Source organism: Hyperolius riggenbachi, chromosome 6 (assembly GCF_040937935.1).
Source record: "Hyperolius riggenbachi isolate aHypRig1 chromosome 6, aHypRig1.pri, whole genome shotgun sequence".
NCBI lineage: Eukaryota > Metazoa > Chordata > Amphibia > Anura > Hyperoliidae > Hyperolius > Hyperolius riggenbachi.
In genome coordinates, this window is record NC_090651.1 from 42899882 (window position 1) to 43044060 (window position 144179).

General features: G+C 45.8%; 2 protein-coding genes and 1 long non-coding RNA gene across 8 annotated transcripts in view; 1 reads left to right on the forward strand and 2 right to left on the reverse strand.

Annotated features, from left to right (window-relative positions):
- The first annotated feature begins 11475 nt into the window (after positions 1-11475).
- Positions 11476-81442, forward strand: ZZZ3 (zinc finger ZZ-type containing 3). 4 transcript variants are annotated; one of them, XM_068239182.1, is made up of 12 exons: positions 11476-11552; positions 32604-34108; positions 48579-48717; positions 51772-51919; positions 61991-62103; positions 62853-62921; positions 63049-63162; positions 66503-66598; positions 69441-69590; positions 69739-69873; positions 77523-77623; positions 78732-81442. In XM_068239182.1, exons 2-12 carry the CDS (start codon positions 32655-32657, stop codon positions 78874-78876), a joined length of 2664 nt encoding a protein of 887 aa, XP_068095283.1. In that variant the 5' UTR covers positions 11476-11552; positions 32604-32654; the 3' UTR covers positions 78877-81442. The 4 variants fall into 4 exon arrangements, with proteins under 4 accessions (XP_068095283.1, XP_068095286.1, XP_068095285.1 ...); XM_068239185.1 differs by having other exon boundaries at positions 63049-63150; XM_068239184.1 differs by lacking the exon at positions 11476-11552 and adding an exon at positions 13786-13805.
- Positions 81443-90880: 9438 nt separating this feature from the next.
- LOC137520799 (uncharacterized) lies at positions 90881-94486 on the reverse strand. Its single transcript, XR_011021941.1, has 2 exons — positions 94446-94486; positions 90881-93926 (listed from the first exon to the last, which is right to left on the reverse strand). It is a non-coding gene; the product is annotated as an uncharacterized lncRNA (long non-coding RNA).
- Positions 94487-98654: 4168 nt separating this feature from the next.
- AK5 (adenylate kinase 5) overlaps positions 98655-144179 on the reverse strand; it is a 390301-nt gene continuing 344776 nt past the window's right edge. For all 3 annotated transcript variants that reach the window (XM_068239188.1, XM_068239186.1, XM_068239189.1), the window contains exons 11-14: positions 135762-135925; positions 129109-129225; positions 120960-121151; positions 98655-99062 (exon numbers count right to left, since the gene is read on the reverse strand). In XM_068239188.1, coding sequence (XP_068095289.1) covers positions 98994-99062; positions 120960-121151; positions 129109-129225; positions 135762-135925 — 542 coding nt within the window. In that variant the 3' untranslated portion in view covers positions 98655-98993. The remainder of the gene's footprint in view (positions 99063-120959; positions 121152-129108; positions 129226-135761; positions 135926-144179) is intronic.

A 144179-nucleotide genomic window follows, 5' to 3' on the forward strand; every position in this document is an offset into this window, starting at 1 on the left:
TGTAACATTCACAAGTCCTCCAAACCCAAAAAAATAGGGCAGCATTACTGGAAGCGTTGATCGCATAGCTATGTGATATCCAGCTCATTCTAAGAACCCCTCTGGTAAAGATAATTAGCTCTCTTTTACTTACAAATAGGGATGGTTGCTGGATTCCACGGAATTGTAAATTCCGTGATTCCGGCCGGAATTTGGTCAATTCTGATTCCCATGGTCGGAACGGAATTGCTATAAAACGGAATTCAAATGTATTTCCTCACCTAACTAATTTCTCCCTTCCCTCCTTACCTTCTCCCTCCTCCCGGAGGGTTTAATCTTCCAGGGAATGGTACTATTTCAAAAGCCAGCTTACATACCATGGCTGGGAATTGAACCCAGTTCTCAGTGTGTGGTAGGTAACTCACTTAATTACTATACCACCAACAACACTACATGCTGAAGCCAGCCTAGCATGTACCATTATGATATATCAAAGAGAAAAATTAGCTTGCTTAATCCACGGAATTGAACTATTTCAAAAGCCAGCTTACATACCGTGGCTGGGAATTGAACCCAGGTCTCAGTGTGTGGTAGGTAACTCCCTTAACCACTATACCACCAACAACACTACATGCTGAAGCCAGCCTAGCATGTACCATTATGATCAATTCAAGAGAAACATTAGCTTGCTTAATCCACGGAATTGTACTATTTCAAAAGCCAGCTTACATACCGTGGCTGGGAATTGAACCCAGGTCTCAGTGTGTGGTAATTTTTCTTTTGGACTGTGCAGCTTTAAAGGAACATTATCGATTAACATTTTTTTTAGCCTGGGTTTGAGACAGTTCCTGAAGTGCTGGTAAAAAATGATGTATACATTTAATTTGCTTATCTCTTTTGTTTACTGTTACAAAGTCCTTTCACTCTGCACTGATGGCAGTCTGGTCTAATCTGACCGGAGAGTGAACAATGAGGGGAGGGGGAATTCCCTCATAGTGCATATGTTAACTCTATGTGTAACTCTGCCTGTGTTTCTGAGCTGTCTGTAGAAGAGCAGAGGAATATAACTTGTTGTAAACATTTGTAATTGTCGGTGACTCCACAGCTTTTCATACTTTTTTTTTTGCACTCAGAGAATAATACTCCATAGTCTGATATGCAAAAAAAAACAACACTGGCTGTGCATTGAAGCAGACACCTCTTTGGCAAATATTTTTCCCAATAGAGTTAAATCTTACACACAATGAATTAAAGCTTTTGCCTCTGATATTTAACATGAAAAGTAGAAACATTTTTACACAGCTATTTACCATTATTTGTACATTGTCATTTTAGAACACATGGGTATTGATAGCGTTCCTTTAAGGAATCTTTATTTGGCAAATAGGGGAATACAGGTGCATAAATTAGCAATCTTCAATATCTCAACAATGCAAGAATATGTAGATCATTTAATGTCTTGGCGTTGTATTCATAAGTCACTCCTATTGACTAACTCAAGTTTTGGCATTTAGCAAAATCTACTTTACCCTTCAAGGAACTACAGCATAAAGGAAAGCTGAAGAAGAAGTAGTTAAGTAAAAGGAAGTAAACTCCGGAAACTAGGTAAGCTTTTATATACCAGCTTACCAAGGCTTACCTTTCATGTCACCCTGTGGGTGCGGGCCAACTACACATCACTTCCCAAGCTGGCTATTGGCCGTACAGGAGCATGTGACATGCATAGGCCTAACGGCGTGTGGACTGGAACTTCAAACCAAAACAGCATCTTCCGGTGCCTTATACCCCGATTCCAAGAATTCATGTGTTTTGGAACCAGGCAAGTTTGTTTATGTCCTGCCAGCCTGGATATCTGTACATGGAGCATCTTTATCTGCTCCATGGCCTTCCCTACAAGCAAAATGTTCTACTAAAACCTCAGAACTGTTTCTCTCTAGCTAGAATGTCTCTTAAAGAAAAACTCTATATATAGAGTCTCCAACTACACCATGGTTCTCTAAAGCAAATAGGGGGATTCTACGTTACAAGAATCTGATCAAAAAGATCACATCTTACACTGACGGCCTGAATACAGTTCAGGCCCAGATTTACCTCACAGGAGCCTATAGGCACAGATGTCCTGGCACCCTAGACTTCACCCTCTATGAACCTACAAACCCTGCCGAACCGCATGGCAAGTGTGTTGGCTGGCTGGCTGTCCCAGCTGTCACTTCTCCCTTACTTCCCTTGCCCATCATAGGTAGCTACAGGCAGGCCTGGATTTACCTCACAGGAGCCTATAGGCACAAACCCCCTCCAAACCGCACCGTAAGTGTGCTGGCTGTCCCAGCTTTCACTTCACCCTTACTTCCTATGCCCATCATAGGTAGCTACAGTTGTCCTTTAGTATTAGGTAGCCAGAGGTACCCTCAGTATTAAGTAGCTAGAGGTGCCCCTGACTGAAGGGAGATCTCATCAGTGGAATTCCGAGAGCTGGGTGAGTAATCTCTCATCTTTACACTCTCATCAGGACTCTGCATAGGGCAGGAGGCACTCAGGGAGGGGAGTGAGCCGCCCGCCTTTCCATCATCAGGCGCCTGTAGGCCCATGCCTACAGTGCCTTATCGAAGCACCCTCAATATTAAGTGGCTAGAGGTGCCCCCAAGTATTAAGTAGCTAGAGGAATCTCAGTATTAAGTAGCTAGAGGTGCCCCTGACTGAGGGGAGATCTGGTCAGTGGAATGCCGAGAGCTGGGTGAATAACCTCTCATTTACACTCTCATCGAGACTGCATAGGGAAGGAGGGAGGAAGGCACTGAGGGAGGGGAGTGAGCCACCTTTCCATTATCAGGCGCCTGTAGGCACGTGCCTGCAGTGCCTTATGGTAAATTTGTCCCTGATACAGTTGATGTATTTGTCAATAAAAGTCTTTTAAACGTATGGAATGTTTATAATTGTTTTTCAGTATACCATAGAAAGGTAAAAAAAATAAAAATCTACAAACGCTGAAGCAGCAATGTTGGCAAAAAATGTTTTTTGACATTGTTAAAACATTTGGCCCTGACTGTATATTCCGAACTGAATGATGTGCTGCGGTAGGTATAAATTATAAACAGTATCATATCAGATACTGAGGTTGGCGAGTATCAGGGACTGGAATGTATTATATGCTGAGGCTGGTGGATTTTAGACCGCATGGTGTACACAAGAGACTTGACAATATGATACACTGAGATGTCCCCCCAGTATAGGTAGCCAGATGTCCCCCCAGTATAGGTAGCCAGACTTCGAGTGCAGGAAATGTGGGCGCAGCCAGCGCCACCATAGGCCGTATAGCCACGGCTATAGCTGTTCTCACTAAAAGATGGATCTAAAGTTACTCTTAAAACACTGTAATTTGGCCGCCAGAAATACCTGGAAGCCGCATTACATCACTTCCCACTATCCATGGCGGCCTGGAGGGGGAATGGTAATTATCGCCGCCGGCGAGACCTCCAACCCCCACCCAACCCATATGACTATATTTCATGTAGCCAGATGCCCATTCAGTATAGTCAGAGGTCCCCCCCCCAAGTATAGTTAGAGCAAGATCCTCCTGGTGTTGTCATATATAATCAGATGTATGTGTCCCTCCCCCTTATAGGTATTAATATTTATATAGCGCTGACATCTTCCGCAGCACTGTACAGACAAAGTACCGTATTTTTCGGACTATAAGACGCACCTAGACTTAGAGGACAGAAAACGGGAAAAATATATATACTAAACCTGGTGCGTCCATAGTGCAGGGACATCTTATGGACCTCCCCCCAATTATGTTTCTCTTGAGCCTCATGTGTCCTCCTCTGCCCCTTTGTCCTCTGTTGTCCCCCGTGTCATCCTCTTTCCCCATGTGCTCTGGTGTTCCCCTGTGTCCCTGTTCATGTGCCCGTCCCTGTGTGCGGTGTCTCATCCCTGTGTGTGGTGTCCCCCTTTGTCCCATTCTTGTGTGCAGTATCCCCCTATGCCCTATCCCTGTGTGTGTTGTCTCATCCTTGTGTGCGGTGTGTCCCATCCATGTGTGCAGTGTCCCCCTGTGCCCTATCCGTGTGCGGTGTCCCATCCATGTGTGCACTGTCCCCCTGTGTCTCATCCATGTGTGCAGTGTCTTCCTGTATCCCATCCATGTGTGCAGTGTCTCCCTGTGTCCCATCCATGTGTGTGTTGTGTCCCTCTGTGCCCTATCCCTGTGTGCGGTGTCCCATCCATGTGTGCGTTGTCCCCCTGTGCCCTATCCCTGTGTGCGGTGTCCCATCCATGTGTGCGGTGTCCCCCTGTGCCCTATCCCTGTGTGTGGTGTCCCATCCATGTGTGCAGTGTCTCCCTGTGTCCCATCCATGTGTGCAGTGTTCCCCTGTGTCTGGTGTCCCCATGTCACATGCCTGTGTGTGGTGTCCCTGTGTGCTTTGTCCCCATCCCTGCATTTAGTGTCCCTGCGTCCTGCATACCATAGCTTCTCCCCAACTCCTCAGGTTGATAAGTAGCAAACGACCAATCAGGTGGGGGGGGGGGGGGGGGGGGTGGGGAGGGCACTGCCTCAGACTGCAAATTACAGGGCTCACTGCTTCTGGTGTCAGGAACAGTCAATTTGCCATCTGCCCACCACATGCATCCCAGAAACACAGCATGGCTTTTTATTAACCACTTGTCGACCGTCCACTACCTATGGGCGGCGGCAAGGTGGCTCCCCCAGGACCGCGTAACGCCAATCGGCGGCGGCACCTGGGGGACTAATTAGCCGGGGATTGCAAGCTTAGATGTGAGCACATCCGCCAGCATTAGGCTCCGCCCACCCGCCGGCCAATTAGCAGCGCCGGCGGGTTGTAAATACCCGATTTACTGCATAGAAAGTGTATAATACACTTTGTTAAGCTAACAAAGTGTATTATACAGGCTGCCTCCTCCCCTGGTGGTCATACCAGGGGAGCGACCACCAGGGGAGGAGGCAGCTGTGTATGTAAAAGCACACACACACTAATTCTTTCCCCCTGCCCCCCTGATTGCCCACAGCACCCCTCAGACCCCCCGATCACCCCCTCAGATCACTGTTTGCACCCAATCACCCCCCTAATCACCCATCAATCACCTCCTGTCACTATCTGTCAATGCTACCCTTTAGATTAGGTCCTAAACTGCCCCCTGGGGGCTCCTGATCACCCCCCCCCCCACACACCCTCAGATCCTCCCCAGACCCCCCCCCCTGTGTACTGTATACATCTTTTATCCCCTGTAATCACCCACTGATCACCTGTCAATCACCTGCCAATCACCCATCAATCACCCCCTGTCACTGCCAACCATCAGATCAGACCCTAACCTGCCCCTTGCGGGCACCTGATCAATCGCCCGCACCCTCAGATTGCCTGAAGACCCGTCCTCAGATCACCTCCCACGTGCATTGTTTACATCTGTTCTCCCCTCTAATCACCCCCTGTCACTGCTACCCATCAGATCAGGCCCTAATCTTCCCCTTGCGGACACCCAATTACCCGCCCACACCCTCAGATTGCCCTCAGTCCCCCCCTGATCACCTCCCCAGTGCATTGATTGCATCTATTCTCCCCTCTAATCACCCACTGATCACCCATCAATCACTCCCTGTCACTGCTACCCATCAGATCCTCATCTGGCCCTTGCGGGCACCCAGTCACCCGCCCACACCCTCAGATCGCCATCAGACCCCCCTAATCACCTCCCCAGTCCATTGATTGCATCTATTCCCCCCTCTAATCACACCCATCAATCACCTACTGTCACCACCTGTCATCCCCTATCACACCTACCCATCAGATCAGGCCCTAATTTGCCCCGTGTGGGCTCCTGAGCACTCCGCCAAACCCTCAGATCCCCCTCAGACCCCCTTCTGTTCACCTCCCAGTGCATTGATTGCATCTATTCTCCCCTCTAATCACCTCCTGAGACACCCATCAATCACCTCCTGTCACCCCCTAGCACACCTACCCAACAGATCAGGCCCTAATCTGCCCCCTGCGGGCTTCTGATCACCATGCCAAACCCTCACGCACCCCACCGCAGTGACAATTTTTTTTGTAGCAAAACTCAGTGACCACAGCTTTCTACTTTACAAGTACTCCATTTTGCTAAGTAGGTGATCTTTTTCCTGAGTAGTCTCAGAGGAATACCCCCTAAATTTAGCAGTCCACCATGGCAAAAAGGGGTATTCCGCTGAAGAGGCCGCCGAGATTCTGGCCCAGTGGGGTGAGTGCGATTAGGAAGCCTCATCCACAAATCATTCGGGTTAGAATACGAACCGGTGAACAGCAATGGCTCTCTGACCGATAGCAATGACGAGGTTGAGGTCACGGCTAGAGCCAGGCGTACCACACCCCATGTCACTGGACTGCAGGATCAGACTTAAGGGCAGCAGAGTGGTTCTAGCGCTGATCCGAGTTGAGGCATGCACCAGCAGCATAGCATCTCCTGGACCTAGCACCAGTACTACCGTAGACCCTGTTGAAGTGGCGAGTACCAGCATGGTAGTAGAAACTGCTTCGGTGGCACGTACATTAAGGCCAGAGTCGCAGCCACCAGCAAAATGGGCCAGTACTACCCATAGTCTCCCAAAGGTGCAGGCAAATCCCAACTGGCAATCCCCTGGTTCCGTCGCACACGTACTGCTCTCTTTCACCGCCCAGTCTGGAGTCCAGGTGGAGACAGATAATCTAGGATCAGCCTTAGACTTTTTTCATCTGTTCTGCACCGAGGATCTCTACGACTTAATTAGTGGCTGAGACCAACCGTTATGCCACACAATGCGCAACCGCCAATCCAAGAAGCTACCATGCCCAGCCTTTTCCGAACGTAACATTTTTTGGGGCCTTCTCCTTAAAGGATACCACAACTGACATGTGGCATAATGAGATAGACATGTGTATGTACAGTGCCTAGCACACAAATAACTATGCTGTGTTCCTTTTTTCTTTCTCTGCCTGAAAGAGGTAAATATCAGGTATGTAAGTGGCTGACTCAGTCCTGACTCAGACAGGAAGTGACTACAGTGTGACCTTAACTGATAAGAAATTTCAACTATAAAACACTTTCCTAGCAGAAAATGGCTTCTGAGAGCAAGAAAGAGATAAAAAAGGGGGAGTTTCTTATCAGTGAAGGTCACACTGTAGTCACTTCCTGTCTGAGTCAGCCACTTACATACCTGATATTTACCTCTTTCAGGCAGAGAAAGAAAAAAAGGAACACAGCATAGTTAATTGTGTGCTAGGCACTGTACATACCCATGTCTATCTCATTATGCCACATGTCAGTTGTGGTATCCTTTAACATGGGTCTAGTCAAAAAGAATGTATTGTGGTCTTATTGGTCTACGCACCCAATACATCACATGCCCATGTTCTCTGCTGCCATGTCCAGGTCACGATTTGAGAACATCCTGCGCTTCCTGCACTTTAGTGACAATACAACCTGTCATCCAAGAGGCCACCCTGCTTATGACCGGTTCCACAAAATTCGGCCCCTCATAGACCACCTGTCATCAAAATTTGCAGATGCTTATACCCCTGAACAGTCATTTTGAGGCATTTTGTTTCCAGACTACTCCAGTCCTCACTTTTTAGGGCCCCTAAAATGCCAGGGCAGTATAGGAACCCCACAAGTGACCCCATCTTAGAAAGAAGACACCCCAAGGTATTCTGTTAGGAGCAGTGCAGTTTCTAGGCTAAAATGCACCCAGGGCGAGGGTGTAAAAATTGCGCCCCCCCCCCTAGGTTAGATAGGTAGGTGCCTCTCAGTATAGGTTAGATTAGGTAGGTGCCCCCTAGTATAGGCTAGATTAGACAGGTGCCCCCCAGAATAGGTTAGATTAGGTAGCTGCCCCCCAGTGTAGGTTAGATAGGTAGCTGCCCCCCCAGTGTTGGTTATATTAGGTAGCTGCCCCCCAGTGTAGGTTAGATAGGTAGCTGCCCCCCAGTGTAGGTTAGATAGGTAGCTGCCCCCCAGCGTAGGTTAGATTAGGTAGGTGCCCCCCAGTGTAGGTTAGATAGGTAGCTGCCCCCCAGCGTAGGTTAGATTAGGTAGCTGCCCCCAGTATAGGTTAGATAGGTAGCTGCCCCCCAGCGTAGGTTAGATTAGGTAGCTGCCCCCAGTATAGGTTAGATAGGTAGCTGCCCCCCAGTGTAGGTTAGATTAGGTAGGTGCCCCCCAGTGTAGGTTAGATAGGTAGGTGCCCCCCAGCGTAGGTTAGATTAGCAGCTGCCCCCCAGCGTAGGTTAGATTAGGTAGGTGCCCCCAGAATAGGTTAGATAGGTAGATGCCCCCAATAATGGAGGGGGGAGCCGCAGGGAGGGCAGCCCGACCTCTCCCTCCCTCTCCTCTCCCGGGCGCCCTCCGTGCTCCCCCCTCAGATGCAGAGTCCGTGAGCAGCAGGGAAGCGCTGTTTACAACTCACCGGCTGCCTGGCTCCAAGCGCTGCTCTCTCGCCGCTGGTCTCCTCTCTCTCTCTGTATACGTACTGATACACGCTGCTTCCTGTAGCCGGAAGCAGCGTGTATCAGTATGTATACAGAGAGAGGAGACCAGCGGCGAGAGAGCAGCGCTTGGAGCCAGGCAGCCGGTGAGTTGTAAACAGCGCTTCCCTGCTGCTCACGGACTCTGCATCTGAGGGGGGAGCACGGAGGGCGCCCGGGAGAGGAGAGGGAGGGAGAGGTCGGGCTGCCCTCCCCGCGGCTCCGGCTCCCCCCTCCATTATAGCGCCCCCCTCCCAACAGCGCCCCGGGCGGCGGCACGCTCCGCACGGGGCAAGAAACGGGGCTGGTTAGGAGTATGGGGAGTTCATAGAAGATTTTATTTTTTGTCACAAATTTGTTGAAAATGACACTTTGTGAAAAAAAACAACAATAAAAAAAATCAATCTCCACTAACTTGTGACAAAAATTAAATTCTTCTATGAACTCACCATACTCCTACCGGAATACCTTGGGGTGTCGTCTTTCTAAAATGGGATCATTTGTGGGGTTCCTATACTGCCCTGGCATTTTAGGGGCCCTAAACCGTGAGGAGTAGTCTTGAAACCAAATGCATCAAAATGACCTGTGAAATCCTAAAGGTACTCATTGGACTTTTGGCCCCGTAGCAGGAGTATGAGGTGTATTTTTACACATACCCCATGCTGGGTGAGAGAAATATCTCTGTAAATGGACAATTGTGGGTAAAAAAATCTAAAAATCTTTTACAGAGATATTTCTCCCACCCAGCATGGGTATGTGTAAAAATACACCCCCAAAACACATTATACTACTTCTTCTGAGTACGGCGGTACCACATGTGACACTTTTTTTTGCAGCCTAGGTGCGCTAAGGGGCCCAAAGTCCTATGAGCACCTTTAGGCTTTACAGGGGTGCTTACAATTTAGCACCCCCAAAATGCCAGGACAGTAAACACACCCCACAAATGACCCCATTTTGGAAAGTAGACACGCCAAAGTATTCAGAGAGGGGCATGGTGAGTCCGTGGCAGATTTCATTTTTTTTGTCACAACTTAGCAGAAATAGAAACTTTTTTGTATTTTAATTTTTGTCACAAAGTGTCATTTTCCGCTAACTTGTGACAAAAAATAAAATCTTCTATGAACTCACCATGCCTCTTAGTGAATACTTTGGGATATCTTCTTTCCAAAATGGGGTCATTTGGGGGGTATTTATACTATCCTGGAATTCTAGCACCTCATGAAATATGACAGGTGGTCAGAAAAGTCGGAGATGCTTCAAAATGGGAAAATTCACTTTTTGCACCATAGTTTGTAAACACTATAACTTTTACCCAAACAAAAAAAAATCCAATAAGTGTCTATTTATTGATCAAAGACATGTAGCACATTAAATTTACACAAAAATGTATATATTCATTTTACTTTATTTGAAAAATGTCAGCACAGAAAGTTAAAAAAATCATTTTTTGACAAAATTCATGTCTTTTTTGATGAATGTAATAAAAACTAAAAATCACAGCAGCAATCTAATAGCACCAAAAGAAAGCTGTATTAGTGACAAGAAAAGGAGGTAAAATTCATTTAGATAGTAGGTTGTATGACCGAGCAATAAACTATTAAAGCTGCAGTGGTCTGAATGGGAAAAAATTGTCTGGTCCTTAAAGAGACTCTGTAACATTCAAAACATCCCCTGGGGGGTACTCACCTCGGGTGGGGGAAGCCTCCGGATCCTAATGAGGCTTCCCACGCCGTCCTCTGTCCCACGGGGGTCTCTCCGCAGCCCTCCGAACAGCCGGCGACTGTGCCGACTGTCATTTCAATATTTACCTTTGCTGGCTCCAGCGGGGGCGCTGTGGCGGCTTTCCATTCCGAACTACACGGAAATACCCGATCTCATTCGGGTCCGCTCTACTGCGCAGGCGCAGGAAACTTGCGCCTGCGCAGTAGAGCGGACCCGACGGCGATCGGGTATTTCCGTGTAGTTCGGAGCCGACAGCCGTCAGAGCGCCTGCGCAGGAGCCAGGAAGGTAAATAATGACGTCACCGCTGCCCGGACTCCACGGAGGGCTGCAGCGAGACCCCTGACGGATGGAGGACGGCGTGGGAAGCCTCATTAGGATCCGGAGGCTTCCCCCACCCGAGGTGAGTACCCCCCAGGGGATATTTTTATGTTACAGTTCCTCTTTAAGTGGTTAATGTGCTCATTATTATTATGACCCCAAATTTTCTTTTTACAGCAATCCCTATTATAATGTGCTCTATTATACTTCCCTCACGATGGGGGAAAATGCCAAGGAACCCCTGCAGAGTACTGAAGGAACTCTGGATGAGAAAGCCTGGTGTAGAGGCTGTATAATACATTGAGGATGGTGTAGAGGCTGTATAGTACTTTGAGGCTGTATAATACTTTGAGGCTGGTGTAGAGGCTGTATAATACTTTGAGGCTGGTGTAGAGACTGTATAATACATTGAGGCTGGTGTGGAGGCTGTATAATACTTTGAGGCTGGTGCAGAGGCTGTATAATACATTGAGAATGCTGGTGCAGAGGCTGTATGATACATTGAGGCTGGTGTAAAGGCTGTATAATACATTTGGGCTGGTGTATATCAGAGGCTGCTGTACATTGAGGCTGGTGCAGAGGCTGTATAATACATTGAGGCTGGTGCAGAGGCTGTATAATACATTGAGGCTGGTGTAGAGGCTGGTGTAACACATGGAGGATGATGCATGTATGTATATATCCGATGCTGGGCCATGCAGTACTCTCAGGCCAGTGTATATTGGAGATGGCTCCATACATCACACCGAGTTTGGAGTACATCAGCCGCTGGCACGCAGCATACAGTGATGTTTGCTGTCTATGGGACGCATGACAATGCAGAGATCAGTAATAATGGTGCAGCATCCAGCCATGCTGGGGTCGGGAGAGGGACGCTGGGCAGCCACTCTCAGGCATTCGGTGGTTGCTGTCCGCAGCTATCCGGCAGGTGTCGCTGTTCAGAGCCGGAAGTGGTGTCGGCGTGGAGGGGGCTTCCGGCCAGTGTGCAGCGGCCTGACTGCCCGAGGAGGATCTGGCGGATCGCGGCTGCCGGAGAGGTGAGATTCCCGGGGGAACCGGCACTTCCTGTCCTCACACTGCTCCTCCCCCGACTGTACTGAGTCCGCCATCACTGCACTGTGTGCTCTGCACTGTGTAGGGTGGTGTACGCCTTTCACTGTGCATGCATGGGCTGCACCTCCTCATTCTACAGGCATATGTGTTACTATACAGGCATAGACTGCTCCTGCTGCACTGTATATGCATGGGCTGCACCGTACAGACATGTACTTCACTGTACAGGCATAGACTGCACCTCCTGCACTGCGCAGGCATAGACTGCACCTCCTGCACTGCGCAGGCATAGACTGCACCTCCTGCACTGCGCAGGCACAGACTGCACCTCCTGCACTTCGCAGGCACGGACTGCACCTCCTGCACTGCGCAGGCACGGACTGCACCTCCTGCACTGCGCAGGCACGGACTGCACCTCCTGCACTGCGCAGGCACGGACTGCACCTCCTGCACTGCGCAGGCACGGACTGCACCTCCTGCACTGCGCAGGCACGGACTGCACCTCCTGCACTGCGCAGGCACGGACTGCACCTCCTGCACTGCGCAGGCACGGACTGCACCTCCTGCACTGCGCAGGCACGGACTGCACCTCCTGCACTGCGCAGGCACGGACTGCACCTCCTGCACTGTACAGGCATTGACTGCACCTCCTATACTGTACAGGCATGTACTTCACCGTACAGGCATAGACTGCTCCTTCTGCACTGCGCAGGCATAGTCTGCTCCTCCTGCAACGTGCAGGCATGGACTGCTCCTCCTGCACCGTGCAGGCATGGACTGCTCCTCCTGCACCGTGCAGGCATGGACTGCTCCTCCTGCACCGTGCAGGCATGGACTGCTCCTCCTGCACCGTACAGGCATGGACTGCTCCTCCTGCACTGTACAGACATGGACTGCTCCTCCTGCACTGTACAGACATGGACTACTGCTACTGCACTGTACAGGCATGGACTGCTCCTCCTGCACTGTGCAGGCAAAGCCTGCACCTCCTGCACTGTACAGGCATGGTCTGCTCCTCCTGCAATTTACAGGCATAGCATGCACCCCCTGCACTGTACAGGCACTTACTGCACCTCCACTGTACAGGCACTTACTGCACCTCCACTGTACAGGCACGTACTGCACCTCCACTGTACAGGCACGGGCTGTTCCTCCTGCACTGTACTGGCACGGGCTGCTCCTCCTGCACTGTACAGGCATTATCCACTCCTGCAGCATACAGGCACAGTCCGCTCCTCCTGCACCGTACAGGCACGGACCGCTCCTCCTGCACCGTAAAGGCACGGACCGCTCCTCCTGCACCGTACAGGCACGGACCGCTCCTCCTGCACCGTACAGGCACGGACCGCTCCTCCTGCACCGCACAGGCACGGACCGCTCCTCCTGCACCGCGCAGGCACGGACCGCTCCTCCTGCACCGCGCAGGCACGGACCGCTCCTCCTGCACCGCGCAGGCACGGACCGCTCCTCCTGCACCGCGCAGGCACGGACCGCTCCTCCTGCACCGCGCAGGCACGGACCGCTCCTCCTGCACCGCGCAGGCACGGACCGCTCCTCCTGCACCGCGCAGGCACGGACCGCTCCTCCTGCACCGCGCAGGCACGGACCGCTCCTCCTGCACCGCGCAGGCACGGACCGCTCCTCCTGCACCGCGCAGGCACGGACCGCTCCTCCTGCACCGCGCAGGCACGGACCGCTCCTCCTGCACCGCGCAGGCACGGACCGCTCCTCCTGCACCGCGCAGGCACGGACCGCTCCTCCTGCACCGCGCAGGCACGGACCGCTCCTCCTGCACCGCGCAGGCACGGACCGCTCCTCCTGCACCGCGCAGGCACGGACCGCTCCTCCTGCACCGCGCAGGCACGGACCGCTCCTCCTGCACCGCGCAGGCACGGACCGCTCCTCCTGCACCGTACAAGCATAGTACACTCCTCCTGCACCGCACAGGCGCGGACTACTCCTCCTGCACCGCACAGGCACGGACTACTCCTCCTGCACCGTACAGGCACGGACTGTTCCTCCTGCACCGTACAGGCATTGTACGCTCCTCCTGCACCGCACAGACATAGTCTACACCACCTATGCAGTAACACTGTGCTATGTAGGGATCCGTTATTGTGGACAGGAATGTGAAGAAGAAGATGCATTGCCAGGCCTAGCTGGTGACCCGGGACAGGAGGATCCACAAGTGACTGCGAGGGCACCGGATGGCTGCAGGGGGCTGGTAGAAGCCCCAGGTGAGTAAAACTGATGTTTTATTCCATGCTTAGAGGACACCCGAGGTGACATGTGACATGATGAGATAGACATGTGTATGTACAGTGCCGAGCACACAAATAACTATGCTGCTTTCCTTTTTTACTTTCTCTGCCTGAAAGAGTTAAAAATCAGGTATGCAAGTGACAGTTTTTGACCAGGTCGGACTATATTGTTACCCTCATTGATAAGGAATTACAGCCATAAGACACTTTCCTGGTAGAAAATGGCTTCTGAGAACAAAAAAAGAGATAAAAAGGGGCAATAATTCATAGATTTTAGCTCTGGCATACTTCAATGAATGTGTCATTGAGTACGGGCCATGAAACAGTAAAAAAAAACTTAAAAATTAGATTTAAATATAAAATAAAACTGCGGGATAGCTAAAAAAGTCATTTTTTTAGGAGGAGGAGGATAGATACAATTGTTTATCTCAGAATTTTTTTTTTCACCTCGGATGTCCTTTAAAGGAGTTATCAGGCTAAATTAACAAAATAAGTGCTACTTACCCGGGGCTTCCTCCAGCCCCAAGCTCCCAGCATGTCCCTCGCCGCAGCTCCCTCCCTGTTAATTTAGCCTAATAACTCCTTTAAAGGGAACCAGAGATGAACGTTTCACACAAAATAAACATATCAGTCGATAGTTTGTAAAGAATAAATGCTCTACCTGATAATTTCGCCGCTCTGGTGTGCCTTTTTTAGTGTTATTTATCCATTATTGCTCCAGGAAAAATCAAATATGGCCGCCGGCTCAAATCCCTTCTGCTTCCGGGTTATGAGTTGTTCTGGATGTGCTGTCTAGGCTATATGAGACTAGGCTGCTATCTAGGCTATATGAGAAAGGCTGCAGCCTTTCATCTGTGTGCTTTCATTTTGGTATGATGTGCTGCTGCCTGTAGGAAGTCTCTCTCATAGGAATGAAACTTCAGTCATCATCAGTATCTATGCTGAGAGCACAGATCATATTGCCACACGTGTCTGTTTCAGAGATTCTTTCTCAGCAGCAGCAGCCCCTCCCATGTCATCACAGCTCTCAGTATGCAAAGCAGGAAATCTAAGGGTTTTTGGCTTTAGTTGTTTGAGCCACACACCTGCAACAAGCATGCAGCCAGTATTGTCATTGCTAATTTTGGGCCAGTGTACACACGTACAAGACATATTGTCTGGCGGGGATTGGTACCTGATCACTTGGGCGAGATTGCAGGGCTGAGACTGTGCACATGCATCGCTAAACTGCAAGCTAGTAATGTGCCCTGCTCCCATGTGGGGGGGGGGGGGGGGCAATTGTGACATCACATGGCAAAAGAGGGAGAACAGTGCTTTCTGCTGGTCCTCGGTTGAATCAGTACGCCAGGTTGATCATAAAAACGTTAGATTTTCGTCAGAGGCCGTCATTATTGGCTGCCTAGGCCAAGTTTCATCTAGCATGTATGAGTGTGTGTATGAGACTTTAACCTTCCTGGCAGTATGATTATTTCCGGATTTTAGGGTCTAGAAGCTAGAATTTTTTCGCCTGCATTCAGACCCTAAAACCAGGAAAAAATATTACCACAGTGGGATCTGCAGCTACCCTGCTCTTACCTCCCTGGGATCCAGCACTGCAATTCTCGCTCTGTCCTTTAGGTGGCACTGTAACCCCATAGAGAGATCACTGTCTGTCGTCATGACAACAAATGGTAATCTCAACTGAGGGATCCAGAGCCTCTGAGGATTGGGAGAAGAATGTCTGCCAGCGTCTGGATCCCGGGTAGGTGAGTTCTAACTGTCACTGCACTATCTCCCCGTATCACCCGGCAGCTACCGTGAGTCAGGCGCGAGAATACCGCTCCTGGCTTTTATTTTTCCACCCTGAGCCTGACTTGAGGTTTCCCGCCACGGAGGTTAAAGTGTTAGAGGCAGTAGAGGTTGAGCATAAGCACAAAAGTCAGGCAACTGGCATTGTTAGAGAATGAAGATGGCCGCCTCTGTATTCCTCTAATTTCAGGTTCTCTTTAATTCACTTGGTGTCTGTAGTAGCCGTGTCCATTACAGTGGTGGTGGATCTTGGTGTGTGTATAATAATTGTGTATATCGATGAGCTTAAAGAGACTCTGTAACGTCAAAAACCTCCCCGGGGGGTACTCACCTCGGGTGGGGAAAGCCTCCGGATCCTAATGAGGCTTCCCACGCCGTCCTCTGTCCCACGGGGGTCTCGCTGCAGCCCTCCGAACAGCCGGCGACAGAGCCGACTGTCAGTTCAATATTTACCTTTGCAGGCTCCAGCGGGGGCGCTGTTGCTGCTCTCGGCTCCGAACTACACGGAAATACCCGATCTCAGTCGGGTCCGCTCTACTGCGCAGGCGCCGGAAACTTGCGCCTGCGCAGTAGAGCAGACCCGACGGCGATCGGGTATTTCCGTGTAGTTCGGAGCCGAAAGCCCTCAGAGCGCCTGCGCAGGAGCCAGGAAGGTAAATATTGACGTCATTATTCTCGGAGGGCTGCAGCGAGACCCCTGAGGGACGGAGGACGGCGTGGGAAGCCTCATTAGGAGCCGGAGGCTTCCCCCACCCGAGGTGAGTACCCCCCAGGGGATCTTTTGATGTCACAGATCCTCTTTAAATTTCTCAGCAAAACTTGAAGTGAGCCTGTGAAATTGTAGTGCAAAATTTCAAACCATTGCGAAATTCCGCAAATATATAGCTTTCTCTTTCCCATAGACTTAATTGCATTTGTGTGAAATTGTGTTTTCTTGAGCCCACACGATAGTGGATTCCTTGAACTTAATTTTACGTAATGAAATCAAGATTGCCCACAAAATCGTGATTCTGATTAGAATTGTAATTGTAAAATTACCCGTTAGGATCAACAATGAGTGCGTCCTCAACCTGGCCCTACACAGACTGAATTATTATTATTATTACAGCGCCATCTTCCGCAGTGCTGTACAGAGTATATTGTCTTGTCACCTAACTGTCCCTCAGAGGGGCTCACAATCTAATCCCTACCATACTCATATGTCTATGTATGTATCATGTAGTGCATGTATGCAGTTACTTTCCTTCTCCATACTCTTCTCTTCCCATCACTCTATTACAAGTTGATCTTGGTCTCATCTGTCCATAGGATGTTCCTCCAGAACTGTGAAGCCTTTTTTAGTTGACGTTTGGCAAACTCTAATCTGGACTTCCTGTTTTTGAGAATCACCAATGGTTTACATCTTGTGGTGAACCCTCTGTATTCACTCTGGTGAAGTCTTCTCTTGATTGTTGACTTTGACTCACATACACCTACCTCGTGGAGAGTGTTCTTGACCTGGCCAACTGTTGTGAAGGGTGTTTTCTTCACCAAGAAAAAAAAAATCTTTAGTCATCCACCACAGTTGTTTTCCATGGTCTTCTAGGTCTTTTGGTGTTGCCGAGCTCACCGGCGCGTTTCTTCTTTTTAAAAATGTTACAAACAGTTGTTTTGGCCGTGCCTAATGTTTTTGCTATTTCTCTGATGGGTTTGTTTTGTTTTTCTCAGCCTAATAATGGCTTGCTTCACTGATAGTGACAGCTCTTTGGATCTCTTCTTGAGAATTGACAGCAACTGATTCCAAATGCAAATAGCACACTGGAAATTAACTCTGGACCTTTTATCTGCTCATTGTAATTTTGATAATTACACACCTGACCATGGAACGGCTGAGAAGCCAATTGTCCCATTACTTTTGCTCCCTTAACAAGTGGGAGGCACGTATGAAAACTGTTGTAATTCCTTTACCGTTCACCTGATTTGGATGTAAATACACTCAAATTAAAGCTGACAGTCTGCAGTTTAAGCACATCATGTTTGCTTCATTTCAAATCCATTGTGGTTGTCTATAGAGCCAAAATTGTTAGAATTGTTTCGATGTCCCAATAGTTATGGACCTGACAGTAGGAAGTGGTAAACCATACCAGTTGCCCGGCAGCCCTGCTGAACTATTTGGCTGAATAACACCAGAAAAAAATCATGCAGCTAAAGATCTGACAATAATGTCAGAAACACCTGATCTGCTGATTCACTGACTTGTTCAGGGTCTATGGCTAAAAGTATTAAGGTGGCCATACATCAAGCGATTTTTGCTGTACGATGGACAATTCAATTCGATCATTTTATCAAATCAAGAGAGAATCAAGTGTGTTCCAGTACTCCCAACCGATGAAAAGTGTCTGGTATCATGTCGAATCGACCAGCTTGGTCGATCGAACAGAATGCAACATATTGGTCGTTCGTACAGGAATATGCTACTGTTTACCTATCATTCGATCTACTCTGAATCGATTTTTGCATTCAGAGCATGGAGACACAACATTGGTCAGATCGATTAGTGAAGGTGAATTGCATAGGATATCGCTTGTAGTGTGTGGGTCACCAGTTGATTGACTTTTGATCAACCATACTGAAGTCGATTCCCCAATAAAGTCGATTGAATCAGAATCGCTAGATGTATGGCTACCTGAAGAGGCAGAGGATCAGAAGGATAGCCATGCAACTGGTATTGATTAAAAGGAAAAATAATATGGCAGCCTCCACATACCTCTCACTTCAGTTGTCCATTAACAGCTACTCCACAGCTATATCCTAAGTTTAAAGTGCATATCTGGTGTACACTAATGCTTAAAGAGAACCCGAGGTGGGTTTGAAGAATATTATCTGCATACAGAGGCTGGATCTGCCTATACAGCCCAGCCTCTGTTGCTATCCCAAACCCCCCTAAGGTCCCCCTGCACTCTGCAATCCCTCATAAATTACAGCCACGCTGCTGACAAACAGCTTGTCAGAGCTGGCTGTGTTTATCTCTATAGTGTCAGTCTGCTGCTCTCCCCGCCTCCTGCAGAACTCCAGTCCCCGCCTGCATCCCTTCCCTCCCTGCTGATTGGAGGGAAGGGACGGGGGCAGGGACCGGAGCTATGCAGGAGGCGGGGGAGCAGCTGAGACTGACACTACAGATGTAAACACAGCCTCAGAGCACGGCTGTGATTTATGAGGGATTGCAGAGTGCAGGGGGACCTTAGTGGGGTTTGGGATAGCAACAGAGGCTGGGCTGTATAGGCAGATCCAGCCTCTGTATGCAGATAACATTCTTTAAACACACCTCGGGTTCTATAGGAACTCCAGTGAAAATAATGTAATAAAAAAAAGTGCTTCATTTTTACAATAATTATGTATAAATTATTTAGTCAGTGTTTGCCCATTGTAAAAGCTTTAAAATCCCTGATTCACATGGCGACATTTTTTACTGTTGGCAGGTGATGTAGCTGCTGCATGTTTTTTTGGCAGTTGGAAACAGCTGTAAACAGCTATTTCCCACAATGCAACAAGGTTCACAGACAGGAAACTGCCAGAAGTACCTCGGTACTCAGAGGTTCTTGTGGGAGGGGTTTCACCACAATATCAGTCATACAGAGCCCCCTGATGGTCTGTTTGTGAAAAGGAATAGAGTTCTCATGTAAAAGAGGGTATCGGCTACTGATTGGGATAAAGTTCAATTCTTGGTCGGAGTTTCTCTTTAAAAGTTAGAATTCCTGAACACATTGTCAAGATTCACTGGAAGCCCGTATCAGCTGGGTTCCATTGCATAGCTCTGTCCCCTTACAGAAGATGGCCCTGACCTTTTCTATATCAGATATAGAAAAGGCAGCGGCTTCTTTCTGCAATGTAACAGGCCTACATTCCAGAACCCAGCTGATATGGGGTTCAAATGAATCTTATTATACAGACTACTTTGCCAGGGAAATTCACGTTGACAATGACAGGCCAGGATGGCCGACAATGCAGAGTGTCAGCTTCCTGGCCAGGAGCTTTGTTTTTGTTGCCAAAAACAGATGGCATTTTAATATAGCTTTAAAATTCCTAAGCTTTTGCAGTGATGAAATACCTTTCGTGTCACATACTTTCAATCAACAATATTGTTATATGCAAATAAGAGGAGTCTGCGTCGGTGGAATCATGAACTGAGGAATGGGATGATTTTTGTACCGCCTCCACAGCTTTGACTGGTAGTGTTACAGGTAGGATAGGACTGGCAGTGAATAATGTGGTGCTGGCATTGTATAGGTGTGATGCTGGCAGGATGGAAGGCAGTGCTGAAAGTGAACATGGGAGGTGCACAATACTGACAGAGTATATGGTGGCACATGTAGCTAACAATAGAGGCAGAGCTAGCAGTGTACACAGCAGTGCTTGGAGTGAATAGGGGTGGTGCACACTGCTGAGTGCTAATGGCAGTGTATAGGGGGCAATGCATCACATTCACAGCTCCTCTCTATGTGACCTGTTTCTCACACAGTTCCACTAGCTGAGGGAAAATGTTCAACAGCTTCTCTTCCTCAGCTAGGGCTGTGCTTAGTGCTGGGTAAGGCCCCGTTTATTAATCAGTTGCTCTCAGTTATAACTGAAAGGACAACTGTTTTCCTATGGCACAGTTAACACTTACCACATTTTAACTGAAATCTTTTTCACAATGCACTGCTATGGAGAAGAAAAAAAAAACGCGCACCAACTGATTAAAAGGGATACTTAAAGGGATACTGTAGGGAGGTCGGGGGAAAATGAGTTGAACTTACCCAGGGCTTCTAATGGCCCCCCGCAGACATCCTGTACCCACGGAGTTACTCACCGATGCTCCGGCCCCGCCTCCAGTTCACTTCTGGAATTTCAGACTTTAAAGTCTGAAAACCACTGCGCCTGCGCAGCTGCATTCTCGCTCCCGCTGATGTCACCAGGAGAGTATTGCACAAGCCCAGTATGGTCTTTGGTCTGCGCAGTATGCTCCTGGTGCCATCAGCGGGAGCGAGGACACGGCAATGCAGGCGCAGTGGTTTTCTGACTTTAAAGTCAGAAATTCCAGAAGTGAACTGGAGGCGGGGCCAGAGCATCGGTGAGTGGCTCCGCGGGCACAGGATGTCTGTGGGGGGCCATTAGAAGCCCCGGGTAACTTCAACTCATTTCCCCCCGACCCCCCTACAGTATCCCTTTAAAGAAAACCTAAACTGAAAATTAAAAGACAAAATAAGCATACACAAGTCATACTTCCCGTGTAGTCTACTCCTCAATCTCTTTCTCCTCTCACGCGTCCTGTTTGTCCACTGTGATCAAGGGATTTCTCCATACTCCATTTTGAAAATGGCCATTACCCCCTAACAGCTTTCTGGTCAGCACACTGTTAAACTGTAACATTGCCTACTTGAGCCATAGGAAAACATAGAAATTACCGGGCACATCAGTTGTCCACTCAGCTATAACTGACAGCAACTGATATATTTCTGTTCTGACAAAATGTTGTCAGAACTGGAAGGGGTCATTGTCAGAAGAAAATGGTGAGCTTCTGAGATGAACTGATGGCAAGGTAACTATTTAATGTTCATTTGAAGTTACCTCATGTGTTTATTTTAAATAACTTTACCCAGTACAGGTTCCCTTTAAGTCAAAAAAAAAAAAAGTTTTACTCACCTGGGGCATCCCTCAGTCCCCTGAAGCTGTATGGTGCTCTCGCAGCCTCGCTCCGATCCTCCTGTCCCCGCCAGCGGCTACTTCCGGTTTCGGTGACAGCCGCCGACAGGCTGGGAACACGAGTGATTCTTCGCGTTCCCAGCCACTATATCACCATCTATGCTGCCTGTCGGCGGCTGTCACCGAAACCGGAAGTAGCCGCCGGGGGGGACAGGAGGATCGGAGCGAGGCTGCGAGGGCACCATACAGCTTCAGGGGGCTGAGGGATGCCCCAGGTGAGTAAAAATCATTTTTTTTTTTTTTACTTAAGTATCCCTTTAACTGTAAACAGGGCCAAAGGGTAGCACTGGTGGTGTGTAGGGGAGTACTATTTTGTCACAGTATAAGATTGATGTGTAGTCCATGGGGTGAGTGGTACCCTGTGGTGCCAGTGTATATGGTGGTGTTCATAGATTGCAATGTGAAGAAGTGGTTTGCAGTGGGGAAGGGGGTTTGTGCTAGCACAATATAGGTAGGTAGTGTTGGCAGTGCATAGGAGCAGGTTGCAGTGCGATATAAGTTTACAATGCTGGGTGCAGTCAATAAGGGCAGAGCTGGCAGAATATAGAAATGTGGGTCGTGTTGGCAGTGTATGGGGTGATGTGCAGTGCTGGCAGTTTTGATGGTGGCAGTTTACAGTGGCGGTACTAAATAATTGCAGCATGCAGAGGTGGTGGTAGCTGTGTACGAAGGTGGTGGTTCTCTGTGGTTGCAGTGTATGGAAGTGGTGCTAGGTGTTGGTGGTATAAGGAGGTGGTGGCAGTGTACGAAGGCAGCACTCAGTGGTGGCAGTGGACGGAGGCGGTCCCTGTGGTGGCAGTGTACGGAGGTGGTCCCTGTGGTGGCAGTCCTCTGTGGCGGCATTGTACGAGGCGGTCCTCTGTGGCGGCAGTGTACGTAGGCGGTCCGTTGTGGTCTGTGGGGGCAGTCTACAGAGGCGGTCCTCTGTGGTGGCAGTGTACAGGGGCGGTCCGTTGTGGTCTGTGGTGGCAGTGTACAGAGGCGGTCCTCTGTGGTGGCAGTGTACAGAGGCGGTCCTCTGTGGTGGCAGAGTACGGAGGCGGTCCTCTGTGGTGGTGGCAGTGTGCTGATGCAGTCCTCTGTGGTGGCAGTGTACGGAGGCGGCGCACTGTGGTGGCAGTGTACAGAGGTGGTCCTCTGTGGTGGCAGTGTATGGATGAGCTCCTCTGTGGTGGCAGTGTACAGAGGTATGTGAGGAGGAGGTAATGTCAGTAGTAGCACGTCTTTGAATGGTGGTAAGAACAGTGGCAGTGAACGGGCCATATCCTATTAAATTTTCTCCAAGGGGATATTTTCAAAAAAGCTTAACAATCACTAACTTTTAAAGTTCCCAACAAGTAAGAAATGACTTTTTAGCTAGTTTAGTACATTCTCAGTTGCTGCGTTCTGATAAGTTAGATGATGTGCTTGGAGAATAGTGAATAGGATATATGGCCCGTGCTCGTGCCGTGAGCAGAGCTGTGTGTGTGGGAAGCGTGCAGCTATAGCAGTAGCGCTGTAGTGACGTGTGAGGAGGGGCGGGGCACGGGCAGCCGCATTGTTGATATTCCCCCGCCAGCTCACGTGTCGGAGTCCCGAGCAGATGCGGCTCCGCCCACCAGTGAATGTGGTTGGCTGGAAGGGACTCTGCAGGTTCGGCGTGCTGGAGGGGAGGTGTGTGGGGACACGCCCCCTTTTAGTTGGTGGGACCGCTTGTTGCTATGTGCGCGCGCTGCCAGCGGCTCTCGCGAGAGCTCCTGTATCTCGCGGGATTGTGAAAGGGAGACATGTCCGGGTAGTGAGGCGAGGTGAGAGCGGGACCGTGGAGAGGAGGGGGAGGAGTGAAGCGGAGGTGGGCGGGGGAGCGGGTGACACGAGGGACGGGACCTGCCTTGTGCGCGTGTGTGGGAGCAGCGGACGGGGGCGTGGTCTCAGCGTGCTGTGGGAGGGGCTCTAGCTTTGTAATGTGGTTGGATCTTGTGTCAGTGGCAGGAAACAGTGGACAGTACTGTTCCATGCGTGGGGGAGGTGCAACATCTAGGGGAAGAGTTTTTTGTGCAGAGGAAGTATTTAAATCGGGGAGGGGCTGTGTGAGTGGTGATCATACATTTGGGGAGTAGTTATTTGGGAAGAGAAATGCATACTGTGGAGGGAGAGGCTGAATGTGAGGGGAGGTACATGCTGGTAGGAGGGGCTGTGTGGGGGAAGGACATAAAGTGCTGGGTGGGGCTAAGTTGATTCTGTAGAGTGCACCCTCACTGGAGGGAGGGACTGTCTGATGGGAGGTACATACTTGTGGGAGGGGCTATGTTGGATGAGTTGTATTCTGTGGGAGTGCACATGGGTGGAGTAGGGACTCTCTGAGGGGAGGTACATACTGGTAGGAGGGGCTATGTTGTGGGAGGGGCTATGTTGGATGAGGGGCTATGTTGGATGAGGTGTATTCTGTGGGAGTGCACATGGGTGGAGTAGGGACTCTGAGGGGTGGTACATACTGGTGGGAGTGGTATTCTGTGGGTGGTGCACCTGGATGGAGTAAGGGCTATTAGTGGTGAGGTACATACTATGGGGAGGGGCTATGTTGGATGAGGTATGCTCTGTGGGCGTTGCACATGGGTGGAGTAGGGACTATCCGGGGGAGGTGCATACTGGTGGGAGGGGCTGTTAGATAAGGGTTATTTTATGGGTGGTGTAGGGACTGTGTGGGGAGCAGTGCTCTCCCCAGAAATGTTTTCAAGCCAGATGGCATGAAAAAGTAGCCGGGTGGCATGAAAAAGTAGCCGGGTGGGGCGAGATGAGAGAATGCAGGGCCGGTGCTTCTGTGCACAACTCTGCTTACCACATAGGAGGAGGTGAGCTGATGACAGCCGGGTGCTCACCAAAACTAGCTGGGCGGAGCACCCGGCTAAAAGAGCACTGGGGAGGTACTTACTAGTGGGAGGGGCTATGTTAGATGAGGTGTATTCTGTGGGGATGCACATGGGTGGAGTGTGGACTATCTGAGGAAAGGTACGTAGTGGTGGGAGGAGCTATGTTGTGGGAGGGGCTATGTTGGATGAGGTGTATTCTGTGGGTGGTGCACATGGCTGGGGTAGGGACTATCTGAGGGGAGGTACAGTACAGACCAAAAGTTTGGACACACCCACTCATTTAGTGACAAGATATATATATACACTGTACAGCGCTGCGTAATATGTTGGCGCTGTATAAATACTAGATAATAATAATAATTAAAGAGTTTTCTTTATTTTCATGACTATGAACATTGTAGATTCACACTGAAGGCATCCAAACTATGAATGAACACGTGGAAGTATAGTACATAACCAAAAAGTGTGATGGTGGGCATAGACGGGTCGACCGGTGGCTCAATTAGCCGCCGGATCGACCCCAGTCGCGTCCCCGCTCGTCCGCACGGATCGATTGCCGCTCGTCCCCGCCGGCGGTCCTTATCAGCAGCTTGATTCCCTGCCATTGTCCGCCGGCGGGAATCGAGCGGGCGCGGGTCGAGCGGCATGATCAGGCGAGCTGAATATTATCAGCTGGCCGGATCAGCTGGTCGATACACGGTACAGAAACGTACCGTGTATCCCCAGCATAAAAACTGAAAATATGTCATATTCTAGGTTCTTCAAAGTAGCCACCTTTTGCTTTGATTACTGCTTTGCACACTCTTGGCATTCTCTTGAGCTTCAAGAGGTAGTCACCTTAAGTGGTTTTCACTTCACAGGTGTGCCCTGTCAGGTTTAATAAGTGTTTTTTTTTTGGCTTATAAATGGGGTTGGGACCATCAGTTGCGTTGTGGAGAAGTCAGGTGGATACACAGCTGATAGTCCTACTGAATAGACTGTTAGAATTTGCATTATGGCAAGTAAAAAGCAGCTAAGTAAAGAAAAAAGAGTGGCCATCATTACTTTAAGAAATGAAGGTCAGTCCGAAAAATTGGGAAAACTTTGAAAGTGTCCCCAAGTGCAGTCTCAAAAACCATCAAACGCTACAAAGAAACTGGCTCACATGCAGACCGCCCCAGGAACGGAAGACCAAGAATCGCCTCTGCAGCGGAGGATAAGTTCATCCGAGTCACCAGCCTCAGAAACGCAGGTTAACAGCAGCTCAGATTAGAGACCAGGTCAATGCCACACAGAGTTTTAGCAGCAGACACATCTCTAGAACAACTGTTAAGAGGAGACTGAATCAGGCCTTCATGGTAGAATATCTGCTAGGAAACCACTGCTAAGGAAAGGCAACAAGCAGAAGACACTTGTTTGGGCTAAAGAACACAAGGAATGGACATTAGACCAGTGGAAATCTGTGCTTTGGTTTGATGAGTCCAAATTTGAGATCTTTGGTTCCAACTTGTCTTTGTGCGACGCAGAAAAGGTGAACTGATGGACTCTACATGCCTGGGTACCACCGTGAAGCATTGAGGAGGAGGTGTGATGGTGTGGGGGTGCTTTGCTGGTGACACGGTTGGGGATTTATTCAAAGTTGAAGGCATACTGAACCAGCATGGCTACCACAGCATCTTGCAGTGGCATGCTATTCCATCCGGTTTGCGTTAAGTTGGACCATCATTTATTTTTCAACAGGACAATGACCCCAAACACATCTCCAGGCTGTGTAAGGGCTATTTGACCAGGAAGGAGAGTGATGCGGTGCTGCGCCAGATGACCTCCACAGTCACCAGACCTTTAACCCAATCGAGATGGTTTGGGGTGAGCTGGACCGCAGAGTAAAGGCAAAAGGGCCAACAAGTGCTAAGCATCTCTGGGAACTGGAAGACCATTTCAGGTGACTACCTCTTGAAGCTCATCAAGAGAATGCCAAGAGTGTGCAAAGCAGTAATCAAAGCAAAAGGTGGCTACTTTGAAAATATGTCATATTCTAGGTTCTTCAGTTGTTTCACACTTTTTGGTTATGTACTATACTTCCACATGGGTTAACTCATAGTTTGGATGCCTTCAGTGTGAATCTACAATGTTCACAGTCATGAAAATAAAGACAACTCTTGAATGAGAAGGTGTGTCCAAACTTTTGGTCTGTACTGTACATACTGGGGGGAGGGGCTATGTTGGATGAGGTGTGTTCTGTGGGGGTTGCACATGTGTGGAGTAGGGATTATCTGTGGGAAGATACATACTGGTGGGAGGGGCTATGTTGGATAAGGGGTATTCTCTGGGTGGAGTAGGGACTGTGTGAGGAGGTACATACTGGTAGGTGGGGCTTTATTAGATGAAGTGTATTCTGTGGTGGTTGCATAGGGGCAGGGTGGGGACTATCTGTGGGGAAGAGCTATGTTACATGAAGTATATTTTGTGGGCTTGCACATAGGTGGGGTAGGGACTATCTGTGGGGAGGTGCATACTGGTGGGAGGGGCTATGTTAGATGAGGTGTATTTTGTGGAGGCTGCAGATTGGCTGGAAGGTACGTACTTGTGGGAGGGGCTATGTTAGATGAGGTGTAGTCTGTGTGTGGGGGATGCACGTAGTTGGGGTAGGAGGGGAGGTACATACTGGGGGAGAGAGGACATTTGTGAGGGGTAGATGTAATTTGCTTAGACGGGGTATACATACTGGTGGGAAGAAGTGTGCTAAGGAATTTACATGCTGATGGGTGGAGGTACACAAAGGTGGGGTAGGGGTTGTGTAAAGGGAGGTGCATGCTGTAGGGGATGGGTTTGTGAGCAGAGAGGACACACTATGGTGGGACGATATACATACTGGTGTAGATGTTTTAAGGTCTCAGAGGGAGGGGAGGTACATGCTGTGAGCAGTGGTGCAGACTGATGGGTAGGGATTATGTAAAATGTGGTACATACTGTGGGGGTGGGAATTTGTGACAGGAGGTACATACTGTAGAGGGAGGGTATTTGTGTGAAGGTAGGTACAGCATGAGGGGGAGGTACATACTGCAGGAGGAGTTTCAGTGTATGGAGGCACATACCATGAGTGAGAGGAAGTACTGCAGTCTGAGGGAGGTGCATACGGTGGAAGGAGGTACAGAATGCGGGGAGGTACCTTCTGTGGGAGGAGGTACAGTGTGAGGGAGGTACCTTCTGTGGGAGGAGGTACAGTGTGAGGGAGGTACCTTTTTGTGGGACGAGGTACAGTGTGCAGGGAGGTACTGTGTGAGGGGGGGTACATATTGTGGGAGAAGGTAGGTAGAAGTAGAGGGTTTGTTAGTGGATCTTGGTGACACAGAGTTGAAGTTTCTGGGCCCAGGTACATAACTCATAACAGGGAGAGGGGTAGGGATGATCAAGGAGATGCAAATTTTTCTGAGTTCATGCAGAAGTATGTACATTTTTATGCACATAAATGCAGCTTGAAAATGGACCAATCAATTTAAACCTGGGTGGGATTTGATTGGTCCATGTTCAAGCTGCATATATTTGCATAAAAATTTACATAATCCTGCATGAACTTAGAAATATTTGTATCCCATTGATTATCCCCAGAGAGGTACTTTTTTTGCTTCTGTATACCCTTAGGCATATGGGCTATGAGGAAAAGGGCAACATCACAGAGGGGGAGTTGCTTTGAATGAGAGGAGTGTGTGTGTGTGTAGTGATTCATGAGCGATATGCCAGCGCTTCAATACTTTACTTTGCAACGCAAATGCTCCCAAAATACAGCATGTCCTGCGATTGCGATTTTACTCATCGCAATCGCTACTGTGGAATTTGTTACCTTTATTTACATTGGCAGAATATTTAGGGAAAGCGCTAGCAATTTAAAGCGCTCCCTAAACGCTGAAAAAATCGCTCTAGTGGGTTCCATCCCGAACTCAAATAGACGAGGCCCCCATATTTGGAATAATCGTACAACACCTAACAATTGCACCACATGCTATAGTCGTGGTGGGTCAAAAAAAAAAAAAAAAACGCCCTCAGTATAGGTAGATAGTTTAGATGACCCCTGTATAGGAAGCCAGGTATAGGTGCCACCAGTATAGGTAGCAAATAATAGGTGCCTCTAGTATAGATAGCCAGGCATAGAAGCCCCCAATATGTTAGCTAGGTAGGTGCCCTCAGTATATGTAGACAGGCAGTGGTGCCCCCAATATGTTAGCTATGTAGGTGTCCCCAGTATAGGTAGACAGGCATAGGGGCACTCAGTATAGGTTAGCTAGGTTGGTGCCCCCAGTATAGACAGGCATAGGTGCTCCCTGTATAGGTTAGCTAGGTAGGTGCTCCATTATAGGTAGACAAGCAAAGGTGCCCCCATTATAGATAGAGAGGCCCCATCAGACTTCACCTCAGTGCCTGGGACGTAGATACACACACTCCTGCTTGCTTGTGTGCGCGTACTTGCTGCCGCCCGTTAGCCCGGAGATCAGTGAATGGGAACTGCGTTCCCATTCATTGAACTAAGTCCCCGTTGTAATGATCGCCGACTTCAATGAAAAGCTACGGTCATTGTAAAAAAAAAAAAAGTTACACGCCCATGCTTCACTTCTCGTAAGCATACATACTACAAATTTTTTTTATTTTTTTTTTTCATATTACTCCCATTAAGATGCATTTAGAAAATAACAAGATATAGATCATTTTGTTGTGATGAGTAGTGATAAAGTTGGCAAATTATCAAAATCAAAACCCATTCCTATAAATGTACATTTTCTCCCAGCGTACAATGCACCATAAACCTTTTTGTTTTTTGATGTTGCTTTCACTTACAGTAGGTAGTGACAATGTGGACAATTGGACTTGTCCAACTGCTCATAGGAGAAGTTATTTCCTAATTTAGAAAAGCACTTACTGAACTGCAGTTGCTCAGTCTAGCTGCCAAAATGGTGTGAGTAGGAAACCACTCCCTCTCCCCCACCCCCCCTGGGCTATTTTTTGCTCTTGGGAGTTTCTTTGTGTAGAATATTGGATACAGGGATGCTCTCCAGATGAATTCCGAATGGATTTAATTCGGAATTCATTCTGATAATTAGAGCGGGTGGGTGAGGGAGGGTTAAACTTACCCAGCAGCCATCTTTAATCCGTCCCGCGCTGCGTTCCAGGCCGCGACAGGTGAATACTACGCTTCCTCCTTCAACCTGGAAGGAGGAAGCAGTGGTAGTCACGTGACCCGGCCTGGAACGCAGCATGGGACGGATTTAAGAAGACGGCTGCTGGGTAAGTTTATTTTAACAGTAAAATTTTATAGATTTAAAAAAAAAAAAAAAAAAAAAGGAACAGTACAGCAAATGTGCATATACATACGCAACCACATAATATCTGTAAATTTATCCAAATTGATTACATTCATACCAAAGAGAGTTTGCAAACAAGATTATATCGCCATCCATGTTTTAGCGTTTCATTATTATAACTATAATAAACACAAACTGCGCCTGCCCGGAAAAGCTACACTTCAATAGATGAAAATGTCACAGTACAAATTCGGTGTGGTCAGTAGCAGATACTTTGATCGAGTATTCGCTATCACAGGTCCTTGGATACAGTCTATATTGGTGTGACAGCGCTCCTCTTCCTTTCTACAATTTAAACAGAAATAGACAACCGCACATAGTGCATTACTGCATCACAGATTCCAAATCCCCCAAAAGTGCATGCGTGCTCAAAAGTGCTTCACTCGTGATCTCTGCACCCCTTCACATTAGCAGCTCACCAGATTGACACCACCTCACATTCCAGGTGGGTCTAACGCTTAGCCTTAGAGCGGCCAACTCCAATAACAGTTTCCACAATGCCTTTTTCCACAGTCGGATACTCCGCGTTTAATAATTAGTTCCACATGTAAAAAATAGTATAAAAAGATACATAGCGTAAAACAGTTTTGATAAAGTTATGGCCTGCGCAGTGTTCACTGCACTCACGTATGTAGGAGGATATCAGGCATCTCGGGCATCACAGCCCAACAGTGAGTCTCCTCTGCTAGCGGTACCGGCGTCCCGATTTTTCCGCTCCTCGTGGCAGCCTCTCTCCTCTCCATCCAGGTTTTTACTACCTACATTGAGTGACAGCAGCATAGGAAAAAATAATTTATAGTGCATTTTAGTCTGATAGAATTTAAATGTACATTGTATATGTATGTATTTGAAATTTTTCATGATGGTGGTCCTTTAAGAACATACACCTGCAATCTGGTGGTAACCCGGTGTTTATGGGGTTGTTACATTCCCAGGGATTTAAAAAAAAAAAAAAAAAAAAAAATCTTGTCGGCTCATAGCAACCAGATTCACTTTTTGCCTGATTTACACGGGTACCAGGTAGGATTTCATTACTATTGGAACCAGCCACATCCTTTTTTGCTGTTTTTCACTAATACCACTTCCTTTGAAAAGCCTGAAGGTATTATTGAGGAAGTCATGTGACAGATCTTGAAGCTAAACCTATTTTATGGAGTGAAATTTTACTCTTGCGAAACCTTCGCTATAAACGTTTATCGGTGCAGTATACATATCTTGCAATTTACTGTCATTAAAAATGTCTCTTCCGTTTCAATCTGCAGCCAACTGCAGACAGTTTCTTACAAATGATTTAGCTTGCAGCATTTCAGAAATATAAAGTTGTTTTCATTAACAAAAATATGTAATAGAAAAGCAGTATTGCATATTTTGTAATTACAGGTTGTATAGACTGTTATAAGTAGTTTAAAACACTTTAAAAGCACATTGGAAATGTTTGTATGCTAATAAAATATTGGTTAATAGGTCCAGGTATTTCCTTTTCCTGCATGAGTACTTGGCACTCACGTGCATCGGTGCGCCGGAAGTATCCTACTTGCTGTAATGCCAACGCAAAGTCTGCAGCGCATTACCACATAATTCAGGCCTACCGCACGGATTATGCAGCAATGCAAGTCAATGGGCGACGCAGCAAGTGTGCACGATGGGAGCTGGCGTGCATGCGCGGACCAACGGGAATCCTAGCGACGTACTTCCTGCCCAGGGAGTACGGTACGTCACTAGCCGGGGGTCCATGCTATACATATGACTCTATAACCGCACTGTAGCGCAGAGTCATATGAAGGCTGATTTCAGCCCACATTGCACCGCTACTATTAGGTGTGCTACCGGCCTTAGACACCACGTGTGTTTTCTGTTTTCGCAAATGTATTTTTGCATACGAATGCATGTGGTGTCCCCAAAAGGCAGGCAAAAAATACCACCTCCCTCAGCCCTTCCATCACCTCTCTCTCTGTTCTGCACACAATCTGCCCCTTCTGTTGCTCTCAGGGCCGTGGAGACTGTATAAAAATCATCCAACTCCTCCGTTTATGAAACCATCGACTCCGGGTACCCAAAATTGCTCCGACTTCACAGACCTTGTAGGGTTATGAAGTGGGTACAAAAATCATCAACCTCCGACTCGGACTCTAGGTCCAGGTACCCAAAAATTGCTGCGATTCCAACTCCACAGCCCTGGTTGTTCTTTCTCTTCCTTACTAGCTGTTCCATCTCTCATCTGTGTTCCGTGTGTGTGTGTGTGTGTCTCTCTCTCTCTCTTTCTGTCGCCCTCTCTCCACTTTGCGTTTTATTTTTCCTCTGAGCCCCGGTTCAAACTGGCATTAAAAAAACATTCCGTTAGCAAATCGTAACAGATCTTGACAGAGGCCAAGGGATCCAATGTTAACCTATGGATCCGTAAGCATCCCCCTGTTCAAATGGATTCGTTCTGCACGATCCGCTGAACGGAACGCAAGTTTCCTGCAGCACCAATCTTTCAGGCCCACTGAGCCTGCTGGAATGGAAACTGAAGCTGAAGCATTGCATTGGGGGCAATGAGAAAACATTTCTTCACACTAGTCAAGAAACGGACTGTTATGAGGGGCAAAATCTACTTTGGGTACTTGGCTGCAGAATGCAAGAGGCCTTGTTAGGTTTTTTTCACGCTTTCACTAATTGAGTGACTGACTACAGACTACAATAGGATATTGGTGGGAGAATCATGGAGGTGCTGGGTAATTGGGAGCTGAGAATTGAGGTATACAGTGTGAAATAATGCATGGCAATAACCCTAGCAATTCGTCGAGCTAAACTGGGAGTCTGGGGGGGGGGGGGGGTTGTGGGGAAAAGGGAACGGAAGCAGCAGAACGGAAACGGAGTGGGCACTCCAACGCAAGTGTGAACCGGGCCTAACGCCCTCCCTCTCGATACTTACTAATTCTTAGATGACTCTCAAGCTTATCCTTTCTTCGTGCTACAAACTGCTTTCCCTAATCTCGTAAACCCAGTAGTCATCTAATGAATATTTAACCTATGCCCATTTGTGCTTGATATATCTTGCGTGATAAAATGACTTAGCACCTGTACATCTGTTTTCTTTTCAGGGTTCCTAATGAGAGGATCATGTCGATCTCACGATTTGGGTGATTCATAGCATGGCTGCTTCCCGTTCGACTCGCGTCACAAGATCTACTGTAGGCTTCAACGGATTAGATGAGAGCTTCTGTGGTCGCACCCTCAGGAATCGCAGCATCGCTCACCCTGACGAGGTTGTCCCACCAGCACTCCTGAGATCCAGATCCCCAAAGAAGAGGCCAGAGTCAGCCCAGATCCAGAAAGGAATCGTTGCTAAGGGCAGTGAGCTCAAACAACCAGGTCCTCGTGAATCTTGGGTCAGCCCGAGAAAGAGAGGCCTTTCAGTTTCAGAAAAGGACGTTGTTGAGAAAGACAGTGTGGAAAACGCTGATAAGAAATCGTCTGGACCTTTGTCTCCCGTGTTGAAGAAAATCAGGCGCTACCTCCGTTCCGAGGATCCCGGCAGCCCGGAGGAGGAAGTGCCCAGTACATTTCACAAAGAGTCCTCAGAAAGGAGGAACTCTGAGTCCGACAATGAAACAGATACTTCCCGTTCTAAACGAGCTAATAGATGTGTTTTACTGGATGATAGTAACCAAAGGCAAGTCAAAACTGATACGGAGTCCGAGGAACTCCTGAAAAAGTCCTCAGCTGACGGGGGTGGTTTTAACCATCAGATCGTTAATGGTATTGACAACAACGAGACTGCTGCTGTAAAATGTAACAATTGTTCCCCGGATGGGAGTATTAAACCGAGTAATACTAGTACGTTCGGCCCCCTTGGGGAATTAACTGTATCCGAGAATGGGAGTACTTTAGCTCCTTGCTCCATTCCCGGGAACAAGGAGAAGGACAATCTCCCTGACCATAATGTGCCTTGCACACACTCCGAGGAGCAGGCAGACAATAAGGACCATGAATTGTTAAGTAACTGCCTGCCTATTGATCACATTAATCAGACCAATGAAATGGCAGGTGGCTCCTGTACCGAAACACTGTTGATCGTGCGGGATTCCGAGGAGGAACTTGACGTTGTAGGTGATGATGTTACCAAGGAACAAGCTGCTCTGTCCCCAAACAATGTACCCAACCCCGATGAGGACAAACCCTTATGCGAGGATGACTTCTCCTTGTCGGATATGCCCTCGTTCGAGCTGTGCTTTTCAGACACCCAAGAACATAGGTACACTTTAAGAACGTCCCCGCGGAAGTCTGCATCGGTCAAAGATAGCCCGTCTGTGAACGACTCTCCGTGCGGAGAGAACGGACAGGCTGAGGAGGCTGCTAGAGGGGGTAGTATTTTTTCCACCTCCGTTAACGGCTCCGTGACAAACCTCGAAGAAGCCGCTCTGACTGATAAAAAACAAAACTGTCCTTCTATGAAGTATTCGCAGGAAAAGCCGGCTTCTTGTCCATCCTCATCGGTTCCACCTGCCAAAGAGAGCGGCAGCGGGCAGCCTGCAGAAGAGGAAGAGGAGGAGCCCGACGTGTACTTCTTTGAGTCCGATCATGTGGCTTTAAAACACAACAAAGAGTATGTGTAACCATGGTAACCTTGATTTCTGAAATTCACTTCCGTGTTTTCATTGTTTGAGTCAAAAGATTGTTACGTGCTCACAAATGGCCTTGGAGCCTCGTGGTGAAGAATGTGGATCCAAACACCGAACTCAACCCTACAGTAGGAAAATACTCCAAATAATTTGCTTCATTTCATGTAACAGCCACAACGTCTCAGGCTGTGTGCCCTTTGTCAAGAGGCACCTGACGAAGGGCACACAGACCGAAACGTGCTGGTCTTGCTATTCTGTACAACTGCTATATGGAATAAAGCAATGTATTTGGAGTAGGGTTGAGTTTGGTGTTTTTATCCAAATTCTTCACCAGAGTATTGGAAGCCTGATGAACCGTTTCACCTCACTGGATTCCCTTGTGATAGAGCAGGAGTCCCTGGTATCTGGCACCAGCGGGGATAGCCTGGTGCCGGATATATGTACTTGCCGTTTGCAACCATCCTAAAAAGCACAGAACTCCCCCCAAACACTCACCGAGCCTCCAGTGACGTCTGGCAGCCTTCTTCTTGCTCCTAGCTGGCACCTAGCCGCTTTCCGGCTTCCCCTGTGCACGGAAGCCAGCATGTCACCTGGCCTGCATCGAGTCACATGACACGACAAAAGCCGCGCACTGACGCCAGGAAGCTGTTAGGAGCAAGAGGAAAGCTGCAAAATGTCACTGGAGGCTCAATGAGTATTTAAAATGCTGCAAAGACCCTAGAAACCCCCCAAACAAAGTCCACATTGCTTAATCTTAGGCCTGCAGAGGAACCTCTACTCACAATTGAAGCCCTGTGTCCATTTCAGATGCTTCTCATAAGTCTGTCTTGGTGTAGGTTCACACTAGCACTGGGGAGTGGGTGGGGAGACCGCCATATCTATGCTCCAGCGAATTTAGCAGGCCTTACTCTGATAGACTTTTTAGTTCTATTTTTGGCTGATTCAATTACTTTGTTCGAAACGGCTAGTCATCTGTTGCTCCACCAAATCAGTTTGATCCCCTTTCGAACGAGACTATGCAGTTAATCGATTGAACGTCTGATTGGACATGTTGGTTGCACTACCGGATCACGTCATTTGGCCACAGGGATTGGCAGGTGCCTCAGAGATGCCTGTGTCTATTAGCGGTGACGTGGGCACCCCATGTAGCTAGTAGCCAATCGGCTACTACATAGGAATTAACAGTTGTAGATGATTGGTCAGGTAGAATTATCCTTTGCCCCAACCTGTGCTTAAAGCACACCTGACCTGAGAGTGGTATGGAAGCTGCCTTATTTTCTTTTAAACAAAACCAGTTACCTGGCATCCTGCTCATCCTCTGCCTTTAACACTTTTAGCCTTAGACCCTGAACAAGCATGCAGCAGATCAGGTGTTCCTGACTGAAGTCTGATTGGATTAGCCACATGCTTGTTTTAGGTGTGTGATTCAGACTCTTCTGCAGCCAAAGAGATCAGCAGGGCTGCCAGGCAACTGGTATTGTTTAAAAGGAAATAAATATGGCCGCCACCATATCTCTCTCAGTTCAGTTGTGCTTTAAGGCCTGTACACATGCTAGATTGATGTTGCCTGGGCTTAGACCAGTGTTTCTCAAACCTGTCCTTGTGACTCCCCAATGGTGCATGTTTTGCATGCAACCTCGTCCATGCACAGGTGGGATAATTAGTGTCTCAGCTACATGGAATCCACCTAGCTGAGCCACTAATTACCCCACCTGTGCATAGGGGAGGCTGCCTGCAGAACATGCACCGTTGGCAGTCATGAGGACAGGTTTGAGAAACACTGGCCTACACTGTACAGACACACAGTGGGCCAGGCAGTAGTTAGGGGGTTGCTGTACACATGCTTGATTATCAGCAGTGGCAGTCATTATGGGGCGACTTTAAACTAGCATGTGTACAGGCATTTAGCTATAAACAACAAGAAAGACCCGCCTCATTCCCTTGTGACTGCTTTGCATTTAACATAGAAACTTCAGGAAAGAGGATCCTATATTAACATACTTCTATCATTTCTGTGATAGGCATTCAATAGGAAGGATTGATAGAGAGGAGCAGCATCTAAGGGGCTTCAACGTCCGTACCTGGCCCATTTGTCTTTTTGATCTGGCCCTCCGTTGAAGGGCTGGATTCACAGTGCCTCGTCCCCTCTCTATGCAGAGCTGTGTGCAGAGCGTAAATGACAGGTTACTCACCTGGCTCTCCGTTTCCAGCACCAATCTCCTTTCAGCTGTGCATCCAGCGTCCTGTTTCCATGGCTACAGTAGCATCATGTGACCGACGGCCATTACGTGCCAGCTGGTCACATAAAGATCGACTCGCTGTGGCCACAGACACTGGATGCTCGGTTGACGGGAGATTGGCGCTGGAAGCCAAGAGGCAGGTGAGTAGGCATTCATTTATACTCCACACATCTGCTGCCTATACTGGGGTCAGCTGGCTTCCTAAACTAGGGAGGCGGCCTACCTAATACTGGGGGCACAGCTGGCTACCTAAACTGAGGAGGGACCTGACTAATAATGGGGGCACAGCTGGCTACCTAAACTAGGGAGGGGCCTGACTAATACTGGGTGCACAATTGGGTACCTAAACTAGGGAGGGGCATGACTAATACTGGGGGCACAGCTGGCTTCCTAAACTGGGGAGGGACCTGACAAATAATGGGGGCACAGTTGGCTACCTAAACTGGGTAGGGACATGCCTAATAATGGGGGCACAGTTGCCTACTTAAACTAGGGAGGGGCCTGCCTAATGCTGGGGGACATCTGCTACCTGTACTAGGGAGTGGGTTGCCTAATGCTGGGGGCACAGCTGGCTACCTAAACTGGGCAGGGGCCTGCCTAATGCTGGGGGCACAGCTGGCTACCTAAACTGGGGAGGGTCCTGCCTAATAATGGGGGCACATCTGGCTACCTAAACTGGGGGGTGGCCTGCCTAATAATGGGGGCACATCTTCTACCTATACTAGGGAGGGGGCTGCCTAATGCTGGGGGCACATCGCCTACCTAAACGGGAGGGGGCTGCTTAATAATGGGAGCACACCTAATTACCTATACTGGGGAAAGGGCTGCCTAATACTTGGAGCACAGCTGGCTTCCTAAACTGGCGAGGGGCTGCCTAATACAGGAGGCACATCTGCTACCTGAAGTGGGGAGGGCTGCCTAATACTGGGGGCACAGTTTGCTGCCAAATACCGGGGACACATCTGCTACCTATACTGGGGAGAGTGCTGCTTAATAATGGGGGCACAGTTGGTTTCCTATACTGGGGAGTGGGCTGCCTAATACTGGGGGCACATCTGCTACCTAAACTGGGGAGGGGCTTCCTAATACTGGGGGCATGGTTGGCTGCCCAATACCAGGGGCACATCTGCTACCTAAACTGGGGAGGAGGCTGCCTAATACTGGGGGTACAGGTGGCTACCTAAGCTGGGGGGGGGGGGGGAGGCTCATTGGCTACCTCAATTAGGGACTGAACTAAGACTAGGGGTGCATTAAATTCATATTGGAGAGTTTTTTGGCGGTTTAGTCAGTGCTTTGCTGATCCTTGCCAATCAGCCAAGTGCCATGACAATGGATTTCAATGGATGTATTCTCACTGCAGCGTTGCATACTGTATAAAATCGCAATTGCACTGCATTCAGATTGTTTTTACCAGTTGCAATCCCCCCCCCCCACCCCCCAAACAAAATCGCAAAGCTAAAGTGCATTGCAATATTGCAGTTGCTTGCCCATAAAATACCATTTCGAGCAACAGTTATGCGAAACGTGTACACAGCCTAAGGCCCCATTTACTCTTAATCAGTTGGTACGTGTTTTTTTTTTTTTTCTTTTCCATAGCAGTACATTGTGGAAAAGCTTTCAGTTAAAATGTGTATAGTGTGAACTGAGCCATTGGGAAACATGGGCATTACTTTGAAAATCAGTTGTCCTTTCAGTTATAACTGAGAGCAACTGATTAGGTGTAAATGGGGCCTAACCCTTTATATGTATCCTGCAGTAAAGAAGTTGATGTTTCCGTTATAAAGCATTTTAGCAGCAGCTGCCCGTGGAATTCTATTCTCACGCCAGAGAAGTGGAGCAAATCCGTCCTTTCCTTGGCATGTATCTCCCTTCTGAAAGTATTGATCACAGGCGGGCTAAATACACTGTTCAGGAGAGCCGCTGGGACCTCTGAACTTCTGTCGGGATGTACGGATATCTCCGCACTGACAGATGATTCCTTTGTTCTCCAGAGAAGAGCACAATTATCACTAATCCAGCTGAGGATCTCAGCACTGCCGGCTTTCCCTGCCGCAGTGTGATCAGCCGCTGAGAGAAGAGTGCAGCATCTGTGTATCGCTGCCGGTAACTCTTATAATATCTTATAGTGCTGCAGTAATGGGGGGACCATAGCCTAGATTACAAGCTTGGAGAATGGGAATTGTTGGCATGAGGGAAAAATACAGAGTAATACAGTAAAACCCCCGTTATCCAGTAAATACAGTAAAACTCTGTTAACCAGAAAAAAAAATCCCGGCCTTACAGAATGCATACATCTACTTATACACTTCTTTATACAGTAATACACCTTACATTAAAGAGTAACTCCAGTGAAAATAATGTAATAAGTGCTTCATTTTTACAATAATTATGTATAAATGATTTAGTCAGTGTTTGCCCATTGTACAATCTTTCCTTTCCCTGATTTACATTCTGACATTTACCACATGGTGACATTTTTACTGCTGGAAGGTGATGTCAGGTGAAGGAGATGCTGCTTGCTTTTTTTGGCAGTTGGACCCAGCTGTAAATAGCTGTTATTTCCCACAATGCAATGAGGTTCCCATACAGGAAAATGTCAGCCAGTGAGTAGTTCCAGAGATGAGGATCCTAAAATCTAGGGAAAGAGAAGGTAAAGTTTGCTGCAGAGCTTTCTGGTTGCTCCATTAGCCAGCCATCTCACAGAAGGCCTCTCCCACACACGCCATCTCACAGAAAGCCCCTCCCACACACACATGTGCCATCTAACAGGAAGCCCCTCCCACACACAGGCGCCATCTCACAGGAAGCCCCCTCTGCACACACCCACGCCATCTTACAGCCCCTCCCACACACACGATTCTCGGGTGGAAGTCTAGTGTGTGTACACTTGTCCCCCGACATCACTGATAATCTCATTAGTGATTCGCAGCATTGGATTCCTAACAACATGTGCAGCGATTGTTTCTGAACTGCCGGATTATTTCTGACTACAATAATTGAAAGTTTTTGTAGTTTAAAGCGCAAGTTTAGCCTCATATTTTTTTTTTTTTGTAATAGCAAGTTAGCAGTAATTAGCAATGCACAAAACACTTCTATACTTTTTCCGATATATATACATGGGATGGATCTGGCTGGCTGCATCCTGTAGCTCCTTGCTGCCGGCTGAGTGGGAGTGCTTCCCAGCATAAAGCAGATCATGTGACTCCACTCATCACTGCCACGTGCTGAGAAAAAATAACTCTTTATGGTCATTACTGCAGCACAGCATTTGCATTGTCTTCATGCCCGTTTTCCTTCCAGGTCATTGTGTTATAAAGCATTTAACCCTCCCCACGCCCTCCCCAGTCTATATAGTCCTTTGATAAAGTCACTGGGTAGCTTGTGAAAAGGCCTATAAAGGCTTCTTTACACAGTGAGGTTCTGTTCATTGGAGAGGCATTGAGAATGCTGCATAGTGAAACATTTAGAAGCATCTCAGAGCTGTTTGGAAGTTCCATAGGAGTTAACCCTCCTGGCGGTCTATTAGGAACCGCCAGGGGGCAGCGCAGCACTATTTTTTAATTTTTTTTTTTTTTAAATCATGTAGCGAGCCTAGGGCTCGCTACATGATAGCCGCTGTACAGCGGCAACCCCCCGCCTGCTTCGATCGCCTCTGGCGATCTTTGATCAGGAAATCCCGTTCAAAGAATGGGATTTCCTGAAAGGCTTCCCCGTCGCCATGACGTCACCGACGTCATGGACGTCGTGACGTCTAAGGGAGTCCCGATCCACCCCTCAGTGCTGCCTGGCATTAATTGGCCAGGCAGCGCGCGCGGGGGGGGGGGGGGGGGGGGGGGGGGGACGGCGCGGCGATCTTGCGCGGAGCGGCGGCAATCAAAATGCACACGCAGCTAGCACTTTGCAAAAAAAAATGATGCAAGTCGGCCCAGCAGGGCCTGAGAAATCCTCCTGCGCGGCATAGCTGAGCTCAGCTCGGGCTTACCGCCAGGAAGGTTGATGGAAGCATTAACGTAAACTCAAAGCGAACATCAGCTAAAAAAAAAAGATACTTACCTAGGTAGAGGGAAGCCTCTGGATACTCTGAAGGTACTCCTAGCCCTACCTCCATTGCCTAGGACCCTCCTAATGATGATCATGACCGGACTCCTCTTTATGCAGGAGTGTAGGCTGTGCTGCATCGATGCAGGTACGACTGCACCTGTGCAGTGGCATGGGTTACTGTGCAAGCGCAGCAGTACTCGCATGAGCACAGTTTGGCCGCGTCCGTGATCAGAAATACGAAATGGGAAGCCTCTGAGATAGATTGAGGGGAAGAATGTGTGTTGGTACTCACCTTAACCACTTACGTACAAGACGGATCTATCCCCTTTAAGCAGGAGGATTAGCCATACTACGCCAGGGGGGAAAAAACCACATAAGTAGATACATACTTGATCTACTTGCATAACACATGTATTGTACTGTCTATGTTTTGATTTCAGTGAATGTTATATAGTAAATGAAAAAAAAAATCTGTTCCTGTTGGAAACCATGTTATTTGCCCACAGTTTAGGCTAAATCCTGATGTCATTTCTGCCCTTTACTTTTTGTTCTTTTCTCCTCCAATGACTGAGTCACCTAAGCCTTGCTTGTAAACACAAATGAGCAGGGGATCGTGTTTTAGATAGGCAGCTAGGCAGGGAAATAAATGGAAGAGGAGGAATAGATTATAGATAAAAAGAACCCCCAGCATGCAACTGTTTGGCACTGACTACTAAAGGGCCAGTGCTCCTTAAAGGGAACCTAAACAGAGAGCGATATGGATATTTACTTTTAAACAATACTAGTTGCTTGACAGTCCTGCTGATCTCTGTGGCTGCAGTAGAGGCTGAATCACACACCTGAAACAAGCATGCAGCTAATCCAGTCTGACTTAAGTCACAGCACCTGATCTGCATGCTTGTTCAGGGGCGATGGCTAAAAGTATTAGAGACACAGGATCAGCAGGAGAGTCAGGCAACTGGTATTATTTTAAAAGGAAAAATCCATATCCTTCTCAGTTTAGGTTCCCTTTAAGTATGTGATTACTCCAAATCATAACAGCAGAAAAAGTTTTGAATGCAGGATTAGCATCTTTATCACTTAATACACTCAGACCAGTTGCTATTGAAATTAGATTTTTATGGTGACAATCCCGCTTTAAGGACCAGAGCTTTTTTTTTGTTTTTTCCTATTTTACCAAGTGATTACTGTGATTGGCTCACAGTAATCACGGGGTCAGGAGCCAATCCAAATTACAGAAGCTCTGCTATCGGTCGTGACATAAGAGCGAGGAGGTACAGAAATGTGATTGGTGAGAGCGATGAGACCGCGCATAGCGGAGCTCATTGAAATCTACGCCGTGGCAGGAAAAACAGGACACAAACATGGCATAGATTTCAATCCGAAAGGCCAGGTAGCAGTTAAGAAGTCAGTATGTCCACTAATTTTCATTTGTAAATGTTAAAAAAAACCAAAAAAAAAAACCCGCTATGATGCATCAGTGGTACACAAGTCATTTTATAATGTATTGTTATTAAAAATGACCTTGCCCTATTAGTTGGCAGCCAAATGTGCATGTAAAGGGCCTCGAAGCACAAACACACGGTTTTCTACTTGAAATATGTACTTTGGCAGTTTTTATATCCCTCTTAGGCCCAGTGCACACCGAGCGGATCCGCCGGCCGAATCCGCCTGAAAATCCGCGTGGCTAATGTATCTCTATGGACTGGTGCACACCGGCGGATTGAGGTTTTTACCAAGCCGCAAACGTGCCTCTTGCTGCACGTTTGCGGTTTGCTTAAAACCTCAAACCGCCGGTGTGCACAAGCCCATAGAGATACATTAGCCACGCGGATGCTGATGCGGATGCGGCCGGTGAACACCCGGCGGATCGCATCAAGATCCGCCTGGTGTGCACTGGGACAAAACTCTGTCATCCGCACCCAAAACCGCTAGCGTTTTGTGGATCTGCAGGCGGTTTTGGTGTGCACTAGGCCTTACTGAGCATATTTATTTACTTTTGAACAGTGCAAATTGTATGGCTGTGCTGCTGATACTTTTAGCCATAGACCATGAACAAGCATGCAGAGGTTTTTTGCCAAAAAACTGACAAGATTAGCCACATGCTTGTTTCAGGCGAGCGATTGTAAAACTACCACAGCCAAAGAGATCAGCAGGGCTGCCAGGCAACTGGTATTGTTTAAAAGGAAATGAATATGGCAGCATCCAAATACTACCTGCAACCTCCACATAACTTTCGCTTCAGGTTCCCTTTCACTTTTTCTTGTGAATAGAGTGGGAAAGGGTTAAAATTTCTGTAAAATTTTTACTGCTATTAGGGTCCCCATTGGAGTTAGATTTATGCACATCCTGCCTCAAACAGGACAAGTTAAAGGAATTTTTCAAGGAGTAGTGTCTGTCAGCTGTTATCATAGCAGGTACCCAGTTCTGTTACTCCTATTGCTGCCATGACTACAGTAGAACATTAGTAAATTCATTAGTACAGCACATAGAGAATGCATCAAACGGCTGTGTAAATTATTTGCCAACAGCGCCACCTATGGAGGGTCAGATGAAAACAGTAAGCCTAATGCCAGTTTGCACTTACATTTGTTGCACTGACATGATAAATATATTCTTTCCTGTACAACCTGTTATTTAGTAATGGAGATCAACCATTTTGTGATCTGTTTGCCAGCCGGATCACATAGGCAAAAGCAAGCAACTAGGGTTTCCCACGATGCATCACTGCTGAACATGCACAAGCTGAATTATCTCAAATACCTCCTGCTTTGAGAAGGCAAATTACACTGAGCGTTGCTTTTTAGTAGGAGGGCTTTTCAGTCTCTTTTAGTCCCTTTATACTTTCCTAGTGATTCTTGGTCACCATGAGCTATCTGGGTGTTCTGAAGTCTCAGGCTTTTTTCATTCTACTGAATTTAATGGCTGCCTGTATAAAGTCATCATTTTTGTGCTGCATAAATCAACCAGAACCCTTTAAAAGGAACCTGATATGCGAGACCAATAGAAGCTGCCATATTTATTTCCTTTTAAACAATACCAGCTGCCTGGCAGTCCTGCAGATTTTTCTGGTCAGTAGGGTCATGAGGTGCGTACACACGCACTACAAAAGGAAACGACGGGTCCGCTGGACCCTCCCGCTGGGCGGTCTTTAGCCGACAGTATTTGCGTGTGTACGCGCTGTCGGCGGACTGATGAGGCTGTTTCTGAACGATTCGCTCAGCAGATCGTTCAGAAACAGCCTTATCAGTCCGCCGACAGCGCATACACACGCACTACTGTCGGCTGAACGTCCGCCCAGCGGGAGGGTCCGGCAGACCCGTCGTTGCCGGCGGTAGTGCATGTGTACGCACTTTAAAGCACACACCTAAAACAAGCATGCAGCTAATCTTTGATCAGATTTGTCACAGACATCTGATCTGCATATGCTTGTTCAGGGTCTATGGCTTAAAGAGAACCTGTACTGAGTAAAAATATTTAAAATAAACACGAGGTAACTTCAAATGAACATTACATAGTTACCTTGCCATCAGTTCCTCTCAGAAGCTCAACATTTTCTTCTGACAATTATCCCTTCCAGTTCTGACAATATTTTGTCAGATCTGACATATATCAGTTGCTGTCAGTAAAATATCAGTTGCTTTCAGTTATAGCTGAGAGGAAAACTGATGTACCAGGTAATGTCCATGTTTCCCTATGGCTCAAGTGGGCGATGTTACAGTTTAACTGTGTGCTGACCAGAAAGCTGTTATGGGTAATGGCCATTTTCAAAATGGAGGACGGAAAATTCCCTTGATCACAGTGAACAAACGGGACGTGGGACAGGAGAAAGACACTGAGGAGTAGACTACATGGAAGGCAAGTATGACTTGTGTATGCTTATTTTGACTTTTAATTTTCAGTTCAGGTTTTCTTTAAAGTATTAAGACAGAGGATCAGCAGGACAGCCAGGCAATGTGCTTTGTTTAAAGGAAATATTTATGTAATGCCTGGCATACATGGTAAGTTTTCTCCTTATCAATCGAGCCGCTGTTGGCTCGATTGATCATATCCGACAGGTCCGATGACCTGCCGGATAGATTCCCTGCTCAATCCCCGCGGGCGGACAGTAGCGGGGAATCAAGCGGCTGATAAGGGATGCCCACAGGGATCGATCCGCGCGGACGAGCAGGGATGCGCCGGCATCGAGCCAGCGGCTCCACCCGGTGCATAATTGAATCCGTGTATGCCCAGCATTAGCCAACATATCCCTCTTACCTCAAGTAAAAAAAAGTGTCTTTGGTTGCTAACACCCTAAATGTAACTTTGCTGGGATCTATACTTTTTATCAAATCTACCTTGGGTCTGTTGACCCCAGCTTGTCTAATCAATTCCAGTAGTGTAGAAAACAGGTTCCGAGCACGAGTAGCATTGCAATGCTAAATCACCAATTTATTCCATCCTCAATACTGACAGACTAACAGACACATAAGAGGTATAGGCGGCCTGACAGCCGTTTTGCGAGTCTCACTTGCTTCTTCGGAGACCATTTGGTGTTTGTGATGAAGCGAGTGAGACTTACAAAACGCCTGCGTTATCAGTTACAGCAGTACATTTTTGCCCAAAAAAGTATGGGGGGGGACTGTAGGATCGGTGGCAGTATGGAGAGGTTCTGGACAGTACAACTTAATTCTGAGTAGCAGCATGATATATTCTTGGTCACATTTCTGCCAAAATCAGATCACATTGGAATGGGGAAGAGTGGTAAATCAACCCAGGCTGTCGGTCGGTTGCTAGGAATGTAGTCGTTGATGGCTTGCTAAATTGAGCTGTTATTAACCCGTGGTTGGCTGGCTCAGTTTTAGGATGCTTGGTAAACGGTCAGACTGTGCCTGTGCACTAACAAAGTAGGCTTTCATTCCAACAATGTATGGTGCTTAAAGGGAAGGTCCAAGCTATAAAAAAAAAATGAAATATACATACCTGGGGCTTCTTCCAGTCCCTAGCAGCTGATCTGTCCAACTCCGCAGCTCCACCATCAGCCGTTGTCTCCCGGTGCTAAGGACGACCTCACAAAGTCGTCCTCTACTGCGCCTGCGCAAGCGCTTCTGTCAATCATCCAGGCGCAGTATGCTTCGGACAGCGTGGATTTGATTGACAGCAGCGCAGGCGCGGTAGAGGACGGCCTGGCGAGGCGTCGAGATCCAGCGGCAGAGAGTGAAGCTGCGGCGTGGGACAGATCAGCTGCTAAGGGCTGGAGGAAGCCCCGGGTAAGTAGATTTGATTTTTTTTATAGCTCAGTTGTATCCTTTTAAAGGGAACCTAAACTGAGAGGGATATGACTGTTTTCTTTTAAACAATACCAGTTGCCTGGTAGTCCTGCTGATTTCTTTGGCTGCAGTATTGGCTGAATTACACACCTGAAAGAAGCATGCAGCTAATCCGGTCTGACTTCAGTCAGAGCACCTGATGATCTGCATGCTTGTTGAGGGGCTGTGGCTAAAAGTATTAGACACAGGATCAGCAGGAGAGTCGGGCAACTGGTATTTTTAAAAGGGAAAAAATCATGTCCTCAGTTTAGGTTCCCTTTAAAGAGAAGATGGAGGGAAAAGGCTGCGCGTCCCTAAACGCATGTTGCAAATTGAATGGTTAATTGCACAGGCATACACCGCCTCTGTCAGTCTGAAAAATGCATGCCCTGCATCCAAGACAAGTGCTAACATTTATTAAACTAGGAGGAACTTTAGCTTCCAATATGGTTTGCATGCAAAGTATATTATACTAGACACTTGCGCCGCGGTGAGGCAAACCTCCGGGCAAGTGACCTAACCTAAATTTAAAACCTTGGGAGCAGCTAAGCAAAAAAAAATGTGTAACTTACATTTTGTTGAACAGCAAGGAGAACGCCAGCGCATACCACTAAATCTGAAATGACCACCAGCTCAGTGTGTAGCACCTAAATAGATTTTCTTCACACTTATTTAGGTGCTGCACACTGAGCTGGTGGTCATTTCAGATGCAGCCTTAGTGGTATGCGCTGGCGTTCTCCTCCCTTTAAAGAGAGCCTAAGGTGGGCTGAGAGGATCAGGTAGCCTCCAAAACCTTCGCTCCCCGACGCTCCTGTGGACCGCACTGCCTCACTTTCACTCTTGTGACCTCTGGGTCACGACTCTGGAATGAGAGATTCATTCTGCTGGGAGGCGGGGGGAGCATCAGGAGGCGTGGCCAGGAAAACCCTGCAGGAATGCCCCTGGCAGGCGTTTTGAACAGGGAATCTGTCTCCCATGTTTACCTCTGAGATAGCGAATTGTCGCTAATCTCGGGGGGCTATAGCACGGTGGGGGGGGGGGGGGGAGCGGCGGTGTGGGGACACAGAGGCATGTCACGAGGCAGAGAACGTGCCTCTGTGTCCGAAAAAACACCTCGGGTTCTCTTTAAGCAGGGAGTGGTTTTTCTATTGAGTTGAAAGACAGATATATAAAATTATTTCGCCCCTTATGAATTTCTTATTTACATTTTTGACTGGACAGCTTTAACCCATTAGCAACTTCAGTAAAGTTATCAAGATAAGTGCTCTGCTTTTGACCTCAGTCGACAGAACTCATTGGGATGTAAATTCTTGGAATGCTTTGATCTCTCTCTACTAGCAGAAATTATAGAAACTAAAAAGCAGAAGTCCTCTGTTACTGTCTCACACTGCCCCCTAGTGTCAAGTGGTCATAAATACACATTGCAACAGTACTAATTAGAAGCATAAAATAAATAAATAAAAAGTGCTAAAATAAATTGGCCTTTAGCAATTGCAAACCTCCAAATAAATTGGCTGCTAAAGGGTTAAAAGACTATTTCCTCACTTTATTTAGACTGTTTTTATCTATCCCTTTTAACCTTTATTTAATCTTTATATAAATGTATTTCATTGGTTATCGAAAAACAAAAGTTTGCTTTCCTAAAACAGAAAGAATTTGCGATAATTCAGGTTGGAGTGAGCTCGAGATGTCTCCCAGGCACCACTGCTGAATATATGCAAATTAACCATTGTACCCTTAGAAGTTAAACACACCTCCAGAGCCGCTGGAATGCAATGATGTGTCAGCTTGTTAATATGTACAGAGCCAAAATAATCCAACATGCATACAGACTGTTTCGGATTGTTTGATCCTCATCAGTGCATGGCATGGATTAATTTGGCTCTATGGAGTAGGGCTTGTAAATCCGAGAGGCACAGACTAACCAGCAAGCTCATGGTGACCCAGAACTCATTGGGGTGTGTAAGGGACTACAATGGTCCTAAAAGCCCCCTTACTAAGATGTTAAGAAAAACAAAAGTTTGCTTTCCTAAAACAGAAAGAATTTGCGATAATTCAGGTTGGAGTGAGCTCGAGATGTCTCCCAGGCACCACTGGTTATCGGTTCTCTTTTATTGCGTTTGTTCCTGATATTTGGGCCTGAATTAATTAAGGGCGTACATACATTGCTAGTTTTGTGGCATCGATATCCGGCCAATTCGATTATACTGATTGAATCTAGCAGATATTAATGCCGAAGCATGGCCACCCAATCGATCATTTGATCGGTTTCTGGCAGAATTAGGTCAAGAGATAAATTGGGCATGCTATAAAATCTCTGTGGCAAGGGCTTGATTGGGCACGCGGCAGTAACAGCGTTCGATTTTCCTACAACCGTTGGACCCCCAGACCAGTGTGTCTCCAAATGTATGGCTCAAAACATAGAGAGTAGCAGAGTGCAGGTTGGCACTACTTTTGATGTTGACCACGAGTGATGCATAGGTGGCGCCAGTGAGTTCTTCCCCTTGAAATCAGCTTCTAGCGTGCTCTGGTGCAAAGCATAGTACTGGAGCATGTATAGAAGGCAAAAGGAGCTGGCACTGCTTCTAACGCTGATTTATTGAGTATCAAATATATACAGTATATAACAGTCAATGCGTCAATGTATAAAACATCCAAATACTGCATAAGTTAGCATACCATTGAGGATGAGGGCTGCGTGATTGGTGCGGTGGGTGCTGTAACCTGACGGTCGTTTCGCGCGAGTTTGCGCTTCTACGGAGGCTGGCTATGGATGTGCAGTTGCTGGTTTAGTAGCCCTTGCTGTGGACTGGGGAAGGCTGAACTCCTCGCACCCTCTAGAGGTCGCTGTTGTGTCTAAATTCTCTCCTGTCTTGTCCCTGCAGTTATCAGCGACTCTTGCAGACCATCTCGGTGCTGGAGGCTCAGCGGGCTCAGGCTGTGCTAGATGTGGAGCGCTTAACCACACAGCAGAAGGAGGCGCTAACTGATCCTATTGGGTTTGTGGAGGATCTTCAAAAGAAGGTACAGTACAGAGCAGGCTTGTGAGTATGGAGCGCGTCTCATTTCTGACATTTTCCTATTTCCTTAAAGAGGAACTTTACTGAAAGATAGTATTGGGAGTGGGGAATAAATCAATACATTGCAAAGTGAGAAGTTGAAAAATAGAAAATAGATCAGAAATAATTGATGTTCACCCTGCAGGCACATGCTTGGGGGGGGCGCTCAGACACACCCACTTTTAAATATTCAATAAAAGGGTCCCTTTGGCCGTGGAGAGGAAGCAACACCCAATACTGCTTAGTACTAACTGCAAATCAACACCCAATACGACTTGACATCCACTGTAACCTGGCATAAACACGACCTTGGTACCCACTGCAGCTCGACAACGCCTGTACTTTGGCACCTGAGCACCCACAGCAACTTAGCACAACTGGACCTCTGCATCTTACCATCCAGTGCATCTGGGCACTCACTGCAATTTTGTACCTACTAATGCTTAGCAACCACTGCATATTGGCAATCACTTCTTTGCCTGAAAAGAAGCTTCGGTGCTGATCAAGAGGGACAGAGGTCCCAGTACTGATAGGCGAGTCCGTGCCTACATCCGGCTTCACCGTGAGCCTGTGGGTCAGCATCTTTACTGCTGGCAGGCGTGACAATAAAACGGACAGCACAAACTGCCATTATCTATGTCCGTAATCACTAACGTTATAGGTTCAAATCCAGTCAGAGTCCTATTTAAAAAGGTTGTAACTAAACCCTTTATTTCCTTTTAAACAATACCAGTTGCCTGGCTGTCCTGCTGATCTCTGGCTGCAGTAGTGTCTGAATCACACACCTGAAACAAGCAGGCAGATCTTGTCAGATTTTAGTCAGAAAAACCGCATCCGCTGCATGCATATTCGGGATTTGTGGCTAAAAGTATTAGAGACATGATTAGCAGGATAGCCAGGCAACTTGTATTGCTTGAAAATAAACAAATATGTCAGCCTCCATATCCCTCACTTCAGGTTCCCTTTAAGTGGCCATGCTACTAATTTTTATGGGGTCACAAGAAAGGTTGCCAACCAGCAACAAAACCTCTGCCACTAAGGACTAACGTTGTGTCAACCCCAAGCCGCCAATTGTAACCGCAGAGAGATAAGTCTAGTATTGTTTCCAGTACAGAAAGAGTTAAGAATCTCCAGTTGTTATCTATGCAAAAGAGCCATTGAGCTCCATGACTTTCAAAGTGGCAGAGAGCTCTGTCTTCTGAAGCTTATTATCTCAAGTGTCTGTCACTGTATTTTCTTTTTCTCTCAAATGTTCACTAGCCAGCTCTGTAAAATCATTTAGAATGCTGCGTAGTGTGTAATCTGCAAATATTAGAGAATGATGCAATGTTTTAAAAAACACTATATAACTGAAAATAAAAGTGACAATATTTTATTTGCTACTAATGTTATAGTAATTATCCGTAGTACACAACAAATTCATTATATCATAATTTTTTTTTCCGCTTCAGTGTCTCTTTAAAAGGCAACTGAAGTGATAGAGAGGTGGAGACTGACATATTTATTTTGTTTTAAAGGAATACTGTCGGGGGTCGGGGGAAAATGAGTTGAACTTTCCCGGGGCTTCTAATGATCCCCCGCAGACATCCTGTGCCCGCGCAGCCACTCACCGATGCTCCGGCCCCACCTCCGGTTCACTTCTGGAATTTCAGACTTTAAAGTCAGAAAACCACTGCGCCTGCGTTGCCGTGTCCTCGCTCCCGCTGATGTCACCAGGAGCGTACTGCGCAGGCCCAGTATGGTCTGTACCTGCGCAGTACGCACCTGGTGACATCAGCGGGAGCGAGGACACGTCAATGCAGGGGCAGTATTTTTCCGACTTTACAGTCTGAAATTCCAGAAGTGAACCGGAGGCGGAGCCAGAGCATCGGTGAGTGGCTGTGCGGGCACAGGATGTCTGTGGGGGACTATTAGAAGCCCCCGGTAACTTCAACTCATTTTCCCCCGACCCCCTACAGTATCCCTTTAAGCAATACAAGTTGCCTGGCTATCCTGCTGATCCTCTGCCTGTAATGCTTTTAGCCATATCCCCTGAACAAGCATGCAGCAGATAAAGTGTTTCTGACATTATTGTCAGATGTGACAAGATTAGCTGCATGCTTGTTTCTGGTGTGATTCGGACACTATTGTAGCCAAATAGACCAGCAAGGCTGCCAGGGAACTGTTATTGTTTAAAATGAAAAAATTCTGGCAGCTTTCATATCACTCTCAATTCAGTTCCCCTTTAAAGAACCCCTGAACCGGAAAGTTTTTAACTTGCTTTTAATTCTGATTTTTGTTTTGTGCGGCGCTGTGACATATGTCACAGCACCATCCACACCTTCCCTCTGTGGTCCCCGCTCTGCTCAGCCGTAATCTCCGTTGTCGAATATGGGTGGGAAGGAAGTGGCAGTTTCCCCTCCTCTCCTTCTGTCTCTGGTTCCTGACATCAGTGTGTGTAATGGCACTCAGTTCAGGAGAGCTGCAACTTGTGTGGGCTCAGGGAGATTGAGCTCTGAATGATAGTGCACTGATATATTTTTTTTTTTTAGAAATCCCACAGTTTTATGTTATGTTTAAATTTTTTTTTTAAAAAAGCAGACTTATTGTTTTGTTTCTGATTAATGACACCATCTTTCTTTGTCTCAGAGAGCTAAACTATTTGAACTATTGGCCAGATAAAGGCTTTATGATTTTAATTCCTTATCAGTGAAGATTATGCTGTAGACTGATAGGGTCTCGACTCGGGAGAAACTGTCAATACTTGCATACCTTTAAGGCAGGAAAATAAAGGAAATTAAGGAACACCGCATAGATATTTGTATGCTTGCCACTGTACATATACATGTCTATCTCATCATGTCAAGTTACTTAAGCGCCCCTTTACGTTTAAGCAAGTAGTTTCCATGGGAACTTCTCAACATCATTCTTTTAAAATTATTTTTGGGGAGGTTCAGTTATAAGCGCATGTGTTTTAGTCGGCAGGAGCATCTTGAGTCTCCCAGTTTCCTTTGTAACCATTACTTTCTTCTCTCGCTAGATGGATTTGGGGATTCCGCGCCCGCAGAGGATTGTGCAGCTGCCGGAGATCTCTTGGGACCAGTATACCTCCGCTCTGGGGAACTTCGAGAGAGAGTTCAGAAACCGCAAGCGGAACTCCAGAAGAGTCAAACTCATTTTTGACAAAGGTTAGTGGCCTGGAGGAGGAAAAAAAAGTCAGCTTTGTATATTGCGAGGATTAGTAAACCTGAAAAGTAAACAAAAAAAATAGTTTCATACTGACATCAGTAGGGGGAAGCCTTTGGGGATGCTCCAGAGGGCCCGATTCTTCTCGCCCCCCTCCTCTGCCGGACAGAACTCGCTTCCTTTTCGTGGTCGCAGGTCCTTCTGTGTATGAGGAAGGCTGTACTACACAGGTGCCAGTGGGCTCACACCTGCGCAATAGCACACAGCCGTGCACAACTGGATCTGTAACTTAAAGGGGCATTATGGCGAAAATTTTTAAAATTTAACCACTTCAGCCTTCAATGTCGTTTCACCTTATGCATCCAAGCAACTTTCACCTCCCATTCATTCGCTAATAACTTTATCACTACTTTTCACAATTAATTGATCTATATCTTGTTTTTTCCGCCACCAATTAGGTTTTCTTTGGGTGGTACATTTTGCTAAGAATTATTTTTTTCTAAATGCATTTTAACGGGAATATTAACAAAAAAATTGAAAATTAAATCATTATTTCTCAGTTTTCAGCCATTATAGCTTTAACCACTTGAGGACCGCGGGCTTTACCCCCCTTAAGGACCAGACCCTTTTTTTCCATTCAGACCACTGCAGCTTTCACTATTTATTGCTCATACAACCTACCACCTAAATGAATTTTGGCTCCTTTTCTTGTCACTAATAAAGCTTTCTTTTGGTGCTATTTGATTGCTGCTGCGATTTTTACTTTTTATTATATTCATCAAAAAAGACATGAATTTTGTCAAAAAAATGATTTTTTTAACTTTCTGTGCTGACATTTTTCAAATAAAGTAAAATGTCTGTATACATGCAGCACGAAAAATGTGGACAAACATGTTTTTGATAAAAAAAAAACCCATTCAGCCTATATTTATTGGTTTGGATAAAAGTTATAGCGTTTACAAACTATGGTGCAAAAAGTGAATTTTCCCATTTTCAAGCATCTCTGACTTTTCTGACCACCTGTCATGTTTCATGAGGTGCTAAAACTCCAGGATAGTATAAATACCCCCCAAATGACCCCATTTTGGAAAGAAGACATCCCAAATTATTCACTCAGAGGCATAGTGAGTTCATAGAAGATATTATTTTTTGTCACAAGGTAGCGGAAAATGACAGTTTGTGACAAGAAAAAAAAAGAAAAAAAGTTTCCATTTCTGCTAACTTGTGACCAAAAAAAAAATGAAATCTGCCACGGACTCACCATGCCCCTCTCTGAATACCTTGAAGTGTCTACTTTCCAAAATGGGGTCATTTGTGGGGTGTGTTTACTGTCCTCGCATTTTGGGGGGGTGCTAATTTGTAAGCACCCCTGTAAAGCCTAAAGGTGCTAATTGGACTTTGAGCCCCTTAGCTCAGTTAGGCTGCAAAAAAGTGCCACACATGTGGTATATGTGTTTTGAGATGTACACATACCCATGCTGGGTGGGAGAAATATGTCTGTAAATGACAATTGTTTGATTTTTTTTTTACACACAATTGCCCTTTTACAGAGATATTTCTCCCACTCAGCATGGGTATGTGTAAAAATACACCCCAAAACACCATTATACTACTTCTCCTGAGTACGGCGATACCACATGTGTGGCACTTTTTTGCACCCTAACTGCGCTAAGGGGCCCAAAGTCCAATGAGTACCTTTAGGATTTCACAGGTCATTTTTGTTTCAAGACTACTCCTCACGGTTTAGGGCCCCTAAAATGCCAGGGCAGTATAGGAACGCCACTAATGACCCTATGTTAGAAAGAAGACACCCCAAGGTATTCCGTTAGGAGTATGGTGAGTTCATAGAAGATTTTATTTTTTGTCACAAGTTAGCGGAAATTGATTTTAATTGTTTTTTTTTCACAAAGTGTCATTTTCCGCAAATTTGTTATCTTTTGGGATCATTTGTGGGGTTCCTATACTGCCCTGGCATTTTAGGGGCCCTAAACCGTGAGGAGTAGTCTTGAAACCAAATGTCGCAAAATGACCTGTGAAATCCTAAAGGTACTCATTGGACTTTGGGCCCCTTAGCGTACTTAGGGTGTAAAAAAGTGCCACACATGTGGTACCGCCGTACTCAGGAGAAGTAGTATAATGTGTTTTGTGGTGTATTTTTACACATACCCATGCTGGGTGGGAGAAATATCTCTGTAAATGACAATTGTTTGATTTTTTTTACACACAATTGTCCATTTACAGAGAGATTTCTCCCACCCAGCATGGGTATGTGTAAAAATACACCCCAAAACACATTATACTACTTCTCCTGAGTACGGCGATATCACATGTGTGACACACTTTTGCAGCCTAGGTGCGCTAAGGGGCCCAACGTCCTATTCACAGGTCATTTTGAGGCATTTGTTTTCTAGACTACTCCTCACGGTTTAGGGCCCCTAAAATGCCAGGGCAGTATAGGAACCCCACAAGTGACCCCATTTTAGAAAGAAGACACCCCAAGGTATTCCGTTAGGTGTATGGCGAGTTCATAGAAGATTTTATTTTTTGTCACAAGTTAGTGAAAAATGACACTTTGTGGAAAAAAAAAAACATTAAAAATCAATTTCTGCTAACTTTTGACAAAAAATAAAATCTTCTATGAACTCGTCATACACCTAACAGAATACCTTGGGGTGTCTTTTTTCTAAAATGGGGTCACTTGTGGGGTTCCTATATCGCCCTAGCCTTTTACGGGCCAAAAACCGTGAGTAGTCTGGAAACCAAATGTCTCAAAATGACTGTTCAGGGGTATGAGCATCTGCAAATTTTGATGACAGGTGGTCTATGAGGGGGCCAATTTTGTGGAACCGGTCATAAGCAGGGTGGCCTTTTAGATGACAGGTTGTATTGGGCCTGATCTGATGGATAGGAGTGCTAGGGGGGTGACAGGAGGTGATTGATGGGTGTCTCAGGGGGTGGTTAGAGGGGAAAATAGATGCAATCAATGCCCTGGGGAAGTGATCGGAAGTGGGTCTGAAGGGGATCTGAGGGTTTGGCCGAGTGATCAGGAGCCCACACGGGGCAAATTAGGGCCTGATCTGATGGGTAGGTGTGCTAGGGGGTGACAGGAGGTGATTGATGGGTGTCTCAAGGTGTGATTAGAGGGGGGAATAGATGCACGCAATGCACTGGCGAGGTGATCAGGGCTGGGGTCTGAGGGCGTTCTGAGGGTGTGGGCGGGTGATTGAGTGCCCTAGGGGCAGATAGGGCTCTAATCTGATGGGTAGCAGTGACAGGGGGTGATTGATGGGTAATTAGTGGGTGTTTAGGGTAGAGAACAGATGTAAACACTGCACTTGGGAGGTGATCTGACGTCGGATCTGCGGGCAATCTATTGGTGTGGGTGGGTGATCAGATTGCCCGCAAGGAGCAGGTTAGGGGCTGATTGATGGGTGGCAGTGACAGGGGGCGATTGATGGGTGATTGACAGGTGATCAGGGGGATAGATGCATACAGTACACAGGGGGGGGGGGGTCTGGGGAGAATCTGAGGGGTGGGGGGTGATCAGGAGGGAGCAGGGGGCAGTTTAGGGCATAAAAAAAAATAGCGTTTACAGATAGTGACAGGGAGTGATTGATGGGTGATTAGGGGGGTGATTGGGTGCAAACAGTGGTCTGGGGGGTGGGCAGGGGGGGGGGTCTGAGGGGTGCTGTGGGCGATCAGGGTGCAGGGGGGGGGGGGGAAATCAGTGTGCTTGGGTGCAGACTAGGGTGGCTGCAGCCTGCCCTGGTGGTCCCTTGGACACTGGGACCACCAGGGCAGGAGGCAGCCTGTATAATACACTTTGACAAAGACAAGACAAGACAAATAACATTTATATTGCGCTTTTCTCCTTGCGGACTCAAAGCGCCAGAGCAGAGCAGCAGCCACTAGGGCGCGCTCTATAGGCAGTAGCAGTGTTAGGGAGACTTGCCAAAGGTCTCCTACTAAATTAGTGCTGGCTTACTGAACAGGCAGAGCCGAGATTCCAACCCTGGTCTCCTGTGTCAGAGGCAGAGCCCTTAACCATTACACCATCAGCCAACACTTTGTATGCGGCGATCCGAGTGCTAGTAACCCGCCGGCGCTTCCGAACGGCCGGCGGGTTAAAGCACGACGGGGCGGAGCCAGTCGCCGCCAGTCGCCGGTGGCTGATCGCGTCACGAATGACGCGATCGCTCCGCCCATGCCCGTACAAGGACCGCCGCCAATTGTACATGCGGCGGTCCTTGCGGGATCCACTTGCCGGCCGCCTCTGTGCAGTGGGCGGTCGGCAAGTGGTTAAAATAATACATGCTACCATAATTAAAACCCAAATATTTTATTTGCCCATTTGTCCCAGTTATTACACCATTTAAATTATGTCCCTATCACAATGTATGGCATCAATATTTTATTTGGTAATAAAGGTGCATTTTTTCAATTTGCGTCCATCACTATTTACAAGCTTATAATTTTAAAAATTATAGTAATATACTCTCTTGACATGCATATTAATAAAGTTCAGACCCTTATGTAACTATTTGTTTTTTTTAATTGTCATTTTTTTATTTGTTTTTTTTTGGAGTGGGGAAGTAAACAGGTAATTTTAAATGTACTGTAATTGATTGTGTATATTTAAAAAATAAATAAAAATGTATGTAGATGTAGTTTTACTATTTAGCCACAAGATGGCCACAGTCATTTTTGGGTTTTTCATCCTGTAAGCGAGAGCTCTCGCTTACAGGAACTGAAAGGATGACAGGAAACTTAGAAAAATTGCGGCTTTTCAGAGAAGCTGTCGGTTTTTCATAGGGAGATATAGATCAATGAATGGGAACTGTGTTTCCATTCATTGATCTCCGGGGAGGCTGGAGCATGCGCGGGAGCGCGCCCGGCGCAGCTGCAGCAGGGCAGGCTATCTGGATGGATATATCCGTCCAGATAGACCTAAGTGATTAAAATATGTGCAAACAGACAAATAAGAAGTATGTTTTTTTCAGGGCTGTGGAGTCGGTACAAAAATCCACCGACTCCGACTCCTCAGATTAGGATTCCTCCGACTCCTTGACTCCGACTCATCTAATTCGCATATTAAATTTTTTTTGATTGAAAGTATGTAACATGAAATGCATCTCTTAACTGCCAACGCTTAGGAATTTTAAAATACAGCTAAAGTGAGAGGGATATGGAGGCTGCCATATTTATTCCCTTTTAAACAACATCAGTTACCTGGCTAGCTGGCTGATCTTCTGTCTCTAATATTTTTAGTCATAGATCAAAACTAGTCCTTGGTAAGAGTACTTGTAGAAGGTACAGACAAGAGCAAAGAACATCTATCAGGCCCTAGGCAATGTAAGTGTGGGTACATGTAAGAATGATGTGCAGGTACTCTGCAGGGGAATAAGGAGATTCTTCCTCTATTACACATTCTTCATGCACAATCTAAACCAGCTTTATGGGTGATAACACTTCTGTGTTCAATGTGCACAACATTCTCAGTGGATTCCCTGCAGCTCTGTGGGGAGTGCATATGTAGAGTATAGTACTACTGTGTGACAAAGTAAACCTGAGACAGATGAAATTAAAGTTTTATACATACATGGGGCTTCCTCCAGCCCCCTTCAGGCTAATCAGTCCCTCGCTGTCCACCTCTGCCACCTGGATCTTCTGCTATGGGTCCAGGTACTTGAGCGAGTCAGGCATAGTGCGCATGCACACACTCCGCTGCCGGTAGCGTACTACACCTGCACAGCACTCTTGCGCAGGTGCAGAATGTTCCTGGCTGTGGAAGCGGCATGTGGCCGGACTGCGCTGACTGGCTGAATTACCGGGACTCGTAGCAGAAGATCCAGGTGGAGGAGGACAACGAGGGACTGATTAGCCTGAAGAGGGCTGGAGGAAGCCCCAGGTATGTATAAAACATTTCTTTTCATCCTTCTCAGGTACCCTTTAATTCGTAGTCACCAAACCAAATTTTAACAACATATCAAATTATTTGATTTCACGAGCAAAGGGTGTGCATATATTTGCATATATTTGTATAAAACAGCATCAGCGCAGAATTATTTCCATCTCATTGACCATCTCTATTAGTGACACGGCTACACATCAGGCTTTATTCTTACAGCATAGATGTTATTTAGTATATATAAGAGATTCCTGTGTACACATCATATATACAGTCACAATCAGATGTGTATATCTGACTTTAAAAATACGGGGACTGCTTTATTGAAGCAGCACAAGTAACTATTTTTTGATTGGTTTATTTCATTTTTGTGGACTAAGCACAGCTATTACTGTATATATAAATTATTTATGATGACTATTATCTGAGAAATAGGACATTTTATCATATTGTCTATTTTAATCACAGTTTGAATTCATTAGAAGTCGGAGTCGGTGCATTTTCTCCCGACTCCGACTCCAGGCACCCAAAAATTGCTTAGACTCCCGACTCCACAGCCCTGTTTTTTTCCCCAGAGTAAAATCAACCATAAATTACTTTTCTCCTATGTTGCTGTCACTTACACTAGGTAGTAGAAATCTGACAGGTTTTGGACTAGTCCATCTCTTCATAGGGGATTCTCAGCAAGGATTTTATTCTTCATAAAGATATTCCCTAAAAAGGATTTAAACAATGATGCTGACCAGCTTCCCTGCTCGCTACAGTTTTTTTGGCAGTTGGACAGAGCAACTGCCACTCACGAAGTGCTTTTGAAAATAAATAAATCCCTGAGAATCCCCCATTAAGAGATGGACTAGTCCAAAACCTGTTTTCTTCTGTCAGATTTCTACTACCTACAGCAACATAGGAGAAAAGTAATTTATGGCTAATTTTACTCTGGAGGAAGTGTACTTCTTATTTGTATATGTTTGCACATATTTTAAATTTTTACAATTTTTCGCTATAGTGCCCCTTTAACAGGCACTGGCCTTGCATGCACCTGTACAATGTGGCCCACTTATACACAGAGAGGAACTCAGCTGCTAATGTTTAAATTTACTGTTGAGTATTCTTTAGTGGATCCCAGCGTAAGAACAGAGGGGCTTTACCGTACTGAGGTAAGTATGTAAGTGTTTGTTTTATCTGACTTAGGGTTTACTTTTAAAAACTTGTATTGCTTTCTTTTACTGGCTTTTTGGAAAGGAGACAGGCAGACTACAGTAAGTTTCAAACCGGAAATGCTAGGTGGGACGTTCTGCTTGCTGTAATTATGTAATCATATTCGTGTTAAAATAAATTCATAACATGTAGATTGAAGTGAATATCAGTTTTTATAGGTCTCCACATGTAGAGTAGCATCATGTGAAGGATTTAGGTCTGCCTATAAGGGGATTGGAAGTTACGCAGGACCCAGAAAAATACAGCAAAGTCCCTGTTATCTGGAATTCAGGCAACCAGACTCAACCAGACTCAGCATGCCTGAGGGTTTACGGGGACCTCTTTTTTGGGGGCTTTCTGAGGGTGCTGGCAGTCTTTCAAATACTTACCGAGGCTCCAGCGATGCCTGGCAGTCTCCCTGGACCTCTGTGTACAGAAACCAGTGTCACATGACCTGATGCAGGTCAGCTGACACTCTGGCTTCCATGCACTGGGGAAGCCGGAAAGCCCTTCCAAGCCCGTGGGGAGATAGAGGGAGATTGCCAGAAATTGCCAGACATTGCTGGAGCCTCGGTAAGTAATTTCAGGGTTGAGGTTTGTGCTATTTCAGCCGGTTGCTCAAGCAACTGCAAGCACAAGTATCCGGAATCATGCGATCCCCGCCGGTGTCGGATACCGGGGACTTTGCTGTATATAGAAACGTCTTTGTTATGGGAATTGAAAAAAACAAAAAACAACCAGATACTTACCTAAGGAGAGGGAAGGTTGGAGGTCCTATAGAGCCTTACCTCTCCTCTCTCAGTCCCCTTGTTTAAAGCGGAACTGAAGAGTATTTTAAAACAAACTGTTTCACTTACCTGGGGCTACTGCAAGCCCCCAGCAGCCATCATGTCCCTCCCGGTCATCCACGAGCCTCCATTCTCCCGCCGCCTCTCCGTTTCGTTCCTTGACTCGAAAGTCGAGGGGCCACAAGCGTATCCTTTTTTAAGCGTTCCTGTCTGCAATAGCATTATTGCGGACTAGAACACAAAGAAGAATATACATGGCCAGAGCCCCACAGGCACAGTGGCCCGGTGGCAAAACCGAAAGTAGCTGGCGGCGGGAGGACGGAGGCTTGTGGAGGACGGCGTGGGACAGGACGGCTGCTGGGGCTTTGCAGTAGCCCCAGGTAAGTGAAACAGTTTGTTTTAAAATACTCTGCAGTTCCGCTTTAACTGCTGGCTCCCCCGTTTGAATGTCCTGCTGCGGGAGGATTCGGAAGTGCTGCGCATATGTGAGCAGGCGAGAGAGAGCACGCTGGCGCAGTACAGAGCCGCCACGGGAGCATACGGGCAGATCGCTGTCTGTCAACATGTGGCAAACGGCGATCTCACCCGAGGGATCGAGAGCCTCTGAAAACCCAAAGAAGACGGGCTGCGAGCGTCCGGAGAGGGGGAGGTGAGTTCTAACTCCCTCTGCACTGCATCCCCATACCTCCTGTCGGCTACCTTGAACTAGTCTCGTGATTGCCACTCCCAGCTTCTTTTGTCCACCACGAGCCTGACTTGGGGCTACAGCCAAGGAGGTTAAAGTGACACTTAAGTCATCCCAAAAAAAATGAGTTTTACTCACCTGGGGCTTCTACCAGCCCCCTGCAGGTGTCCGGTACCCTCGTAGGCTGGCTCGGATCCTCCTGTCCCCACCGACGGCTACTTCCGTTTTCGATGACAGGGCCGACAGGCCTGGGAACGCGAGTGATTCTTCACTTTCCTGGCCGCAATAGTGCCCTCTATGCTGCTATTGTGGCCAGGAAAGCGATGAATCACTCGCGCGCCCAGGCCTGTTTTTCCTGGCCTGTTGGGCCTGTCGCCGAAAACGGAAGTGGCTGCCGGCTGGGACAGGAGCATCTGATCAAGACTACGAGGGCACCGGACACCTGCAGGGGGCTGGTAGAAGCCCCTGGTGAGTAAAACTCATTTTTTGGGATGACTTAAGCATCCCTTTAAAGACTCCAAAAGTTGGTTTAAAAAGATAGAGCTACTAGTAGTAGCTACTGAAAGTAGTGCTACTCTGTTCTGACTCTGGCCTAATTACCCAGGTATGCCTCTGTCCCTCATGTATTTAAAGACAACCAAGGTTGTAATATAGAATACATTGAAAGTAAACCTCTTTGAAAGTTATGCAAGAATCAGGCTTACCAAAATACCAATAAGCATAACAGATGAAGTCTAGTAAAATGTACTGATAATAAAATAGTAGGCACTGTGCAGCGCTGTGGGAAGAGGTGGGTGGGGTCAGGCGATCTGCTGGGGATGGAACACCCAGGGCTAGTACACACTAAAAGAGCTTTTCTAAGCGCTTTGTGATTTGAAAAGCTCTTGCTAATGCAATGCTATGTGTGTGTTCTCACTGGAAAAGTGTGATTATGTATAAATCCCTCATAGCATTGCATTAGCAAGAGCTTTTCAAATCACTAGCGATTAAAAAGCTCTCGCAGTGTGAATCCGCTTTCACTCTGCTGGCAATGAGGAGCTACTGGATGCAGCCAGGAAGACACTTTTTCAATATATTTACTGTGAAAACTTCAGATGTGCAATACACAAAATATTGTGCAGTTCTCATTAATGCATATCCACTGTCATATGCTTGAAAAAATATTACAGGCTGAATGAAAGCTGTAAATGAAGTAAATGTAGGATAAGATACGTGAAATGCAGTGTGTTAAAGCGTACCAGAGCTCACATAACTAAAAATAATTATACGTTCCTGAGGCTTCCTCCAGCCCCATCAGCTCGGATTGCTCCTACGCTGCCGTCCTACGCTGGCCACAGCTCCCGAAGCTGCAGACATCGGAGAATGGCAGCGTGGGAGCAATACGAGCGGATGGGGCTGGAGGAAGCCCCAGGTATGTATAAATCTTTTTAGTTATGTGAGCTCTGGTTTCCTTTCAGGTGAAATCTAATGCTAGTTTCTGTTTTTCTGTCAATAGCTGGTTTACATGCCAACTCCCAAAGAGCTGGAGATAAGGATGGCGAACCCTCCTCTTACTCTGTGTTACCCCAGAGTGACAGTCAGGACAGCTCTGCGACCAGCGCGTCCCAGGTAAGGACGTCCCTGCAGTTCTCCAAGTGCATTTTAGTCTGTTACAAATGTACTCCTTGTATTTATGCATTTTAAATGTTACATTTTTCACGATAGTGGTCCTTAAATGATAATGCTCATTATAGTGTGAAAGAACACTTCTCTTATGCCTTGTTTAGTCTTTGGGTTTTCTTTTAAATATATATATAGAGGACTTTCGAAGTGTAGGAACGGTATTGTTCTTACTTAAAGAGACACTGAAGCGAAAAAAAATAATGATATGATTTGTAATGTGTAGTACAGCTAATAAATAAAACATTAGGAGCAGAGGCATATGTCTAATATTGTTTCCAGTACATGAAGAGTTAAGAAACTCCACCATGTTATCTATGCAAAAGAGCCATTGAGCACCACGACTTTCAAAATCGTAGAAAGCTCTGTGTTCTGAAGCTTATTATCTTAACTGTCAGTCACTGTATTTTATTTTTCTCTGCAGAGGAGAGTTCAAAAGTTCACTTGCTTGCTCTGTAAAATCATTTAGAATGCTGGGTAATGTGTAAACTTCAAATATTAGGGAAGGATGCCACATTATAAAAAAACAAAACTATATAACTGAAAATAAAACTATGAGTATATTTTCTTTGCTACTAATGTTCTAGTAATTATCCGAACTACACAACCAATTCATTATATCATAAGGTTTTTTTTTCCGCTTCAGTGTCTCTTTAACTGTTCTTACTTAATCCTGATTCTGACACCTTTCATCACAGGTGAGAGGAAGACTCTGTACAGAAACCAAACCCGGAACCTTTAACCAGCTGTGGACTGTGGAAGAGCAGGTAAGCTGTCTCATACAGTATCTCATTATCTCCCATCTCCCTGTTCTGCATGTTTGCAGCATTATTAGTTTTCCTGTAGTGGTGATAAGCCTATGCCTGATCACTCATTTTTGTTGTGAATGAACAGAAAAAGCTGGAGCAGCTGCTGCTGAAGTATCCTCCAGAAGAGGTGGAATCCAAACGGTGGCAGAAGATTGCGGATGGCTTGGGCAACAGGACGGCCAAACAGGTGCATCATCGTGTCAGTGTTCATTACCCTCTATATGTAGACGTCACTCTGCTGGAAATATCACCTTTACAGTCTGTAGTGCAGTAGAATGAACTTCCGGAAGGAGCGATCTTGTGCTGTGTGTAGTTGGTGCAGCTCTCAGTTTCCATGCAGGACAGCTAGGATATGTGGAGACAAAGTAGAAGAAAGCACTCTCGAGGCTTGATTCACTAAGACAAATAGCATGCCTTATCAGAGTTAACACACCTTATCAGAGTAGCATAGCAAGCACTACGAACTTATGCCTGCTAATTGGCAATGACGAGAGCTCCACTTGTCCTGCCCTGAGTCCTTGTGGGTCCAATCACTTTAAAGGACATTATCCCCGCACTTTGATTGGCCCAATAGGCTGCCTGTTAAGTTTCCTGTCAAGTGACAGGCAGCCTATTGGGCCATTCAAAGTGCAGGGATGTCCTTTAACCACTTGACGACCACAGTGCTAACCCCCCCTAAAGACCAGGCCATAATTTGCAGTACTGGGCTGTGCAATCTTTTCAGCCTCCTGCACAGCCCAGCTATGGAGCCCAGCGATCGGACTTGCCTCCTTTTTTTGTCCCTAAGGGGACATGCCGCCGGAGGGGTCCGATCGCTGCAGCAGTTTATTTTTTTCCCCCAGCCTCTATGAGGCTCTCTCTCCCTCCTCCCTCCCCTTCCCTCCCCCCTCCCCTTCCCTCCGCCTCTCCGTCATCAGAATTGGAACAGAACGGTGATCCGCCCTGTTTTGCCTCTCATAGGCATCAGCCTATGAGAGGACCGCGCTCCCCAGCCAATCAGAAGCCGAGGAATCTCCGATCTCTTGCAACGCTGCCGGGGACCACAGCGCTGTACAGTTGTAAACAAAGGGGATTTCTTTCCCCTTTCGTGTACAAACCGCCTGCTTGCCGCGATCGGCGGCTAGCAGGCTAATCACAGAACTCCGTTCCGTGAAGTGGCAGCGAACGATCGCACATGCGTACGGCCGTTCCCTGGGAAACTGCAGCCCCAGGACTTGACGCCAATCGGCGTTAGGCGGTCCTGGGGCTGCTGCCACGCCCATGCCCCTCGGCGTTAGGCGGTCCCCAGGAGGTTAAAGCGATTGGACCCGCAGGGGCTCAGGGCAGGACGAGTGGAGCTCTCTTCGTTGCCAATTAGCAGGCATAAGTTCGTAGCGCTTGCTATGCTACTCTGATAAGGCATGCACACTTTTTTAAGGTGTGTTAACTCTTATAAGGCATGTTAACTCTGATGATTTGTCTTCGTGAATCAAGTCCATAGTGTAGGAATTATGAAATGTGGCCAGCTGGCCGTAGAATCTCACCTCTGTGTAGCACTGGTTAGCCTGTATGGGTGTACCAGCTCACAGGCTTTGTCCCTTTCAACCAGGGAGAAAGCTCTTGGCAAGGGGATTCCTTCGTTCCTCTCCTCTCGTAGCTGTGGAAAGTGCCACTCGCCTGGCAGTCCCCTGCGTTCTGCACTATGCTTTTTGGAGGGATTGGTGTGCAAACCATCTTCCAGCATGAGCATTACCTGCACTCTGCGGGCGCTCATTAGCTGGTTGTCTGTGAAGGAGTTGGCAGGGATGAGGTGCAAGTCGATGCAAACCACAATGGTTGCTATAAGAGCTGAAAGGCTGTCATTTTGTTGTGTGATATGATGTAATGTTGGATGTATAGATAGACTCGTAGCTGCGGATAGCACCACTCTCCTTCCAGTCACCTGCATTCTGCAATACACTTTTTGGAGGGATTAGATATATGGGGAGGGATGTATAGATAGACTTTTGCACTTTAGCACAGGGCACTTTAGCCAAGCACTTAACGTACCCCTGACAAAGCCCCCAATTTTAGGGGAGTGAAACGTAGGGTTTTTTTTCTGTTGGGTGGTGTAAATGTATCTGTCTTGCAGTGTGAAGTGAGGTTATACCCCAGTGACGTTAACAGGGGGTCTATTGCTTCTATTACCTCAATCCACTGCTATGTCACTATCACAAGCAATGTTTTGTAACAACCTGTGGTTTTAACATGGTTATTAAAAGTTAAGTTTTAGACCTTTAGGTTACTATTGTGTATTTGCAAACCACAATACACAGGGAAGACCATGATTCTGGGGTCCCCAGTTCTCTAACAATGCGCCCGATGCATTAGTATTTGGCACCCCCATGCACGGGAGCAGTTGTTGAATATGTTTTAGGGTGTATTTTGTGTCCTGCAAACAGCAAGTGGGAATCATGTGCTTTCAAAGTAGCACATTTACAGAGAATTTTTTTTTTTTAATTTTACCCCATTTTACTATCAAAATTGAAGAGACTCTGTATTGAAAAGTTCCCCTGGGGGGTACTCACCTCGGTAGGGGGAAGCCTCTGGATCCTATCGAGGCTTCCCCCATCCTCCTGTGTCCCACGGTGGTCTCGCTGCAGCCCACCGAACGCACAGCCGACAATTTGTCAGGCTGTGCAATATTTACCTTTCCCTGTTCCAGCGGGGGCGCTGTTGCGGCTCTCCGCACCGAAATAGGTGGAAACAGCTGATCTCTGTCAGGTCCGCTCTACTGCATAGGCGCAGGAGACTTGCGTCTGCGCAGCAGAGGACCCGACTGGGATTGGCTATTTCCACCTACTTCCGAGCCGAGTGCCAGACTGCGCCTGCGCTGGAGCCGGGAAGGTATCTACATCCCTGCCATTTGGGGAGCTCGATCGCTGCCGTCGTGGGACAGAGGAGGACGGGGGAAGCCTCGATAGGATTCGGAGGCTTCCCCCACCCGTGGTGAGTACCCCCCCAGGGCCATTCTTTTAGATACAGATTCTCTTTAAGACAAGACCAGGAGATCAAATCAGAGCCGGAGTATCCACCAGGCAACAGAAGCAGTTGCTTTGATCTAGTGAAAGGTCAGGGGCCCTGGCAGCCCCAATAAAGATTTATTGCCCCTGTTGCTGTAACATGTATTTAAAACATGACTTTTAATATAGACATTTAAAATTGTAGTTGTCGACTAAAATCCTCTGGTGACTAAACATGCAGTGGGTAGGGAGCAAAGTAGGGAAAATGTTTCCTAGTTTAGTTTCACACTAGATAATTCCCTAAACTACACTGCTATGCAAACGTGCACTACTTAACAAAAAAAAAAAAACCCTACATGTTTCTCTCCCTTAATGGGAGCTTTGTCAGGGGTGCAAAAAGTGCCCAGTGCTATAGTGCTAAGGTGCAAATTTACATATAAAACAACATTCAATACATGTATCACATAACATCCGCAGCCTGTTGGATTAGTCAGCAGCCAACCGAGCAACATAGCAGTGAATTCTGCTGAATTCATCGTTTGTAAATTCTTTTTGCAGGTTGCCAGCCGAGTGCAGAAATACTTTATAAAGCTGACCAAAGCTGGTATCCCAGTTCCAGGAAGAACTCCAAACCTCTACATGTATTCTAAGAAGGTAAGAAGGGGTGGGACTTATACTGCAGCACCTGTTCCTTTGTCCCCTACTACCTGAATGAATATGTGGTTGCATGTGTATTGGCTGGTCTCATTGTTTTATGTTGATTTCTCTCCATCGGGATGTCTCCTATGTGATCTCCATAATCCCCTGTTTGTGCTGCTCTCTCCTATTGGCTGTCCCCTGGTGCTTGCTTTGTCTTGTGACACCAAATCACACGGGATGTCAGGCCCATGTTACCAGATTGTACCAAAAATTAGTGTACCAAATAATTACTATACCACATGTCATACTTACTTCTTTTCTTTAGATTGTCAGCTGTGGGGTTTCATTTCTTGCTTGGCTGTTTGCTATTTTACATTTTTTGCTACTTTTGTGTTCTTGTTTAGATTTTTACAAATTTTAATTTGTTAAAGTGAATGTTTACCATTTTAAAAATCAAAAAGTCAGATACTCACCTAAGAAGAGGGAAGGCTCGGTCCTAATGAGCCTTCCCTCTCCTCTCCCGGTGCCCAGTCCCGCGCAGGATCCCCCGTGGCAGTATTCGACCAGTTCGGTCAAATACTGCCACTTCCGCAGCCGAAGGGAGCTTTCGCACTCGCGCGTGCGTAGTATGGAGCGGCCCGTCTTCGGAAGCCCGAGTGCTCCCGAAGACCTCTGAAGTCCCTGGGCCGGCGGACGCGAGCGGAGGAGCCAGCACAGCACCGAGGGCACCAGGACAGGAGAAGGAAGGCTCATTAGGACCGAGCCTTCCCTCTCCTTAGGTGAGTATCTGACTTTTTGACTTTTAAAGTGGTACCCATTGGCTTTAAAGGATACCCGACATGACATGTGACATGATGAGATAGACGTGTATTATTATTTTTATTATTTAGTATTTATATAGCGCCGACATCTTCTGCAGCGCTGTACATAGTATACTTAGTCTTGTCACTAACTGTCCCTCAGAGGAGCTCACAATCTAGTCCCTACTATATAGTCATATGTCTATGTATGTATTGTGTAGTGTATGTATTGTAGTCTAGGGGCAAGCCAATTAATGTATCTGTATGTTTTGGGGTTATGGGAGGAAACCGGAGTGCCCGGAGGAAACCCACACAGACACGGGGAGAACATACAAACTCTATGCAGATGTTGACTTGGCTGGGATTCGAACCAGAGACCCAGCGCTGCAATGCAAGAGCGCTAGCCACTACGCCACCGTGCTTCACGCAGGTGTATGTACAGTGCCTAGCACACAAATAACTGTGCTGTTTTTTCTTTCTCTGCCTGAAAGAGTTAAATATCAGGTATGTAAGTGGCTGACTTAGTCCTGACTCAGACAGGAAGTGACTGCAGTGTGACCCTCACTGATAAGAAATTCCCCTTTTTACCTCTTTCTTGCTCTCAAAAGCCATTTTCTGCTAGGAAAGTGTTTTATGGTTAGAATTTCTTATCAGTGATGGTCACACTGTAGTCACTTCCTGTCTGAGTCAGGATTGAGTCAGCCACTTACATACCTGATATTTAACACTTTCAGGCAGAGAAAGAAAAAAGGAACACAGCATAGTTATTTGTGTGCTAGGCACTGTACATACCCATGTCTATCTCATCATGTCACATGTCACCTCGGGTATCCTTTAAAGGTCAACTGTAGCGAGAGGTATATGGAGGCTGCCATATTTATTCCCCCTTAAGCAATACCAGTTGCCTGGCAGCCCTGCTGATCTATGTGGATGCAGCAGTGTCTGAATATCACCAGAAATTAGCACACAGCTAATCTCGTCAGTTCCAACATTAATGTCGGAAACACCTGATCTGCTGCATGCCTGTTCAGGGTCTATGGCTAAAAGTATTTGAGACAGAGGAGCTGCAGGACAGCCAGGCAACTGGTATTGCACAAAAGGAGAAAAAAACATGGCAGCCTCCCTACAGTTGTCCTTTAAGGTAGCCATACATCAGGTGACTTGGCGGTCGATTGACGATTCGATTTTTACAGTATTATCGGATGGAAATCTGTGCCGCCAAGTCCATGCCTGATTGACCATGCTTCCAATTTCAGGTCCAAATTGGTTGCATATATATATCGGTTGGACATGCCGCATGATGTCGGGTCGTCGTGGTCAATCGGGTGCACGGCAGTAATGGCGAGCGATATCGGGATGAAAGTGACAAAATCCCCAGCGCTGTTCCCCTAATGTATAAATGTGTGCGCATTTATACATTACCTGTCATGTGTCGTGGTGCCCGTCCATCTTCCAAATCTGCTGCTCTTCCATAGCCGCATACACGCCCCTGACGCATAGCACACCGGCGTGTGTGACATCACACGCCATGCCAGGGGCGTGTATGAGACTATGGAAGAGAGGTGGATTCAGGAAGACGGACGGGCACCACGACACAGGACAGGTAATGTATAAATTCGCACACATTTATAAATTAGGGGAACAGCAGCAGATGTGGCGAAGTGGCAAACTTGGCCGATTCCTGAGAGATTTCCTGCTTAAATTGATTGAGAATCGACCTGCAGTGTGTGGGCAGCCGGCAGACCTCTCTCTAATCAGATTCCGTCAGAGAGAGATTTGTCTCTTGGTCGAATCTGCCCATCAAGGCTACATGTATGGCTACCTTTATTCTAATTTAGGGGACCCAGTAGGAAACCTCATAGGGAAATATTCTCCAATCACATCAACCTCTTCGGCATGAAGTGTTGTGATTGGCTGAAAAGTGTCGAGGGTGCTCTCCCCCCAATCACGTTAGCAGGATTTGCCTATGAGGTTTTCTGCTCGGTCCCCTAAACTAGACTAGTGCCGACAAATGTGCATCATGGCAATAATTATCTTCATGCGTTTTGTGTCCGCAGCCCCCCAGTAAGCGACAGCACATCCTCAACAAGCATCTCTTTAAGCCCTCCACCTTCATGACATCCCATGAGCCCCCTGTGTTTATGGAAGAGGACGACGACCACTCAAGTTTCCGGGACACAGCTGCTGATGAAGATGATGAAGTCTCGGTAATTATAGCTCATACATGTGTGTTCGGATCCTCGTAACCTTATTTCATCTAGATGGCACATACCGTTCACTGCTAGTGGCTCAATGTAATCGGTCCTCTTCAGATGTGGGAGAGGTCACTTACTGACACGCTGTCTCATTACACAGGATGACGAGTCTATCCCCACTGCTTACCGGGAGCTGCCGGAGTACAGGGAGCTGCTGGAGCTGAAGAAACTGAAGAAGCAGAGACTGCACGAGATGGAGACCGAGAGCGGATTTGTGCAGCATGTCGGCTTCAAAGTAAGTTAGCTGTGAAATGTGGGTCTGATTGGGAATTTTTCTCACTATGCTTGGTGTTTGTTGGTGTTCTGGTTTACACTTTAGTAAGGGGTGCTAACCTCAAGATTATCTGAAGGCCGTAAATGTAGAAAGTGCCATTGCTGAGACAATGCACTTTCTATAGTGAAGGGCGGGCAAATGCAGTGTTCTCCCCAGGAATTTTTTCCAGCCGGGTGGCATGAAAAAGTAGCCGGGTGGGGTGTGACAGGGGAATGCCGGACCAGTGCAACTCTGCTTACAGCATAGGTGGAGGAGGAGACAAGCCGATGTACCTGCTAGGTACACACAATGCAATTTTCTGACAGATTTACTGTCAGATCGATTATTTGCAACATGTTAAATCTGATTTTCAATAGATTTTCCGTTCACTTCTATGAGAAACAGAGCAGAAATTTGATCAGAAATCAGATTGGACGTGTTGGAAATAGTCGATCTGATGGTAAATCTGTCAGAAAATTGCATCATGTGTACCAGGCATTAGGGAGAAATTGTTTCAGATGATGGTGCTCAGGTTCCCCCAGCAACATGATTGACGGTAAAGATTAGATTGTAAGATCTTCTGAGTACAGTTAGTAACATTACGGTAGGGTTTAGATTGCAAACTCCTCTGTGGATAGTTAGTGACATCACAGCAGGGATTAGATTGTAAGGTCCTCTATGGATAGTTAGTGACATCACAGCAGGGATTAGATTGTAAGCTTCTCTGTTTGTAGTTAGTGACATAATGGCTGGGATCAGATTGTAAACTCCTCTGTGGATAGTTATGCCTGGTACACACCATGCGATGTTCTGGCAGATTTACTGCCAGATCAATTATTTCCAACATGCCCAATTTTCCCTAGGATTGAATGAAAAATCGATTGGAAATCAGATAGAACATGCTGGAAATAATCGATCTGGCAGTAAATCTGCCAGAAAATCTCATTGTGTGTACCAACCATTAGGGACACAACGGCAGCGATTAGATTGTAAAATAGTTTGTGGATAGTTAGTGTCATTACAGCAGGGATTAGATGGTAAGATCCTCTGTGGATAGTTAGTGACAGAACAGCAGGGACTAGATGGTAAGATCCTCTGTGGATAGTTAGTGACAGAACATCAGGGACTAGATGGTAAGATCCTTCCTGGAGAGTAAGTGGCATAAAGGCATGAATTAGATTGTAAGCTCTTCTGTGGATAGTCAGTTACCTGATGGCAGGGGTAATTCAATTATCATAAATGATCATAGATATTGATCCAAAATAGGCAGCAAAAAGCTGGATTAATAAAAAAAACACACAGGTGACAGCCACCACGTATGTTATCTCAGATGATCACCTGCACACTGCTATCAGGCTATGTAACAAAGCCTTGTGACAGGACAAGCAGAGTCCCCTCGGTATGCAGCTGGCCAGTGTCCTGTCTGGGAGACTCCGAGATCTGCAATCCACACACACTGGGTCATCTTGAGGAGTGAGTAAGGGGGAGGGAGGGGGGAAGGGGTGTGAATCCACACTGCCAGCGCAACCACTCAGTAAGTGAAAAGAAATTCCTAACATTCCAGCCAGGCAGACTTCACATTAAGCTAACCTGTATTTGTAGCTGCTTCTCTCTGCCTGGCTGTTCCGTGCGCAGTGCCCCGGCTCCCTCCTTGATCTATCATTTGCCGCCAGCTGCCTCCACGTGTGTCACAGCACTGCATAAGCCACTCCCCAAGCCATGCTAAGAGCGCAGCGATTGGCTGAGCTGTTACACAGGCCTGTTTTCAACGTAAGGAAGCCTGGCAGCTCTAAAAGTTTCACCGGAGCCTGGAGAAAGAATGCCAGACAGAATCCGTGATAAGCGAGCCCCTCCAGCCTGCCCGCGGCCACACCCACTGCTGGCTATCTGCATAGTTATGCAGGCTACAGACGGAGGTAGAGATGAGGGCAGCCAGAGGACTGACTAGGAGGGCAGAAGGCGTGCGTGCAGACTGCAGCTGTCGGCATGATGTAGTGTAGCGCGGTCGGACGCTTCTGCTTTGGCTGTTTTTTTTTCCTAGCTAGGTGGGCCAATGACAACAGGCGGGCGGGGTTTAAAAACAGCCGGGCGGCCCGCCCCCCTGATTGGCCCTGGGGAGAACACTGAAATGAGGCAGAGGAGAATAAGGGAGGAAATAACATCAGAATTGGCTTCAAAATAGCCACACTTAAAATGAGAAATGCTAAGACGCATTTTCTCTTTTTTCACTGTAGTAAAATCACTAAAATCAAAATGTAGACAGTGCAATATATATGTATGTAGAGCAAGTATTTATCTACTTATGTATATGTTTTTTTCTGAGATAGTATGGCTGACAGCTCCTCTTTAAAGCGGCACAATAAGGGTATAAGAGGTGCCCTGGTGTAATAAAAGCATCTAAAAGCAGTTTAAAAACGGGAAATAGAATTGAGGTAGCTTACCTCAGTGAAGAAAAAATCTTTGCATTTAAAAAGGTTTTTATTAGTAGCACATGCAATGCGTTTCGCGGGTCAGAGCCGCTTCCTCAGGCCAATAACAGTGCCTACATCAGTAAAAAAAAGGCTCCTTAGCATACCAGAATCTTACAATATAAATATATATACATATATACAACATAACGTTATCACATGAATTGCATATTTATATACTTTCATATCCACTTATGCACACCTACAATGGTGGTCCATATATATATTATAATTAATTGGGAGTATTGACAACTGATACAGTTATTAGTATTCAGGAGGCGTGCATAAATAAAAATGCTGCAAATGTATGCATTTAGAAACCATTATAAAAAATGAATAAGTAGTGAATAAGTAATAGAATTGCTAGGAATCAATGTATATAAAAATCCTAAGGGAATGATAAGAAATGTCATTAAAAATAAAATTGCTGCAAGTCTATATGTGTAACAATTTTATTTTTAATGCAACATATAGACTTGCAGCAATTTTATTTGTAATGACATTTCTTATCATTCCCTTATGATCTTTATATACATTGATTTGCAGCAATTCTATTATTTATTCCCTACTTATTCATTTTTTATAATGGTTTCTAGATGCATACATTTTTTTACTGATGTATGCACTGTTATTGGCCTGAGGAAGCGGGCTCTGACCCGCGAAACGCGTTGCCTGTGCTACTAATAAAAATCTTTGTTAAATGCAAAGATTTTTTCGGCACTAAGGTAAGCTACCTCAAATCTATTTCCTGTTTTTAAACTGCTTTTAGATGCTTTTATTACACCAGGGTGCCTCTTATACCCTTATTGTGCAATAATACCCCCTTACCTCACCCGTCTGAGGGGTGGGTACAGACCACACGTAGCTTTGACCACGGCGGATATCTGTCCCCTTTCTTTTACCAAGGAGAACGACCGCATCCAGGTCCCTAGGGACCACCCCGAGTGGAGTCGGGTTTGTTGTCTCCACCTGCTTCCTGTGGTCGGTTGCCCCTCTGCAACCCACCTTTGTGAGTAGTGTCTTACTTTTATTACGTTCTATTGTTTTTGACATACTACACCATTGGGCTCCCACTTTTGTCTCCTGTATCTTTTCACTAGAGGGTGTTTTTGACACCCACATCCCACTACCTCTTTAAAGGGGAACTGAAGAGAGAGGTATATGGAGGCTGTCATGTTTATTTCCTTTTAATGAATACCAGTTGCCTGGCAGCCCTGCTGGTCTATTTCTCTGCAGTAGTATCTGATTAAAACCAGAAACAAGCATGCAGCTAGTCTTGTCAGATCAGACTTATAAGTCTGAAACACCTGATCTGCTGCATGCTTGTTCAGGGGCTATGGCTAATAGTATTAGAGGCAGAGGATTAGCAGGGCTGCCAGGCAACTGGTATTGTCTAAAAGGAAATAAACATGACAGCCTCCATATACCTCTCTCTTCAGTTCCCCTTTAAAGCGGATCCAAGATGAAGAACTAACCAGAACAAGTAACTTGTCTGTATATCTTATCTAAAGTTTAGATAGTTTACACAGCATATCTAACTGCAAAAGTTTGATTATTTATTCCTGTGATACAATGAGGGCAGCCATGCTCTGTTTGTCACATTGTCACAGGCTAAGGGCTGGAGATGCTATCAGCTGACCTGTGTGTAAATTCAGTCACCTTTCCTCCTCCCCTCTGCCTCTGAAATCAATGGCTACTAACACCTCCCTTTCTTCCTGCCCAGACTGAGCTCCTGTAAGCCCTTGCTACTGTCTGAAAATGCCAAGCCACTCTGAAAAGCTGTGGGAGAGGCTTGTTTAGTTTATAGGGAGAGTACCACTTCACAGATTCAGTACAGTATATCTACTCCCCTGCAGACTTTATTTAAACGCCCAGGGGAGTAAATATACGTACCCCCGCTGCTACCACTGCTGTACCCGCTCCCGCTTATTTGTGCGCTCGTTCATGTTGCCATCTGCCTGCCAGAAGATCAATGAATGGGAAAGCAATTCCTAATCATTGATCTAAGTCCCCGTAGCAATGATCGGCGCCTTCTATGAGAAGCTGCACGATCATTCTAATAAATACAGGTTTCCCCATCCTCAGTACACTTCCTGTAAGCATACATATTTCGCTTACAGGACGCATAAAAAAAAGACTGGGGCCATCTTGTGGCCAAATAGTAAAACTACATCTAAAAGCATTTTTTTTAAATGCAAAGACCTGTTTTTACATTTTAAATTAACCCCTTACCTCCCACACTCCCCAATAGTTACCAACATTAATTTTTTTTGTAAAAAAATAAAATAAAAATAAATTTACAATTATAAAAAATACATAAATAGTTTTCTTAGGGACTGAACTTTTTTAATATGTATGTCAAGCGGGTATAATACTGTTACTTTATAAATTATGGGATTTTTATTAGTGATGGATGCAAAACTGAAAAAAATACACCTTTATTTCCTAATAAAATATTGGCGTCAGACATTGTGATAGGGACATCATTTGAATGGTGTAATAACTGGCACAAATGGGTAAATAAATTACGTGGATTTTAATTACGGTAGCATGCATTATTTAAAAATTATAATGGCCGAAAACTGAAAAATAAGGACTTTTTTCCAATTTTTTTCTTGTTTTCCATTAAAAAACATTTAGAATAAAATAATTCTTGGCATAATGTACCACCCAAAGTAAGCCTAATTAGTGATAAAAAAAACCCACATTTAACACATTTCATTGTGATAAGTAGAGATAAAGGTATTGGCAAATGAATGGAAGGAGAGCTGAAAGGTGAAAATTGCTTGGATGCTGAAGGGGTAAAACCACTCAGTTGTGAAGTGGTTAAAACAAAAACAAAAAAGTATTTGGCTTGAGGAATGCCCTATAAACTATATGAAAGGAACACAATTATGCAATGAGTAAAAGTTTTTATCTCGGATCCACTTTAAAGGATACCCGAAGTGACATGATGAGATAGACATGTACAGTGCCTAGTACACAAATAATTATGCTGTGTTCCTTTTTTACTTTCTGTGTCTGAAAGAGTTAAATATCAGGTATGTAAGTGGCTGACTCAGTCCTGACTCAGACAGGAAGCGACTACAGTTTATTTTCACCTCGGATGTTCTTTAAGTTAGGCCTATTTTTAACATCAAGTAACCATAAATTATCCAGCATCAGCCAATCCCCAATGGTGCTGGATAATGGGGGGTTTTACTGTAGTTGGTGTTGCAGTTGGTTACAGTTGTCCTACAGACATGCTGCTGCAGTATACTGTACTGTCAGGCAGGTGGCGCCTTTTACAAAGAGAACTTCTTATACAAATCAGCAGGCTTGGTTACCATATGAGCAAGTCAGCAATTCGAACATTGATTAGTGTCCTCTGTTTTGTAGTTTTATAGAGGAATGATTTATTGCTATTGCTTCTTTAGCAATGTGTGCAGGGTGACAAAACCTCATTCTGCACACCCGCCTAGCCCTCTGCTCCTGCCTACCACAGATTCTTTAAAAAGATATTTTATTTAACTTTTCAAATATATTTAACATACAAAACATTACATAACCCAAGTATCTCCCACCCCCCTTCCCACACAGTCTTCCCACTGTCCCCCCAGATCGACCCTCTCTCCCTCCACCCCACGTTGTATCCATAATAAATATGGAATATCTCCAATCGGCACTTGAGAAACTTATGGCTGAATTAAATATCAATATCAAAAGGTTTTTAACCATTTTTTCCACACCTTATAACATTTTTTAACAGAACCACGGTTTTCATATACATTTTTATAAATCGGTAAATCGAGATTTACAGAAGATTTAAATTCTGCAATAGAGGGCGCTTCTGGTCTCTTCCATGCAAGAGCATTTGCTCGCCTAGCGTAAAAAAGCAGGAGCTTGGCAAGAAATAATTTTTTGTCACTAAGAGTGGTATCCCCAAAGTGGTTGAGTAACATAGCAACAGCTGTGAAAGGGATCTGCGGACCAATCACCTCTGTTAACAGGTCATGCACCTGTGACCAGAACTGCTTACTCCACCTACATTCCCAGAAGATATGGAAGAATCCAGCTCCCTCTGCCTTACATCTCCAGCATGCGTCCTCAACATTAAGCCCCATTCGGGAGAGTCTTCGGGGAGTGTAATATACCCTATACAAGTATTTTAATGCACTTAATTTGTGTTTAGCTGCTATTGGAATTTTAAGAAAGTCCACGCCTACCACAGATTCTAGATGATAAAATTGCCCATAATAAGCTGCAGAAGATGTACAGATATGATGGGTGCAATATCTAAAGGTGTGTACACACGTCCAACTTTATGCCTGATTGTCATTTAAACTGGTCGTTTGAACAACTTGAAGTGCAAACAACAAGTCGTTCAAACATCCTGTACACTCAGACCAACAAAGCGGCTGATATCCTTACTTACATGTCGGTTAACCAACTTGATAATGGACTGGATAGAACAATGGACTACATTAAACGACTGATCAAACAACTGTATGTTTAAACGTCTATTTGTACACTCGTACAGACCTGACAGTCGTTTGAACGACAGTTGGTCCAACTGATCCTCCAAGCGGATCAGACTAAACAGCTGTTATCAGTAGCTCGACTGAGCATACACACGTCCAACTTGTCATTCAAACAACAAGTCGGATGGCAAGTTGTGCAGAAAATCAGGACGTGTGTACATACATTAAGAAGTCCACTATTGTTCTCAGGCTTCCTGGACGTTGCCAGTTGGGTTGTTTTGGTTACAGAATGTATCAAGCATCACATGACCTAATTGACCAATAAGAAGGCCAAAGAGTATTTCTGCTCTCTCTTTAGAATAAATAACTTAGATAAGTGTCGACAGGTCGCCCAGTGGCTCCGCCTCCTTGGTGTACGGGTTCTGCATAGATTGCAAGGTTTTCTGTGGAGCCTTTCATATGTACTGCTACTGGGGTGCTGCTCACAGGTGAAGATATTATGTGGCACAAGTTATGTGCTGATCCCATCTTTACAAATATGGGGCCTTGCTTTGTGCATTTCAAATATTAATGATTTTTATCAACAGGCCCTTCTGTGCTTTTCCTGCTGCATTGGTTGTGAGTTGTATGGCTAATCTGCTTCCGGTGTGGGTTGTATCCTCCATGTTACTCCATCGCTTCCATTTCCTCTTGTTTGTTACAGTGTGATAACTGCGGCATAGAACCTATCCAGGGTATTCGGTGGCATTGCCAGGACTGTCCTCAGGATATGTCTGTGGACTTCTGTGACTCCTGCTCCGACTGGTAAGTCAACCGCCTTTCATGCAGGCTTCAAGGGAAGCTCCATGAAGTATGACCCGCAGAAGGTTTTCTAAGCTGCCTATTGAGTCCGCTATCTGACTTGTTTCCCAAGAATTTTTCCAAGTGCTTGACTGACTGCTCCAATCGCAATGCAACTGTTGGGGTCTAGCTGTAACAATTACCGTAGATCTCTGTCAAAATTAAAGCGCGGACCATGTGGCGGAGTTGACGTCTTCAGCATGGTTGCTAAAAACAATAGCTCATGCTCATCTATGGTGCAAGTCTGGCACATGTACAGGTGTCACCTAGCTGGAAAACCTTTGGCAAACACTATTGCTGTCCCTGTAGGCACCGCCTACTCCTTCCTCCTTCCCTCTATTGAAGCATCAGTTATCCTGTGTGTTTCTGTAGCGATACTACAATGCTAAGTACTTAAAGATTACGAGTTCCCCTCCAGGATTTTTTTTCTACCAACCCCACCCTCACCTACCCTAAGTAATTGTTGTGCCCCCAAAACACCATCAACGTCGGGGGTCGCAGAACCCAGCAGATTTCAACACTGTAGTGTTCAGATGCCTGTCTGACCTGATGCAAGACTGCCTGAAGATCCTTTCAAGTGTCATTTAAAAAAAACAAAACAAAAACCCCTTATAAACTGTTGTTATTGAAAGTTTTTCAGTAGAAATACATTGAAAATGATCAGCATATTCCAGATATGGTTACGAATAAGGAATACCAAGGAACATAAGCAGAAGAACAAAATAAAAATAACATAAGGACAAATAGTCATAGACTAAGGGTACGTAGATAAGGTTGTATCAAAAAAACATTCCACTGGGAGTCCAGGACATTGGGGGAAATACTTTCACCAAGAATCCCCTCTCCCAGAAGCCCCATGCCATGACTGCAAAGTTCAAGAACCTGTAAAGTGGTCAGAAAATTAGTGGAGGGAGGATCAGGGCCCCAGCTGCTAAGAAACTTGTACGATTTTTTTGGAGATGGCGCTAGTGACCTTCTTCAAATTGTGTAGATAGCAATATGGAATTCTCTGTGTTACCACGGGATCCTTTTAAACTTTAACTAACAGAAAATGTTTTCCTTTTTTTTACAGTTTGTATGAAACAGAAACACACAAAGAATCCCACCACCTGGAACCAGTCTATAAAGCAGAGACATTCCTAGATCGAGATTACTGCATGCCCCGTGGCACCAGTTACAATTACCTGGACCCAAACTATTTCCCGGCCAACAGATGACGTGACCCAGACTTACAGCCGGCTCAGTAATCTCACCAGGCACCAAGGGCAGTAGAGCGGTCCATCCCGTTGTCAGCAGATCCACCACTTCTTCTGAGACTCTGCTTGCACCATGATACCTATCTGGACAGCTCCACCAAGACTCCACCTTGCAGCTACTACAGCAGTCCAACATTCCACAGGTGAATGGAGACAAGGCCTTCCCCTGCGAGCTGGTCTGCTCCAGGAGGCCCAAACCAGGACTACTGATCATCAAACCAAACTCACAGCGCACGTTTCCATAGCTCCTCCTCCTACATTTTCCAAAGGCTTCCGACAAAACACAACAATAATTGGTCAAAAAAGAAAAAATGTGAACTATTTATATTAAAAACCGGTTTACTAGCTTGCAGTTTTGTGAAACGTTATTTTTCTCCTTTTTTTGCACAGAAACTGACGTTTTCAGAAGGTTTTAACCAATCACAGTGTTTGATTAGAAGACGCTACTGTTTAAAAAAAAAAAGAAAGACAATGGGGGGGAAGGTGGGGAAGATTACTTATTCAAGTGCGGGTGAACTTTGTTCTCTGCTAGACTATGAGCTGCTTTTAAAGACGAAACGATGACAATAAACTACAATCAAGCACTACAGATTCAGGTTCCTGTAGGGGCTTTTCTCGAACCAGCTCGAGGTGTGTGAGCGTTGCGTGAATGTTAAGATTTTCAGATCTATTTTTTAAATGTCATGTTCCAATGATCATGTGACGTGTACACAATATGGTGATAAAAGTGCCACTCGTAGTAACTGTGTCAAGTCTAACACCTTTCTTAGGTCCATCCTTCCAAGATTAGAAGGAAAATTAAAGGGTCTTTCCATCTAAAACGGTTACTTGATATTTGGTTGACGGGACGAATCTTCCTCGGGCTTCAGAGATCTCTCATATCTTCTGATACTGGGATAACTTCACTTAAACAACCCCTCCCCCCAAAGCATGTACTGTCTCTGCTGCCAAGGGTGGAGTTTCAATTCCTCAAAAAAAATTCCCTGCTATGGTTCGAACTTTGAAATTTTCCATTTCCCGCTCAGTTCTTCAGCCGTGAATAGACACCAGCTTGTCATGTCTGCTGGAAGTGGGCGGAGCTGAAAACTTCAGTGTAGAAATCTTTACTATGATGTTGCCCACACGTAGCAAACTAGGTTGTTCTATGTAGACAGGCTTTCTATTTTCATATAGGTTGTCAACGAAGAAGTGGTTATTTCCACCTTTTTGATGCACAGCTGCACCAAAGAAATTATTGAGATTGTTATCCTAACATTTTTTTTATGTTAGTCAGGACAAGGAACGTTGTAGTAAGGGCTAGGCTAGGATTATTAATTAATGTCTGTTTCAAGGTAGGTTTGAGTTTAAGGGTGTAGCTTGTGGTTCAGCACAGTTTAGAACCGGTTTGGGAAAATTTTTATATGGAATTCAGGAGAGAAGGACAGTTTTGGGAGCAAGTTGAATTGACAACAATTAAAAAAACTCAGAAGTTAGTAGCCAGGTGTACATTTTAAGGAACCCTCTGGAGACTTACCCAGCCCAAGTCCAAAGGAGGATGCTGGTTGGGCCTAGGCTTGTGGTAGGGAAATTTGTTAATGTTAGATGCAACGATATAGGTAGGACTGCTTGGCATAGCCATGAAGGAGAGGAGAAGGGGGAGGTTTGGATAAGGAAGAGGGCAGTAGGTGAGGATGGTTAGGAGGTTGGGGCTGAAGAAGTCATACAAGGGCAGAGGAAGTCAGAAGATTGGTGATGCCTTACTTATAGCTTGTATTGTATCCACTTCAGTAGTCACGCCAGCAAATTGTACAGTGGAAGATGCATTCTTGTGACAAGCACGTGCCTCCTGCTTTTGCACCACTATTTACGTCTATGTTGTACCTGAACTTGACATCCTTGCCAAACAATGCCAGATGTGGCCATCTCTATAGACAGCCAGCATTACTCGGGATCAGTCTGTTTACAGCTAAAGGGGGAAGCATTTTGGGCACCCTCCTCTTGGCAGCTCCAAGCCTCTAGAGTGCCGATTTAATCCAGCAACTTTCTTAGTTCTCCGTGATCTACCAAATATGAAATATCAGTGATGGTGGATTGACCGTTTAATTACTAAGCCTTTTTGCCTCTGCATTCGGGGGGGAGGGTTGGGGGAGGGAAATTGTTTAAAACCCGCCTAAAGGACAAAAAATGGAAAAAAAAAATTAGAAAAAAAAAACTGCCTATTGTAAATCCTCTGTGTATTGTAATTTCTCTTTTTGTAGTCGCACAAAAACCATAAAAAATGTATTTTTATTAATATTTAAGCACGTGGTTACATAGATCTATGCGGTAAGCTTAGATATGGTCATGTGGTCTTCTGTATGCGACATCCTCTATTAGCCTGACCTCCGCAAGAAAAGGGCGCAGGAGCGAGGGAGGGGCATGGCTGAACTTTGCGGCAGGGACAGAGGTAGACATTTTGTACCCCTCCCGCCACAGTTCCCTTTTACGTGTAAACAGTATGTTCTTCAATGAATTGTCAGGAAGACTACAATAAAATGTGTGGGTACTATTTGTTTGTATGTAACGCTGTCATTTTTGGTCTCTTGACGTTCTCCCGGGAACAAGGAAAAAAAAACGATGAAGCCACCAGCCAATGAGAGAGAGACGACCCACGTAATAAAGGTTCTTAACACACAAGTTCCATATTTTTATTGAAGGTTTATTATCGGCAATGACGCCCATTACAGCATAAGCATTCATTTTACAGCTGCTCTATGATCTGTTACAGCAACCAGAAAGACGACCTCCAGTCAGGTAATATGGTTTATATCTTCATTATTTCAGACCGCTCCATTAGTAATTATCTATAATCATCCATCCTTCAGGCACAAAAATGCAAATACTATGTAGATCAGGTGTGGCCAAACTTTTTGACTCAAGAGCCGACCCCCCCCCCCCCCCCCCATAGGTAGACCTCCTGCCCAGTATTAATAGATAAATGTGCCCACAGTTTTGTGTAGGCCCCCGCCAAGTATTGATAGCCAGATGTGCCCCTAGTATTGGGTTGGTCCCCTGCCAAGTATTGATAGCTAGTTGTCCTAGTATTGTTTAGGTCCCTCCTGCCAGGTATTGATAGACAGGTGTACCTTCAGTATTGTGTAGGTGTGTTGATAGTAAGATGTGCCACCCAGCATTGGGTAGGTCCCCGCTGCGATAGCCAGATGTGGCCCACACTATTTGGTAAGTCCCCCCTGCCATAGCCAGATGTGTCCCCCAGTATTGGGTAGGTCCGCCCTGCAATAGCCAGATGTGCCACCCAGTATTGAGTAGGTCCTCCTGCCAAGTATTGATGACTAGATGTGCCAGTATTGGGTAGGTCCCCACTGCGATAGCCAGATGTGGCCCACTGTATTGGGTAGGTCCCACTGCCAAGTATTGATAACCAGATGTGCATTGGGTAGGGCCCTCTGCCAAGTATAGTTAGCTAAATGTTCCCCCAGTATTGGGTATGTCCCCCGTACCAAGTATTGGTAGCCAGATGTGCCCCCTGTATTAGGAAGTTTTTCCCACCCCAATATAGCCAGATGAGCACCTCTATTAGGTAGGTACCCCTCTATGCAGGGTTGGGCCCGCGGAGCGTGCTGAAGCATTCTTTCAGCACTGAACTGTCCTCGGCTGCCATACTGGAGAGGATTCGCTGCGACGGCTGGGGACAGATCGGCTCTGAGTGGTGAGTAATGCTGCTGCACCCACTGCGATCTTAACTCTGCAATTGCCCGGGTGGGGAGCACTCCTCCTGATAGGCTGGATAAGAATACGAAACGGGTCAGGTACAACCGTGGACCATTGTTTGCCCGTCACTGATACTTTGTGCCTTTCTGTTCTGTCTTTTGTAGGTATGTTAAAGACGATAGTCTGCTATCCGTTTCCTGTAGTACAGGCATTCAGAGCAGAGATGGTCAATAAGATACTGTTGTTTATGGCTTGCATACAGATTTAATATAAATGATTTGTAGCTTGAAATTGAGCCAATCAGACGCGTGCTATTTGTGATTAGCCCGCCTCCGAGCTATGTGCAGTTTGCATACACGCCAGGCTATCGGCAGTTTATCAGCCATCTCATCACAGCTGCAAGGCTCTGTCACCTGACTCTCTGCAGTATTGATCATGCTGAACCAAGCAATAGTAATATCCCTGCTGTAAAATCCTTTAACTGTGCTACCTCTGGGCACGTGACATTTTTCTAAACAGGGCTTTTAGCTCTAGAAACCTCGCGTGACTCAGAACGTTCACACGTGAGCTCCGTGTTTACCGAGCTGTGGGGTGGTAGATTTGTGCTCTGGCTGATCTCTTAAAGAGTCCTGAGCGCCACATATAACAAATGTAAAAAACAAACCCTCCCCCTAAGGGAAGATCATAAGCACTGTGGGCTTTTTGCGGTGGGCAGGGGACATTTACTTACCTACGAGGGCTGCTCCATAACTCCTCCACAGCTATTTAAAGGGAGTCCATTGTCTGTCTCTGTGCTACAGAACCAGAGGTTGAAATGATTACAGTGATGTCACGCGTCCCTGGCCACAGCAGTGCATGCTGGGAGATGTAGCCCATTCATGTACATCTCCTGACCCAAGATGCACAACATTGCTGCAGGTACTTCAACCTGTACATTTGCGCACAGGGACCGAGATGATGGAGGCCCTCATACAGGTTGGTAACTAAATGCTTGCCACCCACCCCAAAAGCCCATCGCATTTACAAACCTCTTAGGGTGAAGTAAGTTTATTTTATATATTTATTTACCAGTAGGGATGATCAATGATATGCAAATACTTCTGCGTTTATGCAAATTTTTGTGCTAATATATGAAGCTTGACATTGGACCAAACAATTTAAACCTGGGTGGAACTTGATTGGTCCTTGCCTCTAAGCAAGGTCACACTAATGGTGGATGCTAATGATCCAATCTTTTTCATCCAACCTTACCTAATCTAAAGTAGTAGAAGGGTAAAGTAAGTGAATATACTGAATGGATACTTCAGGCAGTTACCTTATATTACATACAAATGGTAAGATTGGATCATTAGTGGCCACCTTTAAGAGGATCACATACAATTTCCCCACATGCAGATTCACATTAGGTATGAAGTTAATGGGCTCGTTAAATTTGATTTCTGCACGCCAGTGTTTAAGGAACGACACCCATTGATGCCTGATAGGTCACTGCTACTCAGCAGAGCAGTGATTGGCTGCAATGATGGAGCCTGGTCCCACCCACGAGACCATCGGCTCCGGTCTCTCTGATGGCTTCTCCTCTGCCCTATCCCTCCCCTCGGAGGCATGGTCTCGAGGCTCAACACCTGCCTCATAAGCTCGGATTGGCAGTGGGGCAGCCGGGGCACCAGGCAAGCATTAATGAACGGGGAAGATTGTGGTGGCTGGCAGGAGGGAGGGGGAGAAATGTGGGGACAGCACATCGGCTCGTTAAACGGAGTGGCAGCAGCAATCAGTGGGTCTGGAGGGAGGTAGCAAACCACTGAAGCTCATTCTTGTGAGGGGACACATGGGACTTCTAGTGCTGGTCCAAATTGGTATTATTTGGACCATAAGACGCACTGAGCCCCCCCACACACACTTTAGGGGGAGAAAAAGTGCGTCATAGGGTCCAAAATATCACCTAGGAGAAAACTTGAGAAAGGTGGATTGAATAACAACAAAATAGTCTCCATCCGTCAGGAAATATCCAATCTTTACCTCCCACCCGCTCACAACCAACTCCTCCACCCTATCCTCCCCTCACCTCCTTCACGTCTACTACCACTGAGGAAGTCAACCACCTACTGCAGACTTCCCATACCACTACTTCCCCCCTTGACTCCATCCCTTCTGATCTACTTCAGCCTCACTTCACCGATCTGGCCCCAGTCCTCACTACCCTGTTTAACCTCTACCTATCCACAGGCACCTCCCCTCAGACTTCAAGCAGGCGACAATGCTTCCCCTGCTCAAGAAACTCTCCCTCGACCCCTCGCTACCCTCCAACTACGGCCCGATCTCCCTCCTTCCCTTCGCCTTAAAACTCCTTGAGCGTCTGGTTCACAAATGCCTGACCCAATACCTCAATGCCAACTCACTACTAGACCCACTGCAATCTGGATTTCGGCCTGCCCACTCAACCGAAACGGCTCTCACCAAAGTGGTCAATGACCTTGCCTTAGCTAAAGCTGAAGGTAAATACTCCATTCTCCTCCTCCTTGACCTTTCAGCAGCTTTTGACACAGTAGATCATCCCCTACTCCTCCAGACCCTCCAGTCCATGGGCATTCACGATCTCGCCCTGACCTGGCTTTCATCCTACCTCTCCAACCACTCCTTCACGACCTTCAATGAGTCCTCGTCCACCCCCAACCACCTCTCAGTGGGAGTCCCCCAAGGCTCGGTCCTTGGCCCCCTACTGTTCTCCCTATACACATCCTCCATTGGCAAGGTTATCTCCCCCATGGGTTTTAACCCCCTCGCCGTTCCAATTATGTTGGCAAGGGGGCGGCGCAGCACTTTTTTTTATTTTTAATTTTTGTAGCTAGCCTAGCTCTAGCTACATGATAGCCGCTGACCAGTGGCATCCCCCTACCTACTTCGATCGCCGCAGGCGATCTTTGCAAGCAGGAAATCTCATTCAGAACGGGATTTCCTGCAAGGCTTCCCCCGTCGCCATGGCGACAGGGCGGGATGCCGTCACCGACGTCGGGACGTCAGAGGGAATCCCGATCCACCCCTTAGTGCTGCCTGGCACTGATTGACCAGGCTGCGCAGGGGTCTGGGGGGGGCTCGGCACGTAGCGGGGAATCGGCGGCGATCGCGTACTACACGCAGCTAGCAAAGTGCTAGCTGCGTGTAGGAAAAAAAAATTGTGAAAATCGGCCCAGCAGGCAGAGCAATCCTCCTGCGCGAGTTACCCCGAGCTCAGCTAGGGATAACCGACAAGGAGGTTAACTATCATCTGTAAGCAGATGACACGCAAATCTACCTCCACACCCCTGACATATCCACCACTACCATGGACAAGGTCTTCTCCTGCCTATCTGCCATCTCCTCCTGGATGTCCGCTAGATTCCTGAAACTAAATCTAGACAAAACGGAATTTAACATCTTCCCACCCCGGACATCCCTGGACCTCCCAGATGTGCAGGTCACTGTTAACCACACTACCATTCGCCCTACCTCTCAAGCCCGCTGTCTGGGTGTCACCCTGGACTCCACACTATCCTTCACTTCCCACATCCAAAACCTCACAAAGTCCTGCAACTTCCACCTTCGTAACAGCTGTAAGATTCATCCTTTCCTGACCTCTGCCACCACCAAACTCCTCATCCATGCCCTCATAATTTCCCACCTCGACTACTGCAATGCCCTTCTGTCTGGTCTCCGTATGACCTGAATAGCCCCACTGCAGTCCATCATGAATGCGGCAGCCAGAATTATCCACTCCTCCCATCGCTCCCCTCTGTGAATCCCTCCACTGGCTTCCTATCCAGACCAGAATCAGATTCAAGATATTGTGTCTGACCTACAAATCCGTCCACAAAACCTGTCCAACCTACATTTCTGATCTTACTCAGAGATACACACCAAGCCGCTCACTCCGCTCCTCCAATGAACTGCGCCTGACCGTCCCCTGCATCACACAGTCCCATGCACGCCTCCAAGACTTCTCAAGAGCCGCTCCAACACTATGGAACTCCCTACCTCCACCCATTAGGGCAGCCCCCTCCTTCAACACCTTCAAGAAGACCCTCAAAACTCACCTTTTCACTCTGACCTACCACCCCTCACAATTGCTATAAACCCACAGTTGAACTCTGGTCCCCTACCTCTCGTGTCCCTACCTCTCCCTTTAGATTGTAAGCCGTTGGGCAGGGTCATCCTCCTTTTGTGTCCTACCTGATCATGCACCTCCATTACTGTGCACCCATGCTATGTATTTGAGTGAACCTAACTTGCCTAATCTCCATGCTTCCCTCCAATGACTGACTAAGCATTACCTTATGGTCATACTGTGCTGTGTGATTTGGTTTTCTTGTATTCCTGTATTGTCATATTGCTTTATGTCACCCCTAAATATTGTCTGTAACCTAAATTAATGTCCAGCGCTGCGTAATATGTTGGCGCTTTATAAATACAATAAATACATAATAAAGGCCACTGCTGCAGAGGACATGCCGCTATGAGCACATATTGCTCTGCACTCAGTTCTGCTGAACACCAGGATATCACTGCCTGGAGAAAGCCTGGTGAGTGCTTCAATCACTGCAATACTGCAGGCTGCTGGCAGCTCAGAGACCGCACTGCATGGCTGGACTGGAAGTGTGCCCATACATTACTCGATTTCAGGGGATGCTTGACCTTTCAGTCCGATAACTGCATTGGATTGAAGGAGAATCAACGCCACAACCTGGCCACCCGATTGATCTTTCGATCAATGTCTGGCCAAAATGGTTGACTGGGCATGCAGTAAAATCTCGGCACAAGTGCTAGATCCAGGGACGGACTGACCATTCGGGCACTCGGGCATGGACCGAGGGCCTGTGGTCAGTAGGGGAACTGCCCCTGATGCCCCTTCCCCCCCCCCCCCATCAGCTCTGCAGAGTTGAAAGCAGAGCTAGTTGGCACAGATACTTTAAGCACTTACGTGCTCCAGGCTCCAGCACTAAGCAGCACCCAAACCTCCCTTTCAGCACCTAAACTACCCTCCTCCCTACCCAGCACCAAAACCACCTTCCCACCCAGTACCCAAAGGATGTCATGTGTGGGAGCTAACAGTTCTTGCATTTCATGTGTCGAAGGAAATGATTGTTGCATTTCATGCGTTTAAGGATTGTAACAAGTGTAGGTTATGTGGGTGAAGATGTGTGTGTGTGGGGCTTGAGGATGGGTGGGCGTGGCTTGTGGGTGTACCGGGCTCCATAATCTCCTATTGCCCGGGGGCCCGATGAGTTGTCAGTACACCCCTACCTAGATCGGGTGTGCAGCGGTAATGGCGATCATTCCTCAATGACCGAAAGACCCAATGTATCCCCAGAGTGTATGTGTTCCTACCTGTGCCCTTAAAGGCAACATCTCTCAGTAGGTATGAAAAAAGTATAAACCTGTCCAATTAGTATTAAACCAAGCTAAAAACCTAAATCTAAAATCAAAGTGAAGCGCCCAAAAGCTAGTCGTCACAACCTAAGCCACACACACGCAACCCAAATCTCATACTCTATACTGGTACCAGAAACATGCAATCGTCGTCTTTGTAATGGAGAAGCAGAAGGAGGCAGGTTCAGTCAGCTGTGACAGGCCTGTGAGACCAAAGTGTGGACCAAATGGTCTCACCACACAGACGTTGCTCCTTGTCGTCTGTCGCTGCACCAGGTGTGGGCGGGGTCACTCCCCATGACTTTGTGGAGCATCCTACTGGCCTGCCCACCATGGTTTGAGCAAGCCTGCCGGCTAAGCTCCTGGTTCATGAGCCGGACACCCGACGAAGAGGTGCACAGTGTGTGCATCCAGCAGACTCACCCCTGACAAGCTGCAATGATTGCCTGAGACACCCTTTACTGGTGCGGAAGAGGACTGTGAGGAGCGACATCTGTGTGGTGAGATCCACGCTTTGGTCTCACAGGCCTGTTAGGGGCCTGTTCTCACTTGGGCGATTAGCGGGTGATTCCCACTAATCAATAGCGCTTTTTAAAGTGCTAGCGCAATACAAACCTTATGGCAGTGATCTCACTGCCGCGATTGCCGCCGTTCGCAGGTGATTTGCAATTAGAGGCAATCGCTAACCGCGTTGCTTGCAGCATTTTGCTGCGATTCTGCCGCGATCAGGATACAGTGCTTAAAAAACCACTGATCACGACTGTTTGGGAATCACAAGAGTGTACAGTGATTTTACCGCACTAATTGCGGTAAAATAACCCACGTAAAATGCTTGCGTTTACAAGTGTGAATGGGCCCTTAGAGCTGACTGAACCTGCCTCCTCTGCGACTCCACTGCAAACTGCTACTCCACTCCAGAGACGCTGATTTCATTTGACTGGTACCGGTGCCGTGTGTGTGTGAGTGTGGCGCAGGTTATGGGCTTATGGCAATTACTTTCTGAGACTCCACTATGATTTTAGATTTAGGTTTTAGCTTGGTTGAATACCTGATTGGAATAAAGATGGCTGTTTATACGTTTTGCATACCTACTGAGTAATGTTGCTTTTTTGATTATGTATTAGCATTATGTTTATGGTGACATCATTCCTGCAGTTGTTAGGTTCCACACATGATGAGTTTGTGCAGAGATTTTTTTTTCAGTGAGTGTTGAAGCCTCACCTCCTCGCCTGTCTGTTTCAGAGGCACCTGTACACCACACTGCTCCCTCTCCTGCACACGCTTCGCATCTCCTCTCAGACTCTGCAGCATGAGACGAGCAAGCGCATGCAGAGATCGCAGGAGCGCAGTCTTAGAACCAAACATGTATTACTGCTCATGCGCTGCTAAACTAAATGAGGCTCGGTGTTTGCTGACACACTACCGTCGTTTGGTTTGTAACCATGCCAGGACATATATATGGGCTCAGTTAGATGTATATTATTCACCTTGGTTTTGCTTTAAAGGGGCACTACAGCAAAATTTAGGCTACTGGAATAACCCTAACAGCATGTTTCTAACACTGAGACAACACATTACATTGTGTATCTTGTTACAAATGTCGTCAGGATAGGAAAATTATAGCACCTCTTTCAGATCCTGGTGTCACTAGAAAGCGTCCTTCTCTGTTCAGCTAACAGCTATTTCTCTTCTCTCTGTGTGTGAGATAAGAGCCTGTTTGGTAAAGGTGGCCATACACTTATAGATTTGCAGCAGACTCGACCATCAGATTCCTGTCAGGTGCCTGTCAGGTCGAATCTGTCAGGAATCTATCCACACACTAGGAACAGATTTCCAATAGATTTCAGAATTAAATTTATTTAAAACCGATCAAAATGCATTATCGCACCATTTGATTCAATGCAACTCTATGGGCCATCGCTCTGCTGCCAGCAGCTGATCGACCTAGATTTTCCATCCGGACGTATCGAGCAAATCAATTAAAAACGGCAGGAAAACGATCAATTGGCCGATTGATCATGCTTCCTGCTGCATTGATTTCTAGCCGATTTGATCAGAGCGGTGGAATCGGGCGTTGATCGATGGCTGAAATCGACCAGTGTATGGGCCCCTTTAGGCTGTCTCCAGCAGCAAGTATGGATATCTTAGGTAAATAAAAGCAGCTTCCTGTTTATATACCTAAGATATTCGTGCTTGCTTATTGCTGATGGTTCCAGCCAGAACAAGCTTTTAGCTCACACACAGGAGGAGAGAAATAGCTGTTATAGCTGAACAGAGAAGGACATCTTATTTCTCTACGTGACGGGCCAGGATCTGTAAGAGGTGCTATAAATTCTCCTATCATGCCGATCTTTGTAACTAGAAACACTACCTAATATGTGTTGCTTTCACTATTACAAACATGCTACTAGCCTAAATTTCAATGTAGTGCCCCTTTAAGTGACAGCAATGGCCAAACACACCGGTAGTCACTGCATCCCTCCCCATGGCAACACATCACTTGGCCGTAGCTGAGGGAGAGGATCGTGTGCCCAGGACTGTTGCAATAGAGTCCTGAATCCTATAGGCAACAATTACAGCGTGTGTCCGCACCTTCCAGAGTGGCACATGGATTCCCCTACCTGAAGATCTGACAGTCTCCTCTTCTATACAGTGGGTGGGATTTATCATACAGGTACAAAATACCAACAATGGACCGAAAGTGGGCAGTTGCCAAGAGCAACCTGTCAGCATCCTTGTGGCATACAGTTGCTGGAACCTGATTGGTTGCTCTGGGCACCCGCTGTCTTCACAAATCAGAGTTCAGGCAGGAGGCAGAGCAGGAAGACTCTGTATGAAGGAGACTTTGCTGAAAAAGAATCACAACAGTCTGCAATGTTCAGAGTTCCTCTTTAATCAACCCATGCCTTTCCACCTATGGTGGAGTACAAGTCCCAGATCAGTAAAACATTTCAATGGGGGGCAGATCGTCACAGCCTAAGAACAGAAAAGGTAGCATTTGACCAAAGCTGCTGTTTTTCCTTCATTTTCCTTTTGAAATCGTTTAGTTATTACAGTTTCTCTATCTCTGCTTCCTGTAGTGTCTGCAGCAGCTATACAAACACGAGTCTGGTCCGTCGTACAGCGAGATTCCAGGTGAAGGCCGGGATCTGGTTGCTATGGACAACAGAGACGCTCTGCTCTCCTGCAGAGGTGACAGGTCATCGTTTGGCTCAGTCATGCAATTTGTACACTGTGGTGTTCAGCAGGCAGTCGACGATATTTTCACTGCAATACCAATGGTGGCACCGAGAAAACAAGAAAGCAAGGCGCAGTGTTCTTGGCAGATAGCAATGTATAAAAGCTTTATAAAAGGGGTGGGGGTTACTGGTGCATGAACAAAATGGCTGCTCACAGGTTTCTGTCACCATGGTGAAAGGGGCCAGAATGGAGTACTTTGCATGCAAACTATTTTGGAAGCTAACATCCTCCATTGGTGGATCTTTTCTCATGTAGCAGGATTTGTCTTATTATTGGATATTCAACTAATGAAATTCATCTCCCAACAATTGCTCAAAAATCTCCAGCAGTAGCATTGATGAGCGACTTTATCTCTATATTATTTTTACCTTCCTGAAGCTGGGTACGCACCACGCAATTTTTCCTTCTGATCCTATTTACGATGGAGAAAATGATTGGAAAAAAAATACAGCGACCGATCCCAGCTCAAAATGGATTTCTTTTTTGATTGGAAGCAGATCAAACATGCTGAAAAAAATAATCAAAATGCTGGCTATTGCTCCATGGTTATGTCCATTTGATCAATATCCATTCAGAAATATGAAACAGTTGCATACATGTGTCACTAGCTTTCTTCTGTATCCAATCAATCCGATCAGTCAGATCTTAATATTGAACTGAAACCCTCACCTTACACACTCCTAGTTGTGGTTCACCCTGAGCTTGCCTTGTAATCTGTAACTGGGTGCATCTAGTCCTACCCCATACAGCCGTATAAATCCAGGCCATGCTCTGATGAGGATCAACCAAACCGAAACAGTCTATATGCATGTTAGTTTATTGTGGCTCTGTCCAATTAACAAGCTGACACATCATTGCATTCTAGATGTTCTGGAGGTGTGGCTAGCTTACAGGGACAACAAAGGATGATTTACATATTCAGCAGTGATGCATTGTGGAAGACCTCATATGCTCACTTCAACCTGATTAATCGCAAATACCTCATGTTTTAAGAAGGCCAATTTCTGTTTCAATTATTTCAGATCTGAAGAGAAAATTGTATTTGGAAGTGCTTCTGGCGACACAGATTCTGCAGCGTGTAGCAGAGCGGTACTGCTCGGCGCACAATTAGATTGGAATCAATGGCACCGTAACAATCTTTATAGATTGTTGCAGTAGCATTGTGATGCACATGCTGGCAAAGTGAGGAACTTCCTGTCTGGAAGGGTGCATGTGACTTAGGGGACTGACGATGTCTGACATCACTTACGTACACGTTCCGGGGCATGAAGATTTCCCTGTGGGAATTGTCTGCCTAAAGGTGGCCACACACTATACAATTTTCATGCAATCCAATCACAAAGTGCTATTATACTACATGGATGTTGGTAAGATTGTATAAAAATTGTACAGTCAGATTGCATGAAAATTTTATGGTGTGTGTCCACCTTTAGGGCCGGTTCAGACGGACGCTTGTGGAGCGTTTACTGCAAGCGTTCGGAACGTCGCGTTAAATGCTCCCATTCAAGTGAATGGGAGCGTTTACACTGAGCTTTTACACGCGTTTACACGAACGCGGCGTTCGGGTCCCGATTTTTGCTTGTGTTCGTGGCCGCCCTGGAAGCTACATATAGCTTCCAGGGGCGGCCAACCGTGACGGCTAGTGTCCCCCTAGGGGAATAAAAACGCCGACCGCATCCGGACGCGAAGGCTACTGAAAGCCTGACCGCGCAGCCGCCGCACGTCATCAAACGCGATGCCGGGCAGACGTCCGTCTGAACCGGCCCTTAGGGACAAATGTGCATTGTCTGCGGCAGGGACAGATCTGCATGCAATATTGCAGTGCCACGGGGTAGGCACTTGTGCTGTCCGCAAATCACACGGCAGCATGTGTGAAACTAGCCTAAAACTTCCCATTAAAGGGGAACTGAAGAGAGAGGTATATGGAGGCTGTCATGTTTATATCCTTTTAATCAATACCAGTTGCCTGGCAGCCCTGCTGGTCTATTTCTCTGCAGTAGTATCTGATTAAAACCAGAAACAAGCATGCAGCTAGTCTTGTCAGATCAGACTTATAAGTCTGAACCACTGAAACACCTGATCTGCTGCATGCTTGTTCAGGGGCTATGGCTAATAGTATTAGAGGCAGAGGATCAGCAGGGCTGCCAGGCAACTGGTATTGTCTAAAAGGAAATAAACATGACAGCCTCCATCTAGGCTAAAATAAAACCCTCTCATGTGCTTACAAAGTTATACCAGTAGGTGGAGCTCTAAACATATGTAGAATTCTCATTTGAACGTGAATGCAACCAAAACGATTAACTTGACATGTTTCCATGTTGTTTTGGAAATAAAAGTTTGCTTTCTTAAAACAGAAAGTATTTGCGATAATTCAGGTTGGAGTGAGCTCCGAGATGTCTCCCACAATGCATCACTGCTGAATCTATGCAAATGATCCATTGTTGTCCCTGTGAGCTAGCCAGAGATCAGCGCTGGCAGGCTGTTTATTTTATTTCACAAAAAAAATATTTATACAGCGCTGACATCTTCCGCAGCGCTGTACAGAGTACATAGTCCTGTCACTAACCATCCCTTGGAGGGGCTCACAATCTAATCCCTGCCATAGCCATATGCCTATTTATGTATCATGTAGTGTATGTATCTTAGTCTAGGGCCAATTTAGGGGGAAGCTAATTAACCTGCTGGGCGGTCTGGACGAGCTCAGCTCGTCCAGTACCGCCGGAGCCTGCCGCTCAGGCCCTGCTGGGCCGATTTGGCTCAAATAAAAAGCAGCACACGCAGCCGGCACTTTGCCAGCTGCGTGTGCTGCCTGATCGCCGCCGCTCTGCGGTGATCCGCCGCGAGCAGTGGCGAAAGAGGGTCCCCCCAGCCGCCTGAGCCCAGCGTAGCCGGAACAAAAAGTTCCGGCCAGCGCTAAGGGCTGGATCGGAGGCGGCTGACGTCAGGACGTCGGCTGACGTCACTCCGCTCGTCGCTATGGCGACGATGTAAGCAAAACAAGGAAGGCTGCTCATTGCGGCCTTCCTTGTTTATTCTGGGCGCCGGAGGCGATCGGAAGAACGCCTCCGGAGCGCCCTCTAGTGGGCTTTCATGCAGCCAACTTTCAGTTGGCTGCATGAAATAGTTTTTTTTTTATTAAAAAAAAAACCCTCCCGCAGCCTCCCTGGCGATCTTAATAGAACGCCAGGCAGGTTAACTTATCTGTATGTTTTAATTTTTAACACATTTTTTTATTTTTTATTAAAAACACAACTAAAAATAGCAGCAGCAATCAAATAGCACCAAAAGAAAGCTCTGTTTGTGAGAAGAAAAGGAGGTAAAATTATTTTGGGTACTAAGTTGTATGACCAAATTGTAAAATAAAATTGCCTGGTCACTCAGGGGGTATGAACCTCTGGGGCTCAAGAGGTTAAACTCAACAATTAAAGGAACACTAATCGATTAAAGAGACACTGAAGCGAAAAAAATTATATTATGATTTGTATGTGTACTACAGCTAAGAAATAAAACATTAAGATCAGATACATCAATCTAATTGTTTCCAGTACAGGAAGAGTTGAGAAACTCCAGTTGTTATCTCTATGCAAACAAGCCATTAAGCTTTCCGACTAAGTTAGTCATGGAGAGGGCTGTTATCTGACTTTTATTATCTCAACTGTTCCTGGACTATTTACTTTTCCTCTGCTAGAGGAGAGGTCATTACTTCACAGACTGCTCTGAAAGACTCATTTTGAATGCTGAGTGTTGTGTAATCTGCACATATTAGAGAATGATGCAATGTTAGAAAAAACACTATATACCTGAAAATAAAAATATGAGAATATTTTCTTTGCTGCTAAACGTCTAGTAATTATTCATAGTACACAACCAATTCATTATATCATATATTTTTTTCGCTTCAGTGTCTCTTTAACATGTTTTTTTAACCTGGGATTGAGAGAGTCCCTGAAGTGCTGGTAAATACTGATGGATACATTTCACTTGCTTATCTCTTTTGTTTACTGTATCAAATTTCTTTCACTCTTAACTGATGGCAAGTCTGCTCTAATCTGATGGCAGAGTGAACCATGAGGGGAGGGGGAATTCCCTCACAGTGCATCTGTTAACCCTGTGTGTGTTAGAAAGCTCTTAACAGCTGCAGCTGCCTGTGTCTCTGTCAGAAGTGTCTCTGCAGAGAGCAGAGGAAATGTAACATTTGTAATTGTCTGTGACTCCACAGTTTTTCATACTTTTTTTGCTTTCAGAGAAAAATACTCTGTGGTCTGATATGCAAAAAACAACAACACTGGCTGTGAATTGAAGCAGGCACCCCCTTTGAGAATGATTTGTTCCAATAGAGCCAAATCCTACACTCAATGAATTAAAGCCTTTGATATTTAACATGAAAAGTAGGAAAATGTTTACACAGCTACTTAGACATTATTTGTACATTGTCATTTTAGAACACTTGGGGCTTGATTCACTAAGACAAATAGCATTCCTTATCAAAGTTAGCACGCCTTATCAAAGGTAACACGCCTTATCAGACTAGCATAGCGAGCGTTACGAACCTGCAGGGGCTCAGGGCAGGACGAGTGAAGCTCTCATCATTGCCATTTGGCAGGCATAAGTTCGCTATGCTACTCTGATAAGGTGTGTTAACTTTGATAAGGCGTGCTATTTGTCTTCATATACACACATAGGAATCGGGTGGCCAACGATTGTTTGACGGACCACTCAAAACTGAGGAGAGATAAAGGTAAAAACCAATCTCAAGTAACCACAATAATAACCTTTAACTCTTTATGTGCTTATACCCAAAAATATTTTATTAGCTGCATACAAAAATTCCAGCAAGTGTAATGCTGAACCCTCCCCTCTAAAACAACTCTGGTCAGTACATTGACACATGTGGTAACTCATGTATTTCTCCCCACTGTCACCGTGACGGTTACTGCCCAACAATGATGGCCCAGCATAGCCTATGCAAATCACATTGGTCCACCATCCACAGTCTGACATCTGTGGGGCCACCACCGACGCACACCATAAGGCCTCCTCTCACACTCTCCTAAATGGCCATCTGCCCCTGTATCCTGCCACCCCGCTGATATCAGTAGTTCTCCAGCATCCACAGCTGTTTACTTTTTACTTGTGCGCTGTCTCAAAAAAGTCTCAGCTATCATCAATGGTTGATGTCTCTAGAATATCTTCACCAGTTGTAACAACCATCGTGCTGGATAATCACCACTACTCGACTCAGACCTGCGCAAATAATAGAAGCTCAGTCCCACCGCTAACAGCAAAGCCACTATTCAGTTGCACAGCCTATGCAGTGTGCGGCTGTACGGGGAACAGTCTCTGCACTTACGCTACCGGAATTCACCGCTCGCCTTCGCGGGGGAGCACTTCTCAGGGCACATCCCTTCAATCACCCGACGTCTCCGTCAACCCGCAGCTTGAAGCCGGTGCACCACGTATTGCTTCCCCAGGAGGTCCACGGACATGCGGCGGAGGTTCCACTTCGCGAGTACTAACATGGTCTAGACCAGGGCCTGCCCGTCTATTTGTCTTAGTGAATCAAGCCCATGGTTTGATGGTGTTCCTTTAAAGCAAAACCTATAAAACCAACTGCACTTTGCTTAGCAGTGATGAGGGAGGTGATGAGACTATGGAAGCGCTTGTTTCTTTGGCTGCCTTTGCTCTGACGGTTTCTAAGTCTCGGATCCCCTGCTGGAGACAGAATGGTCACCATTTCTCATTCCTGGCTGTATCCCGGCACCTATCTGAAGTCATACGCCCCCTTAATGTTGCCAGGATCGGCTCTTCTCCCTCTGACATGATTCAGAGGTGACCACCCACCGAGCGCGCTTTGTGTTCCTCTAAGGCTGCGGCGCTTGTGTAGTAAGCAATGGAGGATGTTGTCTCTCCGTCATGCAGTTAAGTGGCTATGTGTAAAGCTAATTGAAGAAAACAGTGGGGCTCCGATAGCTTCTGCCAATTACTGTGTTAAGTGGCACTGGTATTCAGTCCGCCCACACCTTCATCAGCTCCCACATAGCGGAATCTGACTCAAACGCTTGGAAGAACTCCATGTATTACATGGTTTGCTTAATGCGACACACACATACACACACTACTGCAGTGAATTCACAGTTTTTAAAGTGGACCTGAACTCTTGCGCTGGACAGAAGGAAAACGGAGAGAAATGCACCCTGTATGTATTTAGAGAGTTTAGCCCAGGCATGGGCAAACTTGGCCCTCCAGCTGATAAGGAACTACAAATCCCACAATGCGTTTGCCTTTATAAGTCATGCCTAGCACACAAATAACTAGGCTGTGTTCCTTTTTTTCTTTCTTTGCCTGAAAGAGTTAAACATCAGGTATGTAAGTGGCAGTTCCTGTCTAAATCAGGACTGGGTCAGACTACAGTGAGACCCTCAATGATAAGAAATTAACATGTAATACAGAGTTCATGTGTAGGGTGGGGTGTAGTACTGTATTAGGCCTATTTTTAATCTCAAGCAACCAGAAAGCACCCTTATCCAGCATCAGCCAATCCCCGTCAGTGCGTGATAACAGACACTCTACTATATTGAAATCTGCTGGCTTGTATTCTACATGGAAGTGGTAAATGTGGCCAATCTAAATTGGATGTGTGTATGCACCTGTACTTACCCGCACTTGGGGAAAAGACTACGAAACAAGGCTTTATGAATTAAAGAACCAATAAGACAGAATGACAAGTCTTTTGGCAGGTAAGACATTCCACATACAGAGGACTTAGCTGTTGGTTCTGGGTCCGTATTTAATGAATCCTAAACCCTCCAATACTCAGTGTCAACATGTAGGATAGAAAAAATGAATTCTATAGAACCTACTCACAGTAGTCAGAAGTTTGCCTTACTGGCTAGTTCTAACGTAGCCCTACTGTGTGAGTTTGTAGTCTGAAGACTGCCTACTCCAATGGCTGATGGGAAATCATCTGCAGTCTCCTGTTCTTTGCTCACTCTAGCCGACTGCTTTTGCTCACTCACAAATCATCTTGTCACAGTTCAGAGCACACAGGCAAGTAAGCTGCAGTGCACAGTCTCCTCCATCATCTGTTCTCTGAACGCTGACAAAATAGGTTGAGAAGGTCCAGAGGTACTGCCTCTAACTGTGAAGCATGAGGTCATGAGTTTGACTCCTGGGTAAGAGGGGAAAAATGATCTGTATGTGAACAGTAGCAGTAAGCTTGAAGTGAGCAGAGAAAGCTCCTCTGCAGAGCAGGCAATCATCACTTGGTATTATCACATGAGTGCTGCATAAGGGTGTAGAAAAAAGCTGTGACTAACCATCAATGGCAAACAAGTTGCAAGCAAGTTCTATGTAATTCACTTGACTTCATGTGGATAGTCCTACTGCAGGGTTAGCCAGTTCATTCCTTCTTGGAAGCATGATGTAGTTAATTTTAATGTTTTTTTTTTAGGCAGAGAGTGACAGAAACCTGTGGCATGGTAAATGTGACATTGGTACATGATGATAAGTGTAAGGAAACGCCACCACACCAGGGGTTGTGGAAAGACCTAGCATGACCCATAAGCTGGCAATGCATGCTGGAACGCTTCCTTCCTCAGCCAGTGGGGTCCAAAGGTTGTCCTCAGCTCCTCCTCTTCCTGCTGTGATGTCACAGTCCAGACAGCATGCAGTGTTGTGCTTCCTGCGTCGGCATTCACTGAGGAATGAAATATACAAGATGTACACCGTGTCTGCAGAGGATTTTCTCAGAAAACAGAGTCGATTGATGCACAGAGCTGATGGAAAACTTGTTCTGGAGACCCTTCTGAGCTGATCTGCAGATGGAAGAGAACAATGCACATTATTTCTAGACTTCTCTATGTCTTGTTGATTTCTCACGTTAGCTTTTAATGAAACAATTTCCTGATACCTTCAAAAGGCTCTGGAAGACCTCTAAGGAGCAGAGCATGATGGGACAGTCATGGATTTAACAATATGTCCCAGAATTGCATCATTTGCTGATGGCCAGCCCTAGGTTTCACAGTGCCCTGAGCGAAACCTGATTTTGGTGACCCCCCCTCATCCTCTTCGTATGTGCACGCACACGCTCACACACACACACCACACACACATACCACACAAACACCACACCAAACACACACAACCACACACACACACACCACACACACACACCACACACACACCCATATGAAATTCACCTTTTCTCCTGAGTTACCTCCTAGGACAGTGGTTACCAATCTTTTTGAAGTCGTGACACATCACACGCACCAAATGCTCAGATCTCCGTAAAACATCACATATGCATAATAGACAAATACTAATAACCAGAAAATGGATGGAAAGAGTGCATTATCCTGAATACACTTAAAAATAAAGGCTAGAAACTTTCAGAAATATAAAAAAAACAATCAGTGGGACAGTTAAATGCCCTCAGACTCAGTATAGGTAGGTAGCCAGGTATAGGTGCACCCAGTATAGGATCTCATGTGTAGGTGCCCTCAATATAGGTAGCCAAGCATAGGTGCCCCCAGTACAGGAAGTCAGGTGTACGTCTCCCCCCCCATAGGTTGCCAGGTGTTGGTGCCCTCAGTATAAGTAGCCAGGAGTAGGTGCCCTCAGTATAAGTAGCCAGGAGTAGGTGCCCTCAGTATAAGTAGCCAGGAGTAGGTGCCCTCAGTATAAGTAGCCAGGTGTAGGTGCCCTCAGTATAAGTAGCCAGGAGTAGGTGCCCTCAGTATAAGTAGCCAGGAGTAGGTGCCCTCAGTATAAGTAGCCAGGAGTAGGTGCCCTCAGTATAAGTAGCCAGGAGTAGGTGCCCTCAGTATAAGTAGCCAGGTGTAGGTGCCCTCAGTATAAGTAGCCAGGAGTAGGTGCCCTCAGTATAAGTAGCCAGGAGTAGGTGCCCTCAGTATAAGTAGCCAGGAGTAGGTGCCTTCAGTATAAGTAGCCAGGAGTAGGTGCCCTCAGTATAAGTAGCCAGGAGTAGGTGCCCTCAGTATAAGTAGCCAGGAGTAGGTGCCCTCAGTATAAGTAGCCAGGAGTAGGTGCCTTCAGTATAAGTAGCCAGGAGTAGGTGCCCTCAGTATAAGTAGCCAGGAGTAGGTGCCTTCAGTATAAGTAGCCAGGAGTAGGTGCCCTCAGTATAAGTAGCCAGGAGTAGGTGCCCTCAGTATAAGTAGCCAGGAGTAGGTGCCTTCAGTATAAGTAGCCAGGAGTAGGTGCCCTCAGTATAAGTAGCCAGGAGTAGGTGCCCTCAGTATAAGTAGCCAGGAGTAGGTGCCCTCAGTATAAGTAGCCAGGAGTAGGTGCCCTCAGTATAAGTAGCCAGGAGTAGGTGCCCTCAGTATAAGTAGCCAGGAGTAGGTGCCCTCAGTATAAGTAGCCAGGAGTAGGTGCCCTCAGTATAAGTAGCCAGGAGTAGGTGCCCTCAGTATAAGTAGCCAGGAGTAGGTGCCCTCAGTATAAGTAGCCAGGAGTAGGTGCCCTCCATTAGATAGCCAGCTCTGGGTGCCCCCTTGGAAGCCAGCGCCCTGAGCGACCCTCGGCTTTGTTTGCTGACTAGGAAGGGTCATTTAGAGGCTAATGATTATTTGTTGCATGCAAATGTATGGTAATTGTTGGCAGCTTGGGAGTAGGCCAATCAAATTCACTTCAATTTTGATTGGTCCAATTGTTTGACTATCTCTAGGGCATACAAATTTGGCCCTCAGAGCAATTACATTTGGCCCCCAAGTGGTTTCCCCACTTTGTATTATGGCTCACTGTAGACCACCAGGGAAGCAATATTGGTGGAGAAGCCCTAGAACACCAGGGAAGCCATATGGGGAGGTAGGGGGAAAGCACTAGACACCAGGGAACTGTATAGGGGAGGGTGGGGCCACTAGACACCAGGGAACTGTATAGGGGAGGGAGGACCACTAGACACCAGAGAACTTTATATGGGAGGAAGGAGGCCAGTAGACATTGAGGTTGGCCGGCGAATAGGTCCCAGCGTACAATTTCGGCCCACTTTGTATTTGAGTTTGGCACCCCTGCTCTAGGGCTCTTGTGTACAAATTGCAACAATGTTTGCATGGAGTCAGAAAGATCAGCAGCTCATGGAGCATCTTCACTGACTGAGGCAACATCTGTCACTGTCCTCACTCACTGTTGTCACTCACTACCATCACTCTCTGCTGTCTCTTACTGTTGTCACTCACTGCGTCTCTCACTGTTGTCGCTCACTATTGTCAATCACTGCTGTCACTGTTGTCACTCACTGCTGTCACTTACTGTGTCTCTCACTGTTGTCACTCACTGCTGTCACTCATTGCCATCACTTACTGCTGTCACTCAATATTGTCACTCACTATTGTCACCCACTGCTGTCACTCACTGCTGTCACTCCCTATTGTCACTCATTGCCATCACTCACTGCTGTCACTCAATATTGTCGCTCACTATTGTCACCCACTGCTGTCACTCACTATTGTCACTGCTGTCACATCACTCACTGCTGTCACTCACTATTGTCACTCATTGCCATCACTCACTGCTGTCACTCACTGCCATTACTCACTGCTGTCACTCACTGCCATTACTCACTGCTGTCACTCACTGCGTCTCTCACTGTTGTCACTCACTGCCGTTGTCCCGTCTAAGATAGCTACCCATCCAAAATAGCTACTTTCAGCACTGCGCATGCGCACTTCCATAAACGCGTCACAGGAGGGAGGAGGGTCGTCTGAAATAGCTACTTTTCTGCTGCAGTCAGAAAAACTATCAAACCTACTAGCACAGAACTGTTGCTAAAGAAGAAGTGGCAACTAGCCGCTATGCAGGCTTGCCGAGATCTCATCTCCCTTCTCTTCTTTACTACACAGCTGCGTGACTCGCAGGGCAGCTGATACTCCCTCACTCAGGCTGACGTGCTTCTCCCTGCTTCCTCCTGAAGGCTGCAATGTCTGTCCTCCTCGCACAGCAGAGCGGTGTATATCTCTGGCATACACCTCATCTAGTGCTGTGCATCCCTCTTCCTTGCTCTCTCCTCTGCTTTCTTCAGAGCTCCTCTGCTATAATTCACATTTGTGCAGCTCCTGACTGAGTTAGTGATGGGAATTCCGGCTCTTCTTAGAGAATCGGCTCTTCTGAATCGGCTCCCATTAAAGAGCCGGCTCTTACGGCTCTGAATCGGCTCTTAATTAAATATCACTAGACACCACTCAGAATCGGATTAAAAGCCCCGCCCCCGTCTCCATGCCAACTCCAGACTACTTCTCTGACTGAGGCAATCCCTCCTGCTACTGCTCTGCTCTGCCCCAAACACTTCTACAAGCTGCAAGAGGAGGACTACATCTCCCAGAATGCCTCAGCGCCCTTTATTACGGAGCAAAGCAGAGCTAAAAGGGGGGACTGAGGCATCGGCTCTTCTCAGAGTGAGCATCGGCTCCTCTGATTCACTTCAAAGAGCCGGCTCTTAGAGCCGGCTCGTTCGCGAACGACCCATCACTAGACTGAGTTGTCATGTGAGAAACTCGGGAAGCACAGTACACTGGGCAGCTCGCCTCTGATGAAAGTGTAGGAGAGGAGCAATGCACAGCGCTGGATGAGGTGTAATGGAATTATAAACTGCTTTGCTGTCATGTGCCTTAAAATACAAGGTGGTGGAGGACAGACATTGCAGGGGGAGGGGGAGAATGTCAGCCACGAGGAGTGTGTGTGTGGGGGGGCTCAAATTACATCAATCTTTGTGAGACGTAATATACTGTACATGGGGCAGGTGAGGGAAGAGGGTCAGTAATGCTGGCCACTTAGTTTTTTCGTTGGGGGGAATGATCCTGGGTATACATAGGGGAACAAGAGGACTATTAGATTAGTAGGGGGGGGGGGGGGGGCACACATAAAATGCTGGGAGGGATAGTCATACTAGCCACTTTGCAGGGGAGGGGGGTTTAAGGTGTACTGGCCAAACTTTTCTGGTGGGAAATTGGTAGAACATGATATGAGGGGAAGGGCAGGGGGTAAGGTGCAGAGCAGGTGAAAACGGGGCTGCCATAAGCACCAATATTAAAAGCCGCAATTAACGATATGGACAGTACTTAAAGGGAACCAGAGACGTTGGGGGGAAAGGTTTTATACATACCTGGGGCTTCCTCCAGCCCCATAAGCCTGGATCGCTCCTACGCCACCGTCCTTCACTGCCTGGATCCGACGGTACCGGGACCCGTCATTTCCGCGAGTCGGCCGGCGGACGCGGCCAATTGTCCGCATCACAGGGGCTCCCTCCATATACCTATGCGTGCGGCTGCAAATTGCGCAGCAACATGCGTAAGGGTATGGAGGTAGCCCCTGTGCATGCAGACAATTGGCCGCGTCCGCCGGAAGTGACGGGGCCCGGTACCGGCGATACAGGAAGCGGAGGATTGCGGCGTGGGAGCGATCCGCGCTTATGGGGCTGGAGGAAGCCCCAGGTATGTATAAAACCTTTTCCTATTTTTCCCTATCCTTCCTCTCTGGTTCCCTTTAATAATGTGCTGCCCACATTGCGATTTTTCTGGTGACTGCTGCCTTTCTGGTGACTGCTGCCCACTTTTACTATTATTTTCTGGTGACTGCTGCCCACTTTACGATTATTTTCTGGTTACTGCTGCCTTTCTGTTGACTGCTGCCCACTTTACAATTATTTTCTGGTGACTGCTGCCTTTCAGGTGACTGCTGCCCACTTTACGATTATTTTCTGGTGACTGCTGCCCACTTTACAATTATTTTCTGGTGACTGCTGCCTTTCTGGTGACTGCTGCCCACTTTACGATTATTTTCTGGTGACTGCTGCCTTTCTGGTGACTGCTGCCCACTTTACGATTATTTTCTGGTGACTGCTGCCCACTTTACGATTATTTTCTGGTCACTACTGCTCACATTACAATTTTCTGGTGCCTGCTGCCCACATTGCGATTTTTCTGGTGACTGCTGCCCACATTGCGATTTTCTGGAGACTGCTGCCCACTTTACGATTATTTTATGGTGACATGCTGCCCACGTTACGATTATTTTATGGTGAAATTCTGCCCACGTTATGATCATTTTATGGTGAAATGCTGCCCACTTTACGATTAATTTCTGGTGAAATGCTGCCCACTTTACGATTCATTTCTGGTGAAATGCTGCCCACTTTACGATTCATTTCTGGTGAAATGCTGCCCACTTTACGATTAATTTCTGGTGAAATGCTGCCCACTTTACGATTCATTTCTGGTGAAATGCTGCCCACTTTACGATTCATTTCTGGTGAAATGCTGCCCACTTTAAGATTCATTTCTGGTGCATTACGATTATTGTATGGTGAAACGCTGACCCGTTACAATTATTTTATAGTGAAACGCTTTATTTGAAATGATTATTTGGCACCTATGGGGGGGCCCCATCCAAATTTTTGCAGGGGGGCCCAGTGATTTCTAGTTATGCCCCTGCTAGTATATGTCCAAGTGTTATACATACTTGGGGCTTCCTCCAGCCCCATCCACACGAATCGCTCCTACGGTGCCGTCCTCACTCTTCTGGTATCGGGTCCCATAACTTCAGCCAGTTGCGGCCAGTTGTTGCATGCGCAGTGTGGCTGGGAGCGTTCTTTGCCTGCACAGTACTCCCAGCTGCCGGAGAGGGACGGAGGGATCGCACTGCGCATGCGTTGACTGGCCACTGGCCAGTTACAAATAATTATAGCTGGGGTAACTGGAAGAAGCTGCGCATGCGCAGTTATGCACAGTCCGTACAGGCACTGGTAAAGCAAGTTGCAAAATCTGTTGGGTCGCAAAATCTTTCACCACATCAATCTAGTGGGAGGCATCAGCAGCTACTTTAATAGTATTTAGATATCACAGTGGCTGAATCCGGTGTAATGAAAAATTTTGCAACCCATCATAGTTTGCAACTTGCCATAGAGGACAGTGTATAACTGCGTAGGCGTGGCTTCTCTCTGTTAACACGCCTGTCATTTTTTTGCAACCACGGATCCCATTAAGCTAGAAGGGGTTGTTCCCGTCCCCTGTAGCTCAACTAATAACCCCCCCCCCGCCGAGGGAACAATCCCCCTCTTGCTCAACTAATAACCCCCCTGGAGGGAACAATCCCCCCTTCTTGCTCAACTAATAACGGATCCCATTGAGCTAGAAGGGGATTGTTCCCTCAGGTGTTATGAGGCCCAGGATGCTTCGATAGCGGCCTTAAGCTCATCCAGAGTGTTGGGTCTTGCGTCTCTCAACTTTCTCTTCACAACATCCCACAGATTCTCTATGGGGTTCAGGTCAGGAGAGTTGGCAGGCCAATTGAGCACAGTAATACCATGGTCAGTAAACCATTTACCAGTGGTTTTGGCACTGTGAGCAGGTGCCAGGTTGTGCTGAAAAATAAAATCTTCATCTCCATAAAGCTTTTCAGCAGATGGAAGCATGAAGTGCTCCAAAATCTCCTGATAGCTAGCTGCATTGACCCTGCCCTTGATAAAACACAGTGGACCAACACCAGCAGCTGACATGGCACCCCAGACCAGAGAGGTAAGTCCACCTGAACATCCCCCTCTTTTAGACGGGTTTTAAATGTTTTTATTGTACTCTGGCGCCTCTGTACACCAAGCTTTACTGAAATCTTGATTCCACCCTCGGTGGAGGGGTGCTACCCCATTTCCTATTCACAGAGAACGACATCTTAAAAACCTGAGTGGGGTCAGGTTATAATACTCCCTACCTGCACTTGAAGTGGTTGCCTATGGGTAACCCATGTTTGTGAGTATATCTAAGATTTTTTGTTTTAAACCACAACCAACTTAACAATACTACACCATATTGGGCTCTCGATTTCTCTTTGTTCTTCCAAGCATACTCCCTCAGTATGTACCTTCCAGCATGTTCTGTTCCATAACTGTTTGTAGCCCCAAGTCCCCCCCCCCCCCCCCAGGCTCACGCTCACCCTCACCCACCCTCCCTCCCTCCCTCAGTATGTACCTTCCTGACCTGGAATGTTCCATAACTGTTTATAGCCCCCCCCCCCCCAGGCTCACGCTCACCCACCCTCCTCCCTCTGCCAGGCTTCAAGTTCGCTCACCCACCGTCAAATATGCCGCCTGTATAGACAGACAGTAAGTGCTGTGCGGTGTGCGCTGCCTTTGGTCCTGAGCTGCCTCACCTAGCTCTGGCTGATTTAAAATCCGGTCCGGCTGCTGCCTCCACCCTGGGCTCCACGCACGGCACGCTGTCTAACCTCAAGCCTCTAGGAAGTATGGGGCTGGCTCGCTGGTGGCGCCTCTGTCTCTCTGCTGACTGCCGCTCTGCTCAGCGTTCCACTTCGGCGATGACGTGTGACGTCACTGAGTGGGGAGATCCGGCTCGGCGCCGCTGGCGGTGAGGATCGATAAAATAAATGTATAGATTAAAGAAAAAAAAAAAAGACATTGCAGCCAGTGGCGTACCTAGCATATTTGGCACCCGGTGCTGATTATCCAGTCAGCTCCCCCCCCCCTAATTGGGGCTACGTAGCGCGGCGCGCTTAGCGAAAAATGTGTGTGGTCATAAACCAAAATGTGGGTGTGGTCACGGGTGGAGACAAGTTTACATGAACTTAGCAATGGTGGGACATTAGATCAGGACAGTGGTGGCGAAAAGTCACTTATCTATCGCAAAGTGCCAACAGCAATTTAAACTAAATACAAACATTTTAACTCATACATATGTAGCCCTGCTACAAATAGTGCAGCTTCTTTAATTAAAAAAAAACAAAAAAAAAAAAACATGTATTTTTATTTCTGGCCAGCATCAGCTATGAGAATTAGTGCTGGCACAGGCTGTATTTACACAGAGCAAGCAGCCAGCACTCAAGATGGCTGTTCTGCTCTCAGTCAGGGGGCGGGTGTCAGTTACACAGGTTGGGAACGCCCCTCCAGCTGAAGAGGCAAGCCCTCTCTGATTTTTTACCTCAGAAGGTGACACAGGCAGCGTGAGGAGAGATGACAGAGACCAGAGGGGGAGAAACTGAGCTGACAGAGAGAGAAATGGCATTCAGTAGCAGAGGAATTTAGCTCACTGATGACACACAGAAAGGGGACCATGAGAGACAGCTCCCTGAGTCAAAACAGGGAGACACCTCATCCACAGAGGAGTGAGAGATAGCTCAGCAAGGCCAAGGAGACCACTTCAGGAAAAATTGACAGATAAGTGAAATTTCACCACACAGAAACACAGAAAGAAAATGACAGGAGTTTTCCTAATAGTAATGACACAAAATCAGACTGTCAAATCAAATCAGCTAAATATTCTTCGTCTGATTCTCTACAGTTAGATAATATATATACAGTGTGTGTGAGGAGAAGAAATGTTGTCATAGCAACACCAGAGTACTGTATAATGTGAATCAATGACTGTGCTTCCCTACCTGTCACCACAGAGCTGATCAGTGAGAGAATCTGTGTGTGCACTCACTGGTACTGATTATTCATCTGTCTCTCCACAGTAAAGCCAGTCAGCCTGTGTTTGAATGCATTTGCTCTGTACATTGACTGTGCATATGCCTCAAGAATAATCCCCAGTGTGGCTCTGCCTGATATGAGTGGAAAAGACACTTACCTGACAATATTTTTGGAGTGTTAATCTCTCTGTGTGGAGAAAAGAGAATAAAACATTAGTAAAGAAATGTATCAATTCATGGGAGAAAAATAGGAACTTACCCGTGAACAGATCTGTTGCTGTGTTCTGTGTGTTCTGCAAGTGAAGTGATTGCATTTAGAGCTTAAACCAACCTGCAGTGAGAAGTAATAAAAGGAGAGAATTGATACTTACATATGTGACATACAGGAAAAAGAAAAACTTTGATAACAATAAAGGGAAGAAACTTACTTCAGAATTATTGAACTGGCATCTTGGAGTGTGCTGCATGTAAAGTAAAGTAAGGTTATTATAAGCTATCATCTGCTTCAGGAAAAGATCTTTCATCAGCAACTTATCATCAGTTCTTTTAAAGGGGTACCCCTACTCCATGATCATATACAGGTTTAAGTGTGAATATGAATTCATAGCCACTGTATGGTTAGATAAGACTTTTGCAAGGAACTGAAGACTGTTATGGTCATTACCATACAGTAAGGACTACTTCGAGTCAGTCACTACTTATCTACCCAACCAGAAGCATTAGTCCATTTCCTATTTGGTTTCTCTCAGGTGTATTTGTTCACATACATGTATGCATACATATTTTTAGATAGGAAAGAGAAAACTGTATCGCTATAGACGTATTGAGAGTGAGATGAAGAAAAAGGTCTGATGAAGATTTGTGAAATGTGTATTTGCTGTGTTTTGTTCTTTGTTTTTCCTACAGGTGCAGGAACTTCAAGCAAGGTCCAAGTGTAGTAGCCTCTAATGATATTTCAGGAAGTAACCTTTTTCTTTTCAGGTGCTAGATCTTCAAGCAAGAAGTGTTAACTCTGAATTTGTTGCTTATTTTACCTCATTAATTTAGTGTATTTCAAGGGTGGTCTTGATATTGAGGATTTCAATTGGGGGTTTGTATTCTTGTTCTGCATGTTAGTGGACATTATTTCTTTGTTTGCCAAATAAAATCAATTGTTATTTTTCACCAATTTATCCTCCTGGTCAGTCGCTGTCCTTCCGCTTTAAGAGTAATAAGGGAACTCTCTCCTTGTGATAGTAATCGATTGGTCGGTTACATTTTGGCGTAGTCGGCAGGATTGATTGAAAGGAAATTGCAGGGGCGTTCGTCAATCCAAACGGCCAATCGATTACTATCACAAGGAGAGAGTTCCCTTATTACTCTTAAAGCGGAAGGACAGCGACTGACCAGGAGGATAAATTGGTGAAAAATAACAATTGATTTTATTTGGCAAACAAAGAAATAATGTCCACTAACATGCAGAACAAGAATACAAACCCCCAATTGAAATCCTCAATATCAAGACCACCCTTGAAATACACTAAATTAATGAGGTAAAATAAGCAACAAATTCAGAGTTAACACTTCTTGCTTGAAGATCTAGCACCTGAAAAGAAAAAGGTTACTTCCTGAAATATCATTAGAGGCTACTACACTTGGACCTTGCTTGAAGTTCCTGCACCTGTAGGAAAAACAAAGAACAAAACACAGCAAATACACATTTCACAAATCTTCATCAGACCTTTTTCTTCATCTCACTCTCAATACGTCTATAGCGATACAGTTTTCTCTTTCCTATCTAAAAATATGTATGCATACATGTATGTGAACAAATACACCTGAGAGAAACCAAATAGGAAATGGACTAATGCTTCTGGTTGGGTAGATAAGTAGTGACTGACTCGAAGTAGTCCTTACTGTATGGTAATGACCATAACAGTCTTCAGTTCCTTGCAAAAGTCTTATCTAACCATACAGTGGCTATGAATTCATATTCACACTTAAACCTGTATATGATCATGGAGTAGGGGTACCCCTTTAAAAGAACTGATGATAAGTTGCTGATGAAAGATCTTTTCCTGAAGCAGATGATAGCTTATAATAACCTTACTTTACTTTACATGCAGCACACTCCAAGATGCCAGTTCAATAATTCTGAAGTAAGTTTCTTCCCTTTATTGTTATCAAAGTTTTTCTTTTTCCTGTATGTCACATATGTAAGTATCAATTCTCTCCTTTTATTACTTCTCACTGCAGGTTGGTTTAAGCTCTAAATGCAATCACTTCACTTGCAGAACACACAGAACACAGCAACAGATCTGTTCACGGGTAAGTTCCTATTTTTCTCCCATGAATTGATAAATTTCTTTACTAATGTGTTATTCTCTTTTCTCCACACAGAGAGATTAACACTCCAAAAATATTGTCAGGTAAGTGTCTTTTCCACTCATATCAGGCAGAGCCACACTGGGGATTATTCTTGAGGCATATGCACAGTCAATGTACAGAGCAAATGCATTCAAACACAGGCTGACTGGCTTTACTGTGGAGAGACAGATGAATAATCAGTACCAGTGAGTGCACACACAGATTCTCTCACTGATCAGCTCTGTGGTGACAGGTAGGGAAGCACAGTCATTGATTCACATTATACAGTACTCTGGTGTTGCTATGACAACATTTCTTCTCCTCACACACACTGTATATATATTATCTAACTGTAGAGAATCAGACGAAGAATATTTAGCTGATTTGATTTGACAGTCTGATTTTTGTGTCATTACTATTAGGAAAACTCCTGTCATTTTCTTTCTGTGTTTGTGTGGTGAAATTTCACTTATCTGTCAATTTTTCCTGAAGTGGTCTCCTTGGCCTTGCTGAGCTATCTCTCACTCCTCTGTGGATGAGGTGTCTCCCTGTTTTGACTCAGGGAGCTGTCTCTCATGGTCCCCTTTCTGTGTGTCATCAGTGAGCTAAATTCCTCTGCTACTGAATGCCATTTCTCTCTCTGTCAGCTCAGTTTCTCCCCCTCTGGTCTCTGTCATCTCTCCTCACGCTGCCTGTGTCACCTTCTGAGGTAAAAAATCAGAGAGGGCTTGCCTCTTCAGCTGGAGGGGCGTTCCCAACCTGTGTAACTGACACCTGCCCCCTGACTGAGAGCAGAACAGCCATCTTGAGTGCTGGCTGCTTGCTCTGTGTAAATACAGCCTGTGCCAGCACTAATTCTCATAGCTGATGCTGGCCAGAAATAAAAATACATGTTTTGTTTTTTTTTTGTTTTTTTTTAAATTAAAGAAGCTGCACTATTTGTAGCAGGGCTACACATGAACATTATGGAAAATCCAAGTTGAAAATAAACTGTGAAGATAAACAAATTTCATCCATCCTACTCCTGAAAATGTATTTTTTTTTGAACCCCCCAGTTTTATTTTCTGTTTTAAAAAGCTAAAAAAAAAGTAGGTTTAATACTATTGTCTCATATGATAATGATTCAGCTTTTCCTATAGTCTCGCAGTTAGCAATCATGAGGCCCCCAACAAGACAAATTCAGCAATCTTGAGGCCCCCAACAAATCATGAGGCCCCCAACAAGACAAATATAGCAATCATGAGGCCCCCAGCAAGACAAATTCAGCAATCTTGAGGCCCCCAACAAGACAAATCCAGTAACCATGAGTCCCCCAACAAGACAAATCCAGTAACCATGAGTCCCCCAACAAGACAAATCCAGTAACCATGAGTCCCCCAACAAATCAAATTCAGCAGTCATGAGGCACATAAATAGACAGCATTTCACATAAATGGGCAGAATGCCCCCTTAATATAGTAGACACCTCTCACCTGGCTTCTGAATTCTCCTCGCCTGGCTGGCAATACTTTTTTTGTCTGGATTGGGGATGATCTGTGGGCTGAAAGGCCTGGCAGTGATGCTGTGGCCTGACTGGTGGTGATGCTGTGGCTGGGCTGGCTGGCGGTGATGCTGTGGCTGGGCTGGCTGGTTGAAGTAAATGCTACCCTGACTGGTGGTGATGCTGTGGCCTTTTTGCCAGTGATTCTGGGCTGGTTGGCTGGTGGTGATGCTGGGCTGGCTGGCCTAGATAGTTTAGGTAGTGAGAGATGCCCCCTAGTTTAGGTAGCGCCAGGAGCCCCCCAGTTTAGGTAGTGACAGGAGCCCCCCCATTTAGGTAGTGACAGGAGCCCCCCAGTTCAGGTAATGACAGGAGCTCCCAGTTCAGTTAGTGACTGGTGATCCCCAGTGTGTGTAGTGACATGACCCCCGTTCAGGTAGTGACAGGCACCCCCCATTTAAATAGTGATAGGCACCCCCAGTTTAGATAGTGACAGGCACCCCCCAGGTTAGTGACATGGACCCCCCAGGTTAGATAGTGACAGGGACAGCCCAGCTTCAGACCTCAGTATCAGCCGGCGACCAGTTAGAGAGGGCGCACCAATCTCGGTGAACACCACGCTGTATATGCGGAAGTGATGTCACTTCCGCATATCAGTGCGGTGTCCGCTAGGTCCTAGCGCCCGCATAGTGGTCGCCGACTGGTCGGAGGTCTGAAGCTGGGCTGCTCCTGCCTGGCAGCGGGGACGGCCCAGGGGGGGGGGGGAATTAGCAGGCAGCCAGGGGGGGTGTAAAATCCTCAATGGGCGCCCTTGGGGACCTAGCGCCCGGGGGCACTTGTCCTACCCCGACCCCCCCCCCCCCAAGCTACGGGTCTGGTCTAGGGGCCTGGTGGATGCTACCCCCACCAAATCTAACTAAAATAGTCAGGTGACCATCAGCAGTGCACAAAAATGGGGCTAGTCTACTTTAGGGGACCCAGCAGGAAACCTCATAGGGAAATCTAGCTAATGTGATTTGGTGGACGGCATGCTCTTGAACTTCTAGGTTGTAATAAATTACACCCACCCTGTTCAGCCATTCACAATGCTTTGTGCGGTAAAGGATGCTGTGATTGGAGAATTGTTCCCTATGAGGTTTCCTGCTGGGTCCCCTAAAGTAGACTAGCGCCCAAAAAAGTGCTATCTTGTCTAGGGCCCTATTTCATCGTAATCCTTTTCGGTGCTACTCTGCATGCGGGTGGGGGCTATAAGACGAATAAGTGTGGAAAGTTTGGGTGGTTTTGGCCCTGCCCAATTTACTGAATTTTAATCCCAGTCCCCCAGTGAGTAACTGTACCAAGTTTGGGGACCCTGCTATTAACCGTCTAAGAGCGGCAGCAGTTTTAAATTTTCCCATTTAAATGAATGGCTGAAATTTGATTGGCTGTTGTACACTCCGCCCAATTTTTGTAAATTTTAGCTGCAATCACCTAGTGACCCACGGTGCCAAGTTTGGGAACTCTGGCTTTAATACTGTGCGAATTTCAGCGGTTTAAAATTTCCCATTGAAGTCAATAGGGAAAATCTGATTGGTTGATTATGGCTCCACCCACTTTTGGGGGTTTCCAAAATGTGACAAAATGTTTCAGCCTCACTCCATGACCAAAGTTTGGTGAATGTAACTTCAAATTTGCATTGGCTGCTGGTAGCTCTGCCCACTTTAGGGTGACCCCCCAAAATACATATTTTTATTTGGGGTTACACCTACAATATGTGGTCCGAGTTTGGGGAGTGTAGCTTCAAAACTGTACGAGTGGCAGCGATTTAAAATTTTTCCCTGTCAAAGTCAACACGGAAAAAGCGGTCTTCCGGGGTCCGCCGCAGGGGCACGGAGGGTGGGATCACTTATTAAAGCACAAGCAACATACTTTGCTATAAGACGAATAAGTGTAGAAAGTTTGGGGCTTGTACCCCTAAAACTGTGGGAGGCGTAGCGTATAGAAAATGGGGGGTGCTAATAATAAGAATATTATTAATAATAATAACAAGCTGAACTAGAAGAACAATATATTGGCTATTTCATAGCCAACATAATAAATATCATTACATAAATAAGATCTGTAACCTATCACTCAAGGGCAAACAACATTATGCAGCATATACACAGGGTTTGTTTTTTGCCATTGTAGCTAATTCAGACAGGGTAGCTTTTCCGGACACACTGTGCTGTCTGATTTAGCTACCGGTAGCTAAATCAGACGAAGTAGCTAAATCAGACACCACACCGTCCCTCATGAGACTTGTCATGAGACTCCTCAGGTGCTCAATGCTCGGCTATTCACACCGCAGGTACCAAAAATTGTCCTGAAGAAGTGGGTTTTATATACCACAAAACGCGTTGCTAAAGCGCAAATAAAAATGCTTTATTTTCAACTAATTCCCTGCCATTTGCTTTTGTCCTATTATTTCATTTAACCCCATTTTATTATAACCTGGGGCCTCTTTTCCTCTGTTTATATGGTTTACCCTCTTGGATGAAGGCCTACAATTGCACATAGCTGCACTGAAGGCCATCTTTTCACTCAAGAGAGTGACCACGACTCGATTAAGTCCATCTATCCCGAGTGGAGACGGGCGTTCTCCACATGCCTTGTTGGTTGGTTGACTACGTGGGCAGCCTGAATTTGTGAGCACCGTTTACCTACCCTTGCTCCATATTCAGTACATACTACACTATCCTGACTTCCGTCATTTCTGTGTTTATCTTTCAAGGTACATCCTAGCTCTCAAATTGTACTTTATAAAAAAGTTTAGCCTGGAGTGGAACACAAAAAGAACACACAGTTAAGATAATTCTAAAAAGAATGAACTTTACAAGAAGCAGCAACAAGTGACTTCCTCAGCAGAGTCCCCCGTACATCACTCCTCATGCAATGTTCATGGTACAACTGTCACGCTGACAGGCCTGTCTCAGTGGATCACGTCTGCCACTGCGGTGACCTTTTAGGTTATAAAAATACCAGAGAAGGTAAAACAGTGCGGAGAGCTTCTGCCGTCCACCCACCTGGACCTCAGGCTCGCTGCTGTAATAATGCAAGTAATGAAGGCACAAAAATCTCTGCTACTTAACCATTTCAGCCCGCGGGGATTTCTCACTTTATGCATCGGAGCAATTTTCACCTCCCATTCATTCGCTAATAACTTTATCACTACTTATCACAATTAATTGATCTATATCTTGTTTTTTCCGCCACCAATTAGGTTTTCTTTGGGTGGTACATTTTGCTAAGAATTATTTTTTTCTAAATGCATTTTAACGGGAATATTAACAAAAAAATGGGGAAAAAAATCATTATTTCTCAGTTTTCAGCCATTATAGCTTTAAAATAATACATGCTACCATAATTAAAACCCACATATTTTATTTGCCCATTTGTCCCGGTTATTACACCATTTAAATTATGTCCCTATCACAATGTATGGCGCCGATATTTTATTTAGTAATAAAGGTGCATTTTTTTCAAAGCCACTAATTAGGCTTTCTTTGGGTGGTACATTTTGCTAAGAATTATTTTTTTATAAATGCATTTTAACAGGATTAATAAGAAAAAAATTGAAAAAATTCATTATTTCTCAGTTTTCGGCCACTATAGCTTTAAAATAATCCACTCTACAATAATTAAAACCAATGTATTATATTTGCCCGTTTGTCTCGGTTATTATACCATTTTAATTTTTTCCCTATCACAATGTATGGCGCCAATATTTTATTTGGAAATAAAGGTGCATTGTTTCCGTTTTGCGTCCATCACTATTTACAAGCTTATAATTTAAAAAATGTTCGAAGTATACCCCCTTCAAATGCATATTTAAAAAGTTCAGACCCTTAGGTAACTATTTATGTCTTTTTTTTTTTTTTTATTGTATTTTTTTTCCATTAAAAAATGTATTTGGGTAATATTTTGGTGTGGGAAATAAACAGTTAATTTTTAATGTTGTTATATGTGTAAATTGTAATGTAAAAAATATGTAGATGTAGTTTTACTATTTGGCCACAAGATGGCCACCTTCAGTTTTTTTGTGCGAGAAGCACAAGGGGGATGCGGAAATTTTGACGTGCAGAAAGACTGAAGCCTCTTGTAAGAGCACTTCGGTTTTTCTGCGCGAGACACGGATCGGTGATCGGGAACCATGTTTCCGTTCACTGATCCCAGGGCTACCGGGGGACAGCATGGGGGCGCGCCCGCGATCTCGCGCCAAAGTGCGGCACCGCAGCAGAGCAGCCGCCCGGACGTGAGCTTCACGTCCGGGTGACAGAAATGGTTAAAGTGTAAGGTACATGGTAGCTGCCATTTTCACATATTATATTTTTATATATTTATTAAGAATAATTTTCATTATGTTTCATTCATTTTGGTATTTTTACTTCATAATGGCAGTACGGTGGCGGAGTGGTTAGTGCTCTCGCCTTGCAGAGCTGGGTCCCCGTTTCGAATCCCAGCCAGGTCAACATCTGCAAGGAGATTGTATGTTCTCCCTGTGTGCATCTGTGTGGATTAACTCCGGGCACTCCGGTTTCCTCCCACATCCCAAAAACATAGATAAGTTAATTTGTTTTCCCCCTAAATTGTCGCTAGACTATGATACATACACTACATGATACATACATAGACATATGGCTATAGTAGGGACTAGAGCAGGCTTTCTCATCCAGAGTTCCCTGGAACCCCAGGGTTCCTTGAGGACTCAGCAAGGGTTCCTTGGCATTTTCCCCCATCGTGGGTGAAGTATAATAGAGAACATTATAATAGGTGGTACTGTAACAAGAAGCACTAAATTGGGGGTCAGAATAATAATGAGCACAGTATAATGAGTGGCAGTGTAATAGGGGGCAGTGAAATTAACAGCCTCACCTACTTTTAAAGACCATGCCTCAGGAAAAATAAATGCAGGGGTTCCTCGAGATTACAAAATTGTTTGCAGGGGTTCCTTGAGATCGAAAAGTTATTTTCAGGGTTCCTCCAGAGTAAAAAGGTTGAGAAAGGCTGGACTAGATTGTGAGCCCCTCTGAGGGACAGTTAGTGACCGGACAATATACTCTGTACAGCTCTGCGTAATATGTTGGCACTATATAAATACTTAAATAAATAATTAGCTGAATCACACACCCAGATAGTGCTTACAACTAGCTGAGTAGAACACCTGACTGATAGCATGTGCTGGTATGTATCAGGGAGGTGTGTCTTCAGCAGAAACAGGAGGTGGACACTCCCCCCAGTCCCCGCCCCCCATTTCCTGGAGTGCCCTTGTGACTTCAGTGCAGGGACCATGGCCTTTAACTGATGGGTAGAGGAAGGGAGGGAGCAGTTAGCTGGATGTTGGTTTAGGGGGGCAATGGCAACAATGAATAGTTGCACCAGGTATTTTGAAATTGTGTCATAACAAAAGTACTGTTTAAAGGATACCCCAACTGAAATGTGACATAATGAGATAGACATGTGTATGTACAGTGCCTAGCACACAAATAACTAGGCTGTGTTCCTTTTTTTCTTTCTCTGCCTGAAAGAGTTAAATATCAGGTATGTAAGTGGCTGACTCAGTCCTGACTCAGACAGGAAGTGACTACAGTGTGACCCTCACTGATAAGAAATGCCCCTTTTTTACCTCTTTTTTGCTCTCAGAAGCCATTTTCTGCTAGGAAAGTGTTTTATAGTTGGAATTTCCTATCAGTGAAGGTCACACTGTAGTCACTTCCTGTCTGAGTCAGGACTGAGTCAGCCACTTGCATACCTTATATTTAACTCTTTCAGGCAGAGAAAGAAAAAAAGGAACACAGCATAGTTATTTGTGTGCTAGGCACTGTACATACCCATGTCTATCTCATCATGTCACATTTCAGTTTGGGTATCCTTTAAGAAATTCTACATAAAAATATAAATACTTGTTTTATAAATAATCCCTGAACTGCGGTTTTCAAGCAGCAGGGACAGCCATACTATGTCAGGAAAAAAAACACCTATATAAGTAGATAATTACTTGTTCTACTTACATATGTATTGATTTCAGTGAATTTTATATAGTTGATAAAGAGAATTCTGTTCCTAGCATTTGCCATCTTGATTCCCTCTGACTGAAGCCAATCCTGATGTAATTTCCTCCATAACTTTTTTCTCCTAGAATTTGCCCTGTCATAGTCGCTTGCTTTGTAAACATGTGAGCACAGCAAGTTCAGATTTCAGCCTTGTGTCACACTGAACTGCCCTGAGCCAATCGGCAAGGAGCTTCCTTCTCTTCGGCAATGTACCAAATAGAGCCAGTCTGAGATTAGATTTATCACAGCAGAAACATTTCTGAATAGATTGGAGTGCTTGCAATGCAGGGTGAGGTTCCAGGCTGCATATTGGACACACTGCAGTGGGTAAATGGAATTTGATTTTGTGGCTGACAATCCCTCTTGAAGAACTCTTCCCTGGTGGAAGGGATTCTGGTTGTGCTCTGTCAGGTGGGCCCCATAATACAATCCTCCGGCTGGCAGGAGAGCCACAGTGGAGGAAGAATGAAAGAATCGTCGCAGAACGTGACTACCTCTGGCTGGTGCTTCTCTGGACAGCAGATCCACTTTGTTCTCTGGGTAACAGAAGCTTTTACTGGTTCACTAATCACAGGGCTGCCGCCTTGCCAGCCCATTGTTGCCATCACTTTCGGCTCAGAGCATTTACATTCCAGAATTTTTGGTTTAAACGTGCTGTTCTCTCTACATGCAATTAACACGAGTGTCTGTATTTCACGTAATTGGCCTGTCTTGTGTGGTTGCGGGAACCTGAATCACTCGCTGGAATTGTGATATCTCGCCACTGGCGTCCCTGAGAGATGAGAAGCCAGGTGCTGGCGTCATACTCCCACCATGTACTCTGCTGGAACACAAACCTCACTTTCCTCTAGAAAACCTCATTGTTTTCACTGTGGCTCTCAGTTCGGGTCTATAGATTGCGAGGATTATTGGCAAGAGTTGTTTGCTTGACTGCCCTGTTTTACGTTCGTATAGAATACAGTCATTCCGCGTACACTGATAATAGATGCTAGAAGTTTGGCACAGCATATTACCAATAATTAGTATATCCCTAACTCACATCTCCATTCCTAACACTAACCTTTCTTCCTGCTACCTTAACACCAATCTTCGGGCTTGGCTAAATTTTAGCCGGACCTCTCACTACCTATGATTTTAATTATTAGGGTCTGGGAAACAGTGAAACTGAAGTACAACCAACCGGATGTCCACTCCCAGTTTACCCCTTTATAGTGCAACCCTCGCCTACTCCACTTTTTTTAGCATTCCTGACCTTATTCTATGGGCCTCATATGGTATTAAATGGTTGCAGCACATAATTACGGATGGTCATCTAGCTACATTTAACTCACTCAAAAATGACTTCTCTCTAAACAATAAAATGTTCTTTAGGTATATTCAAATACAACATGCTGCTCAAGCGCAGTTCCCTAGACCCATTACTCTAAAGTCTGACCCTCTTAAAACACTCTTACTCCAAAAACATCTAGATTCCCCTTTATCAGAAATTCACGCAACTATGGTGGGCACCTCAACTCCTAGAGTGGACAATGCCTACCAGACTTGGAAAACAGATATACCTACTTTGGAGGAGTCGGAATGGCGAGATCTCCTAGAAAACCCAGGAGAGTATCTGATATCTGATATCTTGCAAAGATAGACTTATTCAATTGAAGTTTATATATAGAATATATTATACTTCATCCAGACTAGCGAATATGTGTCCGGATAGATCCGATGAATGCCCCAGATGCAAGCAATCCCCAGGAGATTTTATGCACATGGTATGGAACTGCCCACGCATTCGGGAATATTGGGAGCAGGTTAATGATTTACTTCAAAAGATATTTGAAAGACCTATCTCTCTTGATCCTAAAACACATTTATTGGGGATCTCAGGCGATATAACACCATCCAGGAAATTAGTACTCCTATGGGACATGCTTTCCTATTTTGCCAGAAAAACTATCATCCTTCACTGGATACAGCCAGATGCTCCATCTGCGGCAATTTGGGTGAAAATAACCAATGCTACTCTACCCCTATATAAACTCACTTACCTCCAGAGGAACTGTTCCCTTAAGTTCGACAGTATCTAGAGCACCTTATGAAGCTTGGTATTGCTTATGCTACACATGTATAAACACTCAATAATTTATCCTAGACATTCTCATGGTGGGGGGAATGCGAGAGAAAAAGGGGGAAGGGATGGATGGGAGGGAATTACTGGGAGGGGGGCAAATTGTTTTGTTCTGTACTGTATTGTATTGTCTGTTATGCAAAAACACAATAAAACTTATTTGAAATTTTTTTTTTAGCTGGACCCTGTTTCTATCGCCTCACTCTAACTTACTGGACCTGCTGCTAAGTTTGGCTACAGTATAGCTGAACTCATTACCAATCCCACCACTGCTACCCTCCTCTGTGGGCGCTGCTGTGTGTGCTCAGCTATCACATAGCCGAGCGCCATGCCAAAAATAAGCACCCAGTGCCCCATAGCCCCGAATTTACACTGAGATCTAACAAGGGGGGAGTAGCGACAGGCACCATTGTGCCAAAACTAAACTAATGGGTACATTTTACAAGGCTCCTATCAATAAGTGGTAAACAGTGTCCAAGTCTACAGGAATGTGAGCTTAGTAGTGCAGGTGTTGAAATATTAGTAGCAAAGGCTCCTTCCTTGTGCAGATAATAACTCCTGCATCAAGGTGGGAGTTTCTGGACAGTCTTATAGCATCAGTACTCCAAACAGTGCAGAGAACTGTTGCTAAGACTTTGATTATGAGCATTTGATTATAATTTCTGGAGTCCATGCTTGTGACCATATTTTAAAGGCACTTGTATTGACCTGAAGAAGCGGGCTGAAACCCGTGAAACACGTAGTCCTTTTAATCATGCTAAATAAATAATCTTTTTACATTTACCCTGTGGTTTGGGTTCTTCCATCTGGAGTGGTAAAGACACCTCCCTCCCCCTTATTATTATTTGTTTGTTTCATCACATGACCTATCTTTGGGTGCCTCCACCCTCCCCAGTACTACTGATTATGAACAGTTAGAGCTTATTGTCTGTTTTGGAAATTGTTAGGTGGCTGCAGATTGAAATTAAAAGATAATTTTTACTTATATTAAATGACAAAAAGACCAGCCCATATCTCACCTTAACAAAAAGTTACAGGAAATTTCACCCTGACCATGTGATGGGACAAGAGCTGCGCATGGTAGAACGGTGCAGCAAGGGAGCCCATAGTCCACATGGGGCTGGAGGAAGTCCCAGGTAAGTATAAATCAGGAACTATGGTATGTCTCAGGTATACTTTAAATACACAGACGGGCCAGGAATCTTATCCTCCCATAGCCCATCTCTAGTGACTAATGTACATACCGTGTCTATTCCATTACCTTGTGAAGCAGAGACTTTGATTGGTAGTAGGCCAGTATGGGCTCTGTGGCCTGGTAAAACATGTGAAGCCTCCTCTGGATTACATCTGTGCTGACATCACTCCGATGGCTGCTCTTACTCCTCCCACTGAGTCGCCCCGTCATGGTCTCAGCAGAACAGTCCAGATACAGCACCAGGTCCGGCTTTCCAAGCTGGCAACACAAAGAGAAACGAAGAGCACATGTTAACTGAAAAAAGAAGGACTTAGCGACGGAAAGACTGCTTAGGTCAGAGGTGTCAAACTCCAGTCCTCGGGGGCCATATCCACGCCAGTATTTAGGATGGACTGAGAAATGGAGAAACCTGTTCTACTAGATAAACCACACGTTTTCTGATTCAGCCCCATCAAATAATTTGAGCTGTGTAAAAAATGTGGAAGGACCTCGGCCCTTGAGGTCTGGAGTTCAACATCTCCAGCTTAGAAGATACAGATGACACCCCCCATAGGAGAAATGGTCTTCCCTGGTAATAGCAAGGTAAGGACACTTGCATTGCGTGAGATAAAGCATTTGATTGGATTCCGCACCGGGTTTCAGCTACGCGATTCGTCGACATTTACTTGCTTGATTATGCAACACTGTGTGCGCCTGCTGGGTTTCCCAGCTCCTCCCCCCGGGCTAAGCAGTGTAGCTCACCTGTCCGCCATGTGGTCCCAGTCTCTGCTCTCCCCTACAATTGCTGTTTTTTTCACTCCAGAGTCCCAGGGCGCATGTGTGATGTAATGCAGAGGTCAAACACTAGGGGCACTGGTGCATGTACCCTATATGACCACTAGAGGCCTCTGGTATTTGGGACGTCCCATAGGCGCTAAGGGAATCAGAAATGAAGAGAGGAAGGTGCAGCCAGCGGGGAGAGAAGAAACCCTAACCCTGCCATGGACAGGTGAGAATAGCTTAATCGGTCATGCTGCTAGTGATATGCTCCCGACCCTCCGCCAACTGACCGAAATCTTTCATCCTGTGCGATCGACGGGAGTTGTTTGCCGCATCAATATCTAGCAGATTCAATTAAATGATCGAATCGGACAGATATCAATGGAGGAAGATCGGTAAGTGTATGCCCAGCTTAAGAGAAACTATTTTCAGCAGATAGATACACCCCAGCCCTTTTACTATTTGGCATTTGGAAAAATTGATGTGTCTAAGCTGGTCAAAATCAATATCTCAAAACACACAGATAAAGGTACAACCCCCCCTTTTTTTTGGGTGAAAACCATGTGACTGAGTCAGGCACATGCACATGCGCAGTTGTGCACGACTCCCAGGCCCAAGTTTGCAGGCACTTCTATTAACCTGAGAAAGCTGGCCAAGACCCGTGAAACGCATTGTCTAATGTGCTTAAATATCATCAAGGGCGCCTCCACCAGTGTTTCTAGTATAGCTCATAACCTAAGGAGTTATGAGGACCTTGGTGTCCTCAGAACTTATCCAGGACAGCGACAGACCAGCATCTGCACCAGCAGACCTGGGACACTGAGCAGGGATAGTTACAGTATATTCCCACAGGCTCAGATGGAGCTTGCAAGTTTTTGCAACCCACCCTTGTGAGTATATTACCTACACACGTTCTTACATATATCTCCTTGTCCTACGATACTGCACCATTAGGCTCCTAATCTCGCTGGTTCCACAGATACTTGGAAGTTACAGGTAACATCAAGGATCGATACTCTTTCCAAGATTCCGCTGTACTCGTCTTGAGATGCAGTGGAGCTACCCAAAATTTGGGACCTTAGCAAATAACATGTGGAGAAGAATGTTTACTGCCTCGGGAAACAAGGTTGGCGAAAGTTGAAGGAGGAGGTGAGGAGGTTTTTTGTTTCAGATTGATCTGAAAATGTGTTGTTTTGCCATGCATGGCTTTAGCAATGGAATTTCTATTTCAGGTCTTGAGGTTTTTTTTTCTGTTTTTAGCTTTTAATTGGTTTTATTCTACTCCTTCATGCAGAGGTTTACTGTTGGCCTTTTGGAGTGGACTGGGTTGTTTATAGTTCATGTGATTCAGTTTATGGCAACAGTGAAGGATGTACACCCTACTCTGCATGATTAAGAGCGTATTTACATCACTTATTAGTAGTAATACTCTGAATTGGAGTGACATTATCAATAAGCATGAGATGACTTTACCTTGAAGCGGGATTGTTGGCCACAAAATCAAATTCCATGTAACCACTGCACTGTGTTTATTATGTAGTCTACATGCAGTCTGCATTGCAAGCATTCCAATATAATCATAAATATTTCTGCTGCAATGAATTTTATCTCTGTCAGCCTGGCTCTATTCTGGTACATTGCCAGAGAGAGGGAAGCTTGTTATCTCCCCTCCCACATTCCTGCTCCTCCCTGATTGGATGAGGGTAGTTCAGTGTGATACGAGGCTGAGAAGGCAAATACATCTCACCCCTCTGCAGAAGCTGCTGAAATACGGTCTGTGCTATGCTCACCTGTGTTTACAAAGCAAGCTAGATATGATAGTGCAGTTTCAAGAAGAAAAAAAAGAGTAAAGGAGGAATGACATCAGGGTTGGCTTCAGCCAGAGGCAGTAAAGATGGAAAACCGTTTTCTCATTATGTAATATATAAAATTCACTGAAATAAAAATATAGACAAGTAGACAAGTATTTATCTACTTATATATGCGTTTTTTTTATCTGGGATAGTATGGCTGTCCCTGCTGCTTTAACTACATAACGACTGCGTCACGCCATGGCATGAACGCGGCGGCAGCCCCAGGACCGCCTAACGCCAATTAGCGGAAGCCCTGGGGTGGGGTTTTGACGGAGATTGCGCGCGCCGATGCGGAGATCCGCTCCGTCATCAGTCTCCCAGCGGCGCTAGAAGACTGTTAGCCATCTACTTACATGTACAGCGCTGCAATCTAAGGCAGCGCTGTACTAGGGACACGGCTGTCCCACTGTAAGGCTCAGAGAGAGATCGGCTCTCATAGGCTGATGTCTATGAGAGCCGATTGCTGGGATTGGCTGGCTGGGGTAGGGAGGGGATTAAAAAAAATTATATTAAAAAAAAAAAATAGTAAGAAAAAAACAACAAATAAATGTAAAAGAAATAAACAAACATGCAAGCAGGGATCAGAGCCCACCAACAGAGGGCTCTGTTGGTGGGCAGAAAAGGGGGGGAGAGGGGGAAATCACTTGAGTGCTTAGTTGTACGGCCCTGCAGCAAGGCCTTAAAGCTGCAGTGGCCTAAATTGTAAAAAATAGACTAGTCACTAGGGGGGTGTAAGCCCACGGTCCTCAAGTGGTTAACTGTAGTAAAAATAATGCACCAAATAAAATTGAATTATTTTTATTTTTTACAATTCTCATTTATAAATGATTCAGTCAGTGTTTGCCAATTGTAAACTCTTCCCTGTCCCTGATTTACATTCTGACATTTATCACAAGTGGTAAAATCTTTAGTCCTGTCAGGTGATCTCAGCGGAATGTTTGTTAACTGGCCAGGCCAAATAGCGGGTCTGAGGAAATGTTATCTGGTCCTTCTCAGCTTCACCGCATAATTGGCACTCAGAATAAAGAGAGAGAAATGCTCTGGCTGGTAATGAGAATGGCTGCTTCAAGCTGAGGCTTCTCACATGGATAAACAGCATTGTTACCGACGCTGTTTAAAATCCTCCAGGTTCTCAGGAATAAAGCCTATCCGAGTCCAAGCAGCAGTGCAGAGCGATGCACACGATCTCAGCAGGATATGCGCTGAGCCTCCCAGGATGCTGCGAGGGTTGCCAAGATTCCTGGTATGCCACGGCGGTTCCTATGAGTGATCGCTGCGCACAGCTCATCTGCAGGTGGAACTGAGCCTGTTTATTCCTCTGTGAAATGCACTTCGCATTTGATTTGGCCAGCTCAGCTGGGCTGGATTGTCAAGCCGGAGCCTTCTGCAAGCGAGTCGTGAACGAAATAACCTGTCGGAACAAAGCTCATCGACAAGGGAATAACAAAAGCAAACAGAGCCTGATAAAGGTCACCGAGTCTTTACAGGAGATTTGTCACCCACCAGTAATGCCATCTGCTCTGTCTGTTCCTGTATATCATCGCAAGGCCTGGTCCACAGACAGGAAATGTCATGCTGTTTACAATTCTGAATCTTTGATATAAAGAGAACCTGTCACCAGACAGGACACATGGCTTCAGAGGGAAGCTGATGTTTATGCAGACTATGTAAGTTAGAGAAAATACCTGCCCTGCTCTCTGTTTCATTATTCACTGCTCAGCCTGCTTGTTATTAGCCCTGATAAAATCCCCGACTGAGCATTCAGTCTGGCTTTGCTCAGGAATCATAGCTGAGTCTGTCTTCTCTGATGTCTTTCCAAGCCCAAGCCTGCCCCCTACTGGCTCTGCTCAGGAATCATTATAGCTGAGTCATTATAGCAAAGCCAGACTGAATGCTCAATCTGGGATTTTATCAGGGCTGATAACAAGCAGGCTGAGCAGTGAAAAATGAAACTGAGAGCAGGGTAGGTGTTTTCTCTAATGTTCCCACTGATATATATGGTAAATACATGAGGGTGCTTCGTCTCTGGTTCACTTTAAACAAAACCATACTGCATCATTGGGCTCCCAGTCTCTAGCTATTCTTCTTAGTCCCTACAAGAATCATCAATATAAAAACAATACACAACACTCAGGTGTACAACCAAGGAGAAGCATTGAGCATGAAACACAGTGCGCTTCACATATAATATAGTATAGTACATTTTACATATTGTATATTGCCACTATCCTGTCAGTAGACACCAAACCCTTAAAGTTCCATACACACAGTAGACCACGCTCATTAACAGCTGAATGATCACAGACGACAAAGCAATGAATAAGGCAATGTGGCATGTTTTAAGTCAACAATGGTGCAATGACCGTAAATCGAAGGGGTTGTTAGTGGATGCTCAAGAACTACACAGATAGCCGTGCTGGATAGTGTAATGGTTAAAGGCTCTGCCTCTGACACAGACCTGGGTTTGAACCTCAGCTCTTCCTGTTCAGTAAGTCAGCACCTATCCAGTGAGGGGACCTTGGGCAAGACTCCCTAACACTGCTCCGCCACGTGTTAATGTTTGAGAGCAACAGGATGACAATACCAGAACAACTGCAATATCAAGATGAACAGAGGCGCCAACAGGATAAAATAAAATAACATTTTTAAAACATGGAAGTGGCGGGTGGACCCTTATCCACTCCAAAGGACACAACAATGGGAACGTGTTAAAGGGAACCAGAGACGAAGCACCCTTAACCATAAATGGATCCACAATAACCCAGGTAGAGTCATTCACGTTTCTTGGGTCCACGATCTCACACAACCTAAAATGGGATAACAATACGGCCACTATTGTCAAGAAAGCGCAACAGAGGATGTACCATCTACGGCAGCTGAAAAAGTTTGGCCTACCTCAAAATGTAATGGTGCAGTTCTACACTGCAATTATTGAATCCACCATAACATCATCTATGACTGTATGGTTCAGCTCCTGCTCAGCATTAGAAAAGGGAAGGCTGCAGCGCATCATCCGATCAGCGGAAAGGATAATTGGCTGTAGCTTACCTTCCATGAAGGATCTTTACGCTAGCAGGTGCAGAAAAAGAGCAACCAAAGTTGCCTCTGACCCCTCTCACCCAGCTCACTCCATCTTCCAGCGCATGCCTTCAGGAGTAAGATCACTACCAAAACCTCCAGACACAGGAACAGCTTTTTTCCTCAAGCGGTAGCCATACTTAATGCTGAACCACGTTAGAGCTGCTAGGACTTGATAGTAATCAGCACAGAACTGTAAATGAACAATTCTCACATTGCTACTGCCACTATACTTATAATGTCCTTGACTTGTAATATACACACTGTCTGTCCTTGTATTGTTTTTGTTTGTGTTTGTTAAGCAACTGCCAAGACAAATTCCTTGTAGGTGCAAACTTACTTGGCGAAATAAAATTGATTCTGATTCTGTATTTTACCGTATATATCAGTGGGAACATTAGAGAAAACACCTACCATGCTTTCTGTTTCATTCTGCACTGCACAGCTTGTTTCTTATCAGACCTGATAAAATCCCCGACTGAGCATTCAGTCTGGCTTTCCTCAGGAATCATTATAGCTCAGTCTGTCTCCTCTGATGCCTTTTCAAGTCCAAGCCTGCCCCCTTCTGGCTCTGTTTAGGAATCATTATAGCTGAGTCATTATAGCAAAGCCAGACTGAATGCTCAGTCGGGGATTTTATCAGGTCTGATAAGAAATAAGCTCTGCAGTGCAGAATGAAACAGAGAGCAGGGTAGGCGTTTTCTCTAATGTTCCCACTGATCTGTATGGTAAAATACTTGAGGGTGCTTCGTCTCTGGTTCACTTTAAGGTATAACACAAAGATTTATTTATACACTCCAAAAAGGTTTGCTAAACCCAGTGTATAAATAAATCTTTGTGTTATCCCTTAACACGTTCCCTTTGTTGTGTCCTTCGGAGTGGGTAAGGGTCCACCCCCACCACTTCCATGTTTTAAAATGTTATTTTGTTTTATCCTGTTGGCACCTCTCTTCATCTTGATACTGTACCATTCCACCCTGGTGGAAGGGCGGAAATTCTCATATATTTCTTCCCACCTACATAGAGTGACTTCTTATTCCTGAGTGGGGACACGCTTGTTCTCCCCACCCCAGTAGTTGCCTAAGGGGGTAACCCTGGTTTGTGAGTATTACTCTACATATTCCCTCACTACCTATACATACTAAACTATATTGGGCTCTCGGTGTCTCCCTCTTTTTTTCTCTACAGAACAAATGCAAAGTTGTTTCCTCCAAAGGAGATGTAACTGGTATTGGGTAGGATGGGGCCCCCTCTGTTTATTGTATTTTAGCATTTCTATTAAAAATCTTAAATAAAAAAAGAGAGTGGTAATTGCTTAGCTCTCCAGATGATATGCATACCAGTTCAACTGGAAAAAAAGTTTACTCGAAAAACAATGTGGCAACGCATTTCATGGGTCATGGCCGCTTCCTCAGGTCAATATAAAATGCCTTAATAACATAGGGACAAATGTGGGAAAGAGGCGACCTGGTGTAAATAAAACTATTAAAAACAGATAAAACTAAGAAAATGAGGTGGCTTACCTCAGTAACTAGATCTTTGTGTAAACAAAGAGATTTTATTAGCACAGGCAACGAGTTTCGTAGGTCTGAGCCCACTTCATCAGGCTAATAACAGTGCCTAAAATAGTAAATGACAATCATAGTTACACTTTCCCTTTCAGAAACAACATGAATGGTAAACCAATGTTTATGAAAGGGAACGTATGTATTAAGGATTGTCATTTACTATTTTAGGCACTGTTATTGGCCTAAAGAAGCGAGCTCAGACCCACCAAACATGTTGCCTGTGCTAATAAAATGTCTTTGTTTACACAAAGATCTCGTTACTAAGGTAAGCCACCTCATTTTCTTAGTTTTATCTGTTTTTAATAGTTTTATTTACACCAGGTCGCCTCTTTCCCACATTTCTGCTTCCATACCCCCAACAGTGATTGTTGGAGGGGTCTAGACAGACCACAAGTGGTCTCGACCACAGTGGACACCTGTCAGCTTTCACCAAGGAGAGCAACCGCAATCTGGTCTATTAGGACCACCCTGAGTGGAGTCTGGTTCATTGCCTAAAACTTCTTCCTGTGGATGGTTGCCCCTAGCAACCCGCCTTTGTGAGTAGGTCATTCTTTGTACAGCTGTTTTTGTTCAGAAAACGTTTCGCACTATTGGGCTCCCGTTTTTTTCTCCTGTACTTTTTTAGGGTGCCAAGACACTCCCACCTGTTCACATTAATCGCATAGGGGATAGAGTGTAGGCGCCATTCGAGACTCTCTAACACTGTTCCGGCAGAATAAATGTTCTGTGTCTATAGCATAATGAGCTCCTGTATAATTTACAGACTGTGTACGCTGTCTGGATGGACAGTCAAGTTACAATGAAATGCCTTCCCACAAAATAAACACGGAATTGCAAGCTGGAACAAATACAGTCATGAAAAAAATATGATTTCTCAGGGGAAAGGGGGTATCGACTACTGACTGGGATGAAGTTCAACCCTAGGTTCAAGTTCCTCTTTTACACACTAAAGCTCACCTTGCATTCAAACTCTTCAGCTTGCCTGACCTCACAGGGGAAGCCGTCCAGCAGGAACCCCCTGGTGCTTCCAAACGTGGAGCTGATGGCATCTTTCAGAATCTCCAGGATGATGTCCTGTTCAGAGTACAGAGACACTCTCATAGTTACAGATAAAAATAAACAAATAAAACAAATAAGGTAAGCCACAGGCCAGGCCACCATCACAATCCACAAGAACTTTGTGGGCCTCCAACAAGGTTCAGTTCAGGTTTCCTCTTTGGTCCCTCGTAGAATACACATTTATAACTGCTAAAATCTCTGGACTTGGTACTGGAGTACTACCTGAACTTCCTGACAAAGATCCTGGCCTGATCATAGACAAGGGACTTATATACTCTATATTGTGCGTGAATATTTCCAGCATGTCTGCAATCTCTTAAATCAGCATAATATTATAATCAGAGCTGCTCAAATCCGGAACCGGGAGATACCCGGATAGTTCTATCCGGATATCTCCCAGTTACCTGTGCGGGGTGGGCGGGGGGTCAATCTTACCTGTCTGACGTCTTCTTCGTCCGTCCCTCGGTGCCTCCCATGATGTGGTCCACGCGCGTCACGTGATTACAAACACTTCTCCTTCAACCCGGAAGTAGGAAGTGTTTGTAATCACGTGACCGCCACTTGGACTGCACTGTGGGAGGCGCCGAGGGACGGACTAAAGAAGACGTCAGACAGGTAAGATTGACCCCCCCCCCCGCACAGGTAACTGGGAGATATCAGGATAGAACTATCCAGATGCCTCCCGGATCCGGATTTGAGCAGCTCTGATTATAAGGAGCCACACTCTGAAGTCAGGAGGAATGAAAAATGACTCTATTGGTATTCAATAAGCAGCAATATCGAGATATTTAAAGTGTACCAGAGATCTCTGAAAGGCAAGATTCTTTACTTCCCCAGGGCTTCCTCCAGCCCCATAAGCATGTGTTAGTCCCTCGCCGTCCTCCCGTGGTCTGCCGTTCAGCCGGGTCCAATTTGGGTCTTCTGTGCAGGCATGGACCTCCCGCGACTGACGCGACTGATCAAGTTACCAGGGCTGATTGCGGCTGAACAGCTGTTAGGTTTTGGCCGCACTGAGGATACGTCCTGAATAAAAGTTTTTCGTGGAGACATCGTTGCGGATCCTTCTCTTGCTTTGTATATTGGCTGAATAGCAGACCGCGGGTGGACGGCGATGGACTCACAAGTGCTTATGGGGCTGGAGGAAGCCCCGGGTAAGTAAAGAATCTTGCCTTTCAGAGATCTCTGGTTTACTTTAAGATTGAGAGCCAGAAAGGAATTGTAATGTATACGTAGAATGTGTGTAAAGGTGCATATACATACCAAATTTTAATTGGACAACTTTTCCATCTCCATGTAGTTATGAGGATCAACAGACTGTGAATATTGTGAATAGATTGTGTAGGTAAGCGTCTCAGACTACATCAAAGTGGTTAAATTGGCTAATCAATTGGATGTGTGTACCAGGCTTAAGGGCCTGTTTCCACTAGTGCCGCGCGCGGCTAAGAGACGTGCGGCGGCACTTCCTGGTCTATGGGAACGCTGACGAATCCCATAAGCCATGCACGGGATTCGCAGCCTCCCGCACGGAAACTGATGGCAATGTCGGCCTAATCGCTAAGGTAAGTGATTCGGCCGGCGGCGCCATTGTTTCCTATGGCAGAGTTTCCCGGCACGACTTGCCTGCGGGGAAACTCTGCGGATTCAGCTCGGTTTCCGCGCCAGTGGAAACAGGCCCTAAAGGATCAGGGAAATGTCAATCGTTCTGAGTTTATGACAATTTTATGAAGCCTGGAAAAAGTACCAATCAATTGCTCCATTTCAAAACTGCATAAAATTTGCATCAACTTAGTATTATTAGCATTTCTTTGACCATCTTTATTCCTAACATGAAGATCTACACACTTGCATGAAACGTGTTGTATGCCATCCTCTGTTATGAGAGCTTTATTATTATTATTATTTAGTATTTATAAAGCACCGACATCTTCCGCAGTGCTGTACAGAGTATATTGTCTTGTTACCTAACTGTCCCTCTGAGGAGCTCACAATCTAATCCCCACCATAGTCACATGTCTATGTAGTGTACAGGTCCTTCTCAAAAAAATTAGCATATTGTGATAAAGTTCATTATTTTCTGTAATGTACTAATATACATTAGACTTTCATATATTTTAGATTCATTACACACAACTGAAGTAGTTCAAGCCTTTTATTGTTTTAATATTGATGATTTTGGCATACAGCTCATGAAAACCCCAAATTCCTATCTCAAAAAATTAGCATATCATGAAAAGGTTCTCTAAACGAGCTATTAACCTAATCATCTGAATCAACTAATTAATTCTAAACACCTGCAAAAGATTCCTGAGGCTTTTAAAAACTCCCAGCCTGGATCATTACTCAAAACCGCAATCATGGGTAAAGGTGCGTACACACATGCGACTATAGTCGTTTGAAACGATCGTTCCCCGATCGTTCCAAACGACGATCGTTTAAAAAAAAGCAACCAACGATCATTAAGTCTAACGACGGACGAGCTAGATCGTTAAAACCAAACGATCTAGCTTGGCGGATTTTTTCCAACGACGATCGTTTGCAAAAGTAGTACATCGTTGGAAACGGTCGTTCGTACTAGGCTTGACATGCGCATTTCGATATTTCTCCATGAAACTTCTCATTTTTATGCGCAAGCGCAATAGTTGCTTTACGTGATGTAACATTCGTTCTAACGATCAGATCGTTACACACATTTAAAAACTAACTTTACTCAGGTCGTTCTTCCATCAATTAAAAGTTTGTTCGTCGTTTACAACGAACGATCGTTGTCGCATGTGTGTACGTAGCATCAGACTGCCGACCTGACTGCTGTCCAGAAGGCCATCATTGACACCCTCAAGCAAGAGGGTAAGACACAAAAAGAAATTTCTGAACGAATAGGCTGTTCCCAGAGGGCTGTATCAAGGCACCTCAGTGGGAAGTCTGTGGGAAGGAAAAAGTGTGGCAGAAAACGCTGTACAACGAGAAGAGGTGACCGGACTCTGAGGAAGATTGTAGAGATGGACCGATTCCAGACCTTGGGGGACCTGCGGAAGCAGGAGTAGAAACATCCAGAAGGTTGTCTTTTTTTGTTTTAAAAACACTTTTGGTCGGATGAAATATGCTAATTTTTTGAGATAGGAAATTTGGGTTTTCATGAGCTGTATGCCAAAATCATCAATATTAAAACAATAAAAGGCTTGAACTACTTCAGTTGTGTGTAATGAATCTAAAATATATGAAAGTCTAATGTTTATCAGTACATTACAGAAAATAATGAACTTTATCACAATATGCTAATTTTTTGAGAAGGACCTGTATATATTGTGTAGTGCAGCGTTTCCCAACCCATGTGCTGCAACACATTTATGTGTCGCCACGCCCCCTGTGTCCCGCTCTGTTATCCTCATCTTTCTCTCTGTCTGTTGTTAGAGCAGGGCTATGCTGAATGATATCCACAAATGCTCTATGAGCAGAGAGGGAGGCAACGAGGTGGGAGACAGAGCGGGGCTTAATTTTTAAGTGTATTTAGGATAATGCACTCCTTCCATCCATCCACTTAGTAATATTAGTATTTTTCTATTATACATATGTGATATGTCATGGAGATCTGAGCGTGATTTGTCAGGACATCAAGAAGGTTGGGAACACCTGGTGTAGTGTATGTATCGTAGTCTACGGACAATTTAGGGGGAAACCAATTAACTTATGTGTATGTTTTGGGGATGTGGGAGGAAACCGGAGTGTCCGGAGGAAACCCACACAGACATGGGGAGAACATACAAACTCTGTGCATACAGTGCCCTGGCTGGGATTCGAACCGGGGACCCAGTGCTGGAAGGTAATAGCACTAACCACTACGCGACAAGAGCTGTATCACAGGAAGAATGTGTTATCTGTGTAACCTATCACGGCACATTGATTCCACCGACGCAATTCATGTCTTCCGCAGTCCGGCAATAAGGCTGGGCCGGGATAATGATGGTTCTTTATGTCTTTTGGTCTGCAGGAACGTGTGCGCGGTGCCATAAATAACCCAGCTGCTGCATTCATCTCCCACTAGCAGGCAGGATTGTTCTATAGCATGTCGCCGCTCATTTTATTCACTGTAATGTCACCCATCTGCAACACTTTCAGCGCAGGGAAAGTGACGAATGGGGCTGGTAATAGATGTGAATTACAAGGGGGAAAAAATGTAAGGTCACTTAAAATTATTTATATCCAAGATGGCACCATAATAAACAAATACATTTATCTTTCAGGGGGAAAAATGTGTAATATATGTATTGTATCTGCTGGAGCACAGCACAGGGCATGCTGGGAACAGTCAGGCAAGCAGAGGGGGAGTTAAAGACCCTCTAAACAAGGGGTGTCAAACTCAAATACACAGTGGTCCAAAACTGAAACCTGGGACCAAGGGGCGGGCCAACCTCAATGTCAAGTGACCACCTACCTCCCTTATACAGTTCCCTGGTGTTTAATGGCCCTCTCCCTCCCTTATACAGTTCCCTGGTGTCTAGTGGTCCTCCCTCCCTTATACAGATCCCTGGTGTCTAGTGGTCCATCTCCCTCAAACGTACAGTTCCCTGGTGTACGGTTCCTTGGTGTCATCCCTCCCCTATACAGTTCCCTGGCGACTAGTGGCACCCCTCCCTCCCTTATACAGTTCCCTGGCGACTAGTGGCCACCGCCCTCCCTCATACAGTTTTCTGGTGTCTAGTGGCCCCATCCCTGCCTTATACAGTTCCCTGGTGTCTATTGGCCCCCTTTCTGGCCTATACAGTTCCCTGGTGTTTAGTGGCCATCTTCCTCCCTTTTACAGTTTCCTGGTGTCTAATAGCTCCCTCCCTCCCTTATACAATTCCCTGGTGTCTAGTGGCCCCCCTTCCTCCTCTTTACAGTTTCCTGGTGTCTAGTGGCCCCCCTTCCTCCTCTTTACAGTTTCCTGGTGTCTACTGGCCCTCTCCCTCCTCTTTACAGTTCACTGGTGTCTAGTGGCCCCTTCCCTCCTCTATACAGTTCACTGGTGTCTAGTGGCCCCTTCCCTCCTCTATACAGTTCCTTGGTGTCTAGTGGCACCCCTCCCTCCCTTGTATAGTTTCCTGGTGTATAGTGTCCACCTTTCTCCCTTATATAGTTCCCTGGTGTCTGGCCTTTTGGCCAGGGCTCTCTTCCCCTTTTTTCTCACAATGCTATGTAATGTGTGTACATATCTCCCATCCCAGTGTATAAATATGCAGTTAATTTGTTCACTGCATCAGCTGTAATCCATGCTGGCACTATATAAAGCAATAATAATGATAAAATACTATGAGCAGATTGCGTGGGTAAGCTCTCACGCTACACGGAGGTGGTAAAATTAGCCAGTGATTGGCAAATCAAGAATGGCTGTACCAGGCTTAAAGCGGATCCGAGATGAAAAACTAACTATAACAAGTAACTTGTCTATATATCTTATGTACAGTTTAGATGGTTTAAACAGCAAATCTGTCTACATACTGCTTTAATAGAATATGATTATTTCTTCCTGTGATACAATGACAGTAAACATTACACAGAGGCAGGCTTATCTGCACCATCAGCACTCAGACTGAAAAAAACCTAATCCACCTCCTCCTCTCTGCCTCTGAAATCTCTGGCCAGTAATACCTCCCCCTCCTCCTGCCCAGACTGAGCTCCAATGAGCCCTTGCTACTGCCAAGGCTCTCTGAAAACTGTGGGTGGGGCTTATTTAGTTTATAGGATATTAGAGTATTAAAACAAAAACAAAAAAGTATTTGGCTTGAGGAATGTCCTATAAACTATAGGAAAGGAACACAATTATGCAATGAGTAAAAGTTCATCTCGGATCCACTTTAACCACTTCCCTACCCTGCACGTTTTCACAGTTCAGCTCAGCTCTGATTACTTTGGCAATAACTTTATCAATAATTATCACAACTAAATGATCTATAAATAGTTTTTTGTTTTTCAGGACAAATTAGGCATTGTGTGGCTGATATTTATTTTTAGTAATTACCTTATTTTATACATATATATTTTATATATATTATATAATATATATATTTTAAAAGGAAAATGAGGGGGAAAAAAGTGAAAAAATACACAATGTATGCATTTTCATACATTACAGCTTTAAAGGAACTGTTTCCTTTAAAGCTGTAATGTAATTATACATTAAACCCACAAATTGTATTTGTCTACCTCTTCTGTCTATTTAAACAGTTAATTTGTTTTCACAATGTATTAGTAACAGATTGTATACATTACTCAATTGTTTCATCTGTCTTCTCCTGGAATGTTGATTTTACACTTGTTTACTCATTAGCCCTGCCACTGAATTCCTGGGGGGTGGAGAGGGGTTTGCCGTCGCCTTTTCAACTCTTTGGGTTTTTTTATATGCTCAGAGATAAATAAACAGTATTATCTAGGATTTTGTAGGGAGCAGGGTGCAGTGACTTATTTTTATGTCATGGGGCAGGAAGTAGTTAAGTGCTAGATTAGCTGGCTCTTTGTCAATAGTTCACTAAAAAAGCCTTTTAGCCCAGAGTTAAAGTCAACTAGCTTGCACTCACCATTGGCACTGGGTCCCCATGTTCCATGATGTCCTTTATGAGTTTGCTTCTCTCTGAACGTGTGGCCAGATCACTCTGCAGCAGATCACCTATAGACAAGTAGGCCAGGCCGTATTTCTGAGATAATTTCTCACACTGGGTCCCCTTTCCAGATCCCGGGCCACCTGTCACATCAAACATGCTATGTTAAAGATACAACATTTACCAGCACTGAAATTATACAGACCATTTACAGAATGCTCAGGATTATCCAGTAGTACAGCTGCATAAAGAACAATAATGTGCAGCTGCACACAGATTTCCCCTGTGGGATTGGGCAAGTCAGAGAAACGACAGGTAAGTGTGACTGGTTGTTCTGGGCTATGTTATTTTGCTCTTTGCAATTCAGCTTTCTTTATTAAAGGAACACTATCAAACCAAGTGTTCTAAAATGACAGTGTACAAATAATGTCTAAGTAGCTGTGTAATCATTTTCCTACTTATAATATTGAAGTAGAGGTATATGACATGCTTCTGGTGTCCGGTTTCACATACTATTACAAATATTTATGTTGCACATAAGATACATTTCCTCTGCTTTCTGCAAACAGCTCAGTCAGAGACACAGGCAGCTGCCAATGAGAGCTTTCACACACACACAAGGTTAACAGATGCAGTGTGAGGGGATCCCCCATCTCTTAATGAATGAGCAGTCCAGTCAGATTTTGGCATCACTGAAGCGTGAAAGGAATTTCATAACAGTAAACAAAGGGATAAGCAGTCAAATGTATACACCCGTACTTAACAGCACTTCCCAAATAATTCCTATCTCAACTGAAAAAAAAAAAAAAAAACATGTTAACCGATAGTGTTCCTCTCACTAATTTGTAGCGAGAGGGGTATATGGTCACTGCCATCTTTTGCTATTTGCATGTCATGTTTATCCTTTAGCTTCTGCAGTTTGAGTCTCACATCTGGAATCAGCATTTTTTTCCCCCTCAAAAGGAAATCAGCAAGTAAAGTTTTTCAAACAGCAAAGTGTCTTTTTTTGCTGCTTAAAGAGGAGCTGTTAGGTATAAGGTCTCAGATAAAATAAACACATATATCAGTAGCTAAAGATTGGCTGTACTTACATTACATATGCATTTCACTGTCCACGTTTGTACTTCACAGAATTTTTATATAGTATATGCAGAGATTGATGCTCCTGACAGCTCATGGCAGGTTCCATGTTTTTCTGTCTTCTATGAAGCCAATTGTGTCGTCATGTCCAGCCTGCTTCCTGATCACAGAAAAGCTCGTACTGAATAAAACAGTGTGCAGTGAATATTAATTAGCCATGTGGCTAGGAACAATAGCTGACTCCTGCAGTGTACTCTGCCCGGAGATTTATCAGTGCTACGCGCTGGACTGATTACAAGCTGCTGTAACGTCTCATTAGCAGCCGAGGGGAGGGCCCCAGAATGCTTTGCAGTATAGTATGTGGCTTGCGTCCTGCTTGGGTCTAACAGCTTTGCTGATAAGCACACATCAAAGGTAAGAGAGATTTTTATCTTCACTAATGCCTTTTTGGCTTCCTTCTAAACTGTTTAACACAGGAGAATAGAGGTTTAAATTAGCTTCTGCAGCCTGACAGTTACTCTTTAAAGGACCACTGCAGCGAAAAAAAAAGTATGCAGTTAGAATCTGACAGAACCAACAGGTTTGAGACTAGTTCATCTCCTCATGGGGGGATTCTCAGGGTTTTCTTTCTTTTCAAAAGCATTTACTACATGGCAGCTGCTCAGTCCAAATGCCAAAATACTGTGCAAGTGAGTAGGGAGGCTAGCTGGTATCCTACTATTGTGGCAGTTTGACTTAGCAACTGCTGTTTAGGAAATGCTTTTGAAAAAGAAACAAAACCATGTGAATCCCTTGTGAAGAGATGAACTAGTCCATAACATTTCGCTTCTGTCAGATTTTAACTGCTTACTTTTTTTCACTGGAGAGGTCCTTTAACCATTTCCGCCGAAGCGCGGCACCGCAGCAGAGCAGCCGAGCTTCACATCCGGGCGGCTGCTCTGCTGCTGGGCCGCGCTTCGGTACGCTCCCGTGCGCGCCCCCGTGCTGTCCCCCGGTAGCCCTGGGATCAGTGAACGGGAACATGGTTCCCGATCACCGATCCATGTCCCCCGCAGAAAAACCGAAGTGCTCTTACAAGAGGCTTCAGTTCTTCTGCCCGGAAAAATTTCCGCATCACCCTTGTACTTCCGCTTAGCGAGAAGTACAAGGAGGGAAAACAAAAATGAAGGTGGCCATCTTGTGGCCAAATAGTAAAACTACATCTACATATTTTTTACATTACAATTTACACATATAACAACATTAAAAATTAACTGTTTATGTCACACACAAAAATATTACCCCAAAAAAATTACAATTAAAAAAAAAAAAAGACATAAATAGTTACCTAAGGGTCTGAACTTTTTAAACATGCATTTGAAGGGGGTATACTACGAACATTTTTTAAAGTATAAGCTTGTAAATAGTGATGGACGCAAAACGGAAACAATGCACCTTTATTTCCAAATAAAATATTGGCGCCATACATTGTTATAGGGACAAAATTTAAATGGTATAATAACCAAGACAAACGGGCAAATAAAATACATAGGTTTTAAATTATGGTAGCGTGAATTATTTTAAAGCTATACTGGCCGAAAACTGAGAATTAATGAATTTTTTCAATCTTTTTCTTATTAATCCTGTTAAAATGCATTTATTAAAAAAAAAATTCTTAACAAAATGTACCTCCCAAACAAAGCCTAATTGGTGGCGGAAAAAACAAGATATAGATCAATAAATTGTGATAAGTAGTGATGACGTTATTAGCGAATTAATGGGAGGTGAAAATTGCGCTGATGCATAAGGTGAAAAATCCCTGCGGGCAGAAATGGTTAAAGGACATCCGAGGGGAAAATAAACTGATGAGAAAAACTATTGGATCTATCCTCCTTCTCCTAAAAATGACTTTTTAAGATATCCCACAGTTTTATATTTTAATCTAGTTTTTACTGTTTCATTGTATCTGCTCAATGACACCTTCATTGAAGTATGCCAGAGCTCAAATCTATTAATTATTGACCCTTTGTATCTCTTTCCTGCTCTAAGAAGCCATTTAATGACAGGAAAGTGTTTTATGACTTTAATTACTTATCAATGAGAGTTATGCTATAGTCTGACCTGGTTCCGACCCAGACAGAAACTGTCACTTGCATACCTGATGGTTAAAGAGGAACTGTAACCACATATTGAACTCATCGCCAGCGTGAAGCTGACATCCACTTTATGGGGGAAAACCAAGTCTTTCCAGGAAGAAGAAGCCAAAAAAACACATTAAATACAGTGTTAAGGCTTAAGCCCCGCCCACCTAATAAAGTTAGTCCGCGGCTGAATTTTAATTGAGCCTAGGACGAACAGCCATCTGGGAAGTAACAGTTGTGAAAAGAAAAAAAAAAAGCTCACGTCATCTCTGCAGGACACCTCTGCAGAGGGAGAAGTGTACAGAGATAGCAGGGGCTGGCCGTGTGTGGCTCTCACTTCTCATAGATCTCTTCGTGCTCGGGTGGTGAGCAGGAATTTCTGTGGGCAATCCGTCTCCTCCTCTTCCAGCTTCACCCTGAAGGCTGCATCATCTCGTTCCCCCTGCTTGCAGAGTGTAATATATACACTGTGTATACCTTGCCCAGTGTTGTGCGTCTCTTCACTCTGCTCCCTTCAGCTGTAATCACAGCCGCTCAGTGTACTGAACTGTGTACTGTGCTGCAGAGTGGAGCAACACAACACTGGACAAGGTATACAAGGAGTATAGCCTGCGTTTTGCTAGGAGGAGGGAGAGAGATGCTGCAGCCTTCAGGGGGGGAGGGGGGCTTGCAGGTACATGATGATCATGTAGAGAGGGGGGAGCTCCAGTGGTCAGATAATCCTCCTAGGTGTAGTGGTTGTGTTAGTCAGTGGGTGTGTATATATATATATAATATACAGCGACCACACATGCAGGGGGGGAGGGTCCCCTAGAATACCAGGGAATACAGCTAAAAGGTATGGAGGCTACCATACTACCGGGGGTTAACGGGAAACTTTAAGGAAGCCTGTTTTATACTTATCTGGGGCTTTCTCCAGCCTTGTTGAGGCCACTTCATCCCTCGCCATCTCACCTGGCCACTCCTGTCCCCCACTTCATCAGCAGCACCTGCTCCCTCGTCGCACTCCCGTACCCGGGAGCAATCTCTGCCTGCCATGGGGGAGCACGGCCAGGCCACACATGCGCAGTGAAGCACAACTCAGCTAGAATACTGGGCTGTCCAGGAGTGGCCCAGGGGAGAAGGTGAGGGAACGAGCGACCTCAAATGGGCTGGAGGAAGCCCCAGGTAGGCATAAAGCCTGACATGACTATTGTCTCAGGTACACTGTAAATCCAGTAATTACCGTATAAAAGATTTATACATACCTGGGGCTTCCTCCACCCCCTCTGCACTGATCACTTCCACGCCGTCTTCCTCTGCCTTCTTGTTCGCATGCGCAGTGCGCCCCTATTCACTGAGCTAGCAGGACTGTTAATGAAAAAACAAGAAGGCAGAGGAAGACGATGTGGGGTGGGGGGCTGGAGGAAGCCCCATGTATGTATAAATCTTTTATAGTTACTCGTCTCTGGTACACCTGGAATGAGAACCTGAAATGAAAATAAAAAGTCAAAATAACCATACACGGTCATACTTACCTCCTGTGCAGTCTACTCCTCAATCTCTTTCTCCTCTCCTGTGTCCTGTTTTGTCCACTGTGATCAATGGAATTCTCCATCCTCCATTTTAAAAATGGCCACTACCCCATAACGGCTTCCTGGTCAGTACACTGTTATGCTGGGCATACACGGATTGATTGTTCTTATCAATCGAGCCACTGATGGCTCGATTGATAATTTCCGGCAGGTCCGATACCCCGCCGGTTGTGTTCTCGATGCCCGTGGGCGGACAATGGGAAGAAAACGAGCGAAAGATAAGGAGCGCCCACGGGGACGAGCGGGAATCGTCCGGCCAGGCACATGGCTAATTAATATTCACTGCACGGTGTGACGTGCAGTGTTTACTTCCTGGAGCGGCCGCTCTGTGCGGCGATTGGCCAGGCGGGACCACGTGATGCTGCATGCGTCCGGGCGGGACCACGTGAGTACGCATCACGGACGCCAGAGTGAGCTGCACAACGCGGCTCACTCTGACGCCCACATCAGAGAGCACCAGGCATTGCGTTAGGGGCACGTTATGTGCCCTATAACGCCCCCTAAACGCAACATCCTGGTGTGTAAGTAGCCTAAGTCGAAAACAAAATGCAGTTTATTTTTTATGGGGCTTCTTGCAGCACCCTGAAATTATCCTGTGCCTGCGCTGTACTTCCACGACCCTCCAGTCAGCATCAGTGACCCTTCTCAAAGTTGGTTAGTTGTGGCCGGTCGCGAGGTACTACGCATGCTTGGCCCTGGGCTGCATGCATTCTGATAGTAATGATTTTTCAGTACTGCGCATGTGTTCTGTACTGCGCGTGTGCAGAACGCTGCCTTGCACAGGAAAGCAATGTGGCGCCTGGCCTGGGGCCATTTATACAGCTTATTGGAGGCTGATACAGCTGACGAGAGGATCGCGGACTGACAACGTAGGCACAGGATGACTGGAGGAATACTGTGAGAAAACCAGGATTTAAAGGGAACCTTAACCGGCGGGGAAAAATAAATTCACTTACCTGGGGGCTTTCCCAAGCCTCCTGCAGCCGTCCTGTACCCGCGCCGGTCCTTCGGTGCCCTCCGGTCTCCCTCCGCCGCTAAGTTTCGTTTTCGGCCGACCGCCAGTCGTCCTCCGGCAAAGCGTCCTCTTCTTCCGCATTCCCCGTCGTAAAGAGCCGTAAAGCGCGTCCGCATGACGCCAAACGCGTCATGCGGACGCGCTTTACGGCTCTTTACGACGAGGAATACTGAAGAAGAGGACGCTTTGCCGGAGGACGACTGGCGGTCGGCCGAAAACGAAACTTAGCGGCGGAGGGAGACCGGAGGGCACCGAAGGACCGGCGCGGGCACAGGACGGCTGCAGTAGGCTTGGGAAAGCCCCCAGGTAAGTGAATTTATTTTTCCCTGCCGGTTAAGGTTCCCTTAAAGGTAATACTTTGGTAAAGGAGAGGGGACCACAAGACTGCCAGGGAAGACTTTGAAGGGAAACCACTAGATCACCAGAAAATACTGCCAGGAGGGTAGGGGACAACTAGTGGATCAGGTAATTCAGGAAACTGCTCCAGAAAGCGCCTAATAGTCACCAATATAAGGTAGTGATAATCGGTGCCAAGGCATTGATCAAAAATCAATCTGACATTTATGGGAATCTATTCCCAGTAGGAATCTGCAAGGAATTGAATGAGAAAATCGTAAGTGTATGAGCACTTTGACGCTATGCTAAAACTTGATACTAGCTGTATAGAAACAGACCTGATCTGCTTTCATTTTCCTTTCTCCTCTATGGGCCCTTTTCCATTACAAGCGCGATCGCAACTGCGCTGCATTTGTGATCGCACATGCTGCTTTATCCACTTGCTTCATTTGCACTGTTGGGATTGGAGCACGATTGCAATGAGAATCACGCAAGTCGATAACTGCATTCTGGGAAAAATGGGAGCACTAGTGGGATATGAGCACCGCGATTTATATGTAAATCGTGGTGCTCTCGCAATCAGTCAAAATCACAGCCAGTGGAAAAGGGCCCAGCCCATTACAATAAATCACCCTTTTTCCATACATTTATCCTTTTACTTACTAAACATGCTTTACAACAACCATTCAATTTTGTTTGTATATACAGACAAACAAATTTATGGGCCTGTTTCCACTAGGTGCGGTGCGATGCGGCTACACAAGCGCATCGCACCGCAGGTGTCCTGAAACACATGCACAGCAATGGAAGAGTTTCCACTGCGTGCATGTTATGCGGAGCAATCCGAGAATCTGCAGCATGCTGCAGATTCTCGCACGGCCGCATCCGCTTGCAGCCATGTCCCATCTCCTCCAATACACTTCCGCATCGAGAGATGCGGAAGTGATGCGGCCGGCGGCGAAAGTGATGCGATGCGGCTAGATAGCCACATTCGCATCACTTTGTAGTGGAAACCGGCCCTTAGCCTCCTTCAGCTAGTTCTGAACTTCTCTCCACACATACATTGGGCGCCTTCAGATGACATCAGTCAGTTAAAAAAAAAAGTGGTTACAGCCTAGTATAACAGTTACAGCTGCTGGAAGAAAGGAAAAAAACCGTTACTCTGCCAGGAGTAAAAATGGTTCGTCTCATCACTCTCTAGGAGTCCGTTTTTTTTTTGTTTTTTTTTCTGTTTACAGTTCCTCTTTAACGTTTTCAGGCAAGAAAAGGAACACAGCCAAGTTATTTGTGTGCTAGGCACTGTACAAACACATGTCTATCTCATCATGCCACATGTCACCTTGGTTGTCCTTTAAGAGATTACATTTGACAGCAAGTACACAAGAGGCACAGCTCTAATTAAAAGGACGTTTCCTTAACTTAGTTGTGTTTCCATAGTTTATGTTACGAAGCAGTGCTTGGATGCTGGTTTTATGGGATAGACATTTCAGCGTAGTTGGCGTTCTGTTGACAAGCTTGTGGTTCTCTTGCAGTGTATGCTAGGAGCAGCGCTAATGGTGAACTCCCCCCAGGCCATTATCCATACAGCCACACACTGCTAAACTACTTCTCTGTTCAAGTGTTGGTCTGTTCATGAAAATTTCATGGCAGACCACAATTAAGAACAGCAGCAGACAACTATTTTGAGAAAAGGAGAGCCTCTGATTAATAATGGATGTGAACACACTCAGCACAAAAAGAGAGATGAACATAAGCAGGTACAAGGAGAGAAAACAGCTGGGAAGCAAAACTTTGTCTAACACCTTTGCAAAGTCAGCTTTTCCACAACTTTCCAAGAATCTAATCCTACAGCAGAAGTGGGAAGGCTTCAGTGACTTTCCATATAAAAATAACATTTCTATAGCGCTTTTCTCCCATAGGACTCAAAGCACTTAGGCTCTCTCAGATTCAGTAGTTAGTAAGAAGCTGGAGTATTAACACAACAAAATTAAATTCATTTGTAATCCTCAGCGCTGCTTAAAGAGAACCCGAGGTGGGGTTCTGACAATGCTATCTACACACAGAGGCTGGGTCTGCCTATACATCCCAGCATCTGTTGCTATCCAAATCCCCCCTAAGTTCCCCCTGCGTTCTGCTATCCCCCATAAATCAAAGCTGCACTGTGCGGGCTGTGTTTACATCTGTACTGTCAGTCTGCTGCTCCCTCCGCCTCCTGCATATCTCCGGTCCCCGCCCACATCCCTTCCCTCTAATCAGCGGGGAGAGAAGGGAC

Bases quoted from the DNA above. Each gene is read 5' to 3' on its own strand.
- ZZZ3 (XM_068239182.1), top strand. From the start codon at position 32,655: ATGGCTGCTTCCCGTTCGACTCGCGTCACAAGATCTACTGTAGGCTTC. The intron at 62,922-63,048 runs GTAAGCTGTCTC...GTGAATGAACAG, and splicing joins TGTGGACTGTGGAAGAGCAG to AAAAAGCTGGAGCAGCTGCT. The intron at 69,874-77,522 runs GTAAGTTAGCTG...TGTTTGTTACAG, and splicing joins TGCAGCATGTCGGCTTCAAA to TGTGATAACTGCGGCATAGA.